We start from the raw sequence: 144,179 nt of genomic DNA on the forward strand, positions 1-144,179 counted from the left end.
CCTTTCAGTACAACCAGGTTTTTATCTATCCTTGTCTTTCGCATGTCTGTTTTTCAGAGTCTTCATCAAAAAGAGGTTCTTTTTTAATTGACAACTTAAGTTATCTCTCAACTACCCTCACATCTCAACCAGTCAGGATAATTACAATGTCAGTAACATTGTAAAAGTCACTCACCTTCCAACCTGTGCAAATTCTCAACATTTTTACAACTTGACAACTAAAATAAATGAATAAAATTAATCAAAAATAAATTTTATCAAGGTGACATTGATTTATAATGCTGCATAAATTTAAGATATAGAGTATTATAATTTTATGTCTGTAAGAAATGCATCAGGATCACTACCTAATTTCTAGTTTCCATTCATCACCATATACTTGATTCCCTTTACCCACATAAGTTCCCAACCCCTACTCCTCTAGCAACTGCCTCTCTTCTCTGTATAACAATTTTTGTTTGCTCATTTACTTTGACTTCTAGCTGAGTAGTTTTTGATTATATTTATTGACCACTTCTTTATCCATTCATCCATCATTGGATTTGTAAGCTGTTTCCTTATCTTGGCTATTGTAAATAATACAGCAATGAGCACAGGGGTATATATAATGTTTTCTATTAGTATTTGTATTAGTAAGTCTTCTGTCCATTTTTTAATTAGGTTGTTTGTGTTTTTGTTGTTGAGTTATTTGAGTTCTTTGTTTTTTGGGGTTTTTTTTTGGGTATTAACTCCTCATCAGAAGTATAATTTGCAAGTATCTTCCCCCATCCAGAAAGTTGTCTTTTCATTTTGTTAATCGTTCCTTTTGCTGTGCATTTCTAATAGATTGGTACAGTTCCATTTTTTTTAAATTTTTGCTTATGTTTCCCTTATAGTTGGAGTTGAATCCACAAAGACATCACTAAGTCTACTATTTTTCTAATTATTTTGTAATTGCAAATCTTACATTCAAGATTTTAAGCCATTTTGAATTAAGTTTGTGTATGGTGTAAGGTGCTGGTCTAGTTTCATTGTTTAATATACAGCTGTCCAGTTTTTTTAACTGCAAATATGAGAGGATCAAAAAATAGAAAAAAATGAAAAGAAGGCCTAAAGGCGCATGTGTCACTTCTGACACTAGGAAAGTGTTATGAGCTGATTGTATGCATGTGAGCTTCAGGGTTTTATAAGCACCAAATAAACCACATCCTTTTGACCCTTTAGTAACCTCCCACAGGCAGTTCAAACACTGGTGCTTGATTATTAAAATGCTGCTTTGGTATCAGTTGTTAGAATGACAAGGCCTTGCCATAACTGTTACTCTCAGTGGCCCTCATCCTTTGCTCCTTCAATCCCTGGTCTGTGCATAGAAGAAATGATCTTTCCAAAGAATCACCCTGATTATGCTGCCTTCTTCATTAATTCTTTGAATGGCTCCACAGTGCTTACAGGATAAATTTCAAATGTCCCCTGTCAATCAAAAGCCCCAGCCTATCTAGCCTTATCTTCTCTTATCTCACAATACATCTTCTCTATTATTCCGATTAGCATAGAAAACACAAAATATATGGTAATAAATGTAAGGAGATGAAGGCATGAACATATGTTAAAAGTTTTAAAATATGTAGGTTGAGATAAAAGATTTAAGTACAAACAACATTATTAAACATATATTTACCAAGTATAGTTTCACCCTTATTCTAAGTTTTTCAAAAATGCAAATATCTTTATCATTTTCCATGATAATACATAGTGACATAAGAAATTAGGGAATTTGCAGAAAAGTAAAAGTCTCCCCCAAGTCCCATCATTGTACCGGAGATATAACAATTGTTAGGAGTGTGCATATGTTTTGATGCATAAATAAATATATATTAAAGGAGAGCACAATATGCCCCCCAAAGTGTGCCACTTGGGCATTTAAATTATTTTTACTAATTTATTTTTTAAATGTTTGTGATTATTTACCAAAGTAACATTGATTTACAATACCTCATATGATTTAGGGATATAAGTTCACACCTCTTCAGATGGATGTCACCATAGCACACCCAATAGCTAAGGATCAATATTTTCCACCATAGTCTATTGATTCCCCCTCGCTTTATAGTCCCTACCCCCTAATCTTCCCTTCTGGCAGCCTCAATTAGTCAGAGTTCTAGGATTTATTTTAATTATGTCTGTTCCTTTGCTTTGTTTCTTTATAGTCCACAAGTAAGGAAAATCATCCAGTCTTTGTCTTTGTCTTTCTGACTTATTTCACAGCAGAAGGTTGGGTTTTGTCTTCTGATCCATTCAGCCACTCTGTGCCTTTGGATTAGTAAGCTGAGTCCATTTATATTTAGGATGATTATTGATATGTGAGGATTTGCTATTGTCATTTTTGTCGCAGTGCTGTGAAGCTGTCCGCAGTCTCTGCAGCATGGGTTCGATTCCCGGCCAGCCAGGGAGATACCCACATGGTGGGCAGACCTCTCCTGCCTCGCCCCTTGGTCCGTCTGCCTGTTCTGCTCCCTGCTCTGTCTCTGGTAAATTCTCTCACCCTCCCACGCCTCTGGCCTATATCCCAGTTCTTGTATAAATAAATAAATCTCTAAAAAAAAAATTTCTTTTGGGAGAGGCCTATTGTTGGCAAACTCCTTCAACTTCTATTTGCCTGGGAAGGTTTTTATTTCTCCCGCATATCTGAAAAAGAGTTTTGCAGCCTGTAGTATTCTTGGCATATTTATCTCTAAGTATTTTGAATACATCATTCCATTCTTTCTTTGCCTGTACACTTTCTGCTAAGGCTGATGTAAGACTTATGGAAGTACTTTTATAAGTTACCTGTTTTCCCCCTCAATCACCTCCAATATTCTTTCTTTGTTATGAACTCTTGATAATTTCAGTACTGTGTGTCTTGGTGTAATTCTCATGCATTTAAATAACAAGGTGCTCTTTTAGTTTCATGGACTTGTATATTCAGGTCCATATATAAATATGGGAATATCAATAATAACAAAATATACCTTTTCATGGCAGCATTGTAATCTATTTTGTGAATGTCTGTAATTTTTTATCTGATCTTTTGAGTTGTTTCTGATTTTTTTCTTTTAATTTTTAAAAATAGTACTGTCCTTATAGTTATGCTTTATGTATTTATCTTTATAAAGTCATAGAATAAAATTCCTAGAATAGAAATTGATTGATATAAGTTAAGCATTGAAACTAAAGCCAACATAATTACCTGTTCTGACATTAAGTTATAGTAGGATTAGACATACTTTCCTGTATTTATGTTAAACAATTCTGGGGCCAAGCAAAAATAACTTGTTGGGTTTTTGTTGTTGTTTTTTTTTTTTTTTGCTCCACTTATCTTAGAAGATAAGACTGTAACCTTAATAGATAGATTGCTTATGCAGACTAACATTTTATTTGTCAAGTAGTAGTGCAAAACAATACCCTTCTATGCCAACCAATCTAAGGCAATCATAGCATAAATTCTGAACAATCACAATCATTTGCTTGACTTGTAAGAACCTCTTCTAAAATTATTCAGTGCAAGCCCCAAAACCCTACAAATAGTTGTCTCCAATTTTCCTATTTTTTTTTTTTCTTTTAAAGATTTATTTATTTATTTATACAAACACTGGGTACAGTCAAAAGCGCGGGAGGGTGAGAGAATTCACCAGAGCCAGAGCAGGGAGCAGAGCAGGCAGAAGGACCGAAGTACACTGCTGAGGGGAGCAGCGGACGGCAGGAGAGGTCTGCGCACCATGTGGGACCCTCCTCCGATGGCCGGGGAGCAGCCGGGGATCGAACAGGCGCTGCAGAGGCTGCGGGCAGCTTTGCAACCCAGCGCTCAACCGCTGCGCCACCGGGGAGGCCCCATTTTTTTTTTTAAGAGGGATTCAAGAGTCTGTTTTTATTTTTATTTATTTATTTATTTATTTTGTGTGGGACCCTCTCCAGTGGCTGGGGATCGAACTGGCTCTGCAGAGGCTGCGGGCAGCCTCGCAACCCAGTGCTCAACCGCTGCGCCACCAGGGGAGGCCCACATTTTTTTTTTTAACTGCTCGGTCATCTCTCCTCTCTTTTCAAAATGTTCCTGCCTATTCTATGTATTTACTAATTAAGATTCATTAACAAATATTTACTGAACACTGACTATTTGCTTGAATTTGTAAGTGCTAGGATATAAAAGCAAACAATGAAAACAAATATCACTGCTGTTACGGAGCTTATATCTTAGTGAGGGAACACAGGTTAGAACTGAAACCAAGATCACACTTACCACCTGTTACACCACCTGGGACTAAGCATGCTTTCTTGACCCTATAATAAATAATTCTGACACCAAAGAATTTGCCTGTGTGCTCCAGAAAATACCTATTCCAGGAAGATAAGGCTGTGAGCTTATTTATCAAGACTAGCAGTTTCTTATTAACACTTGACTGGAGACCATCCTCTAGGCTGTGCCCAACAATCCAGTCACCTTAAGGAGCTACTTGCTAGCAAAACCCACCTTAAAAAAATCCCTATATAGGGCCTCCCCGGTGGCGCAGCAGTTGAGCGCTGGCTTGCAAAGCAGCCGGCAGCCTCTGCAGCGCCAGTTCGATCCCCGGCTGCCCAGGGAGGGTCCCACATGGCGCGCAGACCTCTCCTGCCGCCCGCTGCTCCCCTCAGCAGTGTACTGCGGTCCCGCTCCCTGTTCTGGCTCTGGTGAATTCTCTCACCCTCCCACGATTCTGACTGTACCCAGTGCTTGTATAAATAAATAAATCTTTAAAAAAAAAAATCCCTATAAAGATCCTTCCTTGATTTCCTCATTGTAAAGCACTATGAGGTGACTATAGGTAATGGCCTTGATAACTAGATAAAAAGAAAAGCTACACAGTTCTTTTGCTATGAGTTGAAGTCCTTTTTTTAAAAGCGTTTCTAGGGGCTTCCCTGGTGGCACAAGGGGTAAAAGCACCAGCACAATAAAGCTATCCGCAGCTACCACAGTGCGAGTTCAATCCCCGGCCAGGGAGGTGACCCACATGGCGCAGCAGACCTCTCCTGACTTGGCCGCTGCTCCCCTCAGCAATGTATTTCAATACATCTGCTGGTTCTGCTCCCCACTCAGTTTCTGATGAATCCTCTTACCCCCTGCATCTCTGGCCTGCACCCCAGCTCTTGAATGCATAAATAAATAAATCTTTAAATATATATATATATAATTGTGTTTCGCTAAATGAAATTGCATTAATGGATGTTTTTAAAGGATTTATTTCATGGATTCTCATATTACATATATATCTAACTCTCTTTATGAAACATATATATGTAATATATATACAACAGTGTTACAGTACACATAAGAACTCAAAGTATAATTTCGAGATTCTAGTTAACTTTAAGACCTAAATGTATATTAAAATAAGCTAATTAGGGCCTCCCTGGTGGCACAGGGGTTAAAGTCTTAGCGTTATCAAGCTATAGCCAGTCATGTGGGCATGAGTTCAATCACAGTCAGGGGGCTAACCCTCCTGGCCCAGCCGACCTTTCCTGTCTTAGGAAAGGTCTGCTCCCCTCAGAAGTATGTTCCAGTAAATCTTCCTGTTCTGCTCCCCACTCTGTCTCTGCTGAGTCCTCTCTCCCCATCCACCTCTGGTCTATATCCCAGTTCTTGTATGCATAAATAAATAAAAATAAGTCTTTTTTTTAAAAAAAAGAAGAAAATTAAATTAGCTAATTAGCAAATATATAGTGGTTACTCTAACTCTTATGCAAAAATATATAAACATAGATGACTAAACAGTTTTACTTTATTCTTGCACTTTACTTCTGTATGTGGAATAGCTATACATTAGCAGATGGAAAAATATTTTCAACTATTACACATATATATCCATACACACCCCCATATTTACACATATATAATTCTGACACCTAAAAAAATAGTGCAATATATCTACTCAATGGAAAAAGTTATTAATGTAGTTCTTGGTTTCCTTCCTACCTTTCTAATTTCTTTTGATTACTCTAGTTAAAGTTTGTAATAATGAGAAAAAGTGTTGTGAAAATTCTTAATGAAATTTAGAATAAAAATAATAAGTATTTTCCAATAGCTATGAACCTCTTATGTGTCAATTACTTAATACTATTGCTCCACTCCAAATCTACTTTTTTTTCTTTTGGTCCTGATTTGTGATACTAGCATTGGATCCTATAATCCTTTCTCCTTTGCCAGCAGATGAGATGATATAGTTGATCAGCAGAGGGCAATGGAGTGACACTGCATGACCAGAACAGCTGGAAGACACTTTTCTTTTGGGCTCTACACCTCTGTTACTATTCTTCAACAAAGGAACCCAATTGAGAAGCTCCAGTTGTAACCTCAGGCTATGCTCCCTCATCTTGGCTACTTTATACCTGGGCAAGTTGACCTACATCCTCTGACAACAGCTGGCCATCTTTTCAGACTGACCCAGTTTGCCCATACTCTCCATTAAATGGTGAATCACTTCTGCAGATCCCTCTAGCAAGATTCTCAACCTCCCTTGCTCCCAAACCCCCATCCCTCAAAGGCTGTGTGTGAGCAGGCATGTCCTCTTTGAAGAGCTCTGCATCTGAACTTTGTGGAATAATAGTAAACGGAAGGAGGCTTCCCTCCTAATCCTTAGTTTCTTTTTATTCATTCTTCCTGAGCTGCCTTTCTGAACCTGCTACTTCTGGATCCCTTGGAGTCTTCTTTTATCTCTACTTCCAACTAGTTAATAATTCTTTATATTCAAATTTCCCTACTTAAAAAACTGATAAATTTTCTACCACCCAACCAGTCTCTGACTGACTTAGCTTCATACTTTTGCTCATGCCCAGGGACTGGTGCAATATCTGACTCCAAAAAAGATTTTTTTCCTAGGCTATTCATTTCCAATGTCTGTGTCTATCAGGAAACATCATAATATACTTTGTGGTAGTCAAGAAGTCTTTAAGACTACTTCCTATTCATGCTACGTTTCTATTCCCAGGATAATTGACTATATCTTTACATATTAATGGTCTGTTATATCTCAAAAAAGAATTCTAGTCTTTTCTAATAATATGCAGAGAGATTTAATCTTGAAGGGGTCTTGGAAAATAGCCTTTGTGCTTTGATGAAAAGGAACTTGCCAGTTACTGTAAATAACAAACACAACAGCAAAACTTTAAAGTATTAATCCTTAGAACTACTTCTCTCATATACAGAGATTTAAGTTACCCTTTAGTTACTGAAAACTGACCAAAAACTATAAGATCAGGAAAAGTCAGTTTCTACTTAAGGTTTTCAGATCAAAACATGATTGCATAAAGTAATAATTTCCACCCAAGGCTCATGAAATAAAGTCCAGATGATTGCAGTCACAGATGCCATGCTTCCATTTTCTTTTCTCTTGGTCTCTCTCTCTTTTAAAGATTTATTTATTTATTATTTATTTATTTATTTATGCATACAAGAGCTAGGGTACAGGCCAGAGGTGTGGGGGGGGGGTTGGTGAGAGGATTCACCAGGGACAGAGTGGGGAGCAGAACAGGAAGATCTACTCAAATACACTGCTGAGGGGAGCATTGGTCGAGGCAGAAGAGGTTTGCTTGCACCATGTGGGTAGCTCCCTGGCCGGGGATTGAACTTGTGCTGCAGCAGCTATGGATAGCTTCACAGGTTGCAGCTTAACCCCTTGCGCCACCAGGGAGGCCTCTCTTTATGGTTCTGAATTGTTAACTATGGTATCTATTAGACCCCTATTCTTAAAAATGCTTTTTGCAGCCATAGTCACTACTTGGTAAAATCCCAATTGTTCGGCTATAATTTTCTAATTGTCTTGTGATTTGGCTAAAACACAAAATCAGATGAACTCTTGGATTTATATTCTTGTTCCTTTGGATGCCACTCTTTTCCTTTCAAATTAATTCCTTATAATAATCCTTTTAACTTCCTGGATAATTGAATTCAATCACTAAGGGGCTTTTTGAGAACATAATAGATCAGGTAAATTAAAAATTCCCTATCATATTCTCCTCCAAAGAAACAATATTTGGGGATTAAGTAATAAAAATTTGGCTGGTTTTGCCCCCAGTTCCTAGAAGATAATCTCTAAACATTTATAATTTTCTGAGTGATAGGAGTGTGTTTTTGTTATTCATGGTGGACCCCTTAGACTACACCTGACAGTTTATACTCATGAGATGGCTCAGATGGCAGTGACTGTGCCAGAAAGACCAAACATGTGATTAGAGGATTGGGGCTTTGAGCCATGTGATATCATCTTGACTCTGGGGAAGAACGAGGGCCTGAAAATTGAGTCCAATCACACAGACAATAGTTTAATCAAATGTGCCTACCTAACAAAATTTCCCAAAAAATTCTGGACACTGAAACTCAGGTGCACTTTCTTTGTTGGCAACACACTGAGTGTTTTCACACTGTGATTCTGGGCAGGTAACATATCCTTGAGGATGATGAAACTCTCCCAGACGTCACTGCATTATCTCTTCTTTTGGCTGGTAGTCTTGCTATAATAGAACTGTAATCTTAAGTACAGCTCTTGCTTTGAGTACTGTGAGACTTATAGTGAATTATCAGAACTTAGGGTGGTGTTTGGAAGCCCTGGATGGTGTGGTAGCCAACTGGCCAAAAGTGAGAGTAACCTTAGATACATCCTAATTCAATGCTGGTATAATAAGTGGGGGCAGTCTTATAGAAGACAGTCCCCTCAGAATTTGTGTTTTGACAAACCAATCACAGGAAAGAGCAGAAAATAGCCTTTGCAAACTATGGAAATAGAGCCTGAAAAGGGTTTAAAAACAGGTGGAATATATTCAAAAGACTGTTCACTTTTATAGATCTTACAAGAAAGGTACACTAATGGACTTCACACCAAACTCTTAATTTAGAACCACCTAGTTACCTCTTTATTAGAAACATAATTGCTTGACACCAACACATTTATATATAATGTTAGTTACAAAATATTACCATACCATTTGACAGCTCCAAAGGATATTATCATCAAAAATGTACCATTGGTTGAGTCCTGCAATGAGTATTAAATTTGTGGAACTGTTATAGGACAGGGAGAGGGGCAGCCCAAACCCCGCAAACCTGCCTATTCTAAATGGGTTCTGCCATCCGCCACATCAACACAAAACATATGAGACTTTAATGGGAAGGAACTTTAATAAAACTAGGAAACAATACAGGTAAGGCAAAGAGTCTAGTTTCTAAGTGAAGCACCCAAAGTTACCCGTCCCCTCGTGGGTAAAAGTCCATCCAAATGGGATTGGCCCAGAGCAAGGCCCCAAAGCCTGCCATGAGTCTAAAGCACCTTCCAGTGGGGACCCACAGAAAAGGGTCAGAAACAATCAGACAAGCCCAGAAGGAAAAGAGCAAAATCAACATCAAGATAAAAGCTGCCATTGTCACCTCCCCACGGGTCTCACCCACATCTGTGTCACCCAGTCCACGACCAAAAGACAAGCGCAGTTTCTTCACATGTCTCTAGGCTCCATGCGCCTCCTCCAGGTCTCCTGGCTCCATCCTGCTTCTTTCCTCAGTCTCTTCTGCAGCTTCTCCTCTTCCTGCTCAGCTCCACCCTCCCTTGGGTGGGGCAGGGAACCTCCCCCTTTCCTGGGGACCACCCTGTTACAGAACTACCTAGCATTCAACCACATCAAATCAAAGAAATTGCAGATATGTTGTCAAAGAAAATGGTTCTCCAGATTAGTCTGCAAAATGAAAAGAGGGGGACCTCAGAATTTTTTTAAAGATTTATTTATTTATGCATATAGAAACTGGGGTATGGGCCAGAGATGTGGGGGGTGAGAGGATTCACCAGAGACAGAGTGGGAAACTGAACAAACAGATTGACTGAAATACACTGCTGAGGGGAGCAGGGGACGAGTCAGGAGTGGTCTGCTGCACTATGTGGGTAGTTCCCTGGGCAGTGTGGTGGGGCGGAGTGGGTGGGGGGAATCGAACTCGTGCTGCAGTGGCTGCGGATAGTTTCATAGGCTGTGCTGCCACCTGGGATGCCCAGAGCTCAGAATTTAAACTAATATAATATCAAATCCCTGTGTTAAAAAAAAAAGAACAACCAAACACATTAAATTATTAGTTGTTGCTTGGAGGAATATCACCTGAATTAAACAAACAGCTTTTTTTGTATGTGTTTCAACTGGAATTTGCAATGATACCAGTTCACATTTTGTTGTCAATTACACTGAAAGTTTTTTTTTAATCAAAACTACTAGCTCATCAAGACTCATCTCAAAACTCTTGTTTCATCGAACCCACTATTCCAAGGCTATTACATCATAAGCACTATTATTCCCAACAAGTTCCCTACCCTGCAAGATCTGACTTAAAATCACCTCGGAGGGTCTAAGTTCCTATAAATGACCTTCCCCAATTTCCTCATTTTAAGGCTCCCCTTAGACTCTGTCATGGTGATGTTTTCCCTCAAGTAAAAATAAAATAATGTATTTCATCAACATATTCTGTGTGTTTGTGTGCCTGTGTGTATTTCAGAGGAGGTCAATAGTTGATACAAGCAGTAAACAAGTAAAATATATAGAGAACATGGCAGATGGGAACAAGTGCTGTGAAAAAAAGAATTAAAAAAATGGGAAAGGGACTGCCTGTGGGTGGTGAGGGTAAGGTGGGTTGTTCCAATTTTAGATTAGGTAATCAGGAAAGCCCTCTCTGAGTGGATGGTATTTGAGCAAAGACCTGTGGGTGGTGAGGGAGTAAGCATTTGGCTATTTAGGGAAAGAGCATTCCAGAAAGAACTAGCAATCTCAAAGGGTGTGAAGCAAGAGCTTGCCTGGCTTGTTGAAGAAGCAGGGGCAAGAGAGAGAAAAAGAGAAAAGAGAACAAATGGCAGAGAGGTAGGATATTAACCATTTGAGTTAATAATAAACAAGTTGCATCTTCTCTAGATGAGTTGGGGAAATATCCAGGTGATCTTCAGAATCAATGTATCAAGGAATTACATGAAATATTTAGCTGATTCAGGGGATAATTGACATTTTTATGACATTGAGTCTTCCTATGCAAGAATATGTTATAATGCTCCATTTATTTTATTGCAAATTTACTTTTATTTATTTTTTTAAAGATTTATTTATTTATGCATACAAGAGCTGGGGTACAGTCTAGAGGTGTGGAGGGTGAGAGGATTCACCAGAGACAGAGCAGGGAACAGAACAGGCAGACTGACTGAAATACACTGCTGAGGGGAGCAGCGGGCCAGACAGGAGAAGTCTTCTGTGCCATGTGGGTATCTCCCTGGCGGGGCTCAGGCCAGGAGGCTGTGATAGCTTCATATGCTGTGCTTAACCCCCTGCGCCACAAGGGAGGCCCTCCAGATTTACATTTAAATACTTCAGTAAACCTTCTATTTTTGTCTTCTTAATCTTATACATTTCTGTTAAGTTTATTACTAGGTTTGACAGTTTAGTTTTTGTTGGGCTTGCTTTTCGCTATTATAAAGAGGATTTCCTCTCTCCAATTATATTCTCTAACTGGACCACCTCTGGATCATCTCTGTCATTCTAAATTTAACCACCATCCTCATTTCTTTCAAGACAGGTTAGTTTTACCTATTTTTCATCTTTATATGAAAATAGTCATGCATATTTAGAAAAACTACTAACTTTAATATACTAACTTTTTAAATAACTTTTAAAACTACTAACTTTTAATATAGAATTCTTATAGGCAATTACCTTAAGATGGTTCAGAATTAATTCTAATATCCATTTAGTTCATTCTCTTGGAATATTTTGGTAATAATTACATGGCCTCTAAATAATGACAATTTATTCTCCTAATCTTGATAGTTATGTCACTCTGTTTCTTGCTCCATGCATTGGATAGAATTCTCAGAACAATTTTAAATAAATGAGGTGATAACTTTTATTCATGACATGAATGTGAAATAATTCTTACATTTAGTCCCTTTAAATAGAATTTTGACTACCTATTAGAAATTATTTTTCTGCTAAGAAAGTATTTTTTGCTTATTAATTTCCAATTTTTTTAACTAAAAATCTTTTTTGCATTTATAACAAGCACTTTAACTGATATATTGAACAAATAAAGCAGTGAAAGTAATCAAGATGGCCCTAATATGTTGTTTGCATGGTCCCTTTTAAAAGTATCTGGTGGGCAAGATTTAGTCCTCCCCCAATGAAACTCACGTTTGACTTTTCTGATCATTCTTACATAATAGGAAGCCCAGGTATCATTGTAGGAGGCAAAATCTATTTCTAATTCAGTAGTTAGAATGTCTTGTCCAGCATATGAATCATTAATATATATGAACACTTTAGTCTGTCTTCAAAGGTGAGATTTCTAAACCCACACACTTAGGTAGGAGGTGGTTCTAGGTGGAATGCTTGTTTCATGGAAGGAGATATAGTTCACTTCTTCACTCTTTTTATACTCATTCCCTGGGTGGAAGCAGCAAAAAGTGATCAGAAAATTTATATTTATATATAAATTTTATTCTTTTAAGATGACCTTCTAAGTAATTGGAAGATCTGAAGAAAAAAGCTTTTGGTGGAGTATAATAGTCAGTTACATTGAAGGTCTATAATGAACTGCACCTCTTTGTAGTCAAACCTGTACCTTGAAACTGGAATCCCCATGACTTATGTTAACCATTAGACTTCAGTGAAGTGGCACTGTATCAGTTCTGGGCCTACATTTTTGGAAGGTCTGGCAACCATTGCTCTTAAACTTGGAGAAGCTCTCCACATATAAGAAATCTGGTTACACGATAGGAAAAAGCAGAGGTTAAAACCACATGTAGATGTGGAGGCACAGACTTGATAGTGAAGAACTAAAGAATCCAACCAGGGCCTCCCTGGTGGCGTAGGGGTTAAGATGCAACCTATGAAGAAATTCGCAGCCCACTGCAGCACGATTTCGATTCTCGGCCAGCCAGGGAGAAACCCACATGGCAGGACAGACCTCTCCTGTCTTGCCCGCTGCTCCCCTCAGCAGTGTACTTCAGTCCATCTGCCTGTTCTGTTCCCCACTCTGTCTCTGGTGGGTCCTCTCACCCCTTGCATCTCTGGCCTATACTCCAATTCTTGTGTAGAAATTAATAAATCTTTAAAAAAAAAAAAAAGAATCCAACTCATCATGAGAACCATATATCCATATCCCTTGTTGACTTCTTCCATCCAACCTCCTGCCATTTGAGTTATGCTAACTGAGGCACCAGATATGTCAGTGGAAAGACCATCTTGGATGGCCCAGCCTCTACAGGCACTACGGCATATATGGAACTCTGTTCTATGTCCACTTTGAATTCCCGACCCACAGTATCATAAGAATTCATAACACAGTTGTTTGAAGTCATTAAATTTTGATATAACTTATTACATAGCAATAAATAACCAGGAAAATTTCCAAAATTTGAGGGAAAATAACCTCCAAAATCGTAACACAAAATTGACCTTGTAAGAAAGTTGCCATCATGGATCTTGGAAATGTGCCACCTCTGGAACACTTCTACCAGCGAAATGGCTGCTCCCAGACCTGTGTCCTCACATCTGAGTCAAAGATTCATGCAAATGTTTCTGATTGGCAGGACTTAGATCACAAGTCTAAGAATAAGAGAGGTTGAGAAATAAGCTCTGGGATTCTAATTTGAGAAAACAGATTCCTACTCTAGAGAGATCTCAAAATTTGAATATGCTGTTTAAGTTTCCAAGCAGCTAAAGAAACATTAACCCTAGAGAACTGTCCTTGAAAGTCTAAGTGTTTGAAGTTCACACTAAAAGTTCTTCTTATTTTTTAAAATAAGCTGTGTGATATTTTGTCTTGTGAACATTAATATCTGTAGAAAACATTTTTATTGTTAGTATAGACATTAACAGGTTATATTAAATATTTTTTCCAGTATTGTAATATATAAAATCAGGATCATCTGCAAGGATGTTGCATGGCTACAGCAAAGTGTTCCAAAAAGCAAAAACACAGCCTTTTATTTATTTTTATTTTTTAAATTTTATTTATTTATGCATACAAGAGCTGGGGTGCAGGCCACAGGTGGGGGAGTTAAAGATTCACCAGAGACAGAATGTGGAGCAGAACAGGTGGATTGACTGAAATATACTGCTGAGAAGAGCAGCAGGCGAGACAGAAATGTCTGCTGCGTGATCTGGGTAGCTCCCTATCCAGGATGGGGATCGAACTCATGCTGTAGTGGCTGTGGTTGTGCTACCAGGGAAGCCCCAAAACACAACCTTTTAATAGGGAATGAACAACATGGGGATATTTGTCTAAGGTTAATATTACGTTGGGGGGCCTCCCTGGTGGCGCAGGAGTTAAAGACAGTGCTATCAAGCTATCAGCAACCACTACAGCATGAGTTTGATTCCCTGACCAGCCTGGGAGGCGACCCATATGGCACAGCAGACCTCTCCTGTCTCGCCAGCTGCTCTCCTCAGCAGTGTATTTCAGTAGGTCTGCTTGTTCTGCTCCCCACTCTGTCTCTGGTGAATCCTTTCACACTCCCCCTGACCCCAGCACCTCTGGCCTACACCCTAGTTCTTGGATGCATAAATAAATAAATCTTTGGGAAAAAAATAATAAGTTGTATATTAAAGTTCTTATTTTTATTTCTGATATGGTTTATTACTGTTGTTTTATAATAACATATTATTCTTATATCCTGCCTCTACTCCCACCTCATCTCTCATTTCAGCTCCTATTAAATTAAGAGTAGATGTCAGAAGCAAAATGCAAGAGAACCTTGAAGCAGCAGACACAGAGAATTCTGCAAGTGTTGGTGAAGGTTTAAAGTCCTATGTTCATTCTAGAACTGCTTAACCTTTCTGTCACCTCTAAGGGTGTATTTTTTTTAAAAGATTTATTTACTTTTTTTTTTTTATTTATACAATACCTGGGGTACAGGCCAGAGGTGCGGGAAGGTGAGAGGATTCACCAGAGACAGAGGGGAGGGCAGAACAGGCAGAAGGACCGAAATACACTGTTGAGGGGAGCAGCTAGTGAGACAGGAGAGGTCTGCCTCACCATGCGGAAATCTCCCTGGCAGGCCGGGAATCGAACCCATGTGCAGAGGCTACGGACAGCTTCACAGCACTGTGCTCAACCTGCTGTGCCATCAGAGAGGCCCTCTAAGGGTGTATTTTGACTCTGGTTTTAGAAATAGTCCTTGTTTGGGCCTCCCCAGTGGCGCAGCGCTTGAGTGCTGGGTTGCAAAGATGCCCACAGCTTCTGCAGCGCCAGTTCGATCCCCGGCTGCCCAGGGAGGGTCCCACATGGCGCGCAGACCTCTCCTGCCGCCCGCTGCTCCCCTCAGCAGTGTACTTCAGTCCTTCTGCCTGCTCTGCTCCCTGCTCTGGCTCTGGTGAATTCTCTCACCCTCCCGTACTTATGACTGTACCCAGTGCTTGTATAAATAAATAAATAAATCTTTAAAAAAAAGAAAAAAAAAGAAATAGTCCTTGTTTGTACTCCCATTTTTCAAAGCAAATTTATTGAAGTTTATTTTATATGGCAGAAAGTTTACCCACTGCAGTGTATAAAAAAATTGTTTTTTATTGTCTTTTGTGAATTTATATAGAGATGCAACCATCATCACAATCCAGTTTTATAATGTTTTCAGCCCCTCCCCACTCTAGGATGCCACTGATTTGCTTTCTGTTTCTGTAATTTGCCATTTATTGACATTTCACATGTGTGGAATCATATATCATCTCCATTAAAAAATTCATATTTATTTTTACTAAAGTAGTATTTGTTTGTACTAGAATCCTTAGAAGTTCCAGTTAAAAAATAAGAGAAAACCATAGAAACAGATTGTAACTCCATAAACAGGAGCTAACGACAGTTAATATATCATCATATACAAAAAAGAGAGAGTAAAGTCCAAACCCTTTCTTGTGGTCTGCAGGCCCCGAATGATCTGGAGTCTTTCAATGTCATCTAATGCGGTGTTCCCACCCCCTCTCTCCACTCCAGTCAAACAGGTTTTATTTCAGTTTCAGGAATATTTCAAGCTCTTTTTACATGCTATTCATCTTGCCTGGAACTTGCCCTCCACCCTTTGAATGAATAGCTCTTTCTCTTCCCTTAAGGGACTGTTAAAACCTCATCTCCACAGAGAGGTCATTCCCAATTACCCTGCCTAAATTAGTCTCAAACTCACCCACCTCTTCAAATGTTTCCCTCATACCCTGATTTGATCTGAATTTATTATATTCATTTACTTTTTTGTTTGTTTCCTGCACTTGACTGTAAATTTCACTACAGCAGAATGGCCAATATCAATTATGTTTAGTGGTATAGCTCTTGCAGCTCCCATTAAAAAGATAATTGTTAGTGGAATTGATTAGATGAATAGTAATCTCTGTGCCACAATTTCCTCATCAGAAAATGGGGGCCGGGGGCCTCCCTCATGGCCTAGGGGTTAAGTCTCATTGCTCTCACCACTGGGGCCTAAATTTGATTCCGGGCCAGGGAGCTAACCCATGTGTGGCGCAGTAGCTCCTGACTCACCCGCTGCTCCCCTCAGCAGTGTGTTTCAGTAAATCTGTCTGTTTGCTCCCCACTCTGTGGTAAATCCTCTCACCCCCTCCACCTCTGGCCTATACCCAGTTCTATGCAAAAAAAAAAAAAGAAAGAAAAAAGAAAAAAGAAAAAAGAAAATGGGTGGGAGGGATTATACCTTCCTCATAGGATTTCTATTATGAGCATATAACTGAGCTCTCAATTATTTATTATCATTTTTGTCATTATCAATATTTTAGAATCGTCTGGAAAGGCTATTGCAATTACTATGTTCTCATTGAACTTTTAAGTTTTTATTTTGGTTTTGTGATTTCCCTCTCTTGGAATGTCCTGTTACTTTGGTAGCTTTATCCTTTTCCCTTCTAGCTGATACAGTAAGAAGGACTAGAGATTCATGCTCCTACCTTTTTCCTTTCAAAAAGACCAGGGAGAATTCAGAATGGGCCCCAAGATTAAAAAGACAAAGAGCATGAGATGTCCTATTCCAGTTACATTTCAAGACATGCTCCCTTTTCTTTATCCCTTTTTTTCTTAGCTTCCTCTTCCTGAGCCTCTTCTACAGAAAAGTTTTCACAGCCATTAGACTAGCAAAATTTGGCCTGTTTATAATGAAGTTCGAGGCTCTAGGGATTGTTATTTTTTTTTAAAGATTTATTTATTTATTTATACATACATGCACTGGGTACAGTCAGAAGCACAGGAGGGTGAGAGAATTCACCAGAGCCAGAGCGGAGAGCAGAGCAGGCAGAAGGACCGAAGTACACTGCTGGGGGGAGCAGCGGGCGACAGGAGAGGTCTGCGCGCCATGCGGGACCCTCCTCCGGTGGCCGGGGAGCAGCCGGGGATCGAACCAGCGCTGTAGAGGCTGCGGGCAGCTTCGCAACCCAGCGCTCAACCACTGCGCCACCGGGGAGGCCCTCTAGGGATTTTTAAAACTACTACAAGATAACCTGAGATTCAACCCAGCTCAACAGATCCTAGGATTATGCTTACAGGGTCAGAGAGAGGACGCCATGGCAAGCAACAGTGTGCATTCTGCGAGCTGGTCTCTGTGCATATTCCTCTCCCTGAGTTCTGGCTGTAGCCCACTGACCAAAGTCAGAACTCTCCTGCAATTCTCTTTCCGTTAGGGACATGATTAACACACAGAATATACTATTTTCCTCTGACTTCCTCTCTACTTCCAATACCCTACTGTCCTACTAGTGAATGAGGACAGGAAGTGTCCCTTTTAGGATGAGGAAAGAGTTCTGGAGAGTGTTGACAATTAAACCACAATGTAAATGTACTTACTGCCATTGAATTGTACATGGAAAAATGGCTAAAACAGTAAATTTTATGTCATATACACAGTACCACAATTTAAAAAAAAGGAGTGTTATTTTAATACAGCTACTCTAGTTTTTGTTAGTTACCCTGAAATAGTAAAAAAAAAATCCCTTGAAAATCTTATGTGCCATATTGATAGAAAATCAGAAAAGAGGTAGAAATAAAAAATTTGAAAAATCTCTTTTTCCTTTTTTATCTTACCCTAGCCAAGAGGCAAACTATAGGTTGATAAAAAAGAAAAAAAAGGATAGTGAAGTGAACTTGAAAGCTTGACCATTCTAATGAAAAGACTATACTGAATGAGAAACTGAATTTTGCATTCTTCAGAATAATTCTGTGTTAAAAATTTCTCCTTACCTAAAATGTCAGAGAAGAAAACACATGACAATTTTTCATCTCTGTTGTGGTACAAGATTTATAACCATTTCCTCAGTCCTACAGACATAAACCTCATGCATATATAAATCCACCTTGAACTTCATAATGACCATGGTCATATTTTCCTTTTCTATTCATTTACACCACTGTGAAACTATAAGCACAGTCTAGCAAGCTTATGATATTCAATTTTTATATAAAGGAGAAATGTAGAACTACATTAACAATATATAATTCCATATATCCGTATAGTCCCTCAAAAAGTTGCCCTGGCATTCATCAGTGATGATGATGTCACATACAGATAAAACAGTCAGAAACTACTATCAATGTATTGCTTACTTGTGCCATAAAATTACAGAATTTATGATGAGAAAAGTTAAGTTTGAATGAACGTGTACAACACTAAATAATTCTGAGTCCCAGAAGTCCTTGTCATTGAAACATTGAAAAAGGAAAATAATATCTGGAGTCATTAGAAATAACATCATAGCCTAGCTTTGTATTATATTTTCACAGTGTTTCTTCTATTTTCACATAGGTTAAAACTGTTAGTTATATTTTCCTTTACAAATAAAACTTATATGGCTTTTTCTTACACTGTTTATTTTATATGTAAATCTTGTGTACTAAATTTACTGCTTTACTAAGTTTTCTAGCTAACTTGTAAATACTAGGGCAATACTATCAAGATTTGGAAATCTTATACAAAATTGCTTGGGCAGAAAAAAATAAAGTATACACAAGGAGACAGAATTTAATCCCCTTCTCTGAATTCTGAGAGCAATTTATTTGTTGCTTCATGTTGGTATTTTTTACTTCCTCTTTTGTTTTACAGGTGTTGGTACTTTCAGTTCCCATGGAGGATAGGATGATATCTCAGATATTTAACAAATATCTGCAGCTGAATATAAAGTAGTTAGTTGAAACAAAAAAGGGAGAACTATGTCAACCAAAGATAAATCACTAGCAAGAAATTACGGCTCATGAGCAAACATGCTTAGACCAGAGAGAAAAGCATGGAAATACTGGAGAACATACAGGAAGTATTCCCTGAAGTTTCCTGAACAGAGAAATAGGACACAAATGTCAATTAAAATGTAAGAACCAAGAGCAAAAACAAGACCAGTAATAATTAAAAGACAAGAATGCCTGGGCAATGTGTATGATCTAAATCCAACAAAGGGACTCCTTTTTCCCTCTAGGAGATAGGTGCCAGGGAAGAGGAAAGCTAACTTACACTGTGAGATTCAAACTCTTAACTAGGATAAAAGGAACAAAAAATACAGATTAAGGCAGATCCCAGATCCCCAGGCATATTTTCAATTTAGTACCTCAGTGATAAGAGATTCAATTCCATTTCTATAGCTTACTTGGTGTAGTGGTTTGTTCTGGATCAACTTGATTAAACTGGATTACATTTCTCAAAATCCTTTCCCTGGAGGGTTCCAAGTTAGAGTTAGTCAAAGAATTTGAGATCGATTTGGAAGGTGGAAGTGAAGCAGCAGCCATTACACTGAAGTTCACGGTGTGGTGAGATACAGGCAGACACAGGACAGAAGGATCCAACTTGTCCTCACTCAGCTCCAATCCACATCTGGTTCTTCTAACAAACTCCTAACCCTGTTGACCAATAATGTCCCAGGCACAGTGCTAAATGCTTGTTAGTTAACGCACGGAAGTGGAAGCTGAACAGATCTCTAAAGCCTTCCCTACATAGTCCTGTTTTGGCAGCTGGACATGACAGGTTTCTCAGACTGACAAAAACACCCTTCTAATTTCCAGTATACCTCTTGGAACTTTATTTCTGCAATTCCTCCCATAATTGTGTCTACATCTTATGAAAAAGAAAGAGAGAAAAGAAACTATTCTCCTATAGTTTAGAGAGATTCTGCTTTCTTAACTGGAAAAGTTACAAATTTCAGAGGTAACTAAGCTGATTGAAAATTTCTGAAATAGGGCCTCCCTGGTGGTGCAAGGAGTTAAGCACTGCACTATGAAGCAATCCGCAGCCTCTGCAGCACGAGTTGGATCCCCGGTCTGCCAGGGAACAACCCCACATGGCATAGCAGATCTCTCCTGACTCACCTGCTGCTCCCTTCAGCAATGTATTTCAGTCAGTCTGCCTGTTCTGTTCCCCCACTCCCTGGTGAATCCTCTCACCCCATGCATCTCTGGCATGTACCCCAGCTCTTGTATGCATAAATAAATAAATAAATAAATCTTTAAAAAAAGAAAGAAAGAAAGAAAAGCCTTATCAGAACTTTAGGGGGAAAAAATTCTGAAATAATTATTTTTGGTATAAGGTCCCCATTTGTTGCTTATAGTAGAAATATATTAAATAAAGAGAACCCTTACAATCATCTGATGTTAAGTATAAAATGACTAATCCCAATTGGATCTCTGTTTTCACAGATTTCCAAAGTAGTTAGGAAGACACAAGATTTACCCAATGGATTATATAGGTATGCATGCATATGTATAGCAGATATCACTGTTTGAATACTAAATATTAACACCCTTTCTCACTTGTACTTTCTAGCTATGGAGTGGCTGTATTGTAGAAATTAGCCACTGAGACAAAATAAGAAGTCAGCTGGCTGTGACTTCTGGGAGAACCTCTCTTTTCTAAATTATGTTTGATGATTGAGGCAAAAATTATAGGTCTGTGTGATGTTGTTCTCAAGGTATGCACGGGAATCTGTGAGACAATGATATTATAAATGGCAGAGGTTAAAGGGCCTTAGAGGGAGGTAAGATTACTACACTTGACCAAAGTGGTAAACGTCAACAGAAATAAACTATGATAAATTGTGACTGTATAATGTAATACCTAGAGCAAAAACTGAAAAGTTAATATAAAGAAATATACTCAAAAGCAATAGGAAAAAGAGAATAAACAGCTTTTCACAAAGATGGCACTAAAAACAACAAAGGAAGTATCAGCCCCTCCCAAAGATGAAGCTAAAGCAAAAACTTTGAAGGTTAAGAGAGCAATACTGAAAGGCACATCCATAGCCACAAAAAAAGATAAGCATGTCTCCCACCTCCCTATAACCTAAGACCTGTAATTCCAAAGGCAGCCCAAATATCCTCAGGAGAACAGCCCAGGAGAAACAAATTTGACCATTATGCCATCTCCCCTGACCACCAACGAAACCATGAAGAAGATAGAAGACAACAAATCTATGTTCATTTCACAATCATACCAATGCCAAAAAAAACAGATCAAATGAACTGTGAAGAAGTTCTATGATATTGACCAAGGCCAAGGTCAACACCTTGATCAGACATGATGGAGAGAAGAAGAGGCATATGCTACAATGGCTCGTAAGTATAATACATTGGATGTACCCAACAAAATTGGGATCATGTAAACTGAGTACAGCTGGTTAATTAGCAATATAATTTTTGTCACTATAACAAAAGGAGAACAAACAAAAAAGAGAGAAAAACCAAACATAAAATGCCACAATTAAGTTTTAATATGTTAATAATTATATCATTTACAAATAGTCTAAACACATCAATTAAAAGACAAAAATTAGCAGCATGGATTAAATAAAAAAGGCACCTTACTATCTGCTGTCTGTAAGAAACACGCTTCAAATACAAAAACAGGTCAGTAAAAGACAGAAAAAATCTTTTATCTAAAGAAAGCAGGAATAGGTATACTCATATCAGATAAAGTAGAAATTGCCAGAGAGAGAGAAAAAATGAAAATAGTAATAAAAGAGCTCATTCATCAAGAAAACATAGCAATTCTAAGTGCATTTACACCAAATAACAGGTCTACAACATGAAGCAGAAACTGATCAAACAATAAGAAGTAGATAAATTCAAAATTATAATTGAATGTTTCAACATCTTTTAACAATTGTTAGAACAACTAAAATAAAATAATGAAGGATATACAAGAACTCAAAAACAGTATAAGCCAATAGAACATAATTGACATTTATTGAATATTCCACTCAACAAAAGCAGAATATACAGTCTCTTCAGTTGCAAATAGAAGATAGCAAAGATAGATCACACCCACATAACAGAAAGTGGAAATACATAGACTTTATTTCATAAAACAATCCCCCCAAAATTTAAAAGAACCAAAATCATAGAGTGTGTGCACTCTCTTCAGTTGCTTTAGTTTCTACATAATTGTTTATATAGAAAATTTAAGAAATCCACGAAAAATACCCTCCAAAAATAAGTTTAGTAGGCTCTCAAATAAAACAAGATAAACATACAAAAGTCAACTGTATGTAGTAGGGATGAACACATAGACGTTGAAACTAAAACTATAATGGCTCAAGAACATCAAATACTTCATTGCAAATCTAACAAACCACGATTCAAGGTTCAGACTTATTACTGCAAAAAACAAAATGCTAATAAAAGAAATTAAAGACTATCTAAATTAGTGAAGAGATATACCGTGTTTATGGATTAGAAGACTCAACCTTGTAAAGTTATCAACTTTCCCCAAATTGATAAATGTTTAACAAAATTCCTATAAAAACGCCAGGAATATTTAAAAATAGATACATGTGAGCTTATTTTAAAATTTAATGGAAAAACAAAGGAACTAGAAGTCAGAAAAAATTTGAAAAACAAGAATAATTTTGAAGGACATACTCTGTCTGATTTTATGATTTACTACAGAGCTTCAGTAATCAAGACCATTTGGCATTACTTTAATAATCAAGACTATGGCTCAAACAGAAAGATACAGTGATCAATTAAGCAAATTAGAGAAATAAGCCCACACAACAAAAAGTGCAAATACACAGACTTTATTTCTCCCCTTGAGTATTTTAAATCATGTATTCAAGGGCCTCCCTGGTGGCGCAAGGGGTTGAGACGAAACCTATGAAGCAATACACAGCCACTGCAGCATGAGTTGGATCCCCCGCCAGGAAATACCCAGATGGTGCAGCAGACCTCTCCCGTCTCGCCCACTGCTCCCCTCAGCAGTGTATTTCAGTCAATCTGTCTGTTCTGCTCCCCACTGTGTCTGGTGAATCCTCTCACCGCACCCATTCCTCTGGCCTGTACCCCAGTTCTTGTTTGCATAAATAAATAAATCTTTAAAAAAATAAATAAATCATGTTTCAAAAGTATGGCAAAGTGATTTTTGACAAAGGTAAAAAAGCAATTCAATGAAACAAGGATAGTTTTCAACATAGGTGCTAGAGAATTTGGACATCAATAAGCCAAAAGAAAAAAAAAATCTAAACCTCATACCATACTCAGAAATAACTCAAAATGGATCATAGATTTAAATATAGGATATTAAATTTTCAAACTTATAGAAGAAAGCATAGAAGAAAAAATCTTTGGGACCTGTGACTTGGTGAGGATTTCTGAAATATATCAACAAAAGCATAATCCATTAAAGAAGAAAATTGATAAACTAGACTTCAACAAAATACAACTTTTAGTCTGTGAAGGACCCTGTAAAAAGGATGAAAAGACAAGTTACAGATTGGAAGAAAATATCTGCAAATCACATCTGACAACAGATTTTTATCTCAATATATACAGAACGTTGAAAGTTCAAAAATAAAAACCAATCCAATTAGAAAATGTGAAAAGGACATGAAAAGACATTTCACCAAAGAGGATATACAGATGGTAAATGAGCACATGAAAAGATATTTCATATCACTAATGATTAGAGAAATAGAAGTTAAGACCTACACCTACTTAGAACAGCAAAAAGCGATAATTCCAAATGGTGATGGGAGGTGTGGATCTCTAAAACATTGTTGGTGGGAATGTAAAATCGTATGGTCAGTCTGGAAAATGCACAGTTTTTTTTAAAAAAAAACTAAATATACAATTAACATTGGGTTCAGTAATTGCACTCCTGGGCATGTATCCCAGAGGAATAAAAAAGTTATATATATTTACACAAAAACTGTAAATGAATGTTCATACCAGTTTTATTTTTAATAGCAAAAATCTGGAAATAACCAAATTTTCCTCCAGTAGGTTAATGGTTAAACAAATGGTACATCTATACCAGGGAATCCTGTCAGATGAACTGTTGATACACAGAACTTGGATGGATTTCAAAAGCATTAAGATGAGTGGGGAAAGTCTATTTCAAAAGGTTACATGCTGTAGGATTCCGTATAAATAATGGCATACAATGACAAAATTCCAAATAATAAAATTATAGGAGTGGGAAAATGATTAGTGATTGCCAACGGTCAGTAATTGTGAGGGAAGGGTGGTTGGGAGAGGCTAATATAAAGTGTAACTATCCATGACTCTGTATTTAGTTCAAAATAAAAAGTGAAAAAATTAGGTTTGTATATTGTTGAAAGATCAAGAGAAAGTTTTTGTTTCAAGCAAGGAGAATCTGCTTGTATTTATAGCTATCTGGAAGTTATTAGGAATAGCAGAGAAAGAGAAAAAAACATGTATAGTATTTTCTCAACTGTTTTTTTTTTTAAAGGTGTTCCTTACACTGCCTCCTTTTTTTATAATTTACATATTCCTTCAATATAGTTTTTCCAGAATTTTGTTCCCTTGAGTTTTTATTATGAAAACCATTGGTATAATGAATACATGATTACCAAATGGAAGAATTAACTTAGATAGAAATTCTTAACTTAGAAATTCTTAACATCTTCACATGAAGCAACAGGGATAAAGGTGGGTCCTTGGCGTTGAATAAAGATTGATGACAGATTTTTTTTCCTGCGAGGCACATGGTTACTGCCAAGGCTGAGGATGAGTCAAGGTTAACAGTGGACTTCAGAAGTACTGACATAATTTGAAAAGTCATAGTGGGATTTATAATAGGGTGGAGACAAAATTTAGTAAAGGAACACATGAGCTATCATGAGCATTCATTTGAAAAATGGTAGAATACTTTCTTTAACTGTATTAATCTTTCTCTGATTTTCTTTTGTTTTTCTATCTGATACTATAACATTTTTTTTCTTTTTTTTAAGAATTGGGGTACAGGCCAGAGATGCGGGGGTGAGAGGATTCACTAGAGACAGAGTGGGAAACAGAACAGGCAGACGGACTGAAGTACACTGCTGAGGGGAGCAGCGGGCGAGATAGGAGAGGTCTGTCCTGCCATGTGGGTTTCTCCCTGGCTGGCCGAGAATCGAACTTGTGCTGCAGTGGCTGTAGATTGCTTCATAGGTTGCATCTTAACTCCTGCACCACCAGGGAGGCCCTGATACTATAACATTTAAAGGACCAGGCAGTCAACAAATTCTGAGTATAAGGTTTCTGTAAACATTCAGTGCACCATATAAGCCTACAGAATTCTTGTGAAGTTTTAGGAAGAGGAAGGGAATTCCCATTAGGGATATTTAATTTCCTGTCTGTCTGTAGTATTGCATTTAGTTACGGTTTTTTTTTTAAGATTTATTTTTATTTATTTATGCATAGAATAACTGGGGTGTAGGCCAGAGGTGCGGGAGAAGGAGTGTTTAGAGGATTCACCAGAGACAGTGTGTGGAGCAGAACAGGTGGATTTGTTATAGGACAGGGAGAGGGGCAGCCCAAACCCCGCAAACCTGCCTATTCTACATGGGTTCTGCCATCTGCCGCATCAACAGAAAACATAGGAGACTTTAAGGGGAAGGAACTTTAATAAAACTAGGAAACAATACAGGAAAGGCAAATAATCTAGTTTCTAAATCAAGCACCCAAAGTTACCGGTCCCCTCATGGGTAAAAGTCCATCCATATGGGATTGGCCCAGAGCAAGGCCCCAAAGCCTGCCACAAGTCTAAAGCATCTTCCAGTGGGGACCCACAGCAAAGGGTCAGAAACAAGCAGACAAGCCCGGAAGGAAAAGAGCAAAATCAACATCAAGATAAAAGCTGCCATTGTCACCTCCCCATGGGTCTCACCCACATCTGTGTCACCCAGTCCACGACCAAAAGACAAGCGCAGTTTCTTCACGTGTCTCTAGGCTCCATGCGCCTCCTCCAGGTCTCCTTCTGGCTCCATCCTGCTTCCTTCCTCAGTCTCTTCTGCAGCTTCTCCTCCTGCTCAGCTCCACCCTTCCTTGGGTGGGGCAGGGAACGTGGAACCTCCCCCTTTCCTGGAGACCACCCTGTTACAGATTGACTGAAATACTCTGCCGAGGGGAGCAGCGGGCAAGACAGGAGACATTTGCTGAGCCATGTGGGTTAGCTCCCTGGCCAGGGATTGAACTCATGGGGCAGTGGCTGGCAGAGCTTGAGAGCACTGAGACTTTAACCTCTGTGCCACCAGGGAGGCCCCTGGAGTCAGAATTATGTTTTGAGAAAAAAAAAGAAAGAAGTAAATGTTTCTTACATAGCTATGCTTATGAAAACAGCTTCAAATGTGCCACATTAATATGAATTTTAACTTAAAGGATCTGGATGATTTGCTATTTACTTTCTTCTTTTTTTGTTTTTGTTTTTGTTTTTTTACAGCTGAAGAGAAAGAGAACAGCAATCATGCGGAATAAAGAAGGCAAAGATTTAGAAGAAGGGAGAAGAAAAAGAAGAATAAACTCATGCAGAAGAAACAAGATAGAAGATAATGACTTAGAAATGGACACAGAGGAAGTAAAAGAGGAATCCTCTTATCTTGAATGAAGAAGGGCAAGCCGAAGAAGAAAAGAAGAAAAAGATGAAGAAGATGAATAAACTAATGTGGAAGAAACAAGAAAGAAGATAATGACCTCAAAATGGACACAGCGGAAGAGAAAGAGGAATACTCTTCTCTGGAAGGAAGAAGGGCAAGCTGAAGAAGAAGAGAAGAAGAAAAACGTGAAGAAGATGAATAAACTCATGTAGAATCAACAAGATATAAGAGGATGACGTAGAAATGGACGCAGCAATAGAGAAAGTGGAATGGTCTTAGCTGGATTGAAGAAGGGCAAACTGAAGAAGAAGAGAAGAAGAAAAAGATGAAGAAGATGAATAAAATCAAGTAGAATCAACAAGATACAAGATGATGACGTAGAAAAGGACACAGCTGAAGAGATAGAGGACAGCAATCATGCGGAATCAAGAAGGGCAAGATATGAAGAAGGGAGAAGAAAAGGATGAATAAACTCATATAGATGCAACAAGAAAGAAGATATTGACCTAGAAATGGACACAGCGGAAGAGAAAGTGGAATTCTCTTATTCTGATTGAAGAAGAGTAAGCTAAAGTAGAAGAGAAGAAGAAAAAGATGAAGAAGATGAATAAACTTATGTAGAAGCAACAAGAAAGAAGATAATGACGTAGAAATGGACACAGAGGAAGAGAAAGAGGACAGATTTGCTATTTACTTTCAAGCATCACTTGTGGTGTTGGAGAAAGAAACAGATGGTGGTCAAGTTCTGCCTCTTCCATGTTTAGAGTTGTGTAAAAACAGTAAGAAAGACTCCCAAAGGAGCAAAACAACATGGTATTGATAAGAAATACAGAGCATTAAAGTGTTTCCTTTTCCATTCAAATAGGCAATTCTTTTCAGCTATTCTGACTCCTCATCTCTAAGATTTGTTATGAGCTGGTAAACAAATCATCTCTGAACCGACGAAACAGTATATTAGTGAGGTTTGATTCTTAAAATGTAACTAGAAAGATTCCTGGGACTACTAAATATTCCAGGTACATTGATTAAAATCCAAGATAAAAAATGTAAGAATATTTCAAATTGAATGTGTTAATCAATAATGTATTTTTAAAACCTATGATATCATGTAAAATGTTGCTAATTTATCATTATGTTATCCTATAAAATGTTGAAAAATTTCTACCTCCTAGTAACAAAAATTGAAATATATTTTACCCGCCAACCTGAACATTATTTACCATATATGTCTTCTCCTTTAATGAAATATTATACTTAGAAAAAAATGGAGCAAGATTTATCTACATAAAAAAGCATTTCCAGCATAATTGTCATGATGAATAATTTACCAAACTGCATAATACATGTGTTCTTTTGATTAGTTGTTTTGACTAATTGTAGTGAAAATCCAATTCAGGAAAAAAAAAAAACTGTGCTTATAATCACAAGAATTCTATTTATATACATATTACTATCAAGAAAGTACTTTGAAGCATAAAATACATTGTATTAGAACAAAGATCTGTAAGTCAACTAAAATGGAAATACGAGTTGAAGGAGAACAGGAAAAACGCAAACTTTTTAAACGCTCAATAAGCATGTGTTCACGTTTTTGAAATGAATTAATAGTGGCTATCAAATCATTATGGAACTTATACGGCATTTTATGTAACATTTTTGTGTTTAAATGTCTATATAATGTGCTAGAAACAGCATCCTATGTGAAAACTTAGGTTAAAAAATATTAGGTTTCAACTAAAAATGCTTGGTGGGGGAAGACTATTGTCACAGACTTCAAGTGAAGCAGAAGGGGACTAATAAAGTGAGAAAGTGGGAAGGATAAAAGACTTAAAGTCAAGCTGACTGAGAAGAAAAGATTCAACGGGTAGAATAGTGCTGGTGAGTTGCCGGATTATGATCATAGAAGAAAGCCTTAGATTTGAAAAGAGTTTTCTGCTAAGTAAAAAGGGCATGTTTAAGCAGGTACCAAAGTGGTACTGATTTTTTAAGTGATAAATCTTTGCTCTTTGGAGCAAAATTTCAAAAATCAAGTAATGTAATCCATCACATTATTAAAAATTTAAAAATTGCATCATTGTATTAATAGATGTAGAAAAGGCAGCTGATAAAATACAGAAGTCATTCATGATTAAAATTCTTAGTAAACTGGGAATACAGGGAAACTTTCTTAACTTGTTTAAGACTTGTGTATAAGGTTTTTGTGTAAAAATGCTATATATAGTTAGTGCATACTTAATGGTGAGAAACTAGAAGATTTCCCACTACAATGGAGTACAAGGTAAGGAAATACCCCTTTACCACTCCTTTTCAACATTGTACGATAAGCTAAAGGTAAAACAAAAAAAGGAAAGGGGGGAAAAAGTATACAGATTGGGAAGGAGAAACAAAACTGTCTTTGTTCATAGATGATATGATGATTTATATAGAAAATCCAAAAGAATAGACCAAAAAAACCACCAACAAAACAAACCTGGAACTAATAAGCTATTATAGCAAGGTTGCAGGATACAAGGTTAATATATAAATGGCAATTATTTTTCATTATACCAAGGATGAACAAGTGTAATTTGAAATTAAAAACACAAAACCATTTACATTAGCACCTCCCACCCCAAAACCAAACTAAGCAAAAAATTAAAAACCTCTAATATGTGCAATATTTAAAGACTATTTAAGTATACTATAGTATACCCAGTAACGCAGTCATTAATAACAACATTTATAGACAGGAAAAAAAGAGACAAATCTTCCTTAGAGAATTCCAAATTATATATGTAGATACTCCCCCTATCCAGGAGGTAAAATAGTACATACATAGTAATACTTCAGATTATGGAGTATTAGTCAGTACTTAGGAAACTACTAAGCCCTGGAAAGCTCTGGAGGAACCATAAATGCATAACACTAAGACAACAATCTGAAAAGGGTACATAAATGTTTGATTCCAAGTATATGACCTGTGGAAAAGGCAAAGCTATGGAGACAGTACAAGGGTCAGTGGCTGTCAGGGATTAGGGGGACAGGAGTGATGAACAGGTAGAGTACAGAAGAATTTCAGGGCAGTGAAACTATTCTGTATGAAACTATGAATGGTGGACTTTCATGTTAAAATCCATAGAATGTATAGTACCAGGAGCAAACCCTAATGTAAACTATGGGCTTTTGTTGATAAAAACAACAAACTAGCAAAGTGATTTCAGTAATTTGTCATCAATTAGACTTAAAAGTACAGTTCTAGTAGTGAATTCTTCCCTCTCTAGCTGGACTATATACAGTCATAACATAATCCTATACATACATGAAAACTACTTTTTCTAGACTGTAAATACTTGAAAGAAGTTTCAACTAGACACTATACCACACACATTACATATTTATTATCTAATTTAATCCTCACAGCAGGATTTTAAGATAAGGGCTATTATTGCATTCCAATGATAAGAAAAATCAACTGAAATGAAAAGACTTACCTAATATCACATGTGTAGGAACTGACAGGGCCTGATCACATCCCATTTGCCTCCCAAACCTGTATTCTTTTCCTATTCCACATCAGGCCTCACAGCTCCTATCTATCATTAGACCATAGGAAAACACATCACCAAAATGCAGCAGAGTATAATATTTTCCATCATTGTTTCTACATGAGGGGTCTTAAAAAAAAACAAACCCAAGAGTTCCATTATCAAGTTAACTTTGAAATGATAGATAAAAGCCCACCTTAGAAATTTACAAAGAAAGTTAATATATTAATGACTCTGAGAACTCCTACTCCAAAGATAACTGATTAACTTTATTTCAACATCTCCCAAACACACACTACTCTACAGATTTCCCCGAATCCCAATTTATATCACTTAACTTCTCAAGATATACGATTGTTCTCAGAACATACCAAAGGCATAAAGATTAAAAAACAAACAAAACAAAACAAAACAAAACAAAACAAAAAAACAAGTGCCTCCCTGGTGGCTCAGCGGGTTGAGCGAGTTGTGAAGCTGTCCACAGCCTCTGCAGCATCTGTTCAATTCCTGGCCGGCAGGGAGATTCCCACATGGTGAGGCACACCTCTCCTGTCTTGCCCGCTGCTCCCCTCAGCAGTGTACTTCGGTCCTTCTGCCTGTTCTGCTTCCTGCTCTGTCTCTGGTGAATTCTCTCACCCTCCCGTACCTCTGGCCTGTACCCCAGTGCTTGTATAAATAAATAAATTAGAAAAAAACCCAAAAAACAAAAAGACTAAAACTAAACTAAACAAACAGTAGTACACCTGTAGATCAGAACAAAGGACCATTTCATTTACAGAGAGCTACACCTCTCCGGTGCCAAAGTCAGGAAGTGAGAACACGCAGGAAACGGAGGATGAATATTCAAAAAAGAATAAGATGATGAAGAAGGGGGAAGGCGCAAAAAATAGGGAGAAGAGTAAAGAAAAGCTTGGTTCACAGACATGTGGGATGAGAAGACTTACTTGAGACTGGCTGTGGTAGGAAGAAGCAAACTAAGAGTTTAAGAGGAGAAGTGATTACAGAGAAGCTGGTACAGTGATTTAAAAAATTTGGCTTCTCTTGTCCTATGAGTCTGAGAATCGTGCTCCAGCTCAGCAATTTATCTAGTCACTGCTTCACAAGCTAGTATATCTTGGTTTTGCCCCTTCTAAGGGCCAAAGTTCCAAATGCTTATTGATTTCCAGAAGCTAGTCCTAGACCAGATTTATGACATTTCTGACCAAAGTAGCTTTTTGATTAATGCTCTTTCTCTTCCCTATACTTTTACTAATATCTCTATCACAAAGCTGAAAATATTACACATAACAAACAGTTTGGTAATTGCTATTTATACAAGTAAATTAAGGAATGTTCCTAACACTGTATTAAGGTGGGGAATCCCAATAGCTCTCCCTTATCATGAGGGGTACTCTCCAAGACCCTGCCATGGGTACCTGAAATCGTCTTAGTACTGAACCCTATGTATACCACGTTTTCCCCACATATACATATCTTTGACTTAGTTTAATATATACATTAGGTACAGTAAGAGATTAACAACAGTAATAGTAAAGTAGAACAGTTATAACAATATACAGTAATAAAAGTTATGTGAATGTGATCTTACATTCTCTCTCAAACTGTCTTACTAAACATAAAATTTTTAGATAGCAATTGACCTTGGGTAACTGAAGCTTTGGGAAGTGAAGCCCCCAGGTAAGGTGGGGGAGTCTACTGTATGACTATTCTATGTAAAATGTGTGTATGTAGGGATTATTGTTGCTAAATTTGTTGAATAAAAATCAAATATTATTTGGAAAGATTTCCAGTAAGATGTTTAAAATGAGTGTATTGTAGTTAATGAAAAATATCAGTATTTTAAACGGTTAACCTTTAAGTACCTCAGCAACTCACAAAATGAAAACAAAAATACCCTCAAGTGTCTTATCTGATTCTCTTGCTATCAAGGCTTTCTCCTTCCCCTCATTTGTTCAACAAAGATCTATTGAGAAAAATTTTATGGAATGCCTGCTAAATGCCAAGACCGGTGATTAACAGAGTGCCTACTCCTAAATGTTTACAGACTGGTTGGAAAGGCTGTAAATAAGAAATTTGGCTACAGTCAGATAAGACAATGAGTCTTTCCAGAGGTTGAGTCCTTCAGTTCTAGAAGGAGTTAAACACTATGGACTGGTGGTGGGGACAAGCTGGGGAATGGGGTAGGGTAGAAAAAGTTTGTAAGGAAATTTGAAGCTGGGAATACTTTCCAGTCCAAAGATTGAAGGTGGAAGTGTGCTGAGCTCCTTTAACTTCCAGCATCTTTTTTTAATTATAAGCTTTTCTGCCTGTATGGTTGCTGGTCCCCTGCTCCACCTAGAGGTCATGTGGGATCAGACAAAGGCCTGGACATGAGAACAGAGGAGCTGAAATGTTGCCATGACCACAGACTAGGTGTGTGGTTCAAGCCAAGTTGCTAAACTTCTATGAACCTGTTTTCTCATCTGTAAAATGGGGATAGCAGCATCTGGATAAAATGAGAGAATGTAAGTCAAGCTCTTGCTTCAATTCATTTAGATCTCCTTTCCTCCTCCTCCTTGCTTCAGTTGTTTTGGAAATTATATTCTTTCTCCTTACTGCTTTCTCCTCGCTCCTCAAATTTCTATCTTGTTACTTTTTCTGTCATCTTCACTCACAAGGCTCACTATGGGGGAGGGATGCATCAGGCAGGGGTAGAGAGGAGCATAGGCTTGTAAGTCTAGAAAAGCTCTAAATGGTTAGGATGAGCCCTCGCTTCCCTCCTTCCTCTTCCTTGCCCCTCCCCCTCTGACTCAGCACTGCTGTTTCCAGGGATCCTGGGTTTTTGTTCTCTGGAGGCTTAAACTACCACCTGTTTCATTGTTTAAATCCTGACTTGTTTAGTATCACCTGTTTTCTACAGACTACCACAGATTAAAAGTGCACAAATTTAAATACAGCAAGAGCTAAGTTGTACTTTCTTTTAAAAATATTAACACTAGACCTTTTTTCCCCAAAGCTTTTCCAAGTTCCCTCTATTTTCCATTTCTTTTCTAGGACCCTCCACTCATGGGAAACACTCCGTTTTTACTTGGTACTTTCATTTAGCACTAATAAAATAATGTTATATACATTTTATCTATTCTATTTGTCTTCCCTACTCGATTTTAAGTAGTGGCCTCTACAGCACAAGTTTCCCAAACTTGAATATGCATAGCATCACCTGGGGATCTTGTTAAATGCAGATTCTGATTTAGCAGGTTAGGGGAGGGACAGAGTTTCTTCTAATGAGCTCCCTGATGAAGCCATTGAGCCTAGGCCCTGGATCACACTTGGGGCTGCAAAGCTTGATTCGACTTGGAACAAAGGAGGTGCACAAGAAATGGTTACTGCATGATGCCTTGGTCTCTCTTACTAGTGTCTACCCGTTTTCTTCCATACAACTTTCTCCATTTTTTCCTGTGCATGATTTATGCCTAATATCGGACAATTATTCCTTTGGTAGCTGTGCCTTCCTTCTCTTTTTCGTAGTCACTAGTTTTGACCCGAAATGGGTAATAAAGGGAGTAAGTACTACAGTAACCTCCAGCCTCTTTCTCCTGTCATCTACCTTGTAGCGGCAAGAATAACTTTTCAAAGAATCAGTTTCACCCCTTTCTTGCGCACCCCTTTCTTGCGCAACAACCGATAGTAGGCTCCAGTATATATCATATCAAACTCAAACCCAGGATGAGATGTTTTTAAGACATTTCACTAGCCCTTACCTCTTCTTTGCTAGTCAATTACTCCTTTTGCACCATTGAATCCCTCTGCATGTGGCCAAGATAAGAGTTAGGCTCTTGAAATTCTTTTCAGGACATTTTACATTGGGACTATCCTCTTTCATTCCTTTTAAAGGAATTTCTCCATCAAAAAAAAATTCTCAATTTCCTTCTACAAAATAAAGCTGTTTCTGATTTAGTTCCAGCTGTAAGTCCTTCACTTAAAAGACTAGGTATTAATTAGCTAGGTGCATTCCTTATTTTAATATTGTTACTTTTTCATATTTTCAGTCTGTTTTAAATAGGAGTTACCTATGCTTGTTCATGGATGTATCACTATCACCTAAGAATGCTTGACTCCAAAACATAGTTAAGCTCTGGGGGTTGGGGAGGAGTTGGGTGGAGGGGGAGCTCAATGAAGGATTAAACAAAACTTAGATTAATTTTCACCAGTTTCATAATGCCTTATTTACTGGAACTTGGAGGCACGTTAATGGTTAAATAAGACAAGTCTGGTAGCATAGTTCTGATACTGTAAAAATATTAAGTATCAGCTCACACCAGACGGTTGGGAAACATCAACATGTCAAAAAAAAAGTATTGGCCAAAGGCTAAAAAATAATGTTAGAAATCCCATGAGGAGTATTTTACTCCTCATGGAGTATTTTAAGAGATAAAAAAAAAAAATTGACATTTAGTCACACTTCTACACTGGACCACGGCCACCATCGCCACCACCCTACTAGTAAAACAACAGTTAGAAACAGCTACAGTTTAATACCGGCCCCAAACCCACATCCTATCTAAAAGGCTGATGCTTTCCTGTCATTGTTTTCTATTCCTCACCCTTTGCATGCACTAGCACTGCATTTTTCTTCATAGTTCTTGATGCCTTAAATGCAAATTAAATCATCTAGGACTTTCCCATATTACAATTTCAAGGAAAAGAGGACTGCGAGGCCCGCTCAGCGAGGTCCAAGAGGCCTACACAGGAGGCACACCCTGCAACCGCTTCGTGCTCCGATTTCATCTATGCGTTTTTATACATTTTTTTCTTTTTTTTGGCTGGTGCAAACCGCGCAAGTGCAGCATTAAAACCTCCCCACCCTGGGAAACGATACAAGAACATGCAGCTGAAGTGCCAGGTTCTCCCAAACACACAGTCGAGGGCTGGAGGCCCGGATACCCGCCCCCAAACCCGGTCCACAACAATCGTTTCCTCCCTCCCCGCCTTTTACATACAGTACACATACAAATACACACACGCAGCCCGGCCAGCAGGGGCGGGCCGGGCCCGACCACTGCGCGAGCCGTGGGGGGGGCCGCCGCGGGCCCAACTATTTTCAGCACGCTGATGCTCCTTCTCCCCCACCTCTCCCTCCGTCTGGAGGACACGGCTGGAGCAAGGAAACTTGGGGCCGTACGGTCTTCGGATATTCCGCTTGGGCGCCGCACCCCTCGCGCAGGGGTTGTGCTCGCCCCCCTCTTTTCCGGGAGCAGTTGGTTCCGCCCCAGCGCTAGCGGGCGCCGAGCGGGAGCCGCGCGGGAGCAGCGCAGCGACGGCGGCGGCAGCGGCGACGGCGGTTGCCATTCCGAGCCGTTGAGACGCCTCTGCGGCAGCTGGTGGCGCAGGTGGCTTGCGTGGACGCGAGCGCAGGCGGCCGGCCCGCCACCGCAGCCTCGGCGCCCGTGGCCCCGGCAGGTGAGCGGGCGGCGGGGACTCGCCCCGCCCCCCCTCGGTGGCCTCGCTCGGGGCTGTAGCGGGGAAGTGGCCGCGGCCCGCCGGGAGCCCGCGGGCGGCCCGAGGCGGCGACGCCGGGAGGCAGGTTGGGGGGGCGGCCGTGTGGAGACGGGGCGGGGGGAAACACTCCCCTTTCTTCGGGCGTCTTTTCTCTCTTCCCTCAGGCCCCCCCTCCCTTTGGGGTTTGAGCCGGCTGCAAAAAAGCCCGGAGGAAGATGGGGCGGGAGAACAGGGGGGTTTGGGGCCGGGGAGCATCTCTGCCTCAGGTGGTGGCGTCGTTTCGGTCGTCGAGCGAGGACCTGCCGAGACCTGAGGGGCCGGCCCTGGGGCTGCGGAGGCCGAGCTGGGGGGTGGGGGGGTGGGGGGAGGAGCGGGAGGCGGCTCTCCCCTCACTCTCCATCCCCACCCCGCCCCCACCCCACCCCCTCAAGGTCCTCCTCCCCTCAGGCCCTCCCCCCCTCAGGCCCTCCCCCCTCAGACCCTCCCCCCTCTCGGTCCTCCTCCCCGGTCCTCCCACCTCATGGTCCTCCCCCCATGGCCCCCCCCATGATCCTTCCCGCCATGGTCCTCCCCCATGGCCCCCCCATGGTCCTCCCCCCTCATAGTCCTCCCCCCCCACCTCCTCCAGCCCCTCCCCTCGGGTTTCTTCGCTTTAACCGCCCTCCGTGCTCTCCCTCTCCCTCGCAGGCGCGTTGGGGCACCCCCCAGGCATCCTCCCCGCGGCAGCCGCCCCGGTGGCCGGAGCTCCCGCCCGCCCCTCGCCCCCCGCATCCCCTCGCGCTCCGTCCCGCCGCACCTCACTTCCCTGGGCTTCGGACCTTCGGCCTCGCCCCCGAAACATGACTCGCGATTTCAAACCCGGAGACCTCATCTTCGCCAAGATGAAAGGGTATCCTCACTGGCCGGCTCGAGTAAGTGATTTTTTCGCCTTCGCCTTTCATTAGCTGTGCTCCCGTCCTCGGAGGCCTACTTCCTACCCGATCTCGGAACCTTTTTTTTTTTTAAACTCCCCCCACCCAAACCCCCCCCCCACCCCAGTCTTTTCTCCCTGTTGCTTTCCTGTGTCTCGTTTTGTAACTTGCCCTTGGTGTTCGTTTTTTTGGCCCGGTAATCGCCCGTTTAATTGTAATCCAGGTGTTCCTGCACGCGGTCTTTATTTCCCTTTGGTTTGTAGATTTATTTGACAGGCTTTGACAGGTTTTCTTAATAGGGAATATTGAGATGCGATGCCATTAACGTTCCATTGTAGGTGGGGGAAAAAATCAGGTATGGGTTTTAGGTTGAAAAATGGGTGAAACCTTGGCATTGACTTCGTTGTGAGTAAAATGCAAAGTATCAATGAAGTCTATGCAAATTGCATGTCAACTCCTGCAAGTCGAATCTGTGTGTCATTAAATGAGGCTTGCAGGTATTTTTCATATTTGTCGCTGATGAGGCGTTCCGAATTTGCTTGTTTAATGGAGAGATTTTAGGGTTGGATATTTTTGAAAAAATATGTAAGTTAGTGCCAGGGAAGGCCCAGAAAATTGATTTTTACGGTTTTTTTTTGGTAGTGAGGTTGTCTTTTTGACCTTGAAGAAGTTATTTTACTTCTTTGTTTCCCAGAGGCAAACGCATGAGTAGAACCAGGTGTGTGGGTTCCTGTCCTGTGGTACAAAAGAACTACCCCGGATTTTTGGTGACATTTAGGAATTGAGATTGCTTGAATATCTAAGCAACATTTTCTTCTCTTTTTTTTTAATATGATTTATTTATTTATACAAGCATTGGGTACAGTCAGATGTGCGGGAGGGTGAGAGAATTCACCAGAGCCAGAGCAGGGAGCAGAACAGGCAGACTGACGAAATAACGAGCAGTGGGCGCAGCAGGAGAGGTCTGCGTGCCATGTGGGCCCCTCGCAGGTGGCCGGGGATCGAACCGGCGCTGCAGAGGCTGCTGGCAGCTTTGCAACCCAATGCTCAACCACTGCGCCACTGGGGAGGCCCTCTAAGCAACATTTTCAGGAAAAAGCCTCTTTGTTATTTTATGAAAGGTCTCTCAGCTTTTAAGATAAGTGATAGGTCCTAAAAAATGTTGAAACCTGTTAGACAAGTAAACCTCATGGTCATTTTTAAATGTATAAGCGATATTCCAAAATTGTAATTTACTTTAACTTGCTGTTGTTAGAAAAGTGTATTTTTAAAAAATAATGAAACCCTTTAGTTTTAATCAAGGCAACTGGCAAGAAAAAACAACCCATTGGTTATGGAGAAAGATGGAGTTGCTGCATGCCATCCATATATAAAATGTCCACTGTTTCTTGATTTTTTTAACATCCAGCTCCTTAACACACTGGTTTTCCTTCACCAACCTGAAAAGATTTTTCTCCCTCTGTGTTGTCTGCTTTTTCAGTGGAACCTTATTTGAACAATCCTTAATCATAAATCTAGTCTGTGTATTTGGTACTCTGGTATCTGTTTCCTTTGTGAAGACCTTTTATTTGTACTCTTACATGCATGGTTTGACTTTCAAATAGAGCGTAAGCTTCTTGAGGGCAATAGCCATAAGTCAAATTTGTTTATACCCCTCATTGTCCTCAGTGCATAATAATGTACTTATACTGTATTTCATGTTTAATTAGAGAGTAGGTACACTGGACAGATTTAAGACCGCTTCAAGATACTTTTTTTTATGGTTTCAGCATCTTTATTTTCTTAAGAGGTATTAACATCTGCGTTTGTGTGATGCATCTATATTCAGATTTCTGTGCTACAATGCAGTTAAAAGCATGAAAACAAAAAAATGATCTACTCTTCCAAATCACCTTCCCTACATGCTTCAGTGTTCGGTGACTGAGAGTTAGTACTGATACAAGCTAAATAAAGTAGCCTTAGGAGGACCAGAGTATTGTCCCTATTTAACAATTAGCTCTATTACCAACCTCTCTTGAATTGGACTGGGAAATTTTATCTCCTTTCCCCTTTTTTCTTAGAAGCAGATGAATTTGGTTTCGCTATTGTCTGTATCCAAGAATTATATTCCTTTTTCTTTTTTCCAGTCTCTCTTTGCTTTAGAGTGTTTAGAGTATAAAGTTTCAGCTATGAAGGTGACCGCCATTGTTACAATTTTGAGTATCATTTTCTGTCTACATATCCCAAATTTCATTAATTTTTAAGTCTTGCACAGTCTTATAATCCTGTACCAGTAATAATTGTTTTAAAAGTCAACTTAAAAAAATTTGCCTAAGATTTCTTAAATTTCTGTAGGTGCTAGACATTTGCATAAACTTTTAAAGCTGTTTGCTAGCAGAAAGAAATATATGAACTGGGTTGACAGAAATAAGATCTCCAAGGATTTTAACAGTTCTTGGGGTCTTCATCACATAGGTGAGGAAATTAAAGTCCCTAAAGGTATTGGCTGGCATGATTCTATCCATGTCTCAAACCTTCAAACTGCCAAACTCTTTATCCTCCAGGTCTTCCGTTCAACATGGTAATGCATACAGAGTATAGTATGTTCTCTGTGGTCAGCTCCCTTTTTAACAAAGTCGGCTGATTTTTTTTTTTTACATTAAAGTGGATTTGAAATTATGAAAACTGTGAAATCGTTATGAGATGAAATAAAATAGAAGTGTTGCTAAATTCTACCTAGCTTTAACTCTGAAATCTGCTTTCCCTTTGTTGAGATGGGAAAGTAACAAGTATCACAGAAGTGTTAGTAATAACAGCACCTGAGACTTAATTAGGAAGATTGAAAGAGATGGAAAAGGAACAGGTAACTTCAGGTGATTCAGCCATATAGGCATAAGATCATTTCAGAATATGTGTTTCAGGCTTTGAGAAATACTGCTTTATTAAACTTTTATTAATAATGTCTGCTTTTATGTTACTCTTTTATCTGTAGGTCTCACTGCAGAAATACCATTTAAAATTTTTGAATAGGTTCAGGTTTCCTGAAATGCATAGTGCTAGATTTGTTTTAAACTTTAGAATTTGGGGATTTTAGAAAGGTAATGTTTGCTCTTGTTAAGGTCTGGGATAGCATGTGTTAATATAACTATTTCGGCAGAGACACATCAATAGAAACACAGGGTAGATAAAAGAAACAACAGAATAGCCTCAGTGTCAGTACAGCTTTTGCAACTGAATGAGTTTTTAGAAATACTCTGGTTTTCAGAGGTGGTTTTGTTTGTGAACTCTAGGGATAAGGAATTGTGGATCTGTAAAACTGGTCCACTTTATATTAGATGTTTTATTTCAGCTTATTATACTGTGTTGAGGTATGTATGATTTAAAAAGATGTTAATTTTTTTGATCTTTCTTTTAGGTAGATGAAGTTCCAGATGGAGCTGTAAAACCACCCACAAACAAACTACCCATATTCTTTTTTGGAACTCATGAGACGTAAGTCCTTTTAGCTCTCAAGGCAAATCAGAGTTAATTTAGCTGGGTCATTGGATGTAAAATGCAAAACAAATAGAGATTAATTCAAAGGAAAAATAGGAGTAACTTAGGAACCTTAAGAATTATCTTTGAACTTAGGAAAAAGTCCTCAAGTCAGCCGTTGTAAATGTATTTTTAAGGTAGAAAAAATTAGACACTGCAGGTTTAACTCTTTGGAATAGATGGTTCCTTAATCATGAAAGGAAGAATTACATGGCTCTTCTCAGCAGTCAGAATGACTGATGGATAAATGTATGTAAGGAAAGTTTTAATACTTATATTTAGTATTTTCAGTGCTATTCATGAGAACAACTATCATCCAAATAGTCTTTGCAATATTAGCTACACAAATGGTATGTTATGGGAAAGATAAGAAAAAGAAATTTGAATAGTTCTCACTCTATATGCATACATGGTTCTGAGAGCCACTGTGATTGCTCTGCAGCCCCTGGTGGATATGTGGGTGAAGCAAGTCAATTTTCAAAAGTTGCTCCTGAATATTGAACTGTTACTTCTGGGTGCATGGGACTACTCTAAGGGCTGTCTCATTCGTTTTGGAAATACTATCCCACCTGTAATTCAGTAGTCCTTACAAGTATTATGTAACCTCGCTGATTTTAGACTTGAAGTTTAGAATTTGCCGTAATTCTGGTAAAGTGGGCTCTTTACCTGGGGTCAGGAGAAACAAAGCTGTTGATATTCTAATTAAAATTATATAATCCTGAGAATGTCTAATGGCAACATTTGATTTCATGTTACTAAGCTACTGCATGAACTTTCACGTAAATTTTTTTTAAAGGTATAATCTTTTATTTATTTTTCCCCCCAAAGATTTATTTATTTATGCATACAAGAACTGGGGTACAGGCCAGAGTTGTGGGGGGTGAGAGGATTTACCAGAGACAGAGTGGAGAGCAGAACAGGCAGATTGACTGAAATACACTGCTGAGGGGAGCAGCGGGCAAGTCAGGAGAGGTCTGCTGTGTGGTTAGCTTCATAGTGCTGTGCTTAACCCCTTGCACCACAGAGAGGCTCAGGAATTGATCTTTTTTTAAATTTGTTTATTTTTAAGTGAGGTAACATTGGGTGAGGTAACATTGGGTGAGGTAACATTGGGTGCATTGGGTACGGTAACAAGTGAGGTAACAAGTGAGGTAAGGTAACAAGTGAGGTAACAAGTGAGGTAACAAGTGAGGTAACATTGGGTGCAAATTTAGGTATATTAAATTGATCTTTACTACAGTTGTTTTGAGTTGGGTTCAGGTATATTCTGTTATAAAAATGTATAAGAAATGATGAATTTTTGCATAGGATAATCTACCATTAAAAAAAAACAACAGGGGGCCTCCCCAGTGGCGCAGCGGTTGAGCGTTGGGCTGCGAAGCTGCCCACAGCCTCTGCAGTGCCAGTTCAATCCCCGGCCACCGGTGAGGGTCCCACATGGCGCACAGACCTCTCCTGCTGCGCCCGCTGCTCCCCTCAGCAGTGTCCTCCGTGTCTGCCTGTTCTGCTCCCCACTCTGACTCTGGTGGATTCTCTCACCCTCCCGCGCTTCTGACTGTACCCAGTGCTTGTATAAATAAATAAATAAATATTTAAAAAAAAAAAAAAAAACAACAGGGCCTCCCCGGTGGTGCAGTGGTTGAGCACTGGGTTGCAAAGCTGCCCGCAACCTCTGCAGTGCCGGTTCTATCCCCGGCTGCTGGGTGAGGGTCCCATATGGCACGCAGACCACTCCTGCCGCCCACTGCTCCCCTCAGCAGTGTACTTCTTCAGTCTGCCTGCTCGGCTTTCCCCTCTGGCTATGGTGAATTCTCTTACCCTCCTGCACTTCTGACTGTACCCAGTGATTGTATAAATAAATCTTAAAAAAAAAAAAAAAAACAACTCTAAGCTTAATAGGGAAAAATTGTGTACTAGAGTAGGGGCTTTTAAAGTGTGGCAGGTCTACCTACACCAGCATCACATGGAAATTTTAGTTACATACACAAATTCATGAACCCCCACCTACTGCCTTCTGAAGCAAAATCTAAGCTAAGATATGGGGTCCAGCAGTGTTTTTTTTTTTTTTAAAGATTTATTTATTTATTTATTTATTTATTTATTTATTTATTTATTTATTTATTTATACAAGCACTGGGTATAGTCAGAAGCACAGGAGGGTGAGAGAATTCACCAGAGCGGGGAGCAGAGCAGGCAGAAGGACCAAAGTACACTGCTTGAGGGGAACAGCGGGCGGCAGGAGAGGTCTGCGAGCCATTCAGGACCCTCCTCCAGTGGATGGGGAGCAGCCGGGGATTGAACCAGCCTGCAGAGGCTGCGGGCAGTCTTACAACCCTGCGCTCAACCGCTGCGCCACCGGGGAGACCCCCAGCAGTGTTTTAACAAGCTTTCCACATGATTCTGACACAAGCGAAGTTTGAAAATACTTTATTGGAATAATGTGAATAGATACTTTTTTATAATTCTAATTTGCTTGTTCTTAAATTGGACAGATTTTATACTATTATAAATGTGCTTATAGTTTTATAGAAAACCTTCATTCTTGTTAAATTTGGAAGACTAGTCATCACTTCCCAACATTTAAAAATGAATTTTGCATTCTAGGTATCTGTAAATTTTAAATAAAAACAAAACCAAATGATAAAATTTTCATAAGCATTGTTAGGTTAAAACATCACAATGCCATTAAGTGATTAATAAAGACAATTACTAATGCTCAAGGAATTAGAATGAAACTTCAAAATTAAACTGGTGATAAAGAATTTTTTATTTCAGAGTACATTTAAAATGTTTTGTACCTTAGTGTTCTCCTAAGTATATACCATTTATCTTTGGAAAGGCAGTTTTCCTATGTTTTGGTGTGGTGACTTAAGTTTTTTTTGTACTTCAGGTTAATTCTTAGAAACGATACCTCTGTAGTAATTTTGCCTACCCCCATCCCCCATCAAAGGTTGGGGGGGTAGTTATTTAAACATTTTCAATTTTAATTTAACAGCCTATAGTTAGAGAAGGAAAAGCAAAAATGTAGAAGAAGAAATGGCAGTTTGGAACACTGTACTAGTTCATAATTGATTTATAGATTAATATGTATTTTCTTGTCAATTTAGAGCAGAATCCTTTTGTAATTGTTTTTCTTGACTTAGAAGCATCTAATTTTTCTTCATGTTTTATGACAGTCACATTAAATTCCTGCAGCAATCAAGTTTTGAGTATTATATAATGAGATCTTAGGTATACCAACTGTGACCGTCAACTAGATGTCTTAAAACTAACATTTTCTAAACATTCTTAGTGAATGAGATTCACATGGATCCAATACTTTGCTGAAGTCCGAAGTCTTGGTGTTATCCTTATTTAATTGTTTTCCCCTTCCTCCCCAGATCTAGTTAGTCAACAAATCTTGTATTTTCCTTTAAATTGCATTTTGATCTGTCCGTGCTCCATCTCTGCAACTTAAGTCAGTGCCACAGTTTCTCTTAAAATTACTGCACTAACCCTATTTGGTCTTCAGTTTTCACTCATTTTGTGTAAACAAAGTAATCTATATCCCAATCACATTGTGTCATTCCCCTGTCCAAAAACAATGGTTCACATATTAAGATTGCTAGGAAATACTACAACCTCCCAGTTTTATTTACAAATGCTATTGATAAGAACCTAGGTGAACTAGATTATGCTAACCTTCTAATCTCACATTTTTTCATCATTATACAAGTACACATCATCTTATTTCAGATCCTCCCCTTTTTCCCTTGCAAAATATATATCTTCAGATTTGCAAACTCATTTGGATGTTTTCTCAGATCTTTTTTTTTTTTAAAGATTTATTTATTTATGCATACAAGAACTGGAGTACAGGCCAGAGGTCTGGGAGGTGAGAAGAGTCCCCAGAGACAGAACGGGGAACAGAACAAGGAGATTGACTGAAATACGCTGCTGAGGGGATCAGCAGCGGGTGAGTTAGGAGAGGTCTGCTACTCCATGTGGGTTGCTCTCTTGGCTGGGGATTGAACTCAAGCTGCAGTGGCTGCCGACAGCTTCATAGGTTGAGTCTTAACCCCTTGCACCACCAGGGAGGCCCTCGTATCTTCTTTTTAATGCTTATTTTCTTCATTGCAGTTCTCTTTTTCCTTCACACAAAAGTGAAGAGGTTGGAGAACCAGGGACACTGTCTTGTTTGTCGTAATTTACTTAATTTACTATGCTTGGTGCATAGTAGCTGATAAATATTTGGTGATAGGTTGAAAGCTCTATGCTCATATTAAAGCAAATGTTTGTTATGAATTTGCTATTCATAAACCAGCATTTGTATGGTGTTCGAGACAACTAGATCAGAAAGCTGGCTGTTTTTGAATCCTGACAGCCATTTTACCTGCTATTTATTTAACCTTGGATGGGCTGCTTAGCTTTATCTCCTTTTCTTCCTAATCTTAAAATAGAATAATACCATTTTTACTTCAGAATTTTGATGTGCATAAGATACTACAGAAAAAAATGTTTAAAACAGTTTTTGCATGTATTAAACACTAAATGTCAGCTATTTTGAAGATTATGATGCATATTTTTCCAATTCAGTATTTACTAAATTGTTTGAAATGTTAGCTATAATAAAGATTAATACTGCATATTTTTCCAAGACTAACACTTGGAGTGTTTGTTGTTTGAAATGCAATTTGAGTTTTGCTGACTAATTCCCAATGCTACTTGAGAGAATATTCTCATCTAGATCTATATTCTGAAGTCTGGAAAACTTACGATGTGTTTTTGCTGGTTTTCTCTCTTATTTTCTTACTGTTGCTTTAATACAAACAGTTCCAGGAAAAATATCCTTCATAGGCTGTTTTAAAAGCTGCCTAATTACAATTTTATGAGTTCAGGTGAATAGGGAGATGGTGATCAGCTTTTTTTTTTGTATCAGTTGTTCACAAGAAAGGAGTAAATCAAAGGATGGATAGGGTTTTAATTTCTTACATATTTGTTCGTTAATATAACCTCTGTACTATAACCATGGCTACATAGTTGGTGTGAGACTCCTAAAATTCTTTCAAGCCTTCCAATAAATAATGAGAAGGGAACTATATACATCTCTTTATACCAGCTGGTTCATGGCATTTAGTAAAGATACATTCAGTTGTCTGTGGAATCATCTTGTGTTACAAAATAATACATGCTGTTATAAAGCAGTCACTTTCATATTTTGTGATTTAATGATGATAAGTAGCAAGTTAGAATCAATGTTATAAAGAATTATGACTTTCTGTATAGTAATTGGCAACAATTAAAAAATTTTTGAGCTTTATATTTTCAGCTGTGACAAGTTTCTCATTTTTAATGTGCAAGTTAATTACATGTAAGGGATGGTTCTAAGTATGGTAACAGTGTTTATGAGGGATATATGTATATGTTCTTGTGGGTATACACATTGTCGACAAAAAAAGGAAACAGAAATAACTGCTTTTTTGTGTATTAATATTCTCTGAAAATTAGGATACACAACACAGCACCTTTAGGAGTATACCATGTAAGAAGCACACCTGTAAGGTCTAAGTTGCTTAAGAACTTTGCAGTTAATGTAATTAATCCTTTGCACTCCGCTGTCCCCTCTCAGGGGACATCGGAATTCTAGCATATCACTCGGATGTCTCCTCTCAGGGGACATTGCAATTTATTAGTGATTACAGGGAATTGAGGTTATTTCAACGCAACTTTTTGAGACATGCATGTTTCCCTGAAGTTTTATCTTGAAATGGCACAAGAAATTAAATCAAAATATTGTAAAATGGTTCGGAGTGCAAAGGGTTAATATTGTGTAATTAATATATCATCTAATGATTTGCTAATATTTTACACTTGCCTTGATTCTTTCTGTCAAATGTCTTTGAATTCAATGTGTAGAATACAGCAACAATATATATTAGATGTTGCAAAGACCGTATTATAGTAAATAAAGGAAACACTTTTTCTGAGGAACTCAATACAGAGTTAAGCTCTGCTAATAATAGCTAGGTAATCTTACCTGAGTTAATCTTTATAATCTGCAGGTTTTTTTTTTTTTATATTTTTTTTCTATTTTTTTAAAGATTTGTTTATTTTTTGCATATAAGAACTGGTGTGTAGGCCAGAGGTGGCGGAGGGGTGAGAGGATTCACCAGAGACAGAGCGGGGAGCAGAACAGGTGTATCTACTGAAATATACTGCTTGGGGGAGACAGGAGAGGTCTGCTGCGCCATGTAGGTTAGTCCCTCCAGGCCAGGGATCGAACTAATAGCTTGATAGCGCCGAGTCTTTAACCTGTGCACCATCAAGGAGGTCCTTCAGTTTTATTTTTTAAGTGAGAGTTTCGGTGAATTCCCCAAGTTTCTGTTGAGCTCTGGAGTTAGGTAACTTACTTTGAATTAATGTATTTTTTTTCCATTGTTAAAAAGTTTTTAAACTGCTACAATAGAAACAAATCGTTGTACTCTTATTTTTTAGAAACAGCCCTCAAACTTGTTCACTTTTTGGTATATTTTCTTTGAGACTTACATGTCATTTTAAAATGGAATGTTTTAAAGAGTGAATCAGAACCATAATCACGTAAGGTTGTGCTCTTGTGGGCACTAATGGTGGCTATTGAAACAACAACCACTTGTGGGGTTTTATCCCCAGGGAGTTTTCTGCGCGTGTGCGTGCGTGCATGCGTGTGAGTGTTAATGGAAATGTAATTGCCATTAACGTGTGCATTGGTACATTTATATATTGAAGTATGATTTTTTTCCATCATGTCCCATAATTGCCACTTCTTTCTTGTGCTCTGAACATTGGAGGATTCTTTTCTCGTCCACCAGAGTTTTTTAAACCTTATTATGGAGCCCTTTAGTCTGAGCAGATACTTTGACCCAACATTTCTACTTAGAATTTATTATGGAAATATGTGCGGAGATTGAGCAATATGTTTTGTAGCTGCATTATTTAATAATAAAAAATTTAATGTAGAAAATGATCTAACCATAGACAGATTGATTTTGGGATAGCCATTCAGTGAAGTAGTATGTAACTGTTAAGTAATTGTTGACATGCAAAGATGTTCATTTTAATTTGAAAGTATTTATTTTCTTTTAAAGATTTATTTTATTTTTTTTATTTATACAAGCACTGGGTACAATCAGAAGCGCGGGAGGGTGAGAGAATTCACCAGAGCCAGAGTGGGGAGCAGAACAGGCAGAAGAACCGAAGTACACTGCTGAGTGGAGCAGCGGGCGACAGGAAAGGTCTGCGCGCCATGTGGGACCCTCCTTCGGTGGCCGGGGAGCAGACGGGGATCTAAATGGCGCTGCAGAGGCTGCGGGCAGCTTTGCAACCCAGCGCTCAACCGCTGCGCCACCAGGGAGGCCCATTTGAAAGTGTTTATAATTATCACTTCATTGAGGAGGTTTCATATATATAAATAAATTATGTTTAATGTATAAAACTAAAAAGTCAACTGAAAACAGGCTGTAGTTGGTACAATTATGCATCATTTTGTTTTCTTTGATAGGATGTTCATAGAAAAATATTTTAGCTTTTTGAGGTACAGTTAATATCCCAAACAATTTTATCCATTTAAAATGATACTTTAGGGCCTCCCCGGTGGCGCAGCAGTTGAGCTCTGGGTTGCGAAGCTACCCGCAGCCTTTGTGGCCCCAGTTCAATCCTCGGCTGCTCCCTGGCCACCGGAGGAGGGTCCCGCAAGGCGCGCAGACCTCTCCTGCCGCCCGCTGCGCCCCTCAGCAGTGTACTTTGGTCCTTCTGCCTGCTCTGCTCCCGGCTCTGGCTCTGGTGAATTCTCTCACCCTCCCGCGCTTCTGACTCTATACCCAGTGTTTGTATAAATAAATAAATTAAAAAAAAATTAAGCTAGATCCTTTTAAAAATAAATAAATAAATAAAATGACACTTTAGTAAATTTTGGTGTATCTGAAGAGCAGTGCAGCCATTGGCACAATGTTAGAACATCTTGAAAAGAAACACTATACATTAGCAGATATTTCCTTATTATCCTCAATCCTCCCTCCTCAGGGCATTTCTTATATAATTCTTTTGAGATTTATTTATTTATGCATACAAGAACTGAGGTATAGGCCAGAGGTGCAGGGGGTAAGAGGATTCACAAGAACAGGTAGATCTACACTGCTGAGTGGAACAGCCAGAGAGACAGAGAGGTCTGCTGCGCCATGTGGGTTAGCTCCCTGGCTGGGGATGGAACTCTGCTGCAGTGGCTGGTGATAGCTTGATAGGGGTGAGATTTTAACCTCTTCGCCACCAGGGAGGCTCAGGGGGTGAATTTTTTTAAAGTCTCTTTTCAGCAGAATTTAGAATAAAGGTTAAGTATAAGAAAGAGGTATGTGTAAAACAAGGTGGTGTCAGTAAGAAAAAATATGAAACAATTATCTTGTGTGAATAGGTAGAATTCTTCTAAGACTACAGATTGGATTTGCCTTATTTTGTAAGATATGGTTCAAAAAAGAGAGACACATCACCAAGTTACAAAGGATGCAAGAATAACAATATTGATGTGTGATAAAAGTAGAATTTCAAATCAAAGGAGACGAAGGTACAGGCAGTTTGGCAGTCCTTTTGCATACGTATCATTATGAATGAACTTTGGTTATCTTGGTTTAATTAACAATTGCCCACCAACATGGTTCAGATTTCACTAATCCTGGAATATTAATATTCACTGCATCGACTGCAAAATTTGCTGCTAGCTCATCCATATACAAATCAAGATGTAAATAACAGATGGCATATTATGTCACTGTTTCTAAAGACTCTTGGTGATTGGCTTGTGTGCATTTGTTTCTCAATGCATGCATGGAGAGCAATGTGTGTAGTTGTGTTGTTGCCTTTGTTTCTTGGTGATATACCCACCCAGGTTGCATGAAGGAAGAATAATAGGCAATTGCCAACAAAGATGAAAATGTAGCAGAGAAACTAATAGTGTTATAAGTGAATTGAATTTAAATGGAGTTAGAATTCCTAACCTTGTGAATGTAGATGTGCTGCATTTGGAGAGACTAGATAAGCAACCAGAGGAACATAATAAAGGCAACCTTATCAACATAGATGAAGGAAGTGGTTGTAGTAAGGAGGATAAAGATATCCCAGAGGAAGTGATGCTAAATAAAACTAGTTATTTCACAATAGTGGAGGTTGGTCAGACTTACAATGGAATATGGCAGTTGAGTAAGGCGTAGAAAATACTCATTTTCTATCATAATTTAATGAGAAAGCAGATGATGTGCAAACTACTGTTAAGTTTTTTGCTAAGACATGCTTTAATTTCACTGTATCTAAAGTAGATTGCAATATACTAAATAAGTACTAGTTTTACTATTTTTCATTTCCTTATACACATCTAGTATTTAATGTTTTCAGTTTTTTTTTTTTTTTATAGAGGCATGTTTTATTTATTTGTTTGTTTGTTTGTTTATACATGCACTGGGCACAGTCAGAAGTGCGGGAGGGTGAGAGAATTCACCAGAGCGGAGAACAGAACAGGCAGAAGGACCGAAGGACAATGCTGAGGGGAGCAGCGGGTGGCCAGAGAGGTCTGCATGCCATGTGGGACCCTCCTCTGGTGGCTGGGGAGCAGCCGGGGATCGAACCCATGCCGCAGAGGTCGCGGGCAGCTTTGCAACCCAGCACTCAACCGCTGCGCCACTGGGGAGGCCCTGTTTTCAGTTTTTTAAAGTTACAAAATAGTCGTACTTTTTCCCTTTGTTAGGATTGCTTGACATGGTCATTTTTTATGTTCATTCAAAGTGAGGACTGCCTATTTTGAGATAAGGAAAAATAATTCTTATAAATTTAAGCTGTCAAACCTTTGCACTTAAAATGAAATCATTGTAGGGCCTCCCCGGTGGCGCAGCGGTTGAGCGCTGGGTTGCGATGCTGCCCGCAGCCTCTGCAGCGCTGGTTCGATCCCTGGCTGCTCCCCGGCCACCGGCGGAGGGTCCCACATGGCGTGCAGACCTCTCCTGCCACCCGCTGCTCCCCTCAGCAGTGTACTTCGGTCCTTCTGCCTGTTCTGCTCCCCTCTCTGGCTCTGGTGAATTCTTATCACCCTTCCGCGCTTCTGACTGTACCCAGTGCATGTATAAACAAAACAAATAAACAAACAAATAAATAAATAAACATGCCTCTATTTAAAAAAAACAACTTTAAAAAAATGAAATCATTATAGAATCAGTCTTTTGAATAGCTTAGATTTAAAGGCATATGGAAAAGTGCCCTGTGCTTGAGGTTTTATAATATTTTCTTGTAGTTTATTAAGTATTTAATATCACTCCCACTTGAAATTCCTGATGCGACCAATTTTGAATCCTTGGAGGATTTTGAACTATCTTGAGGGTACTGTCTACATTTCTGCTTAATGGCTTTATCCATATTCTTTCTAGTTTCCAAATTTATGTTGATATTATCCCATCTTTGGCCTTACATGTTTTGTGGGTTTTTAGAAGAGAGAATGTGTGTTGAATAATTGTCTTGCTCCAATTAGAATATTTTATTTTTTTTAAAGATTTATTTATTCATACCAAAACTGGGGTATAGGCCAGAGGTGTAGGGGGGTGAGATGATTCACCGGAGACAGAGCAGGGAGCAGGACAGGCAGATTGAGTGAAATACACTGCTGAGGGGAGCAGCGGATGAGTTAGGAGAGGTCTGCTGGGCCATGTGGGTTGCTCCCTAGCTAGGGATTGAACTCATGCTACAATGGTTGCAGACAGCCCCATAGGTTGCGTCTTAACCCCTTGCGCCATCGGGGAGGCCCCCTAGAATATTTCACTTTATTTTTTTTTTTTAAGATTTATTTATACAAGAACCGGGGTATAGGCCAGAGATGAGATGCGGGAGGGTGAGAGGATTCACCAGAGACAGAGCGGGGAACAGAACAGGCAGATTTTTTTTTTTTTTATAATAAATTTTATTTTTATATTCCCCATACAATTGCAGCCCCCCCATTCTGACCCCAATCTCTCCCCTCCCACCCCCGCCCCCTTAAAAGTGTCTCTGGTTCGTAGTTTTTTGTTGATTTTGATTTTCACTTTCTTACAGTTATTTGTTTTCCTGGTCCCTTATTTAAGTTTTCTAGATTCCTGCTATGAGTGAGACCATCCGGTATTTTTCTTTTTCTTTTTGGCTTATTTCACTGAGCATGATCCCTTCCAGTGCCATCCATGTTGCTGCAAATTGCATGTGTTTATCTTTCTTTGAATGCTGAGTAATATTCCATGGAGTATATGTACCACATCTTCTTGATCCAGTCATCTATTTTTGGGCATTTGGGTTGTTTCCAAAGCTTAGCTATTGTAAACAGTGCTGCTATAAACATAGGGGTGCAGGTAGAACAGGCAGATTGACTGAAATACACTGCTGAGGGGAGCAGCGGGCGAGCCAAGAGAGGTCTGCTGCACCTGTGGGAGCCTCACTGGCTGGCCGGGATTGAACCGGCACTGCAGAGGCTGTGGATAGCTTCACAGTGCAGCGCTCAACTGCCTGTGCCGCCAGGGAGGCCCAATATTTTATTTTATTTTTTTTTAAAGATTTATTTATTTATACAAGCACTGGGTACAGTCAGAAGCACAGGAGGGTGAGAGAATTCACCAGAGCCAGCGCGGGAAGCAGAACAGGCAGAAAGACCGAAGTACACTGCTGAGGGGAGCAGCGGGTGGCTGGAGAGGTCTGCGCACCATGCGGGACCCTCCTCCGGTGGCGGGGGAGCAGCCGGGGATCTAACCAGCACTGCAGAGGCTGTGGGCAGCTTCGCAACCCAGTGCTCAACCGCTGCGCCACCAGGGAGGCCCCAATATTTTATTTTTGATGGAGGTTTATCTCAAGTCATTTATGTGGAATTTGAAATTGATTACATAGGAGGAATTGTGTTTACTTGTTTTAACCAAATGTATTGACTTCAGAGATTATGAACAGAAATGACAGATGTTTAGTAAGTTTTAATTTCTAGATCAAGTGATGTAATGACATTTAAGAATTCCTTAATGTGCAGTTAAAATACGGGGATACAATGAGTATTCCTGAATTACAGAATTTAAATAATAAAGCTTGTTTTTATGTGCTCGGAATATATTTTAATAGAATTCTAGCTCTCGTTTTAATTGGGATTTTATCTTAAAATCTTTTAAAATATTAACTATTGGAATGGTAACTAGTTATCTTAGTTCTTAATTCTAATTTCAGTAGATAAGGAATTTGTGACATATTTAGTATTTAATCATAAATTGTAGTACTTTTTTAAAAAAGATTTATTTGTGCATACAAGAACTGGAGTATAGGTCAGAGGTGCAGGGGAGGTGAGAGGATTCGCTAGAGACAGTAGGAGCAGAATAGGCAGATGTACTGAAACATACTGCTGAGAAGCAGTGGGCGAGGCAGGAGAGGTCTACAGCATCATGTGGGTCACATTCCTGCCAGACCAGGGATCAAACTTGTGTTGCAGCGATTGGCTATAGCTTGATAGTGCTATGACTTTAACCTGCGCCGCCAGGGAGGCCCCAAATGTAGTACATTTTAGAGGAAATAGATAGCAATTTGATTTCCCTCTTGCTTTGTAGAATGTATGTGTATCACTCGTAATACCAAAAAACTCATACATGCTGTGCTTCTGCCTTTTAGAATTGATTTCTATATAACTGACTGGCATAGGGAAATAAAGGGGTCTGTTTTAGAGGACATACCCAAATATATGTAAATGTACACATATTATCAGTTGATTCTCATCATTTGAAGTGTTCATATTTCTGAATATGCCTGCTCATTAAAATTTATTTGTAATTCTAAATACTAGTTGACACCTTTGTAGTTAATTTTATATGCAAAATGGTAAAAACTTTGAGTCACTTGAAGCAGTATTTCTAAGTGAGGGCTGAACAAGGTAGCGCCTTGCCTTGCTTGCATCAACTCTCATCTGGTAAACAAGTATCCTTTGTTGCTGACTGTTTAATTCCATGGATTTTGAATTTTTGTGCAATTAATTGGTCATCTAGCTGTTTATAGTAGTCCCCAAATATAGTGCCAAAATGCTGTTTAGCACTAGTTCCTAAGTGCTTCATGGACAATGTATGTGTTATATAAGCTGCTAACTGCAGGCTAAATGTTAATGAATTATCAATAAAATAAATTGTCTTTTAACAACACAGAAAATACGGTTATATATTTACTAGTTGATAAAAATGGTGTGACCACAGGCTCACAGGAAACCTGCCTTATTGACTAAGTAGTCACTAATTCTTGCTCTGTCTCCCATTCCCTCTCCCCACACGCATGAACCAGTTACAGGATCTGATTTCTTCATTGAATAAAGTCAAATCCTTAACGCAATCATTTTATTTTATTAACATTTATATGCAAATATGAAAATATAGACAGTCATATGCCTTATTGATAGTGTTTTATGAGTTGTGTAATACACCAAATCACTCTGAAATAAGATTATACTTGGAGTGTATTTGAATGTATTGATTGACGCAATTGTGTGTTATGGTGGTAAAATATACATAAAATTTACCTTTTTAATCATTTTAAGTGTACAGTTCAAATTCATTGTGCAGCTTGCATGTATTTTAAGAGGAGGACTGTGGCTCTAGGGGCTTGTGGCTGAAAGGGAAGTACTTGTAATAATTCTATATAATTACATCTTTTTGTCAACCTTTATGTAAGGTTTTTAGTGTGTTCTAGATAAGGAGTTTTTCATAATTGCATCATTCAGTAGACCTATGTAATAATTTCTATGTTTTGATAGTGCTTTCCATTCATATTTTGCTCTTCTCTTTTTTTAGTGCTTTTTTAGGTCCAAAGGATATATTTCCTTATTCTGAAAATAAAGAAAAGTATGGCAAGCCAAATAAACGAAAAGGCTTTAACGAAGGTTTATGGGAGATAGATAACAATCCGAAAGTGAAATTTTCAAGTCAACAGGTAAGTCATATCACATAAAATTTTGTATTTACTCAGTCTTGGGGAATAATCGCTGTAGCAGAATACACATTTAAGAGCTTGTGAGTTTCATTCTTATTTGTGAGATTGAATATTGACTTCATATATCCTAGATAAAGTGATGAAAATTTTACCTGCAGGGTTTAACAGATCTCAGAAAAGTGGGAGTCATTTAATGACTTTTAATTGAATTTATTTAATGTATCATTGAATGTAAAGTCAAGTACTGTTCTTATAAATTCAGGTTTTGTAACTTGAAGGGTGTGTTTGAGGTGTTTCATACATTTTAATTTCTAAGTTCAAAAATTGTAGAATGTGAAGCATGGAATGTGAGAACCCCTGAGAGCATGGGTTAAATTAAATGACAAAAGGTATCTGTAGCATTATGCAAATTATATTTGATGATTTTGGTATCTACAAGAGCAGTTTTTAAACTTTCTATTCTGCTTTTTTATGTGTGTGTCCAGACCTTATGTTTATTTACGTTACATTTAAGGTACTAAAAATTAGGAAGAATCTAAATCAACCTAAAAAAGGAGACAGTAACAAATTGCAATATTCTGTTAAGCCTATATATTCTTTAAAATTCATTTTCTGTGCCATGCTTTTTCTCTCACCAGTGAGAGCCTTTCAGATACTATTCTGTCTGGAACATGTCAGTCTTTCATTGATGCCTCAGGGCTACATCATATGATTCTTAAGTGTCTTCATTACCACCCAGAACTTGTTGTAGTGTTCATACCATATCACATTTGCTTCTGTACTTAATGGCCACAGCCTGTTGGCTTCATGAACAAAGAAGTTGTATGGTCCATGTGCCTGATGTTGTTAAATGTGGGGAAAGAAAAGGTACTCACTAAACGTTTCTTGAATGAATACAAAAATGGATGGCCAGTTCCCATCGTTACTGCTTTGACTGTGTAGTGGGCATCCAAGAGAGGGAATCGATTCCAGAAACTTGACATTTTGTAACTTCACTTAGATTATATATCCTTCATGGTCTTTTTCATTTTTCAGATTGCCTAGCACAGTCATGCTGTCCTCTGTTCCTAATCTACCTACTTTATCTCAAGGTGGTTTTTACCATATGTACTTGGAATTTTCCATCTTACAATGAAATTTTTGGTAGTGTGTGTATGAAACCCAGTATTTTCTGTGCTCAACAAAAGGAATGATTTTGCTGGTTTGATATACTCTCTTGCAAGCTCAGACATCCTCAGTGGAACTTTCGGAGGTTTTTGTGAAAAGTAGTGATGACTAAATTTTTACAAAACAAACTAGAAAATCAACCATCTTAACCTGTAAAATTTTATATACTGCTATAAGTAATTTGGGGGGCATTTTACATTTTTCTGTTGTAACTAATAATTTTGAGGGTTTTCCAGGAAAAGCATTGTCTTTTTTATAAAAGAGGAAATATAGAAGAGGAAATAGATTTATAGTTTTAAAGATTTACCAAAGAAAACAGCTGGAAGGGGGCACAGTTTGAATTAGAATGCTATCATCCCATAGATTACTGCTTAACCTCACCTCTGGCTATATATTCTGTGTTTTTTCTGCTGTTCATCATTTAGGTTGGTATTACTAAGCTCTGGGGCCCGTAGAACAACCGTTTATCGATCACTGGTGATACTTTTTAAAACTGAATAATGATTACTGGACTTGGCAGTCAGCACTTGTTAAATCAGAATCACTTAAGTTTGGGTCTCATGAATCTGCATTTATAATAAACTAAGTTTAAGATAATAGATCAAAGCCTTTAATATATAGTTGTGATATATGTCTCCTGCTAATTCTATTTGTTTTAGGGTACATAGATAACTTTCTCTCTAGAATATTTTAGTAGAATACAGTATATGCCTGTGGTATTCTAATCAGCTTTCACTGTATATTATTGGGGATTTGTTGGTTAGAGCATCAGAGTGGTATTCTGTGTAATTATACTTTCATTTCTGCCTCACTATTTTAATCTTTGCTGGTATACATTCAGTTGCAGGAATATACAATCCCTTCTAAGACTTTTCTACAGAAAATAGTAGCTTTTAATATTCCAAAATTGTATGTATTAAAGGTCTTCAAAGGAACTTGGAGCCGTTACTTTTCTAATTTTGTTGCAAACAAGCTTTTGATTTTTCTTGGGTTAAATATTTTAAGTTGGGATAAAATCTTAATTTTTTAAATTAAGACTTGATTGTTCATAGGCATCAACTAAACAGTCAAATACATCATCTGATGTTGAAGTTGAAGAAAAAGAAACTAGTCTTTCAAAGGATGATACTGATCATGAAGAAAAAGCCAGCAATGAGGTGTGTTTAATTTCTCTTGCATTCTAAACTCACTATTGCAAGGAAAAAATTGTAAAATGAATTGATCATAGTGAAATAGAAAGTACTCTTTAAAGTAGTTAAGTAATGAATAAGAAAACATTTAAGACTTCTTTTCATGTTAAAATTTTGCATCTTCATAAGATGCATGCATATTTTTATTTGAAGTTACTTTGCTGTGCGCATGCACAATAGCACAATATGAGGAGTTGAATTACTGTTTGCTAGGAATATTTTTAAAGAAGGTTATTGTGGAATGGTTGTATTGAAAAGGCAGCGCCGGCTCTATCCCCAGCTGCCAGCGCGGGTCCCACATGGCGTGCAGACCTCTCCTGCCGCCTGCTGCTCCCCTCAGCAGTGTACTTTGGTCCTTCTACCTGTTCTGTTCCCTGCTCTGGCTCTGGTGAATTCTCTCACCCTCCCACGCTTCCGACTGTACCCAGTGCTTGTATAAATACATAAATAAAAATCTTTAAAAAAAAAAAATGTTTACTACCAAAAGCCACTTTTTGTATTTGACCTGACAAAGGAAAAAACTGTTTTAGGTGAAGATACCGTCATTTATAATTACAATGTTAAGACTTTTGATCAAGGTTATAATTTCAAAGGTCAGAGAAACAAAACAGGTTTTCCTTGTACTTCTTTTTTTTAAAAAGAATTATTTTACTGGGGTGTAGGCCAGAGGTGTGGGGGCAGTGAGAGGATTCACCAGAGACAGACACAGAGTGGGGAGCAGAACAGGCAGATCGACTGAAATACACTGCTGAGGGAGCAGTGGATGAGACAGGAGAGATCTGCCACACCATGTGGGAAGCTCCCTGGCCGGGGATCGACCTCATGCTGCAATGGCTGTGGAAGCTTCATAGTGCTGAGACTTAACTACTACCCTTGCACCATCAGGGAGGTCCCATCCCTAGTACTTTGAATGAAATGTGCAAGTGAATTTGTGCTTAAAAAGTTTTTTTTATCAGTCTTGGCATATTGCAATTTCATATGTATTTTTATTTTAGGATCTGACTAAAGCAATTGATATAACCACTCCAAAAGCTGCCAGAAGAGGGAGAAAGAGAAAGGTAATTTTTCTTCTTGACCCACAGGGATGGAGGAAGAGAGTAGCTGTAACCTTATGATTTAATTTAATTTAAACTTGGCCTTTTACACTTAAGTTTTGAAAATTTTTAAAGAGCAGATTATCCTGTTTATCAAAATTATGTGATTGAATGATAAAAAAAATACCAATTTTCATTTTTTTAATAATTCTGCCTTGTTTTCTGTAAAATACATACACATATGAGTTGTTGAGAGTATTAAGTATTCATGATAAATTCTGATATTAGAGATCACAGGTCCTTGAATAGTTTTTAGTTACAACATTTTGATGACAAAAAAATAATTCCAGACATCATCAAAAGAAACATTATTCAGAGATGTTTTCATTATTTCATTTGGCTTAAAGTTGCAGTTTACATGAACCTGTACTTTGAGGACATATTCACAGTATGTGTTCATTATTACATGTTCATTACTACATTTTTATTTTACTTCACTGTTGTGTATTATGCATGAAACATGTGTTAACCTCTTGGTACATTGTAGGCTTTTACTTAATCCTCTATGAAATTTGTTCATGTCTTTTTTTCTGACCTTTTTATGTTCCAGACTTATTTGCCAAAGATACAAAGAAAACTTAAGATTTAAAATATCTCATGAGGAAGTCAGATATAGTGGGTTTTTTTTTCTTTTTTTTTTTTACCCCTGTGAGGGGTGTGTGTAAGGGCCTGTGATAACTTTTATAAGACGTTAAGCGCAGAATTCTATTAGGCAGGTGAAGGAAGGATAGACATGTGAAGCAATTTGAGTAGTATATGTAGAGGCATAGAAAAAATTTCATTTCATGCATTTCGGGTATTACATTTCAATGTTACAAAGTTTGAGGGGTAAGAATACAAAAAACCACAGTGTTATTCTGAACAACTTGAATTGTTAGGGAAGCTATTAAACCATTGTAAATTTCAGATATCTCTTAAAATGCAGTGCGATTAATGATGATTGGAACCAGGCAGAGAGACAAGTTTTCTTATACATTCAGAATTTTACTGCTAACTTCTGGCCCAAGCAGAGTGATGGTTTAAAAATACATTACTATGTTCCAATTATAAAAGCAACAAGTATGTTTAAAAAACTAACAAAAAAATGGATATTGGAAGTGGGATTGCTAAGTCACATTTGCATATTCTTTATTACTGATATGCTTGAATACTTCAGTATTCAATGATACAGTTAATGCTGAATTCTAAACAGTTGGGGATGGGATAGCAGAAGGAAGTCCTCCCTACGTTCTCTTCACTGTTTCTTTCCTTTTTCAATTAGTATTGGTTGTGTTTACATTTCCTTTCTAATTGGTGCCTCTTAACCTTTGTTATAATGCTTGAGTCAATAAAACTGATTCTTACTTGTGGCTGTTTGTCTCTTTCAGGGACATTATAATTTTCAAAGTGTAATTATAAAGATCCCTGTTAATGAAAAATAAGAGTAACTCCTAGAGAAGGACAGTGAATCTCTGTCTGAAAATTTAAGGAATAAGAAATACCAGCAATTTAATTTTTGGCCTTTTGTAGTATATTAGAATATTGCGTTCTGCAACATAGTACATGTGTAATTTGTTTACATTTTGAGATACATTATGAAAGCACACTTATGAGCAGTGTGTGGGTTGTTACAGGGTAATTACATTGTGGTTTATTCCCTATTTTGTTTTAAGAATATTAACTTTATTTTAACAAATGACCTATGTGGTTTGAGAAATTTTTTATCTTTTTTTTAAGTTGTCAATAGAATTACAAGCTAAGTTTGAGGATGTTACTGTGATAAATTGGCAGTTGAAATAGTGAAAATCATATAGAAATTAAGCTTATACTTGAACTTACATTGGCATATTTCTACCATTGAATAAACTTGGAATGCCTACTGTTTGCTAAACAAGTTAATTAAATCTTTGTGATTCAGGCTGAAAAACAAGTAGAAACAGAGGAGTCAGGAGTAGTGACAACAGCAACATCATCTGTTAATCTAAAATCGAGTCCTAAAAGAGGACGACCTGCAGGTAGGATTATTAATGCTTAAACCTCTGATTTGTGATTAATCTTCTAATCTAGTAAAGTGTTTCTGCCTCAGATACTTTGGAATAGGTGGTTAGCAATGTAATAAAATATTTAATTTGAAATAATTGCTTGGAACTTTTTTTTAATGCATGCATTACATATATAAGACTCTGAAGTTTAAATTCCAAGAATGATGGGTTTATTTTAAATGGAATTATAATGAAAGCTAAAGAAACAACATTTGAGTAATTCATGGCTATTAATATTTTCAATTATATTGTATTTATTAGGGTTTTTACAATATGCATGCAGTCTCTTTTGTATTGCCTGTTTTCCTATTTTGGCAGGATCTGTCAAATAGTTTGGAGGGATCTGCCTCTGGTACAAAAAGTAAAACAAAGAATGTTAACCAAAATAGAGCCCTTTTTTTCCTTTCATAACAGAAGACGCATAAGTAATGCCCAGGAAAGAAAAAGAACCGAGATTTTGTTTACATGTTTTCTATTTTGAAATTTAATATTATAATGGACCAAATTAATGGTGATATTCAATGAATTCTGATAGATTTTCAAAGATATGAATGTATTACTTGTTATATTGTAAAATATGTATGCATATTGATTATAAATGCTACTGTCTGTATTATAAAGTTGAATTTTGTGATAGTGCTGTTAAAACAATAATGAAAGATGTTCTTTTAAGTCCTCTTAGCCATACTCGGGAGAAATTAACAATTATGCTGTTGATTTTTCTCTTTAAATTTTCTGTTGCTAATTGGAATGAGTAGGGAGAGATACTGTCTTTACAAATTAAAATAATGTCTGTAGTAAACCACTACATTTAATGTATAATCACTACATTTCATGTATACATTTCATGTATAACCTTTATATGTGAGATTTGCATCTTAAAGGGGAAGTTGGTTAAAATTTGTGTTTTTTTGTTTCCTGTGACTGTTAGCTACAGAAGTCAAGATTCCAAAACCGAGAGGCAGACCCAAAATGGTAAAACAGCCCTGTCCTTCAGAGAGTGACATGTGAGTTTATTTAAAGTTTTCTTTCTTTTTTTTTTTGATTTTAATTTATTTTTGCATAGAAGAATTGGGGTGCAGGCCAGAGGTACAGGGGGTGAGAGGGTCATCAGAGGCAGAGTAGGGAACAGACAGGCGGATTTACTGAAATACACTGGCAAGGGGAACATCAGCGGGTGATGCAGGAGAGGTCTGCTGCACCATGTGAATAGCTCCGTGGCCAGGGATTGAACTCAGGCCATTGTGATAGCACTGAGACATAACCCTAAGGCCACAATTGGGGCCCCTGAGTTTATTTTTAATGTATAATTATTTAAGCAATAAATATCTTTGCATTTTTTAAAAAAAGATTTATTTATTTATACAAGCACTGGGTACAGTCAGAAGTGCAGGAAGGTGAGAGAATTCACCAGAGCCAGAGTGGGGAACAGAACAGGCAGACTGATGAAGTACACTGCTGAGGGGAGCAGCAGGCAGCAGGAGAGGTCTGCGAAGCCATGTGGCATCCTCGCTGGCAGAGGCTGTGGGCAGCCTTGCAGCCCAGCGCTCAACCGCTTTGCCACCAGGGGAGGCCCTCACTTTGCATTTTTACCAGTTTAATGTACAAGCTATTTATTGTTGTTACTACAGTATTTTATATTCTAAGATTTATGAGAAAACAAAAGTATTTAAAAATAAAAAAAAAAAGATAGGAAATCAAGACAAATCTGATGATTATCACAGTTAATCTAACAGTTTTATCAGTATATAAATATTCTTGGATAATGCAGATAAATTCTATGATAGGGAAATTGGACAAGATAGGTTTGTTTGCTTAAGGAAGTTTTAGACAAGGTATTTTTGAAATTATTTCTACCAATCTCAGTTCTTCCAGAGTAATTCTTTTGCTTTAAAATAATACTAAAATTATTTTATAATTCAGGTTTTAAAGTACTTTTGAGTGACTACATAATGGTCAACAAAATAATCCTTTTTTTTTTCTTCCCCCCTTTCCACATATGTATCTTGGTTTTGTTGGCTATTCTGGGTGGAAATCTTACCAGAGAAATGTATATTTAAACAAAAAGGGCAGCTTTTGTAGCTATTGTATTTTAAGATTTTATAGAGCGGATTCAAGTGAATATTACAAATGTATTTATAGTAGTTTGAATGAGATGTTTTTATAGGACACTTACTTGTAGAACAATGTACATTTGATACTTTTCATCCAAAATAATTTTTAAAGAGCTTTATCTTACCGCCAAGCTAGTAGTTAAATTATAAATGTACAATATTTATATTTTAAATATAAAAATTAGCGACACAGAATTTCAATGTGGTATAACTTCTATAGTGAGATGAAATAAATTAAGTACGGGCAGATGAATTTCTGTTTTTATAAATAACCAGATAAATATCACTCATTCCCTCAAGATTTTTTTCTCCTAGTTATTGTCACAAAGTCCAGGATTTCATGGTCAACATAAGGCCTGAAGACTTGGGAACAGCATACATAAGTCCTCTGCTTTGCTCTTCTCTTTATAATACACACATAGATCTGGGGGAGGTGGGGGGGGGTGGTTCATAATAAATACTCCCATTTGGAAAAGAAAATATTTAGAGTCACCCAGCAGTCATTGGTTGCTAGTAATTCTGAGATTTTTCTGGGAAAATATGGTGAGAGCCCCCTATCCTAGATGTAAGGAATGTTTTAAGCCCCAGTTTTTCCTTGACTGTATCTTTTTCGGTATTATCCTTAGTTGCTTCTGAAACTGTCATTGGGAAATATGACCCTTCTTTTCAGCTGAGCAGTTTTCTCAACCTGCTTTTCACTGTCAGGAGTTGGGGCCCAAGGTTCTTTTTCAGATCGCCATTGTTTATCTTAATGGAGGTTGATGTGATTTTTGAGAATAACACTTTATTGTTAGTGCGTATATCTGTGTTTCATTCCAGTCAGCTTCAGTTGCATTGGTCTCATCAGATTTTCCCTGACATTCTTGTATTTTTATACTTAATTTTGGGCATTTTGAGTTTACAGGTGTTCTTCCAAAAACCACCCCTTTGTCTCTTCCTAAAATCATTGCCATCTGAAGGATCAAGATAGTTTAGTGATACCAATTTCTCTATTAGTGATCTTTTTACAGAGGTGATGGAAAACCTTAAAATAGCAGTTGCTTACAATTTTTGTCATTCATGCTCTGTAAAAGCTGGGCATTAGCTAATGACTAGACTGTAGATCTGACCACAAACTCATACAAACTCATTGGCGTGCAGAGCTTAACTACATAAGCTCTTTTGAAACTCAATACCATGAGAGGTTGTTACTGACAACATTGTGGGTCCTAAAATGACAGGGCAGTAGAATAAAACCTAGAGGAGCTGTTAAAACTACGTCAAAGTATAAGCCACTGAGATACTTGGGGTTTGCATTCATCTTTGTATATGTTACTATATTAAAAAACTAAAGAAATTTCCAAATGAATTTTTTTTTTTTTTGTGGGACCCTCGCTGGTGCCCGGGGATTGAACCAGTGCTGCAGAGGCTGCCGGCAGCCTCGCAACCCAGTGCTCAGCCGCTGCGCCACCAGGGGAGGCCCTTTCCAAATGAATTTTTATTGTACCATGACCTATTAAAAAAGGGAATTGTCACTGTGGGGAAGTCTGTTTTTCATGGAAGGGTTAGGGAGGACACTACCCTGGGAAAAGACTTAATTTGTAGCAAGCAGTGATAGTTACCTTTATGAAAATTCTGTTTTGAATACTGTCCAAAAAAATCTTGAAATAATCCTGCTTGCTAAAACCTTATACACTTTTAATCTGTCTAAAAAAACTATGACTTTAAAGATCTATCCTTTGTGTGGAATCACTTTAAAAACATCATATATTGTTTTGTACATGCACAGGTATACTGATTAGAACACATTGCTAGCGGCAGATTGGCTGGGTGAAAGGGTACTTACATTTTTAATACCTGCATCCTTTTATAGGTGGTAACATCTTGGGGTTGGCAATTGGTTGATATCCTTTAAGATCCTTGAAAATGCTATTCATATTTGACTTTGTTCCCATCTCTGAAATTATCAAAATATTTACTTTTTGAGATATTGAAGAAAGTTAGATGATTTTACATTCCATGCTTTCTTTTCCATTAATTAAAAATAAAGGATGATTTGAAAATAAATATACCCAATGATAGTTACGAGACAGAAGTTTGAGTAGATAAATTCATCTTTTCAGTTTAATCTAAATGTTCAAGGAAGTAGTTGGTAGGAAATCGGTTGGATTTGTAACTTAAGGTATTAGGCTAATTGAACTATTGTTTTCTCATTTGTCAAATAGAATGGGTTAGACTAGATCTGAGATTGAGGTTATAGATTTAATTACATGATTTGTGAATGTCTCAGTGAAATTCTTTGAACAGAAAAAAGATTTGTTTTAAGTAACTCATCCAAGCTTCAAGATACATTCCTCTATGGGGTTGCTTTAGTTGAATACATACACCATAAAAGTAATTGAGGTTATCACTGGCATCATTTGAATTTCCTTCTACATAGCCTGTTAAAACATACTCTCTTTCTACTCTACAAGTAGCCATAAATATTACCCAGTGGTAATATTAGGATTAATGAGCAATTTAAGTAGTCTTGTTTTAGTGATATTTATAAAATCCATTAGTGATTCAGATGTTTAGGTGCTAGTGAGTTGAGCGTTGTTTGATATTATGTTTAATTGGCAATATAGTTTACCACTATATGTTTTAAGCTGGGTGACTTTTACCTTGCAGAGAAAATGTCTTTGAATTCTAAAATAACTGTTATTTTATTAAATGCAATTCACATCTGCAGTTCTATTTTTCCCAGCCTGTTTACTCTTTAAACATAATTTTTTCTTTTAAATATGTAGAATATGAGTTCAGGAATCTCTACCAACTTTATACACTGCTATATCCTGAGTCAAGAATGGTGCCTTGGTTCATGAAGTTCATACTTTATTAACAGTTTTCATTGAATTAATAACGTTAAAAAAATTTGGGAACTAAAAGGGAAATACGAATTTTCTATCCCAATGCCACTACAATTTTTGTTTCTAATAAAGAACAGGGATATTCTTTTCCTTTTATAATTGAATGCTAAGGACTCTCATTTTATTTAAAGATGTTTTGAATTTGTCTTTAAGTGAAAAACAATAGCTGGTTGTTACCCAAAATACTCAATTAATGACTGGGAGAATGTGGTTAAATAACAAGTATTAATGATACATAAAAGTTCACTTTTCCATTGTTGCATTCTGAACTAGGGTAACTGAAGAAGACAAAAGTAAGAAAAAGGGGCAGGAGGAAAAACAACCTAAAAAGCAGCTTAAAAAGGATGAAGAGGGCCAGAAGGAAGAAGATAAGCCAAGAAAAGAACCGGACAAAAAAGAGGGGAAGAAAGAAGTTGAATCAAAAAGGAAAAATTTAGCTAAAACAGGGGTTACATCAACCTCTGATTCTGAAGAAGAAGGAGATGATCAAGAAGGTGAAAAGGTAGAATGTACATCAAGTATTTTTCTATTTTTAGTTTCTTCTGTAGTTCCTAATCTTTACCTAGTAAACTTTGGTATCTTTTTGAAAATCTTTGAGTGAGAATAAAAGTTAAACTGAATTTTACTTTGCTGAACAGATGAATAAGCTGTGTTAAAAGGCATATGAAACTTGTACTCTCTAAACACAGCCTACCTTTTTATATGATGACTTGGAAATTCAATGTTATATAGTGCATTTCCAATAACCCCACCTATCTAAATAAGGTAGTAAAGTATTAAGCCAAATAGACTTGAGCATTGAAGACAGGTATAAAAAATGTACATTATATACAGCTTTTTTATTATTTACCTCAAAGACATTCTTGACCATTTTTTTTTCCAGGTCTGTTTAACATATTTCTGTCAGTTGTACCTTATTTGGATACTACAGCTGTTTGAAAATTTCATTAAAGCTATGTGCATCCTTTTCTGAACCCAAGTTTTGTTACGTGTAGCCTTGGAGATACTTGATTATACTTAAAATGCAGTGTATATAAACTTCATTAGGGAATTCTTTATACAGTGTATGTAGAATTGTTTAGATCTTTTGTTTGTATCTGATTTATTAAGACTTTTTGAGGCAAAATTTTAAATGGGAGTGTTGGTGAGTATACATGTCAGTAAATGGGCTCTGAAGTCAAAATCAGTGTATAGGCCAGAAACCTGCCATTTCCTTTAACAGAAGGAAAGCACACATAGAAGAGCAAACATAGATTATAATTCCCCAAATCAAGGGAAAGTAAATTTATATAGCAGCAACATAGTAATGTGGGATTTTTTTTTTTTTTTAATAATTAGTGTTTGTCTCTTAAAACTATTGACAGTTGCACTCCCACCAGCAATGCAGGAGAGTTCCTTTTTCTCCACTACCTCGCCAACATTTGTTGTTGCTAGTTTCTTAAATAGGTGCCATTCTCACTGGTGTAGGACGGTATCTCATTGTAGTTTTGATTTACATTTCCCTGATTACAAATTAAAAAAAAAAAAAAAAACAAACTATTGACAGTTGCTTTTTTCCTACCCAAGCATCAGTTTTTTCCATACAAGCATCAGTTACTGACTTTAAAGTTAACTAAATTAATTCTTCTCAAAACAGAAGAGAAAAGGTGGAAGGAACTTTCAGGCTGCTCATAGAAGGAATATGCTGAAAGGACAACATGAGAAAGAAGCAGCAGATAGAAAACGCAAGCAAGAGGAGCAAATGGAAACTGAGCAGTAAGTATTTTTTATTCTAAATTTGGTTTCTTTTTTAAGCTAGCATGACATTTTTAAACAATAGAATCTCATTTTCCAGACCTATGAATCCTTTCAAAGAAGTGACTTCCCATGTGTTAGAACTTTCAGTATATCATAACCATGTTTCAGGCTTCATTTTTATATCAGTTAAAAGGATGAAATTCACAGAGGTAATCACCCTCTGAAATTATTTTTAATTTAAACAAAGTACAGATAGGACTTAACTGTTGTGACTTTGCAAAAAATGTACTTTTTTTTTTATTTGTATAGTAAATAGAGTGATGATAATATATTGGTGGAAAAAGAATGCAAAATTTTTGTCTTACCACCAGCAAGCCTCCCACCCCACCAAACCAGCAAAAATAACAAAAGCACAGTTGGAAAGCCAAGAAGCCAGTTAAAAGTAAATCTAAAGACTAACAGGATTTGCATAAGTCAAATTTAGAACTGATTCCTCTTAGGTTTTGATACTTGAAGACTATTAATTACTATGGGGAATTTGTTTCCCTTTTAATTTTATTTAATTTTATTAAAAGGAAAATAGCAATGGCAGTGATGATTAGGCTTTCATGTGTTTTATTACATTTTGTTTGCCTAGTAATCTTTAAGCTGTCACTTCTTAGTTCTTTCTCTAAAAAAAAGTTTCTTTGTGAAGTGTCTTGCATTATTCTGACTAAACTTTCTTTGTTGTTTTAGTGAAGTGATTTTTTAAAAACATGCTCTAAGTCACTAAGACAAACGTAGAATGATAAGCAGTGAAATTCTTTTAAGTTTCTGAAATAATTTTGTATTTTTCTTCATATATTTGTAAGCTGAAAGTCTTTAATAGAATAGCATTTGATTATCTGCTTTCTTAGTTTGGAGGCTATATAAGCAGTTTCATCTGCTTGAGGGAGTAATTTAAAAATTGACTTCTAGCTCAGAAATTATGCTCCCTATTAACCTGTTAGAGACTTTGACCTTATCTGTAAATATTAGTTATTTTTTGTTACCTATCCTTTCCTATCCTTTCAGAAAAGTTGTTGGACTATTGTTTTTAACTTCATTGTGCTCCCCAAATTAAGTTATAAAATTAGTTGTTGGTTAGTAAATCTAGCCCAACCCTTCTTCATTATCTCAGAGTTATCTTTATGTGTTTCAATTTCTTTTTGAATGTCCTCCGAATGTAACTTTCTCAAATTCTAATATTTGTGTTTTCTTTCCTTCTCCTGTTATTACAAAACTTTGTACTTGGACAGTTTTGCTCTGTAAAGCATTTCAGATGCAGCTTGTGTGAAATGCATTATGCAAAATAAAGTTTATTGTATTGTATTCCCAGCCAAACAACATGTAATCTACAGTAATAAAAAATATATCTCATTTTGGGCTCAAAGCATTAATCCAGTTTCTGAAAAGAGAATACAAGTGGAGCAAACCAGAGATGAAGATCTCGAGACAGACTCATTGGACTGAATTCCCCCTTCCCCCCCTTTGATGGAAGAATGTTCCAGATTCTAAATTGAGGACTTCACTAATGGCATTATTACTGTGTTATGATTGTTAAAAAACATTTCCTGTAAGGTACACACTACATATTAAGGTCAGCCAACATTCCTGTTAAAAGTTTTTTTACCAAGCTTACAATGAAGCTTTGTGTTTAAAAGTTATAATAAGCTCAGATGAAGATGGTGGTTGTACATTATTTCATTTAGAAAATATTAATTCATTTTGTTTTGAAGCTAGGTGTTAAACTGGAATAGCTATTATACCCCAGAGAATGGGGGCAGTTGTGCCCTTCCCTTGGCATTCCTTTGTTGTTTAATTCTTTAGAATTTAATAATTGTTTTTTTAATCCTGAGAGATTAAGCAGTAGACTTGTTAAGAAAAAAATGAAACTGTAACCAAAATTTTAAAATAAAGTTTTTTTTAAAAAAAACTGATTTTTAGATATTTTTTTGTTCTTGTCTATTTTGATTGGTTTGCAATAAGAACTGAACATCCAAGCCAATGTGCTAGAAATTATTAAAAATTCGTTTTTAAATAGTTATTTTGGTGGTTTACAGTAAAATGGTACCTTTTCATTTGTGAAATGGTATGTAAATGTTAGTGAATGTTATTCAAGTTTGATACATTGGCAGAAAATAATGCCATCTTAATTAGTTTTATCTTCAACATCTATTTAACCTTGAACTAACTTCAAATCCTTCAAATTATCTACCCATTGGAAGCGTGTGGGGAAAAATCAAGTTGGTCTCTTTTGACATGCTACCTTTTTCTAATTGTGATCTAGACTCCACAGACATTTTTAGGCATCCTTTCCCCACTAGGGCCACTGAACCTGAGGTTAGTCTTTTAACGCAAGGAAAATTTCACATGATGGCTTTTAAAATTATTTTGTGGTGCCACTGAAAAATTAAGATGTTTATTTTAGCATGCTAATTTTTACGTCTTGAGGATTATTTTTATTTATACTCAATAATGCCGTGGCATTGCAGAATCCTAAGAATTGAAGTCAATTCTTTGTGATCTAGGCTACCGACTTACTAAGAAAAACATTCATTTTTACATAAAGGATTATGGACATTAGTAGTTGTCAGAGTTCCAATGTTTTGAAATATTTGTGTTAACATTTGATAGGCAGAATAAAGATGAAGGAAAGAAGCCAGAAGTTAAGAAAGTGGAGAAGAAGCGAGGTTAGTTATTTCACTTTCTAAGATATATAAAACTATACATAGAAAGGAAGTTATACACACTTAATTTCTCATATATAGCCTTTGAAATTAGTCTCATTTTGTTAAAACCTACAAATATACTTTTAAATCACTAATGAATTCTGTCTACACTACATTTCAAGTATAAGCTAGTGAACTTATTTTTAAGGTCTTTGTCAGAAGTTAAATGTAAATTGTCAAAAGCTTCATGTTTCTATTTTTGACAAATCTGGTGTCAAATGTTCTGGTTTTGATTACATCTGTAAAGCTGGATTTTAAAGTTGGAATAGACAAGTTAAATATTGTATAGTCTATTTTAGAAACATGCACCTAGATGGCGATATTTTACTTCCATGATGTTGCTTCCTGAAAGAAAATACTAAAAGGCCGATAACAGTGATAGAGGCAGCTTTCTTTTAAATATTTAAAAATTTTACCAAATCTTATTAGATTATATAGAAATACTGGTTTTGAAAAAGTATTTACTGTGTTTCACATTTTAATTTGTAGAAACATCAATGGATTCTCGACTTCAAAGGATACATGCTGAAATTAAAAATTCACTCAAAATTGATAATCTTGTAAGTGTTTATATCATTTAAACATACAGTATCTTAAAGCTTCATATTGTCTCATCACATGATTTTATATGTATAAATTTAAGGTAAAAGGGATTATTGCTAGTTATTTTGTACTGAGTTTTAAGATTTAAAAATTATAGATTATAGATTTATAACCAGTGAATAACAGTTATGAAATTACTATTTTATCATGAAGGATGTGAACAGATGTATTGAGGCCTTGGATGAACTTGCTTCACTTCAGGTCACAATGCAGCAAGCTCAGAAACACACAGAGATGATTACCACACTGAAAAAAGTAAGTGATCATGAGTCATGAAGATTAAAGACTAGCCTTGCCTTATCACCACTTCACTAAAAAGTAACATTTAAAAATTAGGAAAACGGGCCTCCCCTGTGGTTCAGCGGTTGAGCGCTGGGTTGCGAAGCTGCCCGCAGCCTCTGCAGCTCCGGTTCAATCCCCGGGCACCGGGTGAGGGTCCCACATGGCGTGCAGACCTCTCCTGCCGCCCACTGCTCCCTTCAGCAGTGTACTTCATCAGTCTGCCTGCTCTATTCTCCCCTCTGGTTTCTGGTGGATTCGCTCTCTCTCCCGCGCTTCTGACTGTACCCAGTGCTTGTATAAATAAATAAATCTTTAAAAAAAAAAAAAAAATTAGGAAAACACTGAAAAATACATATTTTGTTTTCTCAGATACGGCGATTCAAAGTCAGTCAGGTTATCATGGAAAAGTCTACAATGTTGTATAACAAATTTAAGAATATGTTTTTGGTTGGTGAAGGAGATTCTGTGATCACACAAGTGCTGAATAAGTCTCTTGCCGAACAAAGACAGCATGAGGAAGCAAATAAAACCAAAGATCAAGGGAAGAAAGGGCCAAACAAAAAGCTAGAAAAGGAACAAACAGGTATGTGATAGTAAAGTATTTTTAAGTGGCTTTGATATGTAGTCTCAATACCTTATCCACATTAAGTGACAAAAAGGCACTTTAGAATGTAGTACTCAACTTTCAACATTTAAATCATTTTCAAATTTGTTAATAAAATACTATTTAGTAGTTGCTCTTCATTTAAATTAGGAAAATTTTTTAATCTGTACTCAAGTAGAATGAAATGAACACATTCCCTTCACCCAACTTGAGCTGTTTTATAACCCCATCAAGTTCTCTGACCATATCGATTATTTTGATGCAAAATTACAGATAGGCTATTTTACCATAAATAAAAATTATATCCTGCTAATATATATCAATAAAACTTAATTGTAGTACCGTTATCAGTCCCCTGTTCTGAGCTGTGTATTTGAAACTTTTTGTTCTAAGATAGTAATAAATAGAAAATACTATGATCCATTTTTTCTAACTGCTAGAATAATCCACTTCTGTTATCTATTCACATATGTAGTTCTTTCTGTGTCTCAGCTACCCAAAGGATTATAGTGTAATTTCAAATAAAGTATTCAAATACTTCAATACGTTAGAAATTTTTTATCATGTGTTTTTTGTTATCTTTAGAGAACATTTTAAAGTATTAGAAACTCTTAACAGTTTTCCCTTTTGAATCTTTCTAAAAGTTTCAAAGACTCTAAATGGAGGATCTGATGCTCAAGACAGTAATCAACCACAACATAATGGGGATAGCAATGAAGAAAGCAGAGACAACCACGAGGCCAGCAGTAAGAAAAAGTAAGGACATGTTTCAGTATGTTCATATTCTCAGGTTATCTGTGTAGGGGATTACATTTTCATTAGTAAATTCCTGAATTCAGAAAGCTAAATGCAAATCATAAGGGTGAAAATGTGATTATTTACAATTGAATTGCCACTGTGTAGAAGGGTAGAGTGAGGAGCCAAGAATCCAATTTTTAAAAAAGTATTGATGTTCCTTGGAGTTCTTGTGATCAAACCTTGGGATTTTATTGAAAACTCATACAAAGGGTCTGGTTCATGATGTTCCCCGAATTATTTCTCTTACTCTGCATATTACTTTGGGAGAAAGAATTAGGAATAATAAAAATTTTGAATAAAAAATACAAGTCAACATTAAGAAAACTTTGGGTGATTTTAAAAACATAATGCATTATTTTTTTCCCTCCTGGGGGAAAATACCTAACCCCAGTGGTCACACCTTTCTTTCCCCTTTTCTTCTAGGCCCACTAATGAAGAGAAAGAGACTGAAATATCTCCAAAGGAGTCCACACTAGATACCTAGGTTGACGTACCTGGAATGTAAAGAACATTTGAGAAGTTCGTAATGTTTTTCATTTGAAATAGACAGCTGAAAGTTCTAAATTTTTATAAGCATAGGTTTTGATGTTTAAAAGTTGTTTTGAGGGAGAAAATTCCTTTATCTTTGTTTAAAAGTAATTAAACATTGCTAATTGTACTTGTGCAGTATTAACAGCTACATTATACAATAAATGTGGGGGAAATCCATTTGGGAAATGTTAAACTGCTTTTCCAGACATTGGTTGTAGCATATTTTCAATTTGTGTGTGTGTGTGTGTATGTTAATGTGTAATTGGTAGTAGAAAAGTTAAATTTTAAAAAAAGCTACTTGTATACACCTTCCTCTTTCCCCAAATACTGTGGGTTTTGTGAAGTTTTTACAAATCTTGGGTTTACCAGACTGTCTTTTCACTGTTTGTGGGTTTTGTAGAAGTTATGCATTTTTATGGTAGATAAAATGTTACTTCTATACAAGTACTCACTCCTTTTATCAAAAGTTAATTTTAATCAGTCTATATTGTGTTACATTATCCTGCTGCTTTGTAACAATGTGTGGTGTGTATGCCTTTTTGTATGACAACTAGATATCCAACTGACACTGAACTGATAATGCTGAGGTACAAAACTCATGTTAATATTTGAAGGTAATTTAGTTTTGTGGCAGGGAATTCAGTAAACATCACGTGACTAAAGCAGAGAGTGGAATGGGAGTATATGTTGTAATGAATCTGGCTTTTGGGTTCAACCATGTAAGATTCTTTACAGGCAGTAGTAGCTAAAACTGAAAACTAAAAGAAAACGTTATTTTTGAGAAATGTCTCGAGTTTCTGAAAATTTTTAAGTCACACTTATTAAGGAAATCACAAGTATTTTTTTAATTGGGGAAAAATAATCCATGATGCTTATACAGTAAATAAAAGTAAATACTATGTAAGGAAGAAACTAGGTTATATCAGAAGGGAACTTACATTTTATATCATACATGTGACAGGATTATAAAGAAGTGGAAGCAATTACTCAGAGGCAGTAGACAATGTAGATAGTCTGTATATGGACTAAATCAGGGTGAACCAAGGTTAATACAAATTTTAAGGTAATAAAAGGATAGCATTTCTAAGGTATTTTGAATATTAGGTCAGTTGGTCATTTTCAAGAACTAAAAAGACTTCTCATGTTTTGAAGCTATGAATATGGGGGAAAGGCTTAATACCGGTGTTTGCATGTGAGATGCACTGTAGGTTTGACCCTTTGGATAATTATTTTCATCTATAGATGAAAAATTTCTTATTTCAATAATTGGAGTTCTGCTTTTGTGAGGTCTTACAATTAAACTAGGACCCACTGTATTGCGGGAACTCTTGTCATTATATATAAACCCATCATTATCTGTTTGGTCCTTAATAACAATTTAAATCCGGATAGATTTATTCTAGTTAAGCCACATGTCAACATGTAAACTTGTTTTGATTAAAGAATTTTTCTATTAAACTCTACTAGTAATTCTTTGTTATGAAGTGTGATGGAATTCTGGATTTGCTTCTGAGGGAGAAATTTCTTAGTTGACTTGGTCAAAGAGATTGTGTTGTTTGGAGAGGGTAACATAAGCTCAAAGTGTTAAAAATAAAGGAAATATTTTTGTTCACCCTTTGTTCTTTGACTCAACAGATCCATAGTTTTACCAAAAAAGAAACCATGTAACATCCACCTTCTGAAGATACTATGCAATCTGGCTATATTTGCTTACCTAGGCTTTAGTCTAACCAGTTTATTAATGTTCACCCCCATTTGTCATATAGGTTGATGCACTCAGAAAAAGTTACGAATAATAATCAAGGACTTTCAGGAGCATCGGCTCGATTCTAAATTGTGTATTTGGTCAAAACTCCAGCTGAACAAGTCACTAAATGACATTATACATATTTTTTGTATGTATAAAAATCAATACTTACATCCTGTCACTTTTTAAACCACTGGGTAAGTTATGCAGAGACTAGGAGAATCAAGTTTTGAATTTTGTAGATGTACCATCAATAGGAGAGAGAACCTGAATAGGAGAGACCTTGTATGTGTAAACAGCCTGACTGGAATACCTTAAACCTTATAATAGCAGTTACAGCCTGTGGTTTCAAATAAGGATGACAGATTTTACCCAGTTTTTGGCCCTCAACACACTTACCTGTTTAAAGATGTCAGGCCCAAGATGAAGTTTACCATTTAATCCTGAACAAAAAGCAAAGGCTCTGGAGGGATGCACTAACTAAACTTACTTTGTCCCATTTGTCAAAGTATGACCTATTAGAAATTCCTAAGCCCATTATTACACCTTTCTTAAGAAGCTGCTATAGACGCAGTTTTTGTGTTTGTGCCTTGTAATTTTCTAACTTTACAGATGATAAAGCCAGTGTGATTTGATTGGGAGAAAAGTCAAATTACCCTTAAAGAATCTCAAAGCCTGAAAAAGTTGCAAGGACATTGCTTTCCTAGATAGTGATTTTTGTGCATGTTTAGCCACTAATATTTATTTAGAGATTATTTTTGTATTTGCATTTAATATTTATTAAGTTAGAGATTATTTTTGTATTTGCATTTTCAGTAGATAAAATAATGCATGTAAGATCATACTGTTTATTCTGTTAAACAGTCATGTTGTGTTCAAGTTGAATTTCGCAACTATAAAATCCCCAATTGAGGACACCTTTCTACTCATTTCAAAGTTAGATTTTTCTTTTAATTTGAACTTTTGTGGTTGACATATATAAATGATAAAGAATACATTAACATGTTCTGGGGTTAATCTGGTTTGCCCTTCTTGATTTAACTAGAAAATAATAGAGCAAGGTATCTCAGCCTTTGTAACTTTGGTGAAAATGTTAACCTTAAGAACCAGCAGGATAGTATTTTCAAGGGCTAAACTAAAAACATCAGTAGTAAAGTCATCCACTAAAATTTCTGGAATTTGCTGTTTGAGAATATAAAAATGAACGAAAATAAACAGGTCCTTGTATACTAGTACAAGACTTAATAAGTACGGTTTAATTTTTACCTATGGAATGTTTATGATCTATAGTTTTGCCCAGAAATTTTAACCTCAATATCATTGGAAACAGAAAAGTAAAAATTTAGACAAAAGCTAGTCACTGAGAGCCTATTCTTTATACTGACTCTGGTCTACTGACTCTCTGGCCTACTGAGTCTTTAGGTAAATGACACCACCATTGGACATACCAGGAAATAGGTGTTTGTAATCTACACACCAACTTCGTATGTAGCATATAAATCTTACTATAAAACATTTCATGGTCAACTCTTTTAAATACATGGGATTATAGGCTTCACCAGTTTTTGATTTACATGGTAAATGTTTGTTCTTAGCCATCCAGGAAAGTGGAATTCAGTTGAGCTTAAACATAACCTAGAAGAGAGAAAGTGAAATTTAAATATAATACATTAAAAATGAAATTTACATACTATTCGTAAAAAGTTAAAACTATTTTCCACCAAAAAAGTTCCCAGAGAACATAACATCAATGTAGTTAGCTCTAATATTCTCAGATGGTATAGAGCCCAACTTTATCCTGACAGAACGAGGGAAACCAGAAGAATGAAAGAACTGGGCCACAAAAAATTCTTGTGTTTCTTTTTACTTATACAATACTGGGTATTACTGCCAAAGATAAAGTGAGCCATATCCATCAATCCATATGACCTTGTTTCCCATGTCCCAGTAGTTATATTACATAAAATCTTAATAAAAATACTGATAAACTTTTTCAACTCAGTATGAGTCATAAATTCTTGTCAAGCAAGTTTCAATATAAATGTTAGTTCTAGAAAAATACCAGATGGCCTCACTCAGCAGGAATTTAGAAAACCTAAATAAGGGACCAAGGAAAAGACTAATTATTAAAATAAAGTAAAAATCATAATCAACAAACAACTATAAACCGGAGACACAATGTGTGTGTGTGGGGGGGGATTGTATGGGGACTACAACCAAGATGAAAATGCATACATTGTGCAAAAATGATGTAAAAAATATATAAAATTTTAAAAAATGAAAAAAAAATGTTCTGTGAAGATAGGCATGTATATACATACACAAGATCTTATTACATTCACTATTAACTCAATTAAAAATGTTTGGTATGCTTAGTATCACAAGAGCCCACTGTGATGTTAAATTACACAATAGCCATTTGTATCTTTATTACAAATAATTGAAGGACCTTTACCTTGGAAGCCTGATGGTACAGGGTAGCGCCCAAACTCCTCAAAGAATTTTCAAAACACTTTCGTTACCTGATGTGTCATTAATTGAATCTATCATTAACAGTGCTCTCTGGATACAATGAATAGATTTCATAGACTGGGAGAAAAGCAGGATGCATGTATCTGACAAAGGATTTCTAATCAGCATATGTAAGCACTTCTATAACCAGTAAAACAGCTCACTTAAAAATGGGTAGAAAGCACTAGAAATCTACTTTGGAATAAATGCTTTGGAATAAATCAAAATAATTTGATTTCCAAATTTTTACAGTCAAGTTACTTTATAAGAAATTTTAGGATTTGAACTTGTGGGGATAACTTCAGCAGACTATTTAGGTAGATCCTATTCCTTAATGGCATTTCTTGGAAATAAAGTAGCCATTTAAGAAAACAATTTCACAAGGACACATTTTTGCTGTTAATTAAAGGTTCCAGGATCAACATAAGGATAAGCGAGAAATTCCCCCAGCTTGTTGCCTTCTGAATCATAGTGGAGCATTCGGAAGCAAACGTCACAAAAGAAACATGGGTCTTCTGGTGCGAAACTGTCATTGTTTGTCACCCATCTGTGGTTTGGAAAAAAAAAAGGAATTGCCTCATTACAATCAACTTCTTCATGCTTTAAAGTTACATGCTGTAAGTTAAGCCTGCAGCAACATGTGAACATCCCCACTACTGCCTTATTCTAAATACACTGCAATCCTCTACATAGCGAGATATAGATATGTCCACTACCTGTACTCCAAATAGTAGAATGATATTTCTCTGAAAGACTTGTTAAAGGTAAGTAGAGAAGACTATAAATTAATACTTGAAAACATACACTTTTGCTGAGACAAAGCCATTCTCCAATTATCTGACAATATGAACATAATTTTCTGGTAATAGGCTATCTGAAAAACCATAAAGTGCTACAGATCTGATAAACTTTTACTTCATTTATTTTTCGCATTGGTAAACTAGTACTGTTTAATTAGAAAACTATAGCTGTTTTATCGAGAAATCAGGATAAAGTGTTAGAGTATACAAATGGAAATAGGGATTACATTATTCAACTGAGATTTTGTTTTTTTGGCCGGAGCTGTTACTGGTTGCCATAAGATTAAAATGCTATTTTTCTATTTACCTAGATTCTGCATCTCATGCAATGATACATTTTTCTGATTTCCATTTTGATCAGATAATTCTGAAATATGTTTTCCTATCAATCATCAGTATGCACAGTAGGGAGCCCCAAATTGGTGATTCTTAATTTTTCCTTTCTCACTAAATGTTTGACCCAGTTTCATCAAATCATGCAGAATCACATAAAGCGAAAATTTTTTATAAATGCGATGGTGTGTCCTGTTTTCACTGAGGAGCAACTGAATAAAGCTGATTTTGTATAAACTGCAGAGGCAGAAAGAAAGGTGTTCTACCCCAGAACTTCCGTTATGTGATAATTCATTTTTGTATTACTTAAAAAAACATGGTTTTAACTAAACTGACTTCAGTATTTCCCTTACTACCTTTTTAAATCAGGTTTATATATCATTTATATCCCAAAGTGGAAGTCCTTAAATCCAAAATAGAGAAAAGAACTAAAATACCAAATATCAAAAGTACTTGATTATCGAAAGTCAGTACCTCTCAAGGAGGAAAAATAACTTACCGGGCTGTGTACATTTTACAAACAAAACACTTTCTGGTCCATAGCCAATGCTTCTTGATAAGAAGGGGATAAAGTGTCCTATCCAAGCAGTCATCATGATGCACAAGCCTTTTGTATATGAGAAAATAATCATATTAAAGTGCAAAGTCTTATAAGCTATAAAGAATTAACTAGACCTGCACCTCAACATCAAGAACATATTATATATTTTTTGCCTTGCAAAAGATTTGGGTATAACTGATGTTACATCAGGCTTTACCAAATGTGTTCAACAGAACACTTCCTCCAAAAGAGCACTGTGTTTAAACAAGGTTTTCTTTTCTGTGAAATGTCCCAAATCCCATTATGGTTATGTGCACTGTGACACTAAGAGGAAGATATTGTATGCAGCATTTCTTGAATATTTCCATAGGAGAATCCTTCCTTTGATCAACATTTAACTGCCTTTTTATGAACACAGTTTGAGCAAATCTACTCAGTGCTATTTTACTTAGATCGACAGGTTTTTGTACAACGTAGCTCTTGTTTACTGTCCCCTTTATTAAAATCCAAATCTGGCTCCAAATATAATGTGAATTGATAGGACTTCAGTTTTAGGTGCCACAATTAACAAGCTGTAAGTGGAAGTCAAACTCCACTATGTTACTAACCAGTTGGCTGGCTTTGAGTGAATCCTTCAGATTCTTCATCTGAAAAATGAAGGGAGACTGTACAAGAGTACTTACTCTAAAGGTCCCTGACAATGATAAAATTTGACTTTTTGGGGGTAAGGGTAGCAATATATCAATTTCACTATCAAAAAATGACTAATGTACTTTACAGTTTACCAACTATTAAACTATGGAATGGCATTGAATTTTTAAACCCACCTGTAAGGTAAAAATGACTTACAGTCTAAATTATGTTAAAAAATTCCTAAAAGAAATCCCACATCGCAAAAGTGTAAATTGCCATTCCAAGTTGCCTCAAGTTTAAGGAATGACAATGTGCACAGCAATATGTCTACACTTTTTTTTTTTAGATTTATTGTTATTTATTTATTTATTTATGTATTTATACAAGCACTGGGTATAGTCAGAAGCGTGGGAGGGTGAGAGAATTCACCAGAGCCAGAGCGGGGAGCAGAGCAGACAGAAGGACTGAAGTACACTGCTGAGGGGAGCAGCGGGTGGCAGGAGAGGTCTGCGCGCCATGCGGACCCTCCTCTGGTGGCGGTGGCCGGGGAGCAGCCGGGGATTGAACTGGCGCTGCAGAGGCTGCAGGCAGCTTCGCAACCCAGTGCTCAACCACTGCACCACCGGGGAGGCCATGTCTACACTCTAAAGAAAACTAAAATCACCAGAGAAGTAAGGATTGTCTTTCACTTCATTCTAAATCTGAGACACATTCCACTTATTTGAATGGAAAAGATGACTAGCTTATAAAATATTTAAAGGACACCTGATCAAAGAAATAATTTGAAAGTCATAAATGGCTGAGATTTATGAACTCTTCTGGCTTTCGCTTTAGCAATCCTTCCCTAGGGACGACTGCCTTCCATTCTTTTTTGTTTGTTTGTTTTTAAGATTTATTTTTATTTACTTATGCATATAAGAACTGCAATGTAGACCAGAGGTGCGGGGGGGGGGGGTGGGGGGACGGGCGGTGGTGAGGGTTACCAGAGACAGAGTAGGGAGCAGAACAGCTGATTTACTAAAAGACACCGCTAAGGGGAGCATCCAGTGAGAAAGGAGGGGTCTGCTGTGCCATGTGGGTTAGCTCCCCGGCAGGGGCTGGCAATAGCTTGATAGTGCTGAGACTTAATAACCCCTGTGCCACTTGAGAGGCCCTACTTTCCATTCATAACTGTTTTTCTTTAACTCCTCAGCATCTCTACAGAACTACTATAACATTGATTAAACATATTAAATGGTTAAATTATGACAAATCCTTACTACTTTCTACCCAAACTGGTAGTGACTATAGGTTCTTTATTGTGTCTTTATTGTTCTCTAACTAATTCTCTTATGTTTGCGTTTGCTTGGGTTTCACAGTACCTGTCACTAATTCAGTTTCCTATTTTCCGACAAAGGGTAAACACTCCGTATACATGAAGTCCAGTTCTTCTTGGACAAGCTTCCTTCCTGAGTCCTCCATCTTACGCCAGTCTGTGAACTAAGCTGTTCTATAGGCCTGTTCTATAGGCCATCATCCTTGAATTCCTCTTTTCCATCATTCGAACAGTTCCTTTTATGTTTTATCTACTCTGCTCTGCACTCCATGTTTTGCTTTTTCAAGATTTACTCTTCATGTGAACTACTTCCTCTGGTAGCTTCCTGAGAATAAGAGCATGGGAGGTAAATTTTTGGAGACCTCTGGCTAAGACCCCAAAACAGTGGAAGCAGGGACTTTCTAAAGTTTCTGGTCCTATTACAGGTATGAAAACAGGAGTATATCATTGCTCCACAAAAAGAAACTTAAAGGGCTCCCCTGGTGGCACAGCGGTTGAACGCTGGGCTGAGAAGCTGCCCGTAGCCACAGCAGCGCCGGTTGGATCCCCGGCGGCAGGCGAGGGTCCCACATGGCGCGCAGACCACTCCTGCCGCCTGCTGCTCCCCTCAGCAGTGTGCTTCGGTCCTTCTGCCTGCTCTGCTCCCCACTCTGGCTCTGGTGAATTCTCTCACCCTCCTGCGCTTCTGACTATACCCAGTGCTTGTATAAACAAATAAATAAATCTTTAAAAAAAAAAAAAACTTAAAATTGTCTCTTAGAACCAAACCGGGGATACAGGAGGGTTTATTTCTATATATTTGTCCTTAATAAAATGAATAGCCTTCGTAAAGAGGAAGAGATAGGAGCTATACAACATGACTAATCCCTAAATCTCAGCTAAGACTATGTTAGCTCACTCCCAATAAATCTTTTTCAAAGAATTAAAGCTTCACATGTCAAATATTAGAAATTACTTTTTCCCGATTCTTTACCTCCTTCAAATGTTGGCAAAAAGACAAAAACCCTGGAAATATAGTTGCAAACTTGCAAAGCAGAAAACTCATATGATATACAATGTGAATGACTACTACCTGCCTACTAGCTGTCTAATATACAAATGAGATGCTTTTAAAGCATTGAAATTTTAACTCTCTAAAAAACAATCTTTCTTATTATATAGCTTTTCCAAAGTAACAAACAGAGGATGCAGAGTCAGTCACTGCATGAAAAGCAAACACTTATTTTTGCTTCTCCAAAGTCAAGTTGCAATAATTACAGTACTTTTATTAAAAAAAAAAAAAAAAAAAAAACCAAAAAACAAAAAAAACCTGAAATCTGTTTTTACTATGAAAAGTAAAAGAAAAACAGAACAAACAGAAAAGTGTTATTTGTGCTATCACTTACCTTATGTCAGTAATGACGACAACATGTTCACAGTCTCCCTGGTGACAGTACAAGTAAGGAAAGCCCAGTTTAATATACAAGTCATTGAAGGTGAAGTCTTCCATGTTAGCAGTCTGAAACTTTCCATAGCCTCTGTCATGGGACTCTGACCACTCAATGATAGTTCTGGAGAGGGAGAAGAGAACACACAGATTTATCATTGCTCCACAAAAAACCTAAACATGACAAAAAAGGGTTATGACCAGTATTTTACAAAATCTGGGACATTCAATTAACTGGACAGTTGCCATCTTGATGTGAAAATTACTATAGTTTATGTACATTGAAATATGGAACTCTGAATTTTCTTCATCTATTAGAGCAGTTCTCAAAGTGTAGTTCCTGACACCCAGCAGGGCCTCATGAGATCAAAATTATCCTTACAATAATCCTCAAATATCATTTGCCCTTTCAACTTTCATAAATAACTGCTTTTCTGGCCATATGGAGTATGTTATCGCTTCAGGTTGAATGAAAAATATGTACCAGGGCCTCCCCAGTGGCGCAGCGGTTGAGCGCTGGGTTGCGAAGCTGCCCACAGCCTCTGCAGCACCAGTTCAATACCCAGCTGCTCCCCAGCCGCAGGGCAAGGGTCCCACATGGCGCGCAGACCTCTCCTGCCGCCCGCTGCTCCCCTCAGCAGTGTATTTCGTCAGTCTATCTGTTCTGCTCCCTGCTCTGACTCTGGTGAATTCTCTCACCCTCCTGCACTTCTGACTATACCCAGTGCTTATATAAATAAACAAACAAATAAATAAATAAATCTTAAAAAAAAAAAGAAAGAAAAAGAAAAATATGTACCAGTGACACTCATTTTGTTTTAGAAAAAGTTGTATTTCATAAAAAATGTTATTTGTCTTAACAGTTATGGGACTTAAATGACTATTTTATTTATTTTTTTAAAGATTTATTCATTTATTTATTTATGCAAGCACTGGGTACAGTCAGAAGCGCGGGAGGGTGAGAGAATTCACCAGCGCCAAAGCAGGGAGCAGAGCAGGCAGAAGGACCAAAGTACACTGCTGAGGGGAGCAGCAGGCGGCAGGAGAGGTCTGCGCGCCATGTGGGACCCTCCTCCAGTGGCCGGGGAGCAACAGGGGATCGAACCGGCACTGCAGAGGCCGTGGGCAGCTTCGCAACCCAGAGCTCAACCACTGCGCCACCGGGGAGGCCCTTAAATGACTATTTTAAATATTTTAGTTTCAATTTCTAATATGGTAAATATTGATAGTTAAAGCCCCCGCAAAAAGTTCCTGATTGATTATACCATTGGGATTGCTGAGATCAAGTATGACTGCTGATTGGAATACAGACACAAATGGTTATGCTGAAAGATAATGTTTATAAACACTCAAATACATACAATATATTTTAGATTCTAGGATATTGGTGGTGATATTATAGTTGAATCAACATACTAGGTATTTTTTTTTAAATATTAGAAATTTTTAAATCCATACAGATTTTTCATGTTATATCCTAAATGACACCACACACACACACACACACACACACACACACACACACACACACACACACACACACCCTCCACTCACTTAGGACAAACAGAAAAATAATGAAAGATTGCTGTTACCACCTGAAAATGACAACAGATTGATAAAGTGTTCAAGTAGGACTTAAGTTTTTTTTAGCTGTACCTAAAGTTAAATACAAGATGCACTACAATTTCTAAAACAGTAGACAATGCATTAAAAAATAATGCTGAACCTCCCTGGGAGCCTGGGGGTTAAGTCTCAGTGCTGTCACCACTAAGGCCTGAGTTCGAATCACATATGGTGCAGCAGACCTCTTCTGCTTCGCCCACTGCTCCCTCAGCAGTGTATTTCAGTAAATCCAGCTGTTCTCCCCACTCTGTATCTGGTGAATTCTCTCACCCTCAGCACCTTTGGCCCACATCCCAGCTCTTCTATGCAAAAAAATAAAAAATGATGCTGAGAATATAAACAACTGGGACTTCATTTTACACAGTGAAAGAATCTATCACTAGAACAAAAATACACCCTACTAAATGGGAGAAAAATTTTGCATGTCATACATCTAACAAGGGGCTGATTATCCAAGAACTACAAAGAGCTCATACAACTCAACAAAAAAGAAAACAACCCAATCAAAAAATAAGCAGAAAAGCTAAATAAGTAATTTCTCCAAAGAAGACATACAATGGCCAACAGGCACCTGAATAAAAAGCTCATTGTCGCTCACTATCAGGGAAATACAAGTCAAAACCACAATGAGCTAGCAACTCACACCTGTGAGAATGGCTCATATCTAAAAGGTCAGAAACAAGTGTTGACAAGGATATGGAGAAAATGAACCCTCATTCACTGTTGGTGGGAATGTATGGAGGAAAACGGTATGGAGGTTTCTGAAAATATTTAAAAGGTATGTACCATATATGAGCCAGCAGATCCACTTCTAGGTATGTACCAAAGAATACAAAAGCACTAATTCAAAGGGATATATGCACTCCAACATATATACATTCACTGCATCACCAAGTTATGAAAACAACCTAAATGCCCATCAACAGAAAAGTGGCTAAAAAGACGTGGTACATATACTACTCATTGGAATGCTACTCAGCTACATTAAATTAAAAAAAAAAAAAAAGATGAATTCTTGACCTTTCCAACAACATGGATGGAATTGGAAGGGATTGTGCCAAGCAAAGTAAGTCAGAAGGTGAAAGACAAAAATATGATGGTGTCACTTACATGTGGAATACACAGAAACAAAACAGAGTCAGCTAAAGCCAACCAGTAAGAAAACCCTAGAAATCTGTAGACTGAGGCTACCAGAAGGGGGAGGATGGAGAGTAAAGTGGGAAGGGAGCACAATGGACTATGGCGGAGGACTATGGGGGTCTTGGTGGCAGGTGTGGTGTGAGACCTGCGGGGTATGATCCTATACCTCTACATCATACACATATGGTGTAAACCAATGTTACCTCAGTTAAAAAAAAAACAAACCCTCTCTCTCTCCTCATGTATTCCCCCCCCCCAATATCTATTACCTAATGTGAAAATAATAAAAAAATAGATCTTGAAATGGTCTATGTATTTATATGGTAGGAAAATTTTCTTCCTGGGGTACAAATTTTTATTAACATACTAGTACCAAAGCCAACCAGATGTAAAAACTTGGAAAATACTTCAAAATTCGAGAAAGGTAAATTTTGATCAACCAAACAACAAAACGATGTGACAAAATAATTCCTTGGCAAAGATCTTAACAAACCAGTAAGTGGGTTTGTGGAGATAATTACTATTTGAGAATGAAAAATAGAAAAATCTTTGAGAAAATTTTAGAAACTATACCTGCTCAAGTCTCTGCATTCAGGGTATCGTTTATCATTGTAAAATATTCCTTCAAAATAAAAGAAGGCTGATTTGTATAGGTCCTATAAGAGAACAGATGGCATTGAAAGAAAGCCAACTATTAGCAATTATGAAATTGCTACAAGTATTTAATGCAAAATTTATAACTCATGAAATCACACTAATATGTTATAACAGCCTTATGCAACTTCACAATATATGCACACTCATTAATTTCATATTTAGTGGGAACTTCATAAGTGACAACTATTGTGTTAGTTACTAGGAATAAAGGGGTGAAGACACACTCTGCTGCTGTTCTCAATTTTACCCTGTTGTTCTTTTCATAACTAGTTTTGATTTATATTTTGATGTTCTCCTGAGATTCATTAGAGGAACTCAACTAGAAATAAAATAAACTTCATTATTCCTTTACTATATGCATACACATCAGTGACAGTTATTTTGGATATTAGGACTAAACACTGAACAAAGTCATTTCTTTGGTGTTTTACCAATAATATTAACAGTGATCATGGAATTATATTTCTGTCATTTTTTTCTTTTTGGTATTTTCAATGTGCTTTTATAAAAATTTTATTTCCAGTAATTTATATGTAAATTACATTTACATAGGCAGGCAGGCAGGCTATGAATTTCAATTTTTACTCACACAATCTTGCCTATGATGCCACAATAGTCACACAACTGTTCTGAACCCTCAGGTTTCTTAATTTTCAGTCTACCAAACTTTCCAGCAGAGCGATCTCTTACAACTGCATAACAGAATCACAAAAATACCAAAGACCAATTCTCACCTCAGGTCAATCAAATGCAAATCTCTAAAGATGTGGCTCAGGCACTAGTGTTCCCCTAAACTCCCCAGAAAGCTGTAACATGCAATCAACATTGAAAGCAACTCAAATTCATCCTTCACCATATGCCTAGAATGAGACCCCTGCCGTCGGAAAACCTGTGTCCTTTTCCTTAATCTGCACTTAACTATTCAGATCCTCAAGTTCAAGTTCCTTACCTGTAAAATGAGAATAATGTACACCAACTCATCTTACATGATTATAGTGAAAATCTTATGAACTACAAAAGATATATTTCAGGTATTTAAATAATTTGACCTTAAAATAGCTTAGTATCTCTCTTACTTCTTTGAAACTTTCATTTTTCTTACTTTTTTTCATTCCACCATTTTTTCATTCCACCCAGCATTGACATCAGACACCCTTATAAGATTGGCTGTGCTGTGCACAGCAGGATGTGGCATATGAGATCTACTTGGAGGTGGTTTATGAGAAAGCCAAACCCAGTGAGTGGTGCTTTGGGGTCCCGTCAACTGCAACAACACAGACTATCTCAAGTGTATATGCAAGACAGGGAGTGCTACGCAATTTGAGAGCAGATCTAAACATCCCACCCAGAATATGGGATCACATCTAAATTTGTTGTATATATGGGCTTCCCCGGTAGCGCAGTGGTTGAGTGCTGGGTTTGAAGCTGCCCGTGGCCTCTGCAGGGCCGGTTCGATCCCCGGCTGCTGCCCAGCCACCGGAGGAGGGTCCCACATGGCGCGCAGACCTCTCCTGCCACCCGCTGCTCCCCTCAGCAGTGTACTTTGGTCCTTCTGCCTGCTCTGCTCCCCACTCTGGCTCTGGTGAATTCTCACCCTCCTGCACTTCTGACTGTACCCAGTGCATGTATAAACAAACAAACAAACAAATAAATAAATCATAAATAAATAAAAATACATGCCTCTTTAAAAAAAAATTAAAAATAAAATAAATAAATAAATTTGTTGTATGTAAACAATGGTCTAAAGGTGGGAAGAAGAGTTAGAAATCGCTATAATAGTTCCACGAGAAGATGCAGAAAGTCTGAACTAAAGCCGATGATAATGGATAAAACTGAGTGTGAAGTTATTATGGCAGAATAACTCGGAATAAAAAGGGAGTTTTTCATCTGAACAAAAAGGAGGTGGTAGTATAAGGAAATTAATTTTAATTAAACTTTGAGATTGAGATAGCTATGGTTCATTCATTTATTCAACAGTCACTTGGGTGCTTCCTCTGTGCCAACCACTTGCAGGAATAAAGATAAAATCACTAAACAAAACAAAGTATCTTCATAGAGCTTATATTTAAGTAATAGAAGGTAAACATGTAACATGATGTCAGGTAGTGATGGGTACTAGTAATAAGTACATAGCATGAGTGGGCAAGAGAATACTAATCTCGATGCAGCAGGGAATGACCATTCTATAAGAGGAGATACTTATGATCAAGATGAAATGAAGGAGTGAGCCATCTGAATTATATGAGCAGGGACATTCTAGACTGAGGGAATAGAAAATACCAAGGTTCTGTGCAGAAGTGCATAGTGTATGTGAGCAGCAACAAAGAATGGTAGCGTGGTTTGAAGCAGCAGTAAAGGAAAGGGTGTTAAGGTATGATGCTCAGAGGTAGATAAGACCAAGTAATGGACCACGTGTGGACCACAATAAGGACTATTTTATTCTAGATATAAAAGGAAGCCTTTTGAACTGAAAAAGCAACATGATCCTACCTAACAATGTAATTCTGGCTTGTACAGCAGATAAGCAGAAATATGGAGAGGCAAGAATTGGTAGTAGGATGCTGCCCCAGGAAAGAGTGGTGGGATATCCAGCCTGGTACCTGTGAAAATGCTGAGACATGGCAAGATCCTAAAAATATTTTGAAAGTAGAGTCTAAGTACTTGCTGACACTTTCCAAGTGGGATGAAAAGGAAACAATGATGATTCTAAGGTGTTTAGCCTAAGCAACCAGGTATAGAAAAGGCATATATATTGAGGTGAGAACACTGGGAAAGGTAAAGATTAGAGTTTGATTTTGAACATATTGTTAGATTTCAATAAAATCCATCAAGGAAGCAACTGGATAGATAAGCACACCTTGTCTTGTTGTGCTGCTTCCCAAGCTGAAGGTTAGCAGTAACTTGTGTCAAGCAAGTCTACCAACACTATTTTTCCAACATCAACTAATCATTTTTTTCATTTTTTAGTGATAAAGTATTTTTTAACTTATGTATGTACCTTGTTTTTTAGACAGAATGCTATTGGACCTTTAGACCACAATATAATATAAATATAACTTTTACATGCCCTGGGAAACCAAAAAATTCATGGGATTTTCTATATTGAGATATTTACTTTATTGCAGTGGTAGAGAACAGGATCTGCAATATTCCTGATGTGTGCCTGGGGTTCACAGACAATATTTGAACTAACTGTAAATTTGGGAGTCCTAATATTTGTAACAACGAATCTGGACATGGTTGCCTAGGGAGTATACATAGAGGAAAGGCCTGAGGATTGGCTAACAGGGCATAACAATTTTTAAAGTCAGGAAGATGTCATACAAAGCAATTAAAAGTCAGAGAGGAAGAAAAACAGGTGAGTCTAATGACCAAAAAACCAAGTGATGTGGGCCTCCCCGGTGGCGCAGCGGTTGAGCGCTGGGTTGCGAAGCTGCGCGCGGCCTCTGCGGCGCCGGTTCGATCCCCGGCTGCTCCCCGGCCACCAGAGGAGGGTCCCACATGGCGCGCAGACCTCTCCTGCCGCCCGCTGCTCCCCTCAGCAGTGTACTTCGGTCCTTCTGCCTGCTCTGCTCCCCGCTCTGGCTCTGGTGAATTCTCTCGCCCTCCCGCACTTCTGACTATACCCAGTGCATGTATAAACAAAACAAACAAAGAAACCAGCAAACAAATTAATAAAGCATGCCTCTATAAAAAAAAAAAATAAATAAATAAAAAAATAAAAAAAAAAAAATAAAAAACCAAGTGATGTGCTTCAAGGAAAAAGGAATATTGAATTGTGTCATATGCTGATGAGGTTAAATAAGATGAGAAGAGTCCATGGTAGACCACATTAATAAGAGTGATTTTGGTAAAAAAGAAGTGAGTGTAAGACAAGGTGGGGCAAGAAGGGAAACAATAATTTTAGGTTCATATCTTTAACTATGCCAACTCTTGAGTCAGCTGAGAAGATAAGGTGGTGGCTAAGGGAAGATATATGGTCAAGGATGAGGTTATTAAAATGGGAAATGTTACAGCACATTTATACATGGACAGGCGAGTCAATATAATGGAAAAAAAACTGATGATGCAGGGAAGAGGGGATATTTATAAGAATGAAGTCCTTGATTATGCAGTCAGGGATGGAATCCAGCCTTGGACAGAGAAGATTTATTCCACACATTGCAACAGGTATAGGAAGGTGGAACATATAGACAGATGGGTTGATAGGTAAAAGTGGGCTACAGATGACAGAAAATTCCTTTGTGGTAATTTTATCTTCTCAGTGAAATAAGCAGTTTTCAATTTGGAAAAGATGGTGGCAGTTTCAGAGGGAATGAAACAGACGCTTTGAAAAGCAGCAGAGTAAATTAACTACAGAAATGCAGTAAAAATGCCACATACCCCTGCGCCTAAGTGGATATGTCCAATAGGCACTTAACGGCTAAAAAATCAGGAGAGAAAATGGCTAGAGAGATTTGCAAGGACTGCAGTATACTTAAAACCAAACAGAAAACAAACATAAACTAAACAAAACAAGATTAAAACTTCTGGATTACGCAGTCACCAGACATGAAGTGGGGACAGGTGAATCAGGCAAAGGGGACAACTGTTTGGTGAAAGGCAGAATTGGACTTTTAGAGGTGAGCTTAATGTAATATATACACATGTTGGTTATCAGTGATGCACACTGGAAACTTAATGTTATAATGCAATATTATTCAGTTAAAAAAAACAAAAAAAATCTTAATTTCTTTATCAATAGAGAAAATTCTTATTTAAAAACAAACAAAAAACCCCACAAAAATGGGGAAAAGTCTAGGAAAAAAATTTTGATAAAGTAACTAAGATGGAACCTCAGTTATAACAGTTATTTATGTGGCTGGTGGCACAGGAACCAGCAAAAAAAAAAAGATTGTGTTGGTTCTTGTCCAAACTCTTGATTTCTATTCTAGTTACATGTGCGGGCCAATGGTGCCATGGATGTGTCTGACTATGGATCAGAGGACTCTATTCTAGTTGCTCCAAATATCTTTTTATACTGATTGACAGATATTACTGTTAAGTGGGCCAGTAAATCTGAAGTTCTCTGCCTGAGTTGTACCAGGTAACAGAATTAGTTCAATCTTGCCTTATGATGAAACTCAGAAGGATCAAGGTTTTATTGGCTACTTTATTGGTGAAATAATCCCTCTGAAAACTTTGTGGGTGGCCTGGCACTTTACTCCTTTCTATCTTTATATAGTATGTAGGGTTTTTCTGTGATTTTGAGAGGACCACTCTGGGAAATCTTAGCAACGACCAATACCAGATGTTATGCCCCTGTTTGCTATTTGCACTGACAGGTCTTTTGATGGGCAATGATGGGCAATGATGGGCAATGAGACTTGCAAATGAATCCTGACTCCTTTGCTGGGGGGAAGTTAAGCTAGACTGAAACTCACACAGAGTTTGAAAGAGGAGAAAATGAATAACAAATCCAAATGTTATAATGAAGACAAGTTGAATGAATATAAAAAAGACCAACTGGTTAGATAATTGTTTACTATGTATGACCTTAGAAGGAAGATTATCTGTGGAATGACTGAGAAATTAATGGGAGATGAGGAAATCAAAACTAAGTTTAGCGTAATCATTGAAAAAGTCTTGATGCTATAGAGAAGGGCAATGATAGTACAGTGACATATGGCACAGAAGAAAATATTTACTAGATTATTCATGAGCCTACTAGAGTAATTCCTATTTCCCTAGCTTATTATCATTTTACGGGGGTAAAAAAAATCACCTTACCTTGCTGATGTGCTCAGGGGCTTGGTCAGGAGTATTGCTGAATTCTCCACCAATCTGTAGGTCACTGACACAGCAAATTGAATCCCTCAGTTCTGTGAGTTTTTGACTGCCCAGTACCAACATTGTCTGGTATGGTTTGTGTTCTTTATGCTAAAAGTCAAATGGTAAATAAGTATCCACTTAGGGACAGCAATTCAACTATAAACTCTATAATGATCACATCTAACTAAGTTACTAGTTTTCTTAATTTATCTCTACAGCTTGGCGTTCTGTATTTTCTCAGATTGAGTGTCCATTTGGCATTTTTTAATTATAGGTCCAAACTAATGACCAAAGTTGTTTATATCTCCCCTGTAATCCACCTTCTCTACCTAATTCTCACACACCAAGACAGTATTTTTCCTAAATCAACCCAGAACCAGCTACTAAACAACAAGGGGCAATCCTGACATTCCAGAGTCCACTGGAATTATTCCAACTACCCATTCCTAAGCTCTTTAACCTGCTTTGCGTTTCCCATGGAAACCCTATGAAGGCTGTGGTCTATGTTTTCCCCTCCCTCCTTTCTGCCTCCTAACACCCTGGTGCTGCATGGAGAAGTACTGTCCTGTCCACTCAGAAAAATGAATGTAATAAAAATCTTTAAATGGCATTGGCCTTCAGTGTTGTCACTCATCTACCTCCATAAATTAAAATCCCATGGGAACAACATGATACCTGGTGATGTATCATGAGTGTTTGTGCTGTTCCTTTCCTCCCTCCCCCATTCACTTTTCACAAAGTGATGTTACTGAGATGGGGACCAGTGGGTGGTCATGAGGGGAAGCCATCATGAATGGGATTAGTGCTCCTGTAAGAGACCCTTCTCCATGTAAGAAGTCTGAGACCCAGAAGAGTGCCCTCAAGCAACTCCACTGGCCCCATGATCTTGGACTACCAGAATTGTGAGAAATAAACTTTTGCTGCTGATAAGCCACGCAGTCTGTGTTTTGTTACAGCAGACTGAACAGACTATGAAGACTATGATATGTGGCAATAAAACTTTTTTTAGGATCCCACTAAAATGACAAATGACAGGATGAAGAGCCTCTGGAGTATAACTTCATTACCACTACTGTCTTTTAAAATTTCTTAGAAGTTACTTCATTAAAGTCAGGCAATTAATCTATACCCTATACTCACATTATAAATCCAGAAATTAAGTTGTATTGATTTTGTTCTACTGTTTCTAATTGATAGAGATACCAGTCTAAAGTAATTAGCACTAAATATATCCAGATGGTTCAAAAAAATCTATTTATCAATAAGTACAATTTATATATAGTAATTTTCAATAAAATCTTGTCAAACTTAATGCCATCTATTTGGAGAATCAAAAATATACAGAATTCTTTTTATTACACATTCCTAAGAAATTCCTGGACCCCAGACCTATAAACTTTCTGCATTTTCATCAAAGAATAACTATGTTCAGTTCATTTAATAACTCCCCAAGTATTCTGAATTACTACACAGATGTCACCCCATTCCTTCAACCAGTCACCTATTCTGCAAAAAAGTCTTAAGAGTTGGGCCTCCCCAGTGGCGCAGCGGTTGAGCGCTGGGTTGCGAAGCTGCCCGCAGCCTCTGCAGCGCCAGTTCGATCCCCCGAGGGTCCCACATGGAGCGCAGATCTCTCCTGCCGCCCACTGCTCCCCTCAGCAATGTACTTTGGTCCTTCTGCCTGCTCTGCTCCCTGCTCTGACTCTGGTGAATTCTCTCACCCTCCTGCGCTTCTGACTGTACCCAGTGCTTATATAAATAAATAAATAAATCTTGAAAAAAAAGAGTCTTGAGAATTCATATAACAGAATTATTGTGGATTTATATATGCTTTCAGTTGTTTATAGTACAGACATCAAATATATATTCCAACACTCTAACTATAACCCAACTAACTATAACCCTATTGATCAAGCATATTTAAATTTTGGTTTTAAAATCAAGTTAAGATATTTATCACTAAAACAAAGAACCCAAGAATATAGACAGGATATTAGATAACATATGCTTATATATATCTTGAACCCTAAGGAATGTGAATTTTCAAATTAAATCCTTTGACAGAAGTTACAAGTTATCAGTGAAGTCCAAAGGTTTTTACTGACCTTAAGAAATATAACAGGATACAAGATATTCACAGATAGGATAAGCTCTCCTTCTTTAATCATGTCAGCTGGGTTTTCAGGCCTTTTCCCTATGGCATGTGACTCCTGAAGAAGGAAAATGAATCAGTAAAAGACCTTAAAATCAGACATTGTGACTCAGATAAGAGGCAGTGTGGAACAATGGCTATAAGCAAGGGCTGAGTCAGACAGCCCTGGGTTTGGCTACTAATTCGACTTCAAGAAAATTGTTAAAACCTTGCTAAGTTTTAACTTTATTTCTGTGAAAAACAGAAAATATTTAATTTTATGGAATTCTTGCTGAGACCATGTACATAAAGCATATAATAAGATGCTTGGCTTATGAACTGATGATAAAGCAGAGATATCAACTAATGGTATAACACTGGCATTCATAGTTACTAATACTTTTACATATTTTGTAAAAGGATATTAAGAAAAGACTTTATGTAGGACCTCCCTGGTGGCGCAAGAGGTTAAGTACAGCACTACAAAGCTATCCATCGGCAGCCTCGGCAGCGCGAATTCCATCCGCATCTGGGGAGGGAGATACCCACATGGCACAGCAGACCTCTCTGTCTCGCCCGCTGCTCCCCTCAGCAGTGTATTTCAGTTAATCTGCCCGTTCTGCTCCCCACTCTGTCTCTGATGAATGCTCTCAATCCCCTGCACCTGGGGCCTGTACCCCAGTTCTAGTATGCATAAATAAATAAATCTTAAAAGAAAAAAAAAGATAAGAATTCCATGCAAACTGGTTCAGCCATATGGAAAACAGTATATTATGAAATATAACAGGATACAAGATATTCACAGATAGGATAAGCTCTCCTTCTTTAATCATGTCAGCTGGGTTTTCAGGCCTTTTCCCTATGACATGTGACTCCTGGTACCTCAAAAGATTAAAAATGAATATGCTATATGACCCAGCAATTCCACCTGTAGGTATCTACCCTGATAAGTCGGAAGATGAAAGACAAATACCAGATGTTATCAGCAATAAGTGGAATATAGAGAAACCAAAGAAAGGGTCAGATAATACCAAACTTAAAAACGAACTCTGGAAAGCTCACTATAGAAGAGAGGCATCCAGAGGGGCAAGAGATAGGGGAGAGAACAAAATGGGGAGGAAACAGAGTGGACTCTGGTGGTGGACTACGGGTGCTGTGATGGAGGGTGTACTGTGTATTAATAACACACGAAGGGGGAGTCTGTACTCCAAAAATGCAAACAACAAAGTAAACTAGAAAAAAAGAAAGAAAACAAAAACAATTCCATTTAAAGAAATACCAAAAGAAATAAAATACTTAGAAATACACACAACCTAAATATTTTGAAAAACATCTCTTCATGGATTGGGAGACGTAATGTTGGTAAAAAAACAATACTACCCAAAAAGATACACAAATTCAATGCAATTCCTATAAAAGTCTCAGTGGTGTTTTCCCCCAGAAATAGAAAAACCCATCCTAAAATTCATATAGAATTTCAAAGGACCATTAACAGTCAAAACAATGCTGAAAAAGGACAAAGTTGAACAGAGGCTACCAAAAGCTACAGGAAGGGAAAATGGGGAATTCATTGTTTAATGCGTTTAAAAATTCTGTTTGGGGGCCTCCCTAGTAGGGCAAGGAGTTAAGTCTCAGCACTACGGGGCTATTGGCAGCCACTGCAGCTCAAGTTTAATCCCTGCCAGGAGGCTGGCCCACATGGTGCAGCAGACCTCTCCTGTCTCAGCCTGTTGCTCCCTTCAGCAGTGCATTTCAATGTATCTACCTATTCTGCTCCCAGCTCTGTCTCTAATAGGTCCTCTCACCCCCACACCTCTGGCCAGCACCCCAGTTCTTGTATGCATAAATAAATAAAAATCTTAAAAAAAAATTCTATTTGGGATGATGAAAAAGTTCTGGAAATAGTGGTGATACACAGCATGTGAATATACTTAAAGTTACTTAATTGAACATTTAAAAATGGTTAAAATACTAAATTTTGTTATGTAAATTTAACCACACACACAAAAAAAGTGGGATAATAGATGCCCTAGTGTATTATCAAGTAACCAACAAAGTATCTGACACACAGTAGGTTCTCTATGTAGTTTAAGAATACATACTAAATGAATTCTTCACAACTTCTTAAATTTCTCTGAGGATTTTTACCTAACAGACAACAGATTTAGGAATGAAGGTGGTTAAAGCAAAAATCAGAATCAGACCAAAACTGCAGTAATTGGGTGCAAAAAGAGCATGAATTAGCCTAACACAAAGAGCAAGACAATACTAAAAACAAAAACAGAGGCAGGAACTTAAGAGTCACATATGCCAGCATTTGGATTCTATGGGCCTTTTCTTCTACTAGCTTCCAGTTCCAGTGAAATTTCTGTAGCTTGTTTTCAACTACACATAGCCAATATAAAGATACAATACAGTCATCCTTAACACTCATCCAGTGATATAGCTTATGTTTCCTGGGAAAAAGTAAAAGATACGATTCTTACCATCTCATAAGCAAATGTTTCTTGTCTGCAGACCCGATCTATCGTTATGGTTTCTTCCCGATGTTCCATAAGTCTCTTTCTAACCCTGTTATAAACATAGGGAATATCAAATTTCAATATGTCTTATTGGGTTTATAAAACATCTTTAATAGCTAACTTTTTAAAAATGAACTATATTTTTTTATATTGAATTAATTTTATATTTAAAAGCCATGTACTGAGGTTAACATAGTGTCCTATTTGTTAATGCATTCATAATTATATTTTCTAGCATCTCCTATAACTTTTTTTTAACATTGTTATATTATTTGGTGTATATATAATCATACATAGTCTATCCTGATGTGGTTTGTGGCTTTTATCATACATTTGTATGATATCATACATTTGTATGCTTTTCACAAAAGAAGTGTTAATAAGTTTATTAAGACTGAGCTCTTATCATGTCTGTTTTCTAATCACAATGGTATGAAACAAGAAATCAAGCACAAAAGGCAAGCTGGAGAGATTTCAGTTATGTGGATGCTGAACAACTAACTGTGCTACTGAATAATTTGCTACTAAATAACTACTAAGTCAATGAAGAAATTAAAGGAGAAATTAAAAATTACTTTGAGAAAAACAAAAATGAAGAAACAAGCTATCAAAATCTATGGGATGCAGGAAAAGTGGTACTTAAGGGCAATTTTATAGCAATACATCAAAAGTCAAGAAAAATTCCAAATGAACAATCTAACTTTACACCTGAAGGAACTAAATAAAAGGAATAAATGAAGTCAAAGTTAGTAGTGGTAAGATGATAAAAATCAGAGCAGAAATAACATAACTCAAAAAGATAATACCAAAGATCAATGAAACCTGCTTCTTTGAAAAGATTAACAAAATTGACAAGTCTTTAGCTAGGTTTATTAAGAAAAAAAGAAACAAGTGTAATAAGCAGAATCAGAAGCAAAAGAATTTGTAATAGATAAGACAGAACTACAAAGGACCACCAGACTACTATGAATGTATATATGACAATAAATTACACAATCTAAAAAGTGGACAAATTCTTAGAATCATACACTCTTTCAAGACTGAATCAGGAGGAAATGGAAAAGCCGAAGAGACTGATCACAAGTAAGGAAATTGAAAGTCTCCCCCCTAAAACAAGAGAATCAAATGGTTTCACCAGTGAGTTCTACCAAATTTTCACATAATATCTTATACCTATCCTTCTCAAACTTTCAAAAAATAGAAAAGGAGAGAGAACACTTCCAAATTCATTTTGCAAGGCAATATAACCCTGATATCAAAAGCAGACTAGGACATCTCAAAAACAGAAAACATAGACCATCCTCAACATAACTTTAGCAAACTGAATTTAACAATACATCAGAAAGATGAAATATCATGACCAAGTATGATTTTCCCAGGGATGGTTCCAACAAACAAGCCAATTTTTTCCAATACACATCAACAAAGGGAAGGATAAAAATCATATAATCATATCAATAGATTCAGAAAAGGTATTTAACAATATTTAACATCTATTTATGATAAAGCTCTCAATAAAATAGGGATAGAAGGAACATATCTTAAATAATAAAGGCCAAGCATGACAAACTCATACTTTACTCAACGAAAAATAACTGAGAGTTTTCCTCTAACATTAGGGACAACATAAAGCTGTCCATGCTTACCATTCAACATAGTATTGTAAGTCTGTGCCAGAGCAATTAAACAAGAAAAAGTAATAAAATGTGTGGAATTTGGAAAAGAAGTAAAATTATTACTACTGGCGGATGATACACAGAAAACCCAAAATATTCCACAAAAAATACATAATACATAAAATGTATATATATATAATGTATGCATGTATACATAAAACATAAAATAAACCAGTACAGTAAAGTGGCAGGCTACAAAATCAATACATAAAAACTGTTGCATTTCCATAGGCAAGCAATAACCTAGAAGGAAAAGAAATTAACAATTCCATTTACAATTACATCAAATATAAATACCTAGAAATTAATCTAACCAAAAAAAGTGAAACATGGGCCTCCTTGGTGGCACAGGAGTTAAAATCAGCACTATCAACCTGTCGCCAGCCACTGCAGCATGAATTCAATCCCCAATCAGGGAGCTGGCCCACATGGTGCAGTAGACCTCTCTTGTCCCACCTATTGCTCCCCTCAGCAGTTGATCCGCCTGTTCTGCCCCTTGTGAATCATCTTAATCCCGCACCTCTGACCTACACTTGTATGCATAAATAAAAATAAATCTTTAAAAAAAAAGTGAAACATATATACTTAAAACTATAAGACACCATGAAAAGAAATAGAAGAAACATAGAAATGAAAAGATAGTATATGTTTATAGATTGGGTGAATCACAATGTTAAAATGGCCATCTTACTTCAAGCAAAATATCAGACACCATAGAACAAACAATACTAAAATTTGTATGGGTACACAAATGATCCTAAAGAACTAAAGAAGAAAAACAGATGCATCATGCGTCCTGCCTTTAAACTATACTACAAAGTTATAGTAATCAAAACAGTATGGTATTGGAATAAAAACAGACACATAAATGAGTGGAAAAGAACTGAGAGCCCAGAAATAAACCCTCATCTATTTGCACAGTTACTTTATAATAAAGGATCAGGAGCATACAACGAGGAGGAAGACTCTGCAGTAAATGAAATTGAGAAAACTGTCACAAAAGCAAAGAACCAAAACTAGACCACTATCTTATACCCAACACAAAAATTAATTCAAAATGAATTAACAAGTTGAAAGACTGAAATCATGAATCACTTAGAAGAAAACAGACAATACGTATATGGACATGGGCCTTAGAGATGTCTTCAGGGATTTAAATTCTTATACAAGGGAAACAAAAACAAAAATAAACAAGTGGAACTATATGTAACTGAAAAGTTTATGTACAGTAAAATAAAAAACCACGGAAATGAAAAGGCAACCTATGGATTGGGAGAAGATATTCACAATCCACCATATGACAAGTGATTAATACCTAGCATATAAAAAGAACAAACAACTCAATCAAAAAATGAGCCGAGATGGTTCCAAAGAGACATTTAGATGGCCAACAGGCACATGAAAAGATCTTCATCATCCCTAATCATCAGGGAAACACAAATCAAAACCATAATGAGATGTCATATCACACCTGTTAAGAATGGTCCCTATCAAAAAGACAAGAAACAAGTGCTGGCAAGGGTATGGAGAAAAAGTCACCCTCATACACTACTGGTGGGAATATAAACTGGCACAGCCACTTTGGAAAACAGTATGGAAATTTCTCAAAAAAATTAAAAATAGAACTTATCACATGACCCTGTAATTCCACTTCTAGTTATACACGGAAACACTATTCAAAAAAGATTTAAACAGTCCTATGTTCATTGTAGCAATAGTTACAACAGCTAAGATATGAAGACAACGTTAACACCCATGACAGATGACAGGATAAAGGAGATGAGCTATAGACACACAATAGAATACACACAATAGAATGCCATCCAGCTATAAAAACTTGGATGGATCTTGAAGGGATTATGCTAAGTACAATAAGTCAGAAAGAGAGAGAGAAATATCAGACAACTTCACTCATATGTAGTATATAAAGAAACTAAGCAAACAAAACAAAAGCAAATCCTTGGATTCTGACACCTGCAGATACCATGGAGGAAAGGGATGGGAAGGGCGAGAGGAATGGCTAGAAGGGGTCAGTTAGAAGGTGGCAGAAGGTTATTAGAACTTTGATGGGAGGGACGGTGTGGTGTACATTTGAAGTTGTACTCCTAAAATTTACAATTTTGTAAACCAATGTTACTTCAATAATTAAAAAAAAAATTGTAATAATAGTACTAAACATGACAGGTTAGTTTCAGTAGCACTCATGTAGTAAAATTATCTATCTCTCCTAAATCTACAAAGTAAAATTCTCTCTTTCGGGGCCTCCCTGGGTGGCGCAAGGGGTTAATTTAAGCACCACACTATGAAGCAATCCTCAGCCTCTAGCGCGAGTTCGATCCCCGGCTGGCCAGGGAGCAACCCATATGGCGCAGCAGACCTCTCCTGGCTCACCTGCTGCTCCCCTCAGCAGTGTACTTTGGTCAATCTGCCTGATCTGTTTCCCGTTCTGTCTTGGGTGAATCCTCTCACCCCCCGCATCTCTGGCCTGTACCCCAGCTCTTATATGCATAAATAAATCAATCTTTAAAAAAAAATAAAATAAAATCCTTTCTTTCATCAAAAAAATTCAAAAGTGGGCCTCCTCGGTGGCGCAGCGGTTGAGTGCTGGGTTGCGAAGCTGCCCACAGCCTCTGCAGCGCCGGTTCGATCCCCGGCTGCTCCCCGGCCACCAGGGGAGGGTCCCACATGGCGGGCAGACCTCTCCTGCCGCCCGCTGCTCCCCTCAGCAGTGTACTTCGGTCCTTCTGCCTGCTCTGCTCCCCGCTCTGGCTCTGGTGAATTCTCTCACCCTCCTGTGCTTCTGACTGTACCCAGTGCTTGTATAAATAAATAAAATAAATAAATAAATAAATAAATTAAAAAAAAAATTCAAAAGTGGTAAAGATAACTTATTTAGCTTGCTATGGAATAAGGAGCAAAAACATGTATCAAAGGAGAATCAATATCTAAGAGATGCCTTTCTCCCCACTTCCTTACATGCACAAAATGAGTCAAGTAGCTCTTTTGCTACACAGGGAAAAGGAAAAAGTGCTAGAAATTTATTTATTTTATTCCACAATAAAGGGATCATGTGCTTTGATTCAGGTTTTATTTTTATATTTTTAAGGTACTGTTAGGGGGAAAAAAGGTAGGTTTATAGAAAAAAGCATAGAGACACAGATTTTGGCTGTTGGCACAAGTTTAATTTACTTGCAGTCCTGTTAAGATTATTATTAGTGCTATCTTAAATGCAGCAGCTTCAAAGAACATCAAAAAATCCCAGTTGAGGAATGCTGTACTAACTCCTTTTATATTACTTCTATAATTCTATCCACATTTCCTAAGGAAAGGACTAGAATAAAGCCAGGGAGATCTTATTGATCTAGTAGCAGAAAACAGCCAGGGGAAGCAAAGTGTAAAGCAGTCTTGAAATTATTATTTAACAAGGGTTAATAAAATCAGTATACGTCAATTAGGATGTTATTAACTATAGCAAAAGATTATTATGCTTTGCTTATAATTATCACCAAAATTCTTTTTCTAGGCAATTTCTAAGACTTCTTCTGGTTTATGAAAATTTCACTTATTCCACTCATTCTATAAATATCTATTCATTCGTTATTATGTGTCAAAGCTATAAGAAATGGAAATATAACAGCGTGTGTAAGACAGATATATCTTATGGAATCTTTTAGTTACGAAAACAGAAAACTCAAAATAAGTATATTATAAATGTGATGAGTATTTTGATTTCAATAGAAAAGTATAGTGGTTACACTATCATAAAATGAGATCTAAATGTAGTCCTCAGAACTTCACCTAAGATTCTAAGGCTGCTCAGAAGTCAGTAAGAGCAGTAAGGAAAAAAAGAAAAAAGACCAGGAGGATAAGGAAGAGTGAATATTTTAGGCAAAGGCTGTAAAAAAGGTTTAGTGCTTTTGGAGCATGGCATAAAGCTAAAAAAGATCAAGATCCATTCTACAGAGGCACTTTTGAGTCACTTAAGAACTCAGGACTTTTGCCTAAGGCACCTGAAAAATTTTAAGTAAGAGAGTTTCACAATCAGATACACTAAATATTCAACAATAGTTAAATAGAAAGCAGCACAATAAGCTTAAGGGCAATATATAGAGGAAGGAGTTCGGATTCTCAAGGAGCCTACAAGGACTTTAGAAATGCTAGAAGAATTCAAAACATTATAAATACACCTATTGAATCCTAAGGACAGGAGATCGGTTTTGGTAATGTTGAAAGGAACCAGGGTCTCAAAGTTAAGGTGAGCTTCAAATGGAAGAGGGCATGTGCATCCTGAACCATTTGGAAAAGAAAGTGGTTGAAAATAAATCTGAAAATGCAGACTGGGATTATATGTGGAAGGCTTCAGATGACTTAAGAAGTCTGAAATATGTAAGAAGTCTGAAATATGTCTACAGGAGAAAGAATCGCTGACAATCTCTCAGCAAAGCAGCAAGATTAGGCAATAACATTATACATAAATCTGAAGGAGAAAACAGTACAGGCTTAGCAAAGAAGCCTTTCACATAGCTCCAAGTATCACTAATACAAATATTTGTCGTGGGTGATAAATTTGCCAGATATTACAAAAGAAACCAAGCAGAGTTGAAACAGTTACAGGGCAGCCCCGATACAAAATGAGTTGCCTGACTGTGGGTCCTCACACATGTGCTTAAAGGGACTTATCAATACTCTACTGCAGGCACACACAAAAGGTTAATAAAAGGTTTATTTACAAAGGAACAGCAAATGAGGAAATGTACAACTCAGGGAGAAAAGTGGGAGATAAAGTTTTAAATGCGTCCTACCCGATCCACCGATCTGGAATCCCAAATGGCTCTCTGAGAGCTGGCCACAAGCCTGGAGCCATGAAGCCAGGAGGTGAGCAAGAGAGCGAGCCCCCCAAGGCCCACATGTTTGGTTTTTATACCAACCCTGGCTGCTTAACTCCACCCTCAGGTCCCAGCAACCTTCCCTTTGGTGGTGACGGGATTTGTCTTTCCCAATGTCCTGATGGCTTTGGTCTGGAGTGGGGGTGGAGTCCACAAAGCCTGCATGGAATTAGCTCAGGACATCCTTTCCCCCTAACAATATGACTGCCTGAATTTTTGAAGTGGACAATAGAAAGAGTTGGACCTACTATGACAGTCATAGCAAAATGGTGTGAAATGGGCTGCAAACTGGAAATTATAAATTTCACCACTACATGCATAATTATATGAAAATTATGTAGTACTATATTATCTACAGTGAGCAGTTTTTCTCAAAGTATGGCTATCAGAATGAATTACCTGTGAGTATTCAGATCAATACAGAGAGAATAACCACTTAAAAACTTTTATAGCAATGTGACAATAATTTTACTTTTTAATGATAAAAAATGTTAGCTTTCTAATATATTTGTCTCTTAATCCCAATTTTTCTAGGAATTCATTTTTACAAAAGTATGCATCTGTAAAAAACAAAACATCCAAACTTGATCTTTTACCAGAGTTTTAAGAAACACTATTTAGCTGCACCGTAAGTCTTAGGTAGATTTCCTTTGTAAACATTCATTTAAAGTAAACACAGGGCCTCCCTGGTGGTGCAAGGGGTTAAGCACCACACTATGAAGCAATCCTCAGACTGCAGGACGAATTCGGATCCCCTGCCAGCCAGGGAACAAACCACATGGCGCAGCAGACCTCTCCTGTCTTGCCTGCTGCTCCCCTCAGCAGTGTATTTCAGTCAGTCTGCCTGTTCTGTTCCCCACTCTGTCTCTGGTGAATCCTCTCTCTCTCTCTCACACACATCTCTGGCCTGTATCCCAGCTCTTATATGCATAAATAAATAAATCTTTAAAAAAGATAAAGTAAACACAAATTTGAATATGGATTGGATATTATTAGAGGTTATGTATTTACTGCTAATTTTCTTAGGTGTAATAATACACTATATGTAAAACAATGATACTTTAAGAAGCTTTATGTCATTGTATTCGGTGGTAAATTATCATATCTAAAACTTAATAGCTCAGCAAGAGAAAAAGACAGCAGGTATTTCAAACACATACTAAACTAAATATAGTCAAATGTTAACAAAGGTTGAGTTTAGGGTGTGAGTATGCAGAAAACAATAATATACTCTCACCTTCGAAATGATATAATGTTGGAAAAAATATTTTAAAAAACAGCACAGGGGCCTTGCTGGCGGCACAAGGGGTTAAGACGCAGCTATCTCCAGCTACTGCAGCACCAGTTTGATCCCGCGCCTGGGAGGGGACCCACATGGCATAGCAGACCTCGTCTGTTTCTCTGCTGCCCCGCTCAGCAGTGTATTTCAGTCAACCCACCTGTTCTGTTCCCCACTCTGTTTGTGAATCCTCTCACCTGCACCCCCCCACCACACCTCTGGCCTGCACCCCAGTTCTTGTATGCATAAATAAATCTTTAAAAAATAAAAAGCACATAATAAAAAGTGAGGTCATTCATACCCCAAAGTCACTAGGTCAGTATTCTCAGGGAGGACTTCTGGATCTTCACCTTCCTCAAGGCACCTTAGTTTATCAAGGCTGAAACAAACAGGAAAGAAAAGAAGGAAATGCAGTCAGGCATCTAGTTTTCAGCAATCAGGTTGGCGTTCTAAATAAATCACTGAATAGTTAAGAAGAAAAAAAATCCAGCAGGCCGCTCAGAGGCCAGAATTCTGTGCAGATTTCTGTACCCACATTCCATAAAGAAAAAGGATATAAGTCGACTGAAGATGGTCATTACTATTAAACACAGAATGACATCATTAAAGGTTATTTTCATATTTTCTCCCCAAACAAGCACTTTTGGGGAAATCGTCAGTAACTGTATACTCGGGAGGTCCCCCAAAGAGACCACAGTTAATCTTGGAAGGAGGTTGCGCCTCCTCCCAGCTCACCAATAACTGAGATTTCTTCATTGCCCAGGTGTTAATGACAAGTACACGTCTCTTCCGTTACTGATTGTTTTTCGATATTAACAAGCACTTTAAAAATAAGAGCTAGAAAAAAATAACCTTTAAGCAACTCCCCCGTTCCTTCATTCCAACTCGCAGAGATTGTGTATTTCGATCGCAGGATTTCTGGTGTTCCGGGAAGGTTCCAGCATGTTGAAAGCTTTCACAGGGCTACTATCCTGGGGTATATAAACCACAGGATCTCCCAAGGATGAGACCCAGGGGAGGGCAGAAAACTAGGCAGCACCCTATTTGGCCCCAGGCAGCAAGAGACCCTCAGCCCCTCACTCACCCGCAGACCGCCTTCAGCTCGGCTGCTGCCTCCAGGCTGCACCCCAGATCCCGGGCCACCGCCGCATCCTCCCGTCCGGAGTCGGCGACCCCCCGGCTCCCGGGCAGCGTGGGTGCCAGGGGCTCTCTCAGAGACATGTCCCCTGCACCGCGTAATCGGCCACGCCACAGCTCCCCGAAAGCGCCCACGTGGAATGCGCGGGTGTTTAGCTCGGGAAGCTCGTACTCGGGGAAGTTGGAGCCCCCACTGTTGGAGAGCAGGTCCTGCCTGCCCCCCACCCCGCTACTCGATGGGCCGCTCCGGACGCCTTCAGCCATGTTCGCCCCACTCCCTTCCTTAGCAAAAGCCGAACGACCAAGGCCTCACGCAGCGTCATGGGACTTGTAGTTGCGTGCGATCACGGACAGCGAGCTGAGGGCTGCGCGAGAGGAATTTCAGAAACTACATTTCCCGGCAGGCCCCGGGGATGGGCATGGCCCCTGCCCCAACCCCGGCCCCGCCCCGCCCCGCCCCCAGGCGCGGCGACCCGAGCCTCAGCATTTAGGCTGAACGCATTGTTCTCAGCCCACGGTCGCGCGGCGGGCGGTTGGGGTTCCCGTGGCGACGCGGCCTGTGAAACTGGCTCTTTGACCTTCACAGTCACGTCGCGTCGCCCTTCGGCAGGGCAAGGTGGCTTCACCATGCCCTTCTGTCCCATGCTTTGCTGTTCTTGGCGCAGGGTGCGGGACTCTAAGGTCGTGGGCTTCGCTCCTACCTCACCTCGCCCCCACAACCTGAGACTTGGGGGGCGAGCTCTGAGATTAGGGGCGCTCTCAGGAGCTCGTTTCTTCACAGCCTCCCTAGTGGCTTCGTGTTCGCGCGCGCGTGTGTGTACATAATTGCTGGTCACATACGCCAGTGTTCGAATGTCTACTGTGTATCAAACATTATTATTGGCCTTAAGCAGATTTGAAAAAAAAAAAAAAAAATCACCAGAGCCCTTTGGTTATGAACTGCTTGGAACATCATGTACAAGTTTTTGTGCAGCCATGTATTTTAATTTCTCTTAGAGCTATATGAGCGAGTTGCTACGTTATATGATGTCTGTTAAACCATTTGAAGCACTGCCCTCAAGTTTTCCAGTGTCTACTCCATTTTACGCTTACAACATCAATGTATGATAATTCTGATTTCTCCACATCCTTGACAACACTTGTTATTACCTTTCTTTTTAATTATAGCCATTCTAGTGGGTAGGAAGTATCTTACGGTTTTGATGTGCTTTTGCTTGATGACTAATGAAATTGAGCATCTTTTCGTGTGTTTACCTTTGAAGGAATGTCCAAGTTCTTTGCCCATTTTTTTTGCCCTGTGCCCATTTTTAAATTATTTATGTTTTTATGGAAGACCTGGTATTTATCCATACATTGTTGTAGGAGACACCTGTTGTTTTTATTTACCTTAGCTCTGCATTACTTAGAATTGACCTTCCTACTCGTTTTGGTCCTCCTGAGACTGTCAGTTATAGAATCCTTCCTATTCTGGCCACATTGAATGACTCAGGATGATCAAGTGACTCAACATAGAGCCAAACAGAAACCTCTTCTGGGTGGATTTTATCTATAGCCTAAGATACTCCCTTTCCTTCCTGAGAACCTAAGGCTATGGCCTAGACCCAGTCTGGGTTGACCAGTGGAAAAGTTAGAAGGGAAAAAATTTAAGTTTAAATAAGAAAAGGCAGAAGATGGAGAAATAAAGGAGTCATGTGACTGGATGGTATTGTGGCAGAGCTTGTCTTGTTCCCCTCAAACTTGCCCTTAGGTAACCCAGTAATTTTTTTTAATTTTAAGTTATTTTGAGTTGGGTTCCTGGAACCTAAAGACAAATAGTCTTCCCAAGAACCGTAAGACTTGGTCCAAATTCCTCAACAGGGGGAGCTCTCACTCCAGGCAATGAGGTCACTTCAGGTGAAAGAATTCTTGTATCTGAATATTTACTAAAATTGATTTCAGAAGAGATGACAAAGGTTCCCAAGCTGCAGTGAGCAGGAACAGGATGGAAATGAGCGACACAGGGAAGGATGGTCTCACATCATGGTGAGGTTTAGCATTAGGAACTTGAGAGGTGTGGACCGCAGGATTTTACCGCAGGGAAAGCAGTAGAACTGAGCAGCAACAGCAGCAGCAATCACAACCTGGCATCAGTTGATTCTTAGCAGCAGAGCCCCCCAACCCTTGGCTGGAAGGGTCCAGAGAAGCCACTAAAACATAAAAGTAATTTTGAGCTGGGCGCATTTGAGAATACTCTCCCCGCCAACTCCCTTATCTACCTAAATGTCAATCCTCCTGTAACAAGAAGTCCCCTCCCCACAACCAGAGAAGACTGACTAGAAGTAGGCAAGCAGACATTGTCACAAGACTAATATCTCCCATCTATACTCCTAAGGGTCCATTAATTTTTCCTGAAACTTGTTAGTTTTCCCACAAATGCCTTTCTCCATTGCCCTGTTTTAGAAGTCTTTCATTTTTCTTAAGTGTTCTTCTCCCCTCCCCCTTCTCTGAAAATGGTCTGTCAGCTCAAATTCTAACTACCTTCCATAGTGACATTTTTCTGGGAACTCTTCCATACGTCATATGTACTTGAATACAAGTCTGCCTTTTCTCTTGCTAATCTATTATTTGTTAGTTTAATTTGCAGGCCTCCAAGAATAAATTTAAAAGGGTAGAGGAAAAGTTTTTCCTCCTCGACATGGCTATGGCAAATGCAGCTCCTGGCCTGTGACAGACAGGAGTAGCTCTAGACCTGGCACTAGGGCAGCAGAAAGGAGGTAGAATAATGCCAAAGACCTCGGGGTAGATATAGACTTCTGTATATATAGACCCCTGTAAAGCTCTGCACAGACCCTAAGGGAGAGAAAAAAACCTAAGATTTATTAGTTGTGAATATCAGAGCCAACCACTGGGTTAAGGTGGTGGTATAGGTTTAGATTCCAGATTCTGTCTGAGCTGTGACACAAACCAACATTAGAAAGTGTCATCTGGCTCTTGGTTTCCCAACTTCACTTATGGAGGAAAAGATTAAGAATCAGGAAGCAGAAGTATAAGGGGAGCCGAGCTCTCAAAGTTTGCTTCTGAGAATTATTAGTTTTTTCACTAGAGAGCTTCATATTGGGCTCAGCTAGTGATGAAAATTGGTTTGCTGGTGGGAACTGGGTGACACCAATATTGGGGGAATAGTAAGTGCTGAGTAAACGCCACCCACTTATATTTTATGGACTCTGTCCTCCACCTCCATGCCGAAGATATCCTGGGCACCAAGGACTACTCCCATCATGCCACGCATGAATCTGCCGTGACTCTTGACTTCTCGAAGCAGGGAATGCAGGGAATTAAGGTTGGAGTTAAGCAGCCATCCTTGGTATAAAACCGAACACAAGTAGGCCTGCAGGGGGCTTGGTTTTGCCTGCCTTCTGCATGAACACAGGGCTCCACCTCAGACAGCTTAAATGGTAGGACATGTTGACTAAGTAATCTCTTTCCTTTCTTTTTCCATGCTCCCCTCTTTTCATTTCCCTTGCAGATGAATATTTTATTAACTTTTCACCGAGTTCCTACCCTTGAGTCTTGTCCTGAGTTTTCAAGCGCGTGGGTGAGAACTCATCTAGGCCGTTCCATTTCCCTTTGGGGAATGAGGGGGTGTAACACCAGCATCTTCATTCTTTTGGCCCCATCTTGTTGAGCAACATTTCCAATTGTGGCACACCACTTGGGAATAGTCTTGTTCTGAGGTGATGCCAGCTTATTTGAGAAAGATCTGTATAATTAGAGACAAAGCAGACATCTTTTCCCCCTCATTTATGAGATATTTATTAAAATAACACGTTTATACATGTATATAACGTATACATCATTACTGAAAAAATATATACCATTATACAAAAAAAGGATTAATTTTGGAAAATGATTGTTAATATGTCATTTTACTTTCAGAAATAAAACCACAAAACAATCTAATTGAATCTTAAAGGCAAGCATGCTGCGCGAGGAATGTTCTTATTCTTTGTAGAAGTTCTTTCTTTACAGTCAGGAACCAGAGCTTTTCTTTTTGGTGTGATTTCAGCTACCAAGTCATCAACAGTAAAGTGTTCTCGTCCTTTTTCTTTAATTACCTCTTTACAGCATACCTTCAATTGATCTTTCTCTCCACGTTCAATTAATTTAGCTGTCAACCACTTTTTGAGTTGTTCTCTTTTTCTAGTTTCTATTTTTTGGTTAATCACTGCTCTCATCTGCGCATCTTTGCTCATCTTGCTAACCATACTCTTCCATATTCTTCAGCTGTAGACCCATTACCTTTGTTTATTTGCCTTCACTGTAGGGATTCATGTAACAAGGTTAAACACTAGGCCCCTCCTTGCCCAGCAGGCAGGTTTGGGAGACTTGAATAGATAAGGAAATCATAAGGTTGCCATGAAAACCGGGCCCTAAGACTGATCATCATGACCAGAAAAACCCAGCTCAGCTCCAAGAATGCAGAAGCAGGGCCAGGACACATTGTGTGTAAAAAGCCAGTGCTTGAGAGCAGACATTCCAGCAGACGACTGGTGCAAACTGGGGCCCCAAGTAAGAAAGCCCATGAAAACAGTGTAAAACAGAGCCTCAAATCCTTTCCATGCAGACATATGTCACCCTTCTTGTCCCCTGCCCCCTTGCAGGTTATGTCAGTATATCTCCCTTTTCTGTTCTCCACTCAGTCCCTGGTGAATTCTTTTATCCCCACATGCCTGGCCTCACTCCAGTATTCCACTGCCACATTCACCTTTGTCACACACACACACACACACACACACACACACACACACACACACACACACACATGATTCTTTTGGTTGGGAATTTTGTTTCAAAACACTGGTGAGCTTTATCTTAAAAATAGAAATTATGTCTCTAAAAGTGTAACAGGGTGGTCCCCAGGAAAGGGGGAGGTTCCCTGCCCCACCCAAGGAAGGGTGGAGCTGAGCAGGAAGAGGAGAAGCTGCAGAAGAGACTGAGAAGGAGTAAGGAGCAGGATGGAGCCAGAAGGAGACCTGGAGGAGGCGCATGGAGCCTAGAAACACGTGAAGAAACTGCGCTTGTCTTTTGGTCGTGGACTAGGTGACACAGATGTGGGTGAGACCCGTGGGGAGGTGACAATGGCAGCTTTTATCTTGATGTTGATTCTGCTCTTTTCCTTCCGGGCTTGTCCGGTTGTTTGTGACCCTTTTCTGTGGGTCCCCACTGGAAGATGTTTTAGACTTGTGGCAGGCTTTGGGGCCTTGCTCTGGGCCGACCCCATATGGATGGAGTTTTACCCACGAGGGGATGGGTAACTTTGGGTGCTTCATTTAGAAACTAGACTCTTTGCCTTTCCTGTATTGTTTCCTAGTTTTATTAAAGATCCTTCCCATTAGTCTCATGTGTTTTGTGTTGATGCGGCGGATGGCAGAACCCATTTAGTATAGGCAGGTTTGCGGGGTTTGGGCTGCCCCTCTCCCTGTCCTATAACAAAAGGATTTAAAAGGACTCTTTTGCATTCAACCATCATCTCAATTGAGCAAAAACCTTTGTTGATGAATTACCAAAATGACACTGTTTGGGGGTCATGTTTTAAAACAATTGATTCTCCAACTACCTACATTTGATCCACAAGAAGTGGGGAACATACCTCAATGCCAAATTTACTTGACAGTCATGGGTGCTTGGTCCTTCTTTCCTTGGGGTTCTGATCAAGTTCAAAGAAGGTCCCTGCAAGAACTACTGTGAAATAGCTGCCACCACAGCCAACTCCTTTGACATTTCTAATGAGACAGGGTAGGGGCAAATGTGTAATCCTCATCTACCCCTTGGACATAGGAGAACTTCAGGAGATTAGAACGTGCCAACTCTTGTCTGCGAAAGGGTCAGGAACTCTTTGAAGATACAAAGAGGAGAAATATCTTTGCTTGGTATTGTTCCTGGAGTCTTTGCAAATTGAATGTTCAGGTGGAGAATTGCTTTCCCGAAGCCAGGAGACCACGTGCCCAAAAAAGGCATAGTAGAAAGGGGATAGTGTGACCTGGAAGTTAGAAGAAATACTCTTAGTCATAAAGGCAGTTGGTAGAATAATAATAACACTTTAGTGAGGAGTTAGATTTATAGCCATTCAGACAACTGACATTAATTGTAAGGAATTATAGCAACTTGAGGTGGAAAACCTTATGTATGTCCTCTTCCATTGTAAGCAATGACTCTTTTCAAGGCTGAAAACTTAATATATATTTGCGTAATGACTTTCTTTTTATTCCTAAATTGCTCCTCCACTAATTGCTTTGGTATATTCAGCTGTTTCTTGTTCTCTCATCACCACCATCTCAGTTCCACTGATAAGTAAAAATTAGGTAATTAGTTCTCCCAAGGACATATCAAATTTGCTATAAGGTGTTTGAAATCTTAGATTAGCAAAGAGAGCAAGAAAGTCTACTGGCAGAAGATACAGAATCAGAAAAAATATCAGAAAACGTTCTGCTCCTTTTGATTATAGGTTCTGTGGATATGCAGAGAGGTTTGGACCAGGACATTGTGTGACTCCTGTAACATGAGGTATCTTCCTCAGATTCTGAGACCAAACATTCTTTTATCTGCGTAAGTTACCCTAGTGCCTCTATGAGACATTCACTTGTAACAGGGTGGTCCCCAGGGAAGGGGGAGTTTCCAGGTTTCCTGTCCTACCCAAGGGAGGGTGGAACTGAGCAGGGAGAGAAGAAGCTGAGAGGAGACTGAGGAAGGAAGGAAGCAAGATGGAGAGCCAGAAGGAGACCTGGAAGAGGCACGTGGAGCAGAGAGACACGTGAAGAAACTGCGCTTGCCTTTTGGTCGTGGACTGGGTGACACAGATGTGGGTGAGAGACCCGTGGGGAGGTGACAATGGCGGTTTTTGTCTTGATGTTGATTTTACTCTTTTCCTTCGAGACTTGTCTGGTTGTTTCTGATCCTTTTCTGTGGGTCCCCACTGGAAGGTGCTTCAGACTTGTGGCAGGCTTTGGGGCCTTACGCTGGGCCAATCCTGCTTGGGTGGACTTTTACCGAGGAGGGGACGGGTAACTTTGGGTGCTTGATTTAGAAACTATGTTCTTTGCCTTTCCTGTATTGTTTACTAATTGTATTAAAGTTCCTTCCCATTAAAGTTTCCTATGTTTTGTGTTGATGCTGTTGATGGCAGAACCTATTTAGAGCAGGCAGGTTTGTGGGGTCTGGGGTGCTCCTCTCTCAGCCCTGTTACACACTGATCTCAAAGGAATTGATCTTGGAAATGGTATAAAATGATTGAAGGCTAGAATCTGTGGGTTCAGATATGAAATAATCTGTGATTCTGCTCCCATCTACAAAAAAAAGCATCTTTGCACTATATTGTGACTTTCCCCTGTTTTTATATGCTACTCTTAGGAAACAAGTCACTCCCCTGGAGTGGGGAGTAGTTCTAGGAATTTTTGGAATTTCTCAATGGACATTTGTCGCTTTTCCATTTATTTAAACATTCACTCTTTTATATCACTGTGGATTCATGAATATTTCATGCATTAGGTTATCATGCAGTATTACGGTATTAACCATGTATTCCTGATGCTTTGACTTTGGGGCCTTGTTGACTCAGGAGAGACTGCTTCTCCCAGGTCTAGTCAATTCCTAGAGATAGTACCAGACTCTCCCTTGAGTGTGCGTCTCAAATGCTAACCTACGAATCCCAAGTCTTTACCCCCACTGCCTCTTCTATCAGGTTCTCACTCTATTGCTACGATACCCCTACCCTATTAACCAGAGCCAATACCACCAGGGACAGCCTGCATTCCCCAGAGCTGCTGAAATTATTCAAACTAGTCAGTCCTAAACTTGCCTAGTCTAGAAAGGGTTCATAACAGGTCTCCGTAAGATGTGCCATTTTGGCAAGAGGATTATTTTCAGCTAAAGGCAACTGAGACCTTGAAGGAGCAAGAGAAATTTTTCCTTTCTCTTAACAACCTGGAAGAATTTCAATAGGAGACCTTGCTCTAAATGAGAAATAATTTTTTATGACATATCTGTATTGCAGGACAAATATCTAATTACTGAACACCGCCCTCCTTATCTTTGTGTCAATTATCTTCCTCTCCCTTTGAAGGTCCAGGCCCCTGTCCCATCCCTTGCCTCAAGATGGCCTATAAACTCCTATCTGACTATCTTTGGACCCCTCCTGTATATGTTGGCTCTCTGTACATATGAAATTTAAAATAATTTTGTTTTTATCCCATTAATCTGTCTTATATCAATTTAATTATTAGACTAGCAAAAGAACCTTGAAGGGTAGAGGAAGAATTTTCCTCCCCTACAATGGCCTCATCTGTTCCTTCTGGCAGAAACCACATGCAGACTCTTTTTTTTTTTTTTAACATCTCAGTAATATATTTTTTTATGTTTTTTCTTTTTATTTTATTTTATATATATTTTTACATCATTTTAAATTTTTGCACAATGTATACATTTTTATCTTGATTATAGTCCCCATACACTCCCCCCCCTTTTTTTTTTATTTATGTTTGTTTGTTTATTTATTTATTCATTCAAGCACTGGGTACAGTCAGAAGCGCGGGAGGGTGAGAGAATTCACCAGAGCCAGAGCGGGGAGCAGAGCAGGCAGAAGGACCGAAGTACACTGCTGAGGGGGGCAGCGGGTGGCAGGAGAGGTCTGCGCGCCATGTGGGACCCTCCTCCGGTGGCCGGGCAGCAGCCGGGGATGAACAGGCGCTGCAGAAGCTGCTGGCAGCTTCGCAACCCAGCGCTCAACCGCTGCGCCACCGGGGAGGCCCCCCCCCTTTTTGAACCTACTCCCTTCCCTACCCCCATAGTGTGTCTCTGCTTTATAGTTGCTTGTTGATTATGATTTTTACTTTATTGTAATTAGCCTTTTTCCTGGTCCCTTATTTAGGTTTTCTAAATTCCTGCAACACAGACTCTTAATTCTCCTCTCTCTCCCTCTGTCTCCTGCTCAACCCTGGTGCTTCCTTGTTGTTCACCCTCTGTGCCACAGCATCCCCCCTCCTTTTAGGAACTGTGAGTAACACATTGTATTTTCGGTGGCTGCAGTCTCCTGATCTTTCAGCCTTCATACATAAATAACAGTAAAAATCTCCATTTAAAAACAACTGTTTATTTATCTTGTTGCTCAAATTTTTCCAGCTTTGGCTACTGGGAGCTCTTTCACATGGTCTCATGTGTCCCTTTGACATGCTCCCTCTCCACTTGTTTTGTGAACACTTTCTTACTTTCTCAAATCACAAGATGCCTGAGACATATGTTCTCTACCAAATGCCAAGAATCAGCTTGTACTCCAAGGAGCCCTGGTTGTCTCTATTGGAGAATGGTATGGCTGTTAATTTTTGTAAATCAGGTTTTATTGGAACCCAGTAATGCTCATTCATTTTCATATTGTCTAGAACTGTTTTTGCAGAGGTCAGTAGTTACAGAAAACTGCATGACATGCAAAGTCTGAAATATCAATATTTTTCCATCTTGCTCTTTATAGAAGCTTACTGGCGCTTTTTGGGGGTGAAGGTAGCTATGCTTATACAAGGATACAGAGAATTCTTATTGAAGTCCAAGATGTAAACCAGTGTTTGGAGATCTGTTAATAGGAATCAACACTACATTCTCTTCCATGTTTTTCTGACTTCTGTTTTACATTTCTGCTCCATTGGATTCCTGTCAGGTGGTACTCACTGTGGACTGCTACAATGAGGGTGGTCCCTCTGTGGACTGCTAAATGTCGGGGGAACTCTCCCCTTCTAATTAGTTAGAAGGGAGGAGATTCATAAATAAAGACCAAGTCAGAGCTGACACCACCCCCTAAGTTAGAAAGCCATGCACACATTTGGCAACAAAGTCAGCCAGAAAAGAAATCTTTCTCAACACCAGTACTTTTTTTGCAACTTGTCAGATTAATGACATTTTCCAGGAATAATATCTTTCTTTTGCATGCAATTAGATTTTGTAGCTGAGAAAAAACTACTCACCTGGGAGAAGTGTGCTTTGCTTTTTAGGTACATTTGAGAATGTCAAGGGTATCTTGGCCTCACCTGCCCAGCTGTGGGGTTGTTCTCACCCTCCCAGTTGTGAGCCATGTGCTCAAGTTTGCAAGCCTTGCAAAAGACAGCTGGCAGTGGGCTATAGTGGAAGACTCTGGTTGCTTTGGTAGGTAGGCTTGGTATGGTGACATACATCTGAGGAGGTATGAACCTATTTCCCTAAATCAATGTTAATGAAACCAATGCTAATAAAAAATAATGCAATTCAAAAACAGAGAGAGAGAGAGAAAGGAGGAATGTCCTCTTCCTATAGGGAGCATAGGGGTTTCTTGAGGGATTGGGTAAGGATAGAGCACCACCTGACTAGGAGTTTCAAAGAGAGTCTATATCACTCAGAGAGGGATTGATTTTTATTTATTTATTTATTTATTTTTGTGGGACCCTCACCAGTGGCCGGGGATCGAACTGGCGCTGCAGATGCTGCGGGCAGCCTCGCAACCCAGCCCTCAACCGCTGCGCCACCAGGGAGGCCCAGAGAGGGATTGAAATGAAGGAAGAGAAGGTACATTTGCATTGGACTCCCTCCTTTTAAAGACCTAATCTGGAAGGCTTTCTCTGGTATGTAGTAGAACAAAGAATAAAATCCAACAGTTAACAGCCTGCATCCTTGGTGATGAGCATCTGTCCCTCATGCATACACAGAATAAGTACAGTGTACATGTGGTTAGGGCAGACTGGGTGGCAAAGATTATTAGGAAGGAACAGCAAGTGCAGTTCTCCAGTTGCTTAGAGAGGCCCCAGCAACAAGAGGGCAGGCGACACACCTACTGTGCCAGCACGAGTCTCCTGGCACTGGAGCCAGCAGGCTGCTTTCCTCCTTAAGGTAGAAAAGGAGAGATCTGCACTGCTTGGCCTGTGTGCTTTATGTTCACCTGCTGCAAAGGGTTCATCACAGGGTTGCCAGACTCAGTAAATGAAAAATATGGAATATCCTCTTAAATATGAATTTCAGATATAAATCATAAATGAGCAACTTTTTAGTAGAAGTCTCAAATACTCCCTGGGATATACTTCTAAGCAGATTTTATTATTGTTGATCTGGAATTCAAATGTAACCATCCTGTATTTTATCTGCAACCCTGTGCCTGATCTAGTCTAATTTATAACCTTTCAGATAAGCTTCTGGAGCTACAAGGAACTTTCTTCGGAATGTCCCAGCCAGGGGCTGAATGAGAGAAGAGAGGATTGGCTCAATTTTGCCTGTTTGGGAAAAGCCCTGCGTGTGAAACTGTGTGTGAGATGTGCTAGGTTACTGGTCAGCATTCAGACCAACCTCCTATCTTCACTTTTGGTCTAATCAGTTGTGGCTACAGTGATGGTTATGTGGAGTGTCGGGGCACGTAGAGTGCTTGTTTCCTTAGATGGAAGGCAGTTAGGCATGTCAGTATGTCCAGTGCGCTTATATCTGCCTGGAGGCTCCCTTACTCCAGTTCTTCCCACCCCCTTTTCAATCTTAGGCCAAAAAAGTCTCCTTTTCTCCCTCTTTTTTTTTTTTAAAAGAGGCTCCTCTACTTGTGCTCCTTCTCCCAACTCCATCTGGGTCCCTTTCCTCACTTAGTCTCAAGACTCTCAGTTATGAAGCTTATGTTTTTAGGCCCACTTAACTGCCTGCTCACACTCACCCCTTGTTCCAGGCAGCTTGACCTTGCCTGCTTCCCTTTCTGTACAAAATATTGTCACTGTTTTCTCTGTTCGCCTAGATTATTTAAGGTTCAACTAAACTTCATCAGTTCTGTGAAGTCTCTGCCACCCAATCTGTAATGTGCAGTCCAAACTTTGTAAGTTGTCCTATATCCTTTACCACCTCAAGCTTAATCATCCTTTGTGTGTTTTTTTTTAAAGATTTATTTATTTATGCATACAAGAGCTGGGGTATAGGCCAGAGATGCAGGGGGGTGAGAGGATTCACCAGAGACAGAGTGGGGAACAGAACAGGCAGACTGACTGAAATACACTGCTGAGGAGAGCAGTGGGAGAGTCTAGAGAGGTCTGCCTTGCCATGTGGGTTACTCCCTGGCCAGGGATCAAACTCGTGCTGCAGAGGCTGTGGATTGCTTCATAGTGTGGTGCTGAACCCCTTGCGCCACCACAGAGGCCCCATCCTTTGTTTCTTAAAATTGAAATCAAAATAGCACTAAAAATGTTGAAATCACTCATAATGTCAATAACTTGAAATGAATTTTTAAAAAAAATATAATAGCTTTCCAAACTTTATAATAAGCACATACAGTTTATGTGGCTGCTGGCTTTCCTGTGTTCATGGCTAAGCTTTTGTGATCTGAGAGGCAAGGCCCCTTCTCCAGCTCCGAAGAGAAACAATATAAGAGGATAATGGAGTCAGCTGGGAATACATGCCTGCCCCGCATAGTGGCCCATTCCTTTGTACCAAAAACGAGGCAAGGGAAATGAGTTACCGTATTTGGCCAGATCTAGATCATCCTATGGCCACGTGATTAGATGCTGTGCTCAACTGTTCCACCAGACTCAAAGTGGTTGGAAGAATTCTCCAAAGAGGGAAGGTTGTGGCGGGCAGAAAGAAATAATAGCTGTCAACAAAAACAGATTCTTCTGATTTTTGGTAGAATGACCCATTCCTTCCAATATCTGGTCATCCTTCGGTGAATTAAAAACAGAAAGTTTTTGGAGCTAGTAAACTGAGCACTGATTTCTCAGGTAATGCTTATTTTCGGAGGACACTCATTTAAATAGCACTCATTTTATTTACTTACATCTTTTTCCATTTGAGTGTCTGGATGAATTTTGTAATAATCAGATACCATGGAATGTCTAAGAGGGGATTTTTTTCTTTCTTTTTAAAACAGTTTACACAGAGACTACAAAGAATGGGGAAAACATTTTTTTTAAAAGCCCATTGTAATGACTTTCACTGGCTCATTGCCTGGAGAAAGACCTTTTAGACTTGAATTTTATGCTTTCCAGAAGGGAGGCTTCTATTCAGAATTTTAGTGGAATTTTTTAAATTGGAAGATGACTTTACGGCATGCAGTTTTATTTGTTTTTTTTTTTTCCCAGCAAAAACCATCACATTCTTTCAGGAATAAGGCAGAAGAAATGTTATTTAAATGGAATACATACACCCACATAAGAAGAAATAAAAATTCTGCTTCCAAATTTGTATGACAGGTTTCCCTGCCAACTATGTTTTGCCTTTACATCAGCTGTATCTCCACACAGGTCTGTTTTTAAAGGTGCCTATTCTCAGAGTATGTGATTGCTGCCAAAAAAATGAGCTATTAGAGTTTTACTACCCATATAAGAGGGAGGTGATGCAAAACATTCTCCCCTTGTTTTCTTTTGCCAACATGTCTCTGACTCAGAGCACTTAAAAAATAAGTATTGTCTTCTGATCCTGTAGTGAACTTTGCTGTTAATTTTGCAATGTATTCTTTGAAAACATATGTACATTTAAATAGATAATATTTCAATTAAAAAGCATAAAATACAAGTGTTTAGTGAAAAGTCTTGCTCTCACTCGTCTCACTAGCCTTTCAGTTTTCATCTCTCTATGCCCACTGGTCACCACCAGATCAGGTGTGTAAAGTCACATATCACTTGTGATGTTTTGGTCAACAATGGACCACACATACCATGGTGGGGCCAATAGGCTGTTCCATATAGCCTAGTGTGCAGTAGGCTGTGCCATCTAGTTTTCTGTAATTGTACCTTATGATGTCCACACAGGGACAAAATTGCCTGAAGAATGCATTGCTCAGAACACATCCTTATTCAGCAATGCAAGACTGTATACCTATATAGCTTTTTAATATAAATGCAAGCAATCACAAATATATAGTCTCACTTTATCCTATTTATAGCAAAAAGCAAGTATTCTAAATGTTGCTTTAAAAAAAAACAGCATTGTATAGCTTAATCATCATTTAATTAGACCAATTTCATAAAGAGCTTTCTCATTCTTTTTTATAGGTCCATGTTCTTCCATTAAGTTGATTAGTCATATCTACTTAAGCAGTGCTCATTAATTTACAAGTGGGTTGTTTTTAATCTCTCCTTTTTAATTGAGTTTATGCTGGCTTACAACAGTGTATATGATTTAGTGGAATAGCTTCACACCTTTTCATCAGCCCCACCACCAAAGCATCCATAGTCCTTTATCATAAACCATTGGACCTCTTGCCCTCCACCTATTTTTTTTTCTTACATCATTGTTCATTTTTGTACAATATTTGATTTCTCCCCTCAGGTGTAGTCCCCATAAATCTCCCACAATCACATCACCCTGTCAACCATTACCATAATCCCTTGTACTCTTCTCTCCCCTGTTTCGACCCCTCTTCTTGCCCCTCCCCATTCCCTGCTGTAATGTCTCAGATCTATAATTTGCCTGCTAGTTTTGTCTTTTTTTTTCCTGACCCATTGTTTCTTTTCCCTATATTCCTCCTATAAAGGAAACTATCTGATATTTTTCTTTGTCCTTCTGACATATTTCACTGAGCATAATCCCTTCTAGTTCCATCCATGTTGCTGCAAACACTATGGGTTTATCTTTTTGATTGCTGAGTAGTATTCCATTGTGTATGTATATACCACATCTTCTTGATCCAGTCATCTGTTTTTGGGCATTTAGGTTGTTTCTATATCTTACCTATTGTAAATAGTGCTGCAATAAACATAGGGGTTCAGGTTTCCTTTTAAATTACTGTTTTTGTGACCTTTGAGTAGATTCCTAGGAGTTGAATTTATGGGTCATATGGTAGCTCCATTTTTAATAGTTTGAGGGTCCTCCGCAGTGTAAGAGGTTCCCTTTTCCTCCACATCCTCACCAGCCTTTGTTGTTGCTAGTTTTTTTGATAGGCATATAGGCCATTCTCACTGGTGTGAGGTGGTTTCTTCATTGTGGTTTTTTTTTTAAAAGATTTATTTATTTATACAAGAACCGGGGCACAGGCCAGATGTGTGGGAGGGCGAAAGGATTCACCAGAGACAGAGCAGGGAACAGAACAGGCAGACTAATGAAATACACTGCTGAGGGGGTAGTGGGCGAGACAGGAGCAGTCTGCTGTGCCATGTGGGGCCCTCGCCGTCCTGCCGGGATCCAACTGGCACTGCAGAGGCTGCAGACAGCTTCACAGCTCCGCGCACAACTGCCTGCGCCACCAGGGGAGGCCCTTGAGTACAATTTTTTTTTTTAAATAAATTTTATTTTTATATTCCCCATACAATTTCAACCCCCCCATTTTGACCCCAATCCTTACCCTCCCCGCCCCACACCCCCATAGTGTGTCTCTGGTTCATAGTTTTTTGTTGATTTTGATTTTCACTTTCTTATAGTTATTCATTTTCCTGGTCCCTTATTTAAGTTTTCTAGATTCCTGCTATGAGTGAGACCATCCGGTATTTTTCTTTTTCTTTCTGGCTTATTTCGCTGAGCATGATCCCTTCCAGCGCCATCCATGTTGCTGCAAATTGCATGTGTTTATCTTTTTTGAATGCTGAGTAATATTCCATGGTGTATATGTACCACATCTTCTTGATCCAGTCATCTATTTTTGGGCATTTGGGTTGTTTCCAAAGCTTAGCTATTGTAAACAGTGCTGCCATAAACATAGTGGTGCAGGTGTTCTTTGGAATGGATGTTTCTGTGTCCTTTGGGTAAATACCTAGGAGTGGAATTGCTGGATCATATGGAAGCTCTATGTTTAGTAGGTCAAGAAATCTCCAGACAGCTCTCCATAGTGGTTGGACCAGTTTGCACTCCCACCAACAGTGCAGGAGAGTTCCTTTTTTTCCACACCCTCGCCAACATTTGTTGTTGCTAGTTTTTTTTAATATGTGCCATTCTCACTGGTGTGGTATCTCATGAGATACCATGGTATCTCATGGTAGTTTGATTTGCATTTCCCTGATTACAAGTGATGTTGAACATTTTTTCATATGACTGTTGGCCATTTGCATTTCCTCTTCAGAGAAGTTTCTTTTTAGCTCTTCTGCCCATTTTTTGACAGGATTATTTTCTTTGTTGTTGAGTCTCATCAAAATAGGATGGTGTTCTTAATGTCCTCCTCTTCAGACTGATTATTTGCATATAGGAAGAATACTGATTTTTCTGTTTATTTTTTATCCTGCTACTTTGTTAAACTGGTTTATTGTTTTAATTAGTTTTTCTATAGTTTTTAGAGTTCTCTCTCTATATTATCATATCATCTGCACATCATGATAGTTTTACTTCTTCTTTCCCTACTTGGATTCCTTGTATGTCTTTCTCTTGCTTTACTCCTCTCGCTAGGACTTCTAGTATTATACTGAAAATCCGTGGTGAGAGCGGATATCCTTGTCTTATTCCAGCTCTTAAAGGAAAGGTATTCAATTTTTTTTTTACCATTGAGAATGATATTGGCTGTGGGTTTGTCATATATGGCTTTTATTATATTAAGGTATGTTACTTTGATCCCAAGAATTTTGAGGACCTTCATTTTAAATGGATGTTGAACTTTGTCAAATACTTTCTCAACATCTATTGATATGATCATATGGTTTTTATTTTTCTTTTTGTTGATGAATTACATTAATTGATTTTCAGATGTCAAACCATCCTTGTGTCCCTGGAATAAATCCCACTTGGTCATGGGTTTTTTTTTTTTTTAAGATTTATGTGCATACAAGAACTGGGGTACAGGCCAGAGGTGCTAGGGGTGAGAGCAGAACAGGCATATCTACTAAAATACACTGCTGAGGGGAGCAGCAAGTGAGACAGGAGAGGTCTGCTGTGCCATGTGGGCAGCTTCCTGGCTGCTGGGGATGGAACTCATGCTGCAGAGGCTGCAGATAGCTTCACAGTGCTGTGCCCAACCCCACAGTGCTGTGCCCAACCCTTGTGCCACCAGGAAGGCCCAGTTATGGTTATTATCCTTTTGATACATTGTTGAGTTTGGTTTACTAGGATTTTATTGAGGATTTTTGCCTCTGTGTTCATTATCTCCCTCCATTTTTAATCTCTTTTTCAGTGCATCAATGGTCACTTTTATGCGAAAGTCATTTGTCACTTGTACAAATACATCAGTAATATATATGTCAGAATAAGTTTGCAAGGTTGAGTAATTAACAAATTTGCCATTCTTACTGCTTTCTTAAAGAGGTACAATCCTCTTCTCTTGCTGATCTTATCCTTATTCTACAATGTTCATTTTTAAATTTTTAAAATTTTTTTTATTTTTTAAAGATTTATTTATTCATTTTACACAAGAACCAGGGTACAGGCCAGATTGTGGGAGGGTAAGAGGATTCACCAGAGACAGAGCGGGGAACAGAACAGGCAGACTGACGAAATACTCTGCTGAGGGGAGCAGCGGGTGAGACAGGAGAGGTCAGCTGCGCCATGTGGGACCCTCGCCGGCCGGCCAGGAGTGAACCGGCACTGCGGACAGCTTCACAGCTCGATGCTCAACCACCTGCACCACCAGGGGAGGCCCTACAATGTTCATTTTAAACATTAGCGACTTTGTTGAATGTTAACTATTTTCCTGACCACCTTTCTAAAACACACTTGTTTGTTCCCACCTGTGACTTCATTGACCCATATTTGTACCTTAATCCTTTGTATGTTAATTATTTATTGGTGTAGCAGTTACCCTCACTGGTCTATGATGTTGAAACGGAGGGATGCTGTGTACTGTATTTTATAACCCCAGGCCCATGGACAGTGTCTAGTGTGTGGTAGCAAGGTGAGTGGATGGATATGTAGTAAATAAATACAATCAAAGAAATTCTATTACTGAAGTTTCAGGAGAACCTGAGACAAATATCAATGTTAAATATCATCTGTATTGTTGTGTTCTCAAATTTGGTCCAGTTTGGTGAATTCACTGAAAGAGAGTGTAGTGCCAGGATGGGCACAGAGCAGATTCTGTATGATCCAACCAGACGGGGTAAAGGAGGAGTCCTGGAGCCCTCTGTGGCTTTTTCAGGTTTTTATTGCATGTCTACCAGGTACACGGCAGGCAGGGGTGACGGAGTCTTTACTCTTTATGGGCTCTCCTGCATTCTCTTGTGGCCTCTGCTTCTCTACTGGTTCTGTTCTGCTGTTCCACTCTCTCTTGACGCCGCCCTGATAGGCCCAGTCTCAGTCCAGGTGTACCCACCTACGTATGCCCACACCCTACTCCAGGTGCCCGCAATCAGGCATGCATTCAGGACCGCAGGATTCATCATCAATCCTAATGGAAGGAGGGCAGAAAAGCCTGACACTTTACTTACCCTACAATCCACCCCCTCAGGGTTTTCTGCCAGACTGTCTATACAAGTTATATACACGTTTCTTTTGGCAATATGAACACTGCAGCCATGGCCCATAAGAGTAAATAGAATACAATGAATATAACAATAAACAATACAACAGAACACAAATAAGTCCAGGCAGGGCACCAACCTAGTGGCAAAAGACAAGATGATCCATCATGTCTGCTGCCAAAGGTACTGCTCATATGAGGGAGGGGAACCACTCACCACATCTGCCGTCACATGCCAGGAGCCATCAGGCTTCCTGGCCTTCTCTGGCTGTAGTCTGGGCCACAAATCACACACCACACCCACCCCCAGGATACACTCATTCTTGGATTGGCGATTCTGTACTTTTTGGGGGGAATAGCTCAATCCTCAGGGCTCTGTCTGTGGTCACTCCAACACTTGGCTTTCATAGCCACCAATGTGACTCGCAGACCCCTGCACTCAGTCCAGCCCTTTGCACATGCACATGGATTGGGAATCTGTGGATACAAGCTCCACATGCGGCCTCTCTTGAGTCCCCTCTTTGGCTGTGGGCTCCACCACAAGCCACGTTTCCCACCCATCCCCCACGTTTCCCACTGTTGCTCAGCTCCTTACCCTCACTCGACAACGAGCAGGCCATCACCCACAGGTGATTTTGAGAGACTCACTGGCCTTCTTTAGCATACTTAGGCTGCTTAACCACAGCTCAGGGCTTCCCAATCCCAGCACCAGCTTTTGCCTTTCTAAGTTGGCTTTTTGATACATCTCCTGGGGTTTACAAATGTTACTATCTACCCCCAGGGTCCCAAAAATATAACATCAACCTTCTAAGTTTCCTCTGCCTTCTGGCAGAATTATCAGCCCAAGTCCATTGGTCCAAATCCATTGGCTTTTCCCTTTGTTAGCACTGGCGAACTCTGAATCGTGGTCCTTTCTTCCCCGATGATTCTGCTGCCTCAAGGGTCATGGGCTGGTCCTCGCGGGCTGTCTCCTTCTGCACTCGAGGTGTTGTCCCGCAGGTCCAGGACTTTGTCCACCTCCCGTGCTCCTGCAGCATCTTTAGCTCTTCTGGAAGTCCTGGACTTTGGTCACTTCCTGTGCTGCCACAACGCCTTCAGCGTTGTTGTAGGCTCACGGTCTGCTACTCCTCAGTCCCTCCTGAGGTCTTCTGAGGGCTCCATACCCATCTGCATTCGAATCATCCTGCCAACTCTGCCAGTAGTAGCAGCAGGAAGGGCCAGAGCAGGATCTCTATGATCCGAGCAGATGGGGTAAAGGAGGAGTCCTGGAGCCCTCTGTGGCTTTCTCAGGCTTTTACTGCATGTTTACCAGGTACCCGGCAGGCAGGGCTGCCGGTGGGCCGGGAGGCTAGCAGGCCTCCCAGTCCCCTGTGGGTCTTTACTCTTTCTGGGCTCTCTGGTGTTCTCTCGTAGCCTCTGCTTCTCCACTGGTTCTGTTCTGCTGTTCTGCTCTCTATGGCGCCCTTAAAGGTCCAGTCTCAGCCCAGGTGTATCCACTTACATATGCCCGCACCCTACTCCAGGTGCCCGCCATCAGGCATGCATTCAGGACTGCAGGGGTCCATCATCAATCCTACTGGCAGGAGGGCAGAAAAGCCTGACACTTTACTTACCCTACAGAGAGGCTCTGAACTAGGAACAGGACACAGTGAATTTAAGTATCATCGAAATCTATACTGGGTAAGTGTAGTCAAGTCTCAGGCAGGGTAGTAACAGTGTTAGTCCTCTCAAATGGGAAGAACTTGTAAGCATTTTGCTGATGATTACCACAGGTGACTCATCTCCTTCCACTTTGTGTCTCTGTTTAAGATCTCAAAGTTCTCAAGAAAGAACATGATAGGTAAGCAGTCTCTTTTCTTGGGTCATTCAGGTATAACTAAAGGACAGAATGCATGGTCTTTGGGAAAATCATTATGTGCCAGGCAGCCATTATAATTTTTGTCTGGAAAAGGGATTACGGTGACAAGGTAATGGGCTTTCTACCAAGCCTGTGTGGTAGAATGACAAGAAATCAAGGGAAATGAAGAAAGCAAGTCAGTGGGCAGGGAATCAGGTAGGAGAGCAGGCAGACACCCAACCATTAAGACTTGGGCAATCAGTCAGGATTACATTGGCAGCTAAATGCAGAGTTGGAGTCATCTGAGCAATCTGGCCCCAGGTCAAGATTGCCTCTGGGAACTAGAAGAAGACTGAGTCTGCCCTTGGGAAATGAGTGGGGAGCCAGGAGGAGGATGGTGCAGGCTGGAAACCAGGCTGGATCTGGCATGAACCATTCCTCCAACACAGATGTTGGCGCACAGCTACCCATGTATTTCTCTTCACTTACTGCCCAGCTGACACTATGAAAGACAGACTCAGCCTGACTTAATGCCGACAAAGTACACTAATAAAAATGCTCACATAGTTTGTTGTCTCTCAACTATAGGCATTTGTTATTTTTTTCCACTTGGCTTTATTTGGCCTTGAATCTAACTTGTATGCTGGTGTGACTGAGAAAAGGGGAATACTAGTGTTCATTTTGTGCATACTATATTCCAGACATTAAGATAGATTTCATGTGCATTGTTATATTTTAAAATGTCCCCACAATAGGCCTTTGAGGGGAGGATTAGGCCTCTTTTTATAGGTTAATTAATTTAATCTGAGGAAGGTGTCATGGCCACTTGAGCTGCTATAGCAAAATACCACAGACAGGTATAAGGTGGTATGTAATCCACAAGCATTGATTTTTCACAGGTCTAGAGGCTGAGAAGTCCAAGATCAAGTGTCAAGATTCACTTCCTAGTTCACTGTAACTTCACATGGCAGAAGCTGCAAGGGAGCATTCTTATGTGGCCCCCTTTTTTACGGGCACTAATCCACTCATAAGTGTTCTACCCTCGTGACCTAGTTATTCTCTAAAGGGCTCACCTCCTAGGATTATCACTTTAGGAGTCAGGTTTCAACTGATTAATTTTGGGGAGAACTAAACATTCAGATTATAGTAGAAGGTGTACTATCTTGGATAAATCTCTCTCAGTCCCCAAAGCTCATCTCTATCTCTTCACAGTACTCTCTAGATCCTCGCGGGGCCTCATCACATGCTCACTGGGGCCTGACTTGATAGTGACTACATGACAGCCTGATGTCATAGGCAATGGAATGTTCTTAGAGTCAGGAAACCTGACTGTGGTTTCAGCTGTGTTATCAATTAGGTGGTGGCATTGTTTACTCATCAGTAAAGTGAGGGGGTTGAATTAGTTAACATCAGTGTACTTTTATTGCTCTAAAAAAATGGCAGCCTTTGAGGCGATCACTGCTGCTTTAGGGATATTTGCCATGCTGCTGAAATGTTTTGTTAGTATCTGAAAGCTCTGCCATATTCTTGACATTCTTCCTGATTCCTTTGCTGATTTTTCATGTTGTGTGATTCAACAAAGCAGAATTGAGTACACATCAGTGTAGCCTGGAATTCTCAAGGAACTTTTGAACTTACCTATAGTTTCTCTGGAATAAGGTACAGGGCTTTTTTTTTTTTTTAAACTTTTAGGATTTGTCCATATTTTAAAATACCCCCCTCCCCATTTAATAGTGAAAAGTGTTTATCAAATGAAATTCTTTCTTAGCACTCCAAAATGTATACCGTGTGTAACTGGGTGTGAAGTAAAAGTTATTAGATCAACAGCTACGAAAAAAATAATTCTCTCAGGAGAAAAGTGGTTTCTGTTTTGGCCAAGACTTTGATGGCTGGAGAGTGAGGCTTAAACTTTTGTGCTGTGTAAGTGAACAGAAACTTGGAGACAGAGGGATTGCAGAAAAGAGAGTAGAGAAAGGGCTCAGCAGTATAGTGGAAGGTGAAGCTGAAGTTCCCTGAAATGGATGGAAGGAATTTTTTAAGACTGGGGTATAACTAATATTCAGTTTTAAAGTGTTAGGTTTCTGTGATAGAAATCTGTAGTGTAAGTGGCTGACATTAACATTTTCATTGCTGAAACATCCACTTCAAAACATCCATACTGACTAAACACATTGCTAGCATGTGACACAACTACTATTTAAACAACTAGATAAGGAACCGGGCCATCCCGCCCCCATGCATGAAGTTCCCCTTTTAGCAAACCCTAGATAACCAACCACATGGGTGACCTGGCTTTTCCCTTTGTGATCCCTAATTTCTGCCCTTCTGTTTTATATTCACCAATTAAGAGTGACCAGCAAAACCCTAGGTACCCCACTCTCATCCCTCATAAAGACAGAAGCCCAGGTCTGCCCTCATTCCCTCTCTTTCTTCCTAGGACCTGTTGTTTGGCCCTTGATCATATTATGTACTCTGGAGGACCTGAGTGATAAATCTTGTTCTTCCAAGTGCCCAGGTTTTTTGCCTGGACGCATCTTGTAATTGTGACGAGATACATAGCCACAACACTGGCAGTGGGGGAAGTTTAGTCACAAGCAGTCAGGATTCATGACTCAGTATCTCAGGCATTTGTAGGTAATGGCATCACTATCAGCAGACTGAGACCAAGACAAAAATATCCTGTCAGTTTCTTCCACTTTGTCTGCTATGCACATGAAGATCTGTATGTGAGTAAAGCTCTTTGTTTATGCAGGATCCGGTGAGTGGGGATTAAAAGTAAGGGAAAGGGCCTCCCCGGTGGCGCAGCGGTTGAGCGCTGGGTTGCGAAGCTGCCCGCAGCCTCTGCAGCGCCGGTTCGATCCCCGGCTGCTCCCCGGCCACCAGAGGAGGGTCCCACATGGCGCGCAGACCTCTCCTGCCGCCCGCTGCTCCCCTCAGCAGTGTACTTCAGTCCTTCTGCCTGTTCTGCTCCCCGCTCTGGCTCTGGTGAATTCTCTCACCCTCCCGCGCTTCTGACTGTACCCAGTGCTTGTATGCATGTATGTATAAATCAATCAATCAATAAAAATAAATAAATAAATTAAAAAAAAAAATAAAAGTAAGGGAAAGATTGAGTTCTGCATAGAGTAAATTAATTAATTGAGAACAGAAACTATCACTAATCAAATGACTTCCAGGTCACAAGCAATATATTTGGTACATTTAATTTTCTATACAAATCTCTAGGAAGGAGGTATTATTATTATCTATTTTAGGGAAGATAAAACTTAAACCTAGAGAGAATACTTAGCATTGCATTTTTAAAATAGAAAAGATTACATACACTTGAATAGTTTTCTGTCATTATTTCTTTCTGTCACAAGGTGGTAAACACAAGTGGGTGAGATGTTCTGCAGCAAATTCGTAATTGTTCTGATTCTTGAGAATCACGCTCTATCTTGAAGAGAAGACTTCCCAAGAAGAAATTACTCCTTTGGGGGGTTGGGAGTCGCTATTTTCATTCATTCATTCATGAAAGATGCAAACAAATACTTTTTATGCTTCTTTTACTATAAATTATTCTGAGTATATAGATAAGAACGAATTGTCTCTGATCCTGAGAAGCCTAGCGTAGTATGAAGGAAATAAGTATAATACAATGTAGGAAGTGGTAGAGGAAATAAAGAGATTAAGTAAGAGTTGAGTTCAAAGAGGAAAAGGACGAGGTCGACTTTTAAAAGTTTAGGAAAAATCGTGGGACTGATGGCATGTGATCTGACTTTTAGAAAGGCATTTCAGATAAGGGGAAAAAAATGGAAGCAACTTTCCTAGATAGGGAAGTACAGAAAACATTCAGTGATACATTTTGCTTTGGGTCATATTTCTATTGATAACAAAATACTGAGTATACATGCTATCCATTGTGAAAATATTTTTTTCTCTGAGTTTCTTTCCTGTGATAACTCTAAAAAATACATTTAACGGTTTAGTTTCAGTTGATACTGTTTCAAGAGAAGAGATCTTAGCAGCCTCTTGAAATATTTATTTACACACAAAAAAAGCATTTTTGAGCTTTATGGTTGGCCTTCCCTCCACCTCTGCCCCCATCAAATGACCATCCATCAGTAATTACTCTCAAGTTTTGGAAATCTTTCTCCGCAGTGTTTAGTTTATTATGATAGCTTCATGCCACTGAGAGCATTGCTCTCAACCAGAGTTCTTTATTTATCCAACTATTTAACTCATCCTCACCACAAAACACACAAACTACACACCCCCACACACAGACACATAGCTATTTCCCCCAAATTACAAGACAGAGTTAAGGGGGTTGATTTATGGAGGGTTTCTAGTCTCTGTTACTTGTATTTTGAACGGCTTTCTCCCCAATTCTCCTAAGGAGAGGAAGATTGGCCTCTTAATATAAAATCTTGAGCAATTTTGAGGCCAAGATTAGTGTTAGTCCCCTCCCTCTCTCTCTTTCTTTTTGAAGGGCAGATTTATTAGGAATAGCAGAAAGAAAAAGAGAGTCACCTGCATAGTCACAGGTGGACAGAGAGCTGCCCGAGTATCAATTCTCTTTTTTTTTTTTTTTAAATAGAGGCATGTTTTTTATTTATTTATTTGTTTGTTTGTTTGTTTTGTTTATACATGCACTGGGTACAGTCAGAAGCATGGGAGGGTGAGAGAATTCACTAGAGCCAGAGCGGGGAGCAGAGCAGGCAGAAGGACCGAAGTACACTGCTGAGGGGAGCAGCGGGCGGCAGGAGAGGTCTGCGCACCATGTGGGACCCTCCTCTGGTGGCCGGGGAGCAGCTGGGGATCGAACCGGCGCTGCAGAGGCCGCGGGCAGCTTCGCAACCCAGCGCTCAACCGCTGCGCCACCGGGGAGGCCCTATCAATTCTCTTAAAGGTGGATCTCCTTTTTGTCTTTCATTTCTTTCTTTTTTTCTTCATAGATCTCTACTTGTTTAAAATGAACAAGAATTTCTTTCTTACTGAGCTCAACATTTTGATAGTCTTATGGTGGGATTTATATTAAATATTTGTGGATTAAGCAAGAAAGTTTCCAAAATTTGAGTGTTTTGAACTTCCACATTTGACCATAAAGGAGTAAATGGTTTTGTACTTTCCTTTCTACCATAAGGAAATTTAAAGCTGAATAAAATATATGAACTGTTTTCAGGCACTGGACAACGGATAGCGTGGACTATAATCCCTGTGAGAAGGGATTTGACCTTATTGCTATTAAGAGAATTATAACCCAACAACTGTAGAATACACATTCTTTTCAAGTGCATATGGAATTGGTAAAATAGTACTGAGCAAACTCTGAGTTTGTGAGCTACATCCTAAAAGAACTCCACCCCAGTGCTTTCATAGTCCATCCCTACCTCCATGCTGAAGAGATCTAAGGTACTGAAGGTCACAACTCCCAACATGCCATGAATCTGACTTCTTGGGAACTAGAGACAGAGTCACGGAGCCATGCTTGGCTTGTAACTAAACACATGGATGCTCTTGATCTCCTGCTTTCTTGCTTCTGCAGCAAGAAGAGACAGGCAGAGACACTTGGAAGAGATACTTGCAAGTCTTGTGGGTGAGAAACATGTGGAAAGGCTGCTCCTGGTCCAAGGCAGAGACAATGTTAGCTGTTATTTTGAAATATTTAATATTTTGAGTCTCTTCACTGTCCCAGCTCTTTGGAACCTGCCTAACCCCTTTCTTGTGGTTCCTTGCGAAAAGGTACCTTAGATTTGCAGCAAGGATTTGGGTCTCAGTGGCCTGGCTTCAGGCTGAGCCTGTTTGGTTGAGCATTTGCCCATGAAGGGAAGGGTAACTTTTTGAGTTTTAATGGGAAACTATTATTTGAAATCCTTTCTCTCCAGACTAATTATACTAAAGTCTTTCATGCTATGGGTCTGCTTCCTTTGCCACTGTGCACACAAATGGCTGAATTCCTTTTGGAGCATGCACATTTACACATAAATTGGAGAGTAGCTCATTATTGTCTATAAAATAGCTTCTGGGATGTTGAATGGGATTACATTCAATGTACACATATTCTGAGTGTGTGGGATCAACAATTTACTGAGTTTATCAATCCCTGATTGTGTAGTCATCTACTAAATAGGTCTTTAAACTAAACAGTTTTGAGTGTACAGGTATAACATTTATTTCATTAAATTCATGACTAAATATTACATAATTTTAGTACTTTTAAAAAATATTTAGTACAAAAACTGGGGTGTAGGCCAGAGGTGCAGGGAGTGAGAGGATTCACCAGAGACAGAGTGGGAAACAGAACAGCTGGATTTACTGAAATACACTGCTGAGGGGAGCAGCAGGTGAGACAGGAGAGGTCTGCTTTGTCATATGTGGGTTATTTCCCTGGCTGGGTATATTGAACTCAGGCTGCAGCTATGATAGCACTGAGACTTAACTCCTAGGCCACCAGGGAGGCCCTATTTTGGTATTTTAAATTATTGCTTTTTAGTTTTAATGTCCAGCTGTTCTTTGCTATAGTATAGAAATAGTTTATTTTTTCATTATTCATCATGAGCTTTACAACTTTGCTAAGTCACTTATTCTAGTAGCCTCTTTGTAGATTCCTTAGGAATTAATATACAGACAATTGTATTGTTGTAACTAAGATTAATTAACTAAATTGCTTTCAAACCCTAAAGCACACACACTAACAAAACCATCTTACTTTTCTCTTTGAGGTTTGCTTTCACAGGCAGCAGAAGCTGAACCTTATCAGCAAATGCTATACCCAGCCTTAGCATTTGCTAAGGCTGCTATACCCAGCCTTAGTAAAACAGCAGCACCTAATCTTGAGCTGAACTTCAAGGCCTCAGATGGCAAATGCAGAGGAAGGGGGCTGCCCAGAGGTGAGGGGCACACCACAGAAATTCAAAACTCTAGTTATCTGAAGAAAGCCTCTTCATCCTTCTCCATGTACGAACTTCCCTCTAACTTGCAATGAACTTCAACCAATTCCACATTTCTTTTCTTCTAAACTTTTTTTAAGCCAGTAAAGTATAACTCCTTTGCTCTCAACCCCTGTCCCCAAAAATCTATATAACCCCACTGCTTTCTTTTTTTTTAATTTTTTACTTTTTAAGATCTATTTATTTTATACAAGAACTGGGGTACAGGCCATATGCACGGGAGGGTGAGAGGATTCACCAGAGACAGAGTGGGGAACAGAACAGGCAGGCTGACGAAATACACTGCTGAGGGGAGCAGCGGGGGTGACAGGAGAGGTCTGCAGTGCCATGTGGGACCCTTGCCAGCCAGTCAGGATCGAACTGGAGATACAGAGGCTGTGGATAGCTTCATAGTGCATCGCTCAACCGCCTGTGCCATCAGGGGAGGCCCCCCCATTGCTTTCTTAAGTGAGGAGGCAGATTTGAGTTTATCTCCTCTCTCCTTGCCAATTGATTTGTAGTAAAACTTTTATCAAAACCCTGATGTCATAAGAATATGGTCTATGCATAGAGGGTTGTGAGTCCACCACTTGGTAACATTGTGATATTTTTACTTCTATTTCAATCAATAGCTTTTATTTCTTTTTCTTGCTTTATTAAACTAGATAGTTTACTGAATAGAAACAGTAAGAGTGGCCATCTGTCTTAGCCCTTTCAGGCTGCCGTACCCAAATACCATAAACGGATGGCTAATCAACAACAGAAATTTATTTCTTATAGTTCTGGAGACTGGAAGTGTGAGCTCATGGTGCCAGTCTGGTCAGTGAGAACCCTCTTTCAGACTGCAGATGACTAACTTCTTACATCCTCAAGGAAGAAAGAGAGGAAATAAGCTCTCTTGTAATTATTATAAAAACACTAATCCCATTTATGATAGTTCTACTCTCTTGATCTTATCTATTTCAAATTATTTCCCCAAGGCCCCAACTCCTAATACCATTACATTGGAGGGTAGGCCTTCAAAATATGCATAGAAGGAATACAAAAATATTCAGTCTTAAAGCATTCAGTCTTTCATCATTAAGTATAAAATTAGCTGTAATTTTTTTTGTAGGTCTTTTTTTTTTATCAGATTGAGGAAATTGCCTCCTTGTGCTTTGCTAAAATTTTTTATAAGTGGATATTGAATTTATAAATATTTTAGAGTATCTATTGAAATATAATTTTTTTCTTTTTATTCTGTTAATGCAATCGATTATTCTGATCACATTTCTTATATTAAACCAATCAATCTTTTACTCTTTTACATCATGTGGTCATGATGTATTATCCTCATATATATTCCTTGATTCAATTTTCTAATGTTTAGCTAGAGTTTCATGTCTCTGTTTATGTATAGTATAGCCAACATAACTTGAAAGAGGACAAAGTTGGAAAACTTCCTGATTTTAAGGCTTACAATATATCTGTGGCAATAAAGACAATGTAATATTTGTATAATGACAGCAATATCAAGTTCAAAAATAGACCTACACATATATGGTCAATAGAGTATTGTATCAATATGAAAGTATATGCATATACAAAAAAGAACTTCAGTCTTTACCTTAAACAAATTATCTTGAAATAAAGCTACAAACACAAGAGCTAAGACTATAAAATTTCAAGATGAAAACAAAGGAGAAAATCTTTGCTTGTCGGGCTACATAATGCTTTATTAGGTAGGACATAAAAGCACTTACCATAAATGAAAGATTAATAAATATAATCAAAATGAAAAAGTTTTGCCCTTCCAAAGGGCAAACCTAAAAGTTCTTTTGTATCTAAAAGATACATTTTACAATACAATTAGATAAGCAAAGCAATTAAAATGGACAAAAGTGGGCCTCCCTGGCAGTGCAGGGGTCAAAGTCTCAGTGCTATCAAGCTATCACCAGCCACTGCAACATGAGTTCTATCCCCAGCCAAGCATCTAACCCATGTGCCCATGTGGCACAACAGACCTCTCCTATCTCACTGGCTTCTCCCCTCAGCACATACTTCAGTAGATCTGCCTGTTCCTGCTCCCCACTCTATCTGGTGAATCCTCTCACTCCCTGCTCCTCTGGCCTACACCCCAGTTCTTGTAAGCATAAATAACTAAAAAATAATTTAAAAAAAAAAATGGGCAAAGGACTAGAACAGACATCATACTAAATAATATTAAAATAATGGCAATATGCATATGAAAAGGTGCTCAACATTGACTAGGGAAATGCAAATTAAAAATCACAATTAGGGGCCTCCCTGGTGGCACAGTGTTTGAGCACTGGGTTGCAAAGCTGCCCTCAGCCTCCACAGCGCTGGTTCGATCCCTGGCTGCTCCGTGGCCACCGGAGGAGGGTCCCGCATGGCGTGCAGACCTCTCCTGCTGCCCGCTGCTCCCCTCAGCAGTGTGCTTCGGTCCTTCAGCCTGCTCTGCTCCCCGCTCTGGCTCTGGTGAATTCTCTCACCCTGCCGCGCTTCTGACTGTGCCCAGTGCTTGTATAAATAAATAAATAAATCTTTAAAAAAAAATCACAATTAGGCAACCCTAGCCACTAGAATGATAAAATTCAATGAGTGACCACACTAAGTTTTGTAAGGAATGAAACTACTGCTACTCCGATCATCAGTTGTGCTTTAAAAATATATAGTTAAAATATACATCCCAGCAATTTCACTATTCAATATTTACTCATGAGATAAGAAAACTTTCACTCACACAAAAACTTGGCTGTTTATAGCAGCTTTATTCACAATAGCCCCAACAGGAAATAATCCCAAAGTCTAGCAATGGATGAATGAACAAAATGTAATATTTTTTAAAAAAAACAAAAAATCCTCCATTCCATACAGTGGAATATTACTCATCAATAAAATGAAATGGATTGCTGATACATGCAAATAAATGGAATGGACTGCTGATAGATGAATTGCAAAAATACTATCATGCTAAGTGAAAGAAAAATTTCTGTTTGTAACATCGTTGTGATAGAAAAAGGATTAGTGGGTGCTTGGACCTGGGGGTTTAGGGAGGGGAATGCATGATGGCAAAATGACACAAGGGAAGTTTTGGGGGCGGTAAATGAATGTTCTATATTTTGGCTGAGGTCATCGTTAAGGACTACCTACATTTGTCAAAATGTATCAAACTATACACTTAAAATGCATGAATTTTTTGGTATCCTAATTAGGGCTGAGTTAAATTAATTTTTAGGAAAATGTGATTGCCCTTGCAAAGGTATAACTTCACTTATTACATCAAATAAAACACCTTCAGTTTTACTTAAAAAAAAAAGTCTTTAATTTGCATTTAATAATACTCAAAGTGAAACTCCAAAAGCTTTACTAGAAAAAAAGAGATTTACAAAGAGGCTGCTTAGAGAGAGACACCTGGGAATTGATGGACTAAGTTTAATGATATATCACAATAGCCCTGTGCCCCTTAAATTTCATTGTCATTCTTTCCTTTTTTTTTTTTAAACTCATTTAATGACAAATTTATTGGGAAGGATACTAAAGGATACAAGTCAGCATCCAGAGTAAAGAGATGTGTAGGGTAAGGTAAGGGGAAAGCCATACAACTTCCATGCCCTCTTGAGGCACACTATTCTCCCCCAAATCTTCCACTGTTCACCAAGCCAGAAGCTCACTCCCCGAATTTTCAAAAGAGGGTTATTAACACCTGGTGGTCAGAGTAAGCCTGCTGCACTCCTGCGGAGCATGTCTTGGTTAAAGGAAACTATCAGAAGAGGGTTGCCAGGGATCTTCTCTCCACACGCAGAGTAAACCCCAGGAGAGCATACCTTTAAGTGGAAACACAGGCTGTGTTCAGTCCTGGGCTGGCACTGAGGGTTCCCCTAGGGCTGAACACAAAGGCCCAGTTTCAGCTACTCTAAATATCTTATGATGAAAACCAATCTCTTGATAAAAGCTGAACATTACCATTTTAGAATTTTCCAGAATGAAATAACCATACCATATGTTGTTTGTCCCCCTTGGGAGATGCCCTTTAAATTATGTCTTAACACATGAAAGAAGCGTTACTCGGGGGAGAATAAGAAGGGCAGTGGTTCCTTAAAAGACTCCAAATAAAACACCCAATGAGCTAAAACATGAGCCAGCAATTAAGCAGGACACATGAGAGCTTGACACAAAGCAATTCCCAGGAGAAATCTCAGATCTCAGTGCCAAGCTCAGTTGTTTGCAATGTCCAAGCTAAATACACTGATACCAGCTTCAATGATCAGGTGGTGGGGGAGAAACAAAACAAATGATAAACCAAGAAGTGTTGCTTTTACTGTTCTAGCAGCAGCTGGGTACAGAAAGAGTTATGTGGCTTAAGCACTTAACCCTTTTGAGTTGATTCCTGGGTCCACCCCACCTCGATTTCATTCTTGTTAGCCATAACATCTATCCAGGTAAGCTGTTGTGAGATTTAAAGAGAACACCAGCAGGTCTTTTAGCATAATACGTGGCTCCCAGAAGCTCAGTGAATAGTAAATATTAAATGTAGCAGGCCATTAAATATCAAATGTTGAGTATTAAAAAGCACATATATACGTAAAGGATGGGTGAGTGTTTTTTGCGGTCTTCCAGCTAGGGAAGTGATAACATTTCGGGATTAATTCCCCGAGGGGTAGAAAAGAGTAGCAACTCATCATTATCCAGGTGCACTTGCCTTCATCAGGGGACATGGGAGTGAGCATCCTCAATGATAGGGATGGACGATAGGGGTGGCTGTCCCCCTAGATCTATTCTTCTTCCCGGAGACTCTCCCCAGAGGACTCCGTTACTTGCGCTCCCTTGCTGGCTGGTTACCAGTTGGGTTGGCCAGTTTGCAGCAAATCACGGAGCAAGCTGTATTTCTTCCCCGCTGCCTCCCTGCGTTGGCAATGCCTTTGGCAGTGTTCACATCCTTCCAGGACTGCACCATGTTTACAGTGTCAGCTCTCACTGGGTTCTGAAAGATAACTCTCTTTCTCTATAGTTATCTTTCTTAGACTATTTCCTGGCCTATTGCTGAATAAAGAGTTACATTCCCCTGACTTTCATACTCTCCTATCTATATGTAGAGTAAAGTCTTGAGAGTTGGAATGTAGGTTCCTAACTTGAACTTTGAGGGCTAACTTGAATTAACATTGCCAGGTCACAGAGCCAGGCTGCCCCACCCCCATCCATCATTCCCCAGGCGGCTTTGTTTTATAAGTCCTGGTTGATTTAGATTACATTTTTATTTTGGTGGGGGAGTGTATGTGTATATACTTTCTTTTCTTTCTCTCTCTTCCTGCTTTTAAGTTCTCTTATATTTTAAATTCACTAATGGCGAGCCCTCAAAACCCTAGGCCCCTACCTTCATCTTCAACTGAAGTGGAACCCCAGGTCCATACACTCTCTCTACCCATGACCTCACTGTGGCCCAAGTGTACTGTGTAATTTCCAGGTCTTGTGAGTAATAAACTATTTTTAAATTTCCTGATGGTTATTCCTGAAAGGCATCTTGCAATCTGGACCCCAATGGCTGGTCCAGACTAATGATGATTTATAGGGGAAATGTCTGTGGGAAAGACACTGGGGCCAAATGAATATCCCCAGGCATTTCTAGTCAATAGCATTATTATCAATAGATTGATACCAAAGACCATAAAATGACATTTTCTCCTATGTTAAAATGATGTTTATTTTATTTTGCCTTTTGCTTCAGAGTCATTAACAGCCTGCACTACTAACTGTGGCTGAAATGTGTCAACACTCAACACCTCAGTTTCAATACAGCCTCTACAATTGCTCTCAATTTGCTCCATCTTGGTCCCACAACTCTTTATAATGTACACCTGCAATATCTGGTCTTTAGGACATATTTTTGAGTCAAAAGGCTCCTGGGATTGGTGAGTGGTTCCTATAATGCCTATGCCTGGATGACACCTGCTCTCATCAGCCCTGGGTATGCCTACTCACCCTTTGAGACCCAGATAAATATCACCTCGACAAGAACAACTTCAGTCACCCTGGGTGGAATTAGTCACCTCCTTTCTCATCTTAAGAGCTCTTACCTTGACATGCTGTCATTTCTCACTTAACTTGTTTCTTCTGCAGTAGAGGGAGGCACAAATATACTTATTTGTGCCCTTACTGATTAGTACAGTGTCCTGCCATAGTAGGTGTTTATATTAGTCAGTGTTTTCCAGAGAAGCAGAACCCACAGGAAACTGAAGGAAAGGCAATTTTTCTAAAATGATCCCAAATAAAGTGCTGTTTCCTACCAGTTGTTAAGAATGCTACACAGTGCATGCACAGCTGATATTCAGTCCATTTATTTCTTTATTCTTGATTTCAAAAATTCTCTTGTAATGAAAAGTGACTGCTTGGAGAACCTTACAAAAGCATATTTTTTAAAGATTTATTTATTTATGCATATAAAAGCTGGGGTTCAGGCCAGCAATGAGGGTTGCTCCCTCGCCAGCCAGGGGATCGAACTTGTGCTGCAGAGTCTGTGGGCAGCTTCATAGGTTGCGTCCAAACCCCTTGCACCACCGGGGAGGCCCACAAAAGCATATTCTGTTTCATGTTGTTACATGTGCAACCTCTCCAGGGTATCATGTAATAGCTAATTTTCAGATTGACTTTCTCATTATTGTTGCCAACTTCTGGTCTTAGAATTTTTATTTTTAATTGTATGATTTAGACTGTTTAGTTTGTGCTCACATTCTCAAAAATCCAATTTAACAAGGATACAAAATGAGATAATTAGCTAAGGAAGTTAGACTTCCATGTTCATGTTAGTGGTATTAATAAATACAAGCTGTTTGGACATGCATTTTTCTTCCCAGGAAGGAAGTAATAGAAATATCTAGTAGTTTGAATTAGGTTTGATAAATCTGAAAGGAAAACAGACTTTCCTGGTGGCACAAGAGGTTAGGACACAACCTATGAAGCTGACTGCAGCCACTGCAGCACAAGTTCGATCTCCAGCAAGGGAGCATCCCACATGGCACAGCAGTCCTTTCCTGACTCACCTGCTGCTCCCCTCAGCAGTGTATTTCAGCCAGTTTGCCTGTTCTGTTTCCCTCTGTCTCTGGTGAATCCTCTTATATGCCGCACCTCTGGCCTGTACCCCCATTCTTCTATGCATGAATGAATAAATCTTAAAAAAAAGACAACCCAGCACCCATGTTATCTCATTATGGAGACTTTGGTAATTATAGTCAAGTATAAAGAAGAAAATACAATTCAAAATTCCTCCTCTTGAAAGAGTTACTGTGAGCCTTGCAGTGTAAGTTTCCCCCAGCCTAGAAAGAAGTCTTTTTCAGATGGAAAAAATCCAATTGAAAAAATAATTACATGTATGCCTCCCTGGTGGCTCAGGCGGTTGAGTGCTGCACTGTGAAGCTGTCCACAGCCTCTGCAGTGCTGCTTCGATCCCGGCCTGCCGGTGAGAATCCCACATGGCACAGCAGACCTCTCCTGTCTCGCCCACTGTTCCCCTCAGCAGTGTATTTCAGTCTGCCTGTTCTATTCCCCACTCTGTCTCTGGTGAATCCTCTCACCCTCCTGAACATCTGGCCTGTACCCTGGTTCTTGTATAAATAAATAAAATCTTAAAAAAAAAAATGTATCAGTCAAAGGAGAAAGGTGAACTGGCTGGAAAACCTTTTAATGCTTTCTGCCTTTGCTCTGATACAATCATTTCTTAGTCACAGAAGATATTGTGGACTTTAGCATTGTTCTAAAACTCTCAGGTTTTCCTAGATAACTTTTCTACTAGAGTTACTACATTATTTAGCAATAATAGCTAAATTTCAATTTCATCTGATCTTTTTTTCACAATTAGGCTTTCTTTTAGGTATTATAGTAGATGGCCTGGGATTTGGATATTTGGAACTTCTGGGGGGATAATTTTGACTTCAGTGAAACTGACTTACCATGAATTCTATGGGTGCAAACATTTTAGGGAAGGGAAAAATGAATAAAAGATGACTTTATTTTGCATTTGAAGGGGGGAATTTTGCAGGGTGGTGGGGTCAAAGTGAGGAAAGACCAGAGGATGGTGTGGTGCGAGCTCCTGCCTGGCTCTGCACTGGTTGAGCCAGAGCTGGAGGAGTGAATTTGTTCAAAGCCTTTTGGTACATGAGGCCCTGGTGCCATAGGGCCTGGTGGCAGATGATGGCACAGAGTGGGGGTGGAGTGCCATTGGTGCATCTATGGGGAAATCCTCTAAGTAGCATCACTTAGGCAAGAAAAACAGAGGAGAGGAAGAACCTGCAACCAGCAGATTGCTGGATGTGAGACTCTTGAGGACTTCTAGGAATCAGAGTGAAGGTGGAGGGAGGATTTTGCAGGATCCTGTCTGAGTAAAAAGTGCAAAATCAGTAACCAGGTATATTCACTGGGAATTGCATGTGACTGCTAATACTGAGATCTGAAATGACAGAGGCTCAGCCAGTTAGTATAGACAAGAGGCGCCATGGTGGCAGTCATCGCCTGGGTTTGTTCTAACTTTCATCTCCACATTCTTAATAAAGAGCATGGGTTTTTCATGGTTTCACGGTGACTTCTAACTCCTCTGATCACATCTAATCTGAGGTGAGAAGATGGAAGAAGGATGTATTAGTTTACTAGGGTCACCATAACAAAACTTAAACATCAGGTATCTATTATATTACAGTTCTGGGACTTAAAATTCAGAGATCAAGGTATTTCTTCTGAGGCCTCTTTTCTTGACTTGTGGATGGCCACCTTGTGTATTCATATGATCTTCCCTCTTTGTCCCTCTTTGTCTGTATCCTAATCTTTTCTTATAAGGACGCCAGTGGTATTGGATTAGGACTTACCCTACTCAGTATATGCCCATATGTAATGGCCAACTAAGCTATACCAGTAGGCCTATGTATGTAGTAGGGCAGTGCATCTAGGTTTGTGTAATTACCACATCAGGGTTGTACAAGGTATTTGCATAATTCCCTACTGACACCTTTCTCAGAATCTATCCCCTTCATTAAATGATGCATAACTGTAACCCTTATTTTAACTGAAATATCATTTTAAAGGCCCTCTGTCCAAATACAGTCACATTCTAGGTACTGGTAATTCCACATATGAATTTTGGAAGGGATACAATTCAAAGGGGAAACTGCAGAAGGGTAGGTCTCAGTGAATCAGTCCTCTTTAATGGTCTTTCCCTGAAGCCCCAACATCAAAATCAATCACACCTCACTGGCTATCCTTGTGAAGCGGCTGGCAATGCAGCTTTTAAAAATAGCTTGACATGTTGCTGCTCTTACTCAGCTTGGGTTTGGGTTGGTAAAGAGGACGGAGGAAATGGGCATGTGAATAACCTAGCCAGTCAAGGGTCTCGAGGTAAAGAAAGTGCATGCTTGATCATGGTTTCCTATCCACCAGGATCTTACCCTGCAGCCTGTGTTGCTGGGCATGGGGTTGCAGGCATGTGGTCCTTTGTTACAGCCCTGAGTGTCTCCAGAGGTGTGAGGTGTGTGTGGCTGCCTTTGGGAAAGTGGAGAAGAACAACAATGGAAAAGCAAGAGAGAGAAGAAAGGAAGCAGGGAGCTAGGGGGTACAGAATGAGGACAAGAGGGAGGACAGACTGTGAAGGTAAGAGGCAGGATGAGGACCAAGCAGATCCCCCTTTACTGATGCTGCAGCAAGGAGATGGGAGACATCCTGGGGCCAGTTTGCTCGGCAGAACAGACAAAACAGGCAGGCAAGCAGTCATTTCCAATCAGACCTAAGAGGAAACCCAGGCAAACTGAAGAGAATGTAGGAAGAGGAGGAAGGCGAGGGACGAAGGGAGAGGGAGAGAGAAAGACCCTAAATGCAGCAGGGCCAAGCCCTTAGCAGTGCCAGTTGGAAGCAATTCTGGAAACTTGGCAGCATGCTTGTTTGCTGTAGACAGCTCCAACTCTGCTACTTCTTCAGCGAAGAGGAAATTTCCCCCCTTGGTACTAACCCTCTGCTTATCTATGTACTTTGTCAGTCCTGAGTCATCCATTTCCCATGCTGCTAAGGGGTGAAATGATATTAAAGATGATAAACATTGGACTAAAATGCTGCTCTTTTTTGTCAAGGTCACTGTGATCCCTGTGACCCTGGTCCTTGTGCATGTTGGTCATGGAGATTTTCACTTAAAGTATTATTGGTTTCTGATGTAAATGTGGCAGTGCCCTTCCATCAACGAAAGCAGGGTGAGCTCCTCAGAATGAGAATGAGGGATGACTTGTGTTACCATGGTGATGAGATGATAGGCTGAGCATTGAGCAGAGACCTTCCTGTAGAAGGGCAGGAAGAAGTTGTTCCTTACTCTCTTTCCTGCTGAGTCATAGTGGATTTACACACACCCTCTCCCCCTGTTTTTCATTAAAAGCTGACATCTACTAGGGAGGAAAGTTAAGAACAATGGTAAAGGTGGGAAGTGGTTGGTCATCAGCCAACACCTTTTAGTTCTTCTAGTTTTGTGTTTTTGATTAAGATATTGGTCCCTGCTGAGGGCATGCATGAAGTGGATAATTTTTAAAATGTCAGCCAAAACTTGAAGGATGTGATATACTAAGTAGTAAACTACATTGATTCATTATGTAACATTGAGCAGTACTTTTATGTACTCATCTTTTATATTGGTGTTGGAATAAATGTACTTCTCCTAAGGTTGTTACTTGAAAGTAGAAAACACTCCTTTGGATGTTTGTTTTTAAACAAATTCCTGAAGACAGTGTTGGCTTATTTTCTTCATAGCCCCAGTGTTTGTAGCAAATAGTATGCATGGCTTATGGAAAATACAAAGCTAGCTTCATACCTCACACCTTATCCCAGCATAAATTCCAAATAGGCCAAATATTTAAGTGTGAAAAATAAAACCAAAAAAGTTCTATAAGGAAGTGGAAGGAATTCCTTTAAAACCTTGGCATGTGGGCCTCCCCGGTGGCGCAGCGGTTGAGCGCTGGGTTGCGAAGCTGCCCGCGGCCTCTGCGGTGCCGGTTCGATCCCCGGCTGCTCCCCGGCCACCTGAGGAGGGTCCCACATGGCGCGCAGACCTCTCCTGCCGCCCGCTGCTCCCCTCAGCAGTGTACTTCGGTCCTTCTGCCTGCTCTGCTCCCTGCTCTGGCTCTGGTGAATTCTCTCACCCTCCCGCGCTTCTGACTGTACCCAGTGCATGTGTAAACAGAACAAACAAACAAAAAACAAATAAATAAAGAAATAAACATGCCTCTATAAAAAAAAAAAAAAAAAAAAAAAAAAAAAAAACCTTGGCATGAGGGAGGGAGGCCTTTCAAATTATGACTTGAAATTCAGAGGCCTCTAAAGAAAAGTTTGATAAATTGGTTAAATTTATTTAGCCAATAAAATTTTATTTTCACACAAATTTTGATAAAAACAAAGTTTGTGTGAAAATAAAAATAAAAAATAAAGAAAAAGAGACAACTGGGGAACAACCTTTGCAGCTCAGATTTTAGACAATGGGTTGGCTTTCCTAGTATGTAAAGAGCTCTTAGAAATGGAGAAACTAGAGGTTAGTAACCTAATAGAATAATGTGCAAATAATGTGAACATCTGGAAGGTTGGCTAAACCCTCAAATCAGATAACATTTTCAGTGGGTGCAGTTGTGTGGAAATGGTGTTCTCATACTCTGCTAGTGGGAATAATATAAGTTCTCACACTCTGTACAGCCAGGACTTGGTAACATCCATCAAAATGACTAACAGGTACAACCACATTCAGCCTCTGACCTAGAGATTCTACTTTTAGAAATTTATATTACAGATATTCTTACACATGAAAAAATTGTCTCTACAGATTTCTTTGTTGCATCATCACTCGCAAAAGTGAGAGGTAGAAAACAACCAAAAGTCTGTCAGAGGCTGATTGACTAAACATGTATATAGGTGCAGACCATACGTAACATCCACTGAAATGGGAAAGAATTAAGAAATTGTCTATGTGCTGATGTGAAAAACTCTTAAATTACATTTTAAATGAAAAAAAAAAAGCAAGGTGGAGCACACTTTCTGAAAAAAAAAAAATCTCATTTTATATTTGCTGGTATATGTATAAACACACTCTGCAAGGTTATATAAGAAACTAGGAAAAGGGATGACCTGTGGAGAGTAGGCAGTTGGGCACAGAGGAATAAATATGGGAGGGAGTTGGTATTCCTTGTTTCACTTTATGTTTTAGAATTTAGAAATGCCTTTTATTCAGAGAAATAGAGCAAGTAGAGTTCCTGTTACTTCATTTGGGGAATAAAATGAGAGCTTGGCAGGCTCTTTGTAAAGATTACATTCGGTGAGAAGAAAGATCCTATCATCTACTATTCTGTAGAAACAGTTTATAACACTTGATGCAATATAAAATCTCAGGCTATAATCTGAGAACAGTAAATGACTCCCATATGCAGGGGGCCAAAGCAAATCATCCCATAACCCTTTGGGTTCTTCTAGACTGGCAAGTAATCAAATAAGCATCAGGAATATTGATAAGAGAAAAAACACCAGAAAGAAGTTGGAAAATAACATAAATACCTTCTGTATATAGAGAATAGAGCCAGCATTACTGAGTAATTCTGCCATATGGTTTCAGATGCCATCTTAAATAGTTAAGCTAAAGCAGAAGGACTTTAGTGAAGGGGTGAGGGAAGGTCAGTTAAGGAAGTTACCAGGGAAGGCATCATAGACAAAAACATGGGCAGGTTTACCAACGGCCTTCTCCATGAAGAAAAAGAGAAACTAGGTGTTCTAGGTACATAGCCTTGCATTTTACGTGTGAATGCTTTTTTTCTAAAGCAACCTCTACACCTCTACACCTTATTCACAGCCTCTCCCAAGGGAAAAAAAAAAGCAAAAATTGTTCAAAAATGAAATCAGCTGATTTGCAAAGAGACATATTTTGGGGTAGCAGATATTTGTTCTCCAACATTTATATTTTTT

At 38.7% G+C, this 144,179-nt stretch overlaps 2 protein-coding genes and 1 pseudogene across 6 annotated transcripts; 1 reads left to right on the forward strand and 2 right to left on the reverse strand.

The window, feature by feature from the left end:
• The first annotated feature begins 35,619 nt into the window (after window positions 1–35,619).
• PSIP1 (PC4 and SRSF1 interacting protein 1) lies at window positions 35,620–73,612 on the forward strand. 4 transcript variants are annotated; one of them, XM_037495231.2, is made up of 16 exons: window positions 35,635–35,789; window positions 36,516–36,739; window positions 40,134–40,210; window positions 54,067–54,205; window positions 56,425–56,529; window positions 57,558–57,620; window positions 59,554–59,650; window positions 60,609–60,684; window positions 64,953–65,181; window positions 66,316–66,434; window positions 69,072–69,127; window positions 69,656–69,726; window positions 69,923–70,024; window positions 70,421–70,634; window positions 71,300–71,411; window positions 71,877–73,612. In XM_037495231.2, exons 2-16 carry the CDS (start codon window positions 36,668–36,670, stop codon window positions 71,935–71,937), a joined length of 1,593 nt encoding a protein of 530 aa, XP_037351128.1. In that variant the 5' UTR covers window positions 35,635–35,789; window positions 36,516–36,667; the 3' UTR covers window positions 71,938–73,612. The 4 variants fall into 4 exon arrangements, with proteins under 4 accessions (XP_037351131.1, XP_037351128.1, XP_037351130.1 ...); XM_037495234.2 differs by lacking the exons at window positions 69,072–69,127; window positions 69,656–69,726; window positions 69,923–70,024; ... (1 more) ...; window positions 71,300–71,411; window positions 71,877–73,612 and adding an exon at window positions 67,694–68,371 and having other exon boundaries at window positions 35,620–35,789; XM_037495233.2 differs by lacking the exons at window positions 35,635–35,789; window positions 69,072–69,127; window positions 69,656–69,726; ... (2 more) ...; window positions 71,300–71,411; window positions 71,877–73,612 and adding an exon at window positions 67,774–68,371.
• SNAPC3 (small nuclear RNA activating complex polypeptide 3) lies at window positions 70,834–104,575 on the reverse strand. 2 transcript variants are annotated; one of them, XR_005121901.2, is made up of 10 exons: window positions 104,100–104,575; window positions 103,317–103,394; window positions 95,139–95,223; window positions 92,627–92,731; window positions 90,480–90,629; window positions 84,627–84,709; window positions 81,250–81,414; window positions 77,875–77,982; window positions 76,187–76,789; window positions 70,834–75,366 (listed from the first exon to the last, which is right to left on the reverse strand). XR_005121901.2 is itself a non-coding variant. In XM_037493051.2 (9 exons), exons 1-9 carry the CDS (start codon window positions 104,414–104,416, stop codon window positions 76,642–76,644), a joined length of 1,239 nt encoding a protein of 412 aa, XP_037348948.1. In that variant the 5' UTR covers window positions 104,417–104,575; the 3' UTR covers window positions 70,834–76,641. The 2 variants fall into 2 exon arrangements, 1 of the variants encoding a protein (XP_037348948.1); XM_037493051.2 differs by having other exon boundaries at window positions 70,834–76,789.
• Window positions 104,576–108,098: 3,523 nt separating this feature from the next.
• LOC119232898 (transcription and mRNA export factor ENY2-like) lies at window positions 108,099–108,396 on the reverse strand (annotated as a pseudogene).
• Between the last annotated feature and the right edge of the window lie 35,783 nt (window positions 108,397–144,179).

This window comes from Talpa occidentalis, unplaced genomic scaffold (genome assembly GCF_014898055.3).
Source record: "Talpa occidentalis isolate TD23 unplaced genomic scaffold, MPIMG_talOcc4v2.1 talOcc4.7, whole genome shotgun sequence".
NCBI lineage: Eukaryota > Metazoa > Chordata > Mammalia > Eulipotyphla > Talpidae > Talpa > Talpa occidentalis.

What these genes read in the sequence shown, in the direction of transcription:
- PSIP1 (XM_037495231.2), top strand. Translation starts at nt 36,668, where the DNA reads ATGACTCGCGATTTCAAACCCGGAGACCTCATCTTCGCCAAGATGAAA. An exon ending in ATGATCAAGAAGGTGAAAAG is followed by an intron (nt 65,182 to 66,315) that starts GTAGAATGTACA and finishes TTCTCAAAACAG; the next exon opens with AAGAGAAAAGGTGGAAGGAA. An exon ending in TGATTACCACACTGAAAAAA is followed by an intron (nt 70,025 to 70,420) that starts GTAAGTGATCAT and finishes TTGTTTTCTCAG; the next exon opens with ATACGGCGATTCAAAGTCAG.
- SNAPC3 (XM_037493051.2), bottom strand. Translation starts at nt 104,416, where the DNA reads ATGGCTGAAGGCGTCCGGAGCGGCCCATCGAGTAGCGGGGTGGGGGGC. An exon ending in ACTGACCTAGTGACTTTGGG is followed by an intron (nt 95,224 to 103,316) that starts GTATGAATGACC and finishes TGTTTATAACAG; the next exon opens with GGTTAGAAAGAGACTTATGG. An exon ending in ATCCTGTTATATTTCTTAAG is followed by an intron (nt 90,630 to 92,626) that starts GTCAGTAAAAAC and finishes TTTGACTTTTAG; the next exon opens with CATAAAGAACACAAACCATA.